Below are 144,179 nucleotides of genomic sequence, written 5' to 3'. Positions count from 1 at the left end.
TTCGAGCTGCTCTCAATTCACTGAAGTAAGATTTTCTTTTCTTCAACTCTATACACACATTTTTATTCTAACTAATTACCCTAATTCAGTAGTTACCATGTTATGGTCTTGACTACTAACAGTGACAATAATGTAGAATGATAAATAATATTAATATATCTTATGCTCTGCAGTGGCAGCCTGACTCTGGCTCTCTCTGGTCTCTTCTACCGCACATTGACGTTACTGGAACATGATATAAAGCCTGTGTTTGTGTTTGATGGGAAGCCTCCAGTTGAAAAATTATCCACTGTGAGTAACTGTTTACAGCACTATTTAATATAAAGTTTGACTCTATATTCATCAGACACAACAGGGCCAAGTCTTCATGTCTTTCCTGTTAGCAACTTTTAAAACATTTAATCTTAACCCTTTATATACTTTCTTGTAGAGGGTTTCTGTTGACCCATGAGTCATGACTATTATGAAAACCCATCCAAGGACTGTGCGGAATGTCAAAAAAAGTTTTTCACAGTTCAGCAATGTTTTCATATTGAATTTGCCTCCCCAATGACGACAAGCTACTTGCTCATCAAATCTACAGTCCTTTTGAGTACTGCATTCTGTACAATTCAAAATATACACTGTTTTTCATAAGAACTATCTGAAGGACAAATTCACAGATGTTGAACCTGGTTGTGTATATTGATGACTAGACGCTAGAGTTCACAATATTACAATAAAAATCTGGATTTAACAATATTTATTTTAGCTGCCCCTATCTGAAATCATTGTGATTGAATTACGTAAATGTTTTCTCACTGCAGCTTGAGAAAAGAGCAGAGGCAGATGGAAGGAAGTTCACCAACTACTTAGGCTTTGGTATGATGCACAGAAGAAACACATCAATAAAACATGATCTAATATCTACATTGGTTAATAATGTCATCTTTTTCACAGCATCAACCCAAACCAAAAATTGCATCCAACTGCTGGAGCTGTTGGGAGTTCCGGTTGTTCAGGTACAAACCCGGGTTCCTCTCATACTTTACAATAATGTATATTAGTGGCTCACACCAAGTACCACCAAAGGAAAGATTTGGCTTTTTGAATATCTCATGTCTTACTCAAGTAAGAGCAATGTTACTTCAAATAATATTACTTAAGTAGAAGTACAAAGGAGTGTTTCATGAAATTACTCAAGTAAGAGTAGAAAAATATTTGGGAAAAATACTACTCAAGTTAGACCAACCTAAAGAGTACCTGTCGGAGACTTAATATCTAATTTATAATTTGAAGTGAAAAATAATCACCATAACCACAAAATCTGGTACAACCCCAATTCCAATGAAGTTGGGATGCTCTGTAAAACTTGAAAAAAATACAGAGTACAATGATTTGCAAATCCTTTTCAACCTATATTCAACTGAATAAACTACAAATACATGATATTTAATGTTCAAACTGATTAACTTTATTGTTTTTATGCAAATATTCACTCATTTTCAATTTGATGCCTGCAACAAGTTTCAATAAAGCTGGGACAGGGGCAACAAAAGAATGGGAAAGTTGAGGAATGCTTAAAATCAACCTGTTTGGAACATTCCACAGGTGAACAGGTTAACTGGAAACAGATGAGTGTCATGATTGGGTAAAAAAGGAGCATTCCCGAACGGCTCAGTCATTCACAAGCAAGGATGGGGTGAGGTTCACCACTTTGTGAACAACTGCGTGAGTAAATAATCCAACAGTCTAAGAACAACATTTCTCAACGTACAATAGCAATCATCTACGGTCCATAATATCATCAAAAGAGAAGAGAGAATCTGGAGAAATCTGCACGTAAGCGGTAATTCGGAAAACCAACATTGAATACCCGTGACCTTCGATCCCTCAGGCAGTACTGTATTAAAAACAGACATGAATGTGTAAAGGATATTACCACGTGGGCTCAGGAACACTTCGGGAAACCATTGTCAGTTAACACTGTTCGTCACTACATCTCCAAGTGCAAGTTAAAACTGTGCCATGGAAAGCGAAAACTTTATATCAACAACATCCAGAAACTGGGGCAAAGTAGAAAAGTGTGAAAAGGACCGTCCGAATTGTTATCAGCGCAAAGTTCGAAAGCCAGCCTCTGTGATGGTCTGGGGGTGTGTTAGTACCCATGGGTAACCTGCACATCTGTGAAGGCTCCATTTATGCTGAAAGGTACAGGTTTTCGAGCAACATATGCTGCCGTCCAAGCAGCATCTTTTTCATGGACGTCCCTGCTTATTTCAGCAAGACAATGCCAAGCCACATTCTGCATGTGTTACAGCAGCGTGGCTTCGTAGTAAAAGAGTGTAAAATATGACAGCGGAGACCTCGGACTGCTGAGCAACTGAAGTTGTACATTTAGCAGGAATGGGAAAGGATTCCTCCTGCAAAGCTTCAACAATTTGTGTCCTCTGTTCCCAAACGCTTATTGATTGTTGTTAAAAGGAAAGGTGATGTAACACAGTGGTAAACATGCCCCTGTCCCAGCTTTATTGCAAAATGTTGCAGACATCAAATTGAAAATGAGTGAATATTTGCTTAAAAACAATAAAGTTTATTAGTTTGCAAATCATTGTATTCTGTATTTTTTTTTTACAGTTTTACAGTGTCCCAACTTAATTGGAATTGGGGTTGTATTTTCAAAAAGAATAGGCACAAACATGAGACAAACTAAATCATATCTGAAGGAGTGGTGTAAGAAACGCAAATGTTCAAGTCATTTCACATTGTCAACATAAAGCTTTTGTCATTTGTAGACTTACTCACAGTGGGGAGAGGAACCAAAATTAAAAACCTGCTGCTTCAATCTATATTATTATTCAAGTAGGAGTAAAAGTATGAGGATAGAACAATTTCTTTACTGTCCAAGTAGCACCTAAAGGAGTTTGCATACCATTGTACCACAGTTTGAGAAACACTGCTTTATATTATAAAAGTGTGATGTTGTTTTCTGCCCAGGCCAATGGCGACGCAGAGGCCCTCTGTGCACAGCTGGTGAAGGCAGGGGCCGTGGATGCTGTGGCCTCTGAAGACATGGACACACTGCCATTCGGGGCCACCATTTTGATACGACAACTCAACGCCAGCAAGGACAGGTACAAGATACACATGCTAAAAATCAATACAGAAAAAGTGATTGATGGCTTCTGGCATAATTTTAGTTGTTGCAATATATAACACACTATTAGAATTTTTGTGTTTCAGATGACATTATGACATTATTCTATTGGCATAATATTGCCTAATTATATTTAAAGAAGGGGTTTTATAGGGTATATTAGCTTTCTACCATGTTATAACATTGTTCCCTCATCAAAAATATGCCCTATCTAAACCCTCCTTATGGTTAGCTGTGCGATTCTACCCAAGACTCAGCCCATAAGCTTACGTCACCCATGCACCCACGCGGCAATTTTCCATAAATATACAAGAATGTGATACAAAACTCTACACTACAACTTCACAAACCTGATGAGATGTACAGTAATTTCATCAACAGAATGCACAATGATTGTTCGTGATAGTGCTTTGAAGGGGAAATGACTTAAAACCACAGAGAACAACAGGAGGGAGGACACATTAAACATGATAATACATTATTTTTGGCAAATATAGCATTTTCAAAATAATAACAAGTAACATGGTGATCTAAATATGTTATGTGTTAACGATAACATCATTGTGAAACCAGTATACTAAATGGTAGGCTTCTTATAATGCATGTTTTTTTGTGGCATCTTGGGGACAAAGACCCTATTGAACCCAATATCAGACCTGATACAGATATTGTTATTACTCACTGACTTTATGTTCACAGTGAAGTCATAGAGTACTCCCTCGAGAAACTACTGCAAAAACTTGAACTCACTCAAAAGGAGGTAAGGGAGATGCACATTTTACGTTATCTCAGTCATTATGAAAAGTATTTATTTGATTATGTTATGTAGTTTGTAGATCTTTGTATTCTACTGGGCTGTGACTACTGTGACAAGATTGCTGGACTGGGCCCCAAAAGAGCCCTAGATTTAATAAGGAAGCATCGGACAATTGAAGAAGTGGTTTTGCATGTCAAGAAAAAGGTAAATATTAAACTAACAATATATGGTTATGATTCAATTCACTGATTCAATTTCAACTTTCTTCTACTTCAGACACATCCAATTCCACATTTTTGGAAATATAAAGCAGCAAGAAAATTATTTCTAGACCAACCAAATACAGACATCCCCACGTTTTTTTGGTCAGAGCCTGATGAAGAAGCCCTGGTTAGGTTTTTGAGCCATGAAAAACATATCAAGTGAGTACTTAGGTCCTGTCTTACACAAAATGGATTCTTGTGAGCTTTAAGTCATGTAACAATGGTGTTGCCTCCTCAAAAACATACCTGGAGTTGTGTTTTGTCAAAATGCTTCCACCCTGTGGAACAAAGCACTGTCATGTGGTGGTACGTTTCAATAACATCTAATTTTTACCTTTAGTTCAGTTGAGATTGGAAATTCAAGTGTTGAAATCATCCAAATGATTCTAGTGAAGGTGTCCAAACTTGTTGGAGCACTTCCTGAATTATCAGATGACATCATGGTTCCATTTGAGAGAACTCAGACTAAATATGCAGGGTTTGTTAAACGTGTGATCGAAACAAAACACAACTCTTGGTATGCTTTTGATGAGGAAACAACATTATAAGATAGATCAGAAAATAGGGTAATATAGACCCTTTAAAGCATAACATATATTTTCCTTTTTGTATTACTGATACATTCTGATAAAATTTTGATTCACCTTTTGAAGGGAGGAGAAGGTACGAAATCGACTGACAACATTTCATCAAAAGCGCAAAAAGCTCAGAGAAGAAAGAGAGACAAGTAAAGGATTTAAGCAGACACGGATGGACGACTTCTTCAAAAAGACCAGGAAAAGAGGAGCAGTAAGTAAAAGAAGGAATTAGATGTCTAGTTGTGATGCATTAAAAACTGTGAAAACTTAGCGACATCTGCTGGTTATTTAAGGTTACAACAGTTAATTTACTTAACACTGTCATCCTGCCATTGCACATTCCTGTACATGTAATATACACAGAACTGGAGGGACAGCACTGCCAGGCAAGCAGTCAATAACACAACGCTGTTGTTTGTTTGTTTTAATATAGATTTTACATTTCTTTACATTTCATGTATCAAAACTCTAAATTACTTTGTAAACCAGAACCAAATGTTAATAATACAGAAATAATAACAATACATTCCCACTACAGCACAAATGTGTTCCAAATACATAATGATTTGAATGGACTACCAAAAAATGAATAGGTGGAATCACCTACCCATTATTATGATTATTTATTATAATAATTAATAATAATTATAATTATTTATTTATATATATATATATATATATATATATATATAGTGTGTGTGTAATTTTATTTTTTACAATACATACTAAAAATGTCATAACATAAAATGAAATATAAACAAATGTGAGGAGTTTTAAAGTAGAAACGTAAATGCAAAACCTTGAACAGCTGTAGACATAATGATGTCATCAACATTCTCTAGAGATGTGATGCTAACTGTAGGCACTGCTCTGACTGAAGCTCGGTTACTCAAGTTAGACTTTCATCTGATCTGTTTTGACACAATATGATTAATAAAGAACTAAACTACAACAGGTGAGCTGATTTGTGCTGTTGAACAAGACCCTTTAAGATAATATTAGTTACAAGCTTGCAACAGTTTTCAGTTAGGCATTCATTCAGCTTTTTGTTGAAAATCAACCTCCTAAACTGGACCATGAAGACTCTTATTGATCACAGGCTCCTGAAAATGTGCTGTTTAAATCCATTTTGTGTTATTTATTCAAATTTGAGACAATCTTAAAACTTTTTATCAGTGTTTGCTAATGTGTGCGTTATGTCACCATGGTAACTACTGAACATTCCGCCATAGACATACATGTAGAACACTCCAGTGTGATATGACTGCAGAGAAATTGCCGCACTGTCTAGACACAGCCCCTCCTCCACTATATACCGTGCCTAACATCTTTTCTCATGCTGCATTTTTACATCCCTGTTATGTAATTCAGATTTACACAAAAAACTTACAATGTTAATTCTGTGTAGATTTTAAATTGTGCATCTGTGTGTTTTTTTCAGACTGTGGATGCTGCAGAGTCCTCAAGCGGAAAAGGAAAAAGACCGAAGACTAAATAAGGATGGATCTGTCTGTGTGCTCGCAAATTTCTGAGGAGAAGAGGGCCCTTGTCCTGCTCAGCGTCCCGTCTGTAAATGATCATCCCGACCGAATGCCTTTGAAACGTAACAGAATCCTCATCTAATCAAGACATGGACATTTTAAACATAAACATCACTCCTGGTAATTATGATATTAGGTTATGTTCATTATTTGAGCATCTTGTGACAGAGTGCGTAGCTGAAGCACTATGAAAGCCCCCAGTGTAGTGCTGGAGAAAGGAAGTCTTCTTATCACAGATTCAACAAGCACCTGTTGTGTGGCGGTGCCAAACTCGAGGCCAGAAAGCTGAATGTATAAAAAAGAAGATGATGAGATGTTGAAATCCACAATTATGTTACTTTTATACATTTTATAATAACGTTTTAATTGTTTTAGTCTGACTTTTTAATGTATAAAAATAATGTTATGTTTTGTTATGTTTGAATAAATCATGGAGCAAAAAGGGAGCACTGTCTTGATATTTTTAAATGTTGAAGAACTGCATACTAATTAACTTATAAATAACTGGACTGTTATGAAGTTAGATGTTTTGAATAATTTCCTTTTTAAAAACAACAACAAAAGTGACATTTATTTATGCCAGCCTGAATTCTGCTCTATGCCCATGTTTTAAGGATAGGTCTGTCTGTGGAAAAAATAACTTCAGTAACTATAACATTATTATTAAATTTGAAAATACTTTAATATTGGATTTGAAATGAATGACAGCAAAGACAAATTATATTTTTTTACATTTAAATCCTCAAAGTAGCCACAATTTTCTTTGTCGAAAAATATTTAGTTATTTAACTTATTTTCGAGTTATTTAAATTCTTTTGCTACATATTTCCATATATCTTACTTCATATATTTGAGGTCTTCCATATGTATGTAAGTTGTAAAAAAAACAAACAAAAAAAACATTATGTAGCAAAGAAAAAAAGATTATAATTCAACTAGATATTTTTAATTTATATGTTATAGTCATATCCTCGAAGTATCCACCTTTTGCTTTGTTAACAGCATTGCAAACTTTTGACCTTCTCTCAATGATCTTCTTGATGAAGTCTCCTGAAATAGTTTTCTCTTCACAACTATGCTATGTCAGGGTCAAGAAATGCCAGAAGTGCAAACCAGGGTCCAAAGCCAAGGGTGCCTATTCAAATCTAAAACAAGTTGAGAATCTACAATGTGAATAACCATCGAAATAAAGAAGAAACGTAGAAAAACTGTGTCTGGGCTTTTGTCTGGTAGGGTAAATTATTATTCACTTGTGTTTACACTGTGTTGTCATCCTAAATGTAATTCCATTCCAATCCCTCAGGGGGCGCTTCTCTCTCCGCTCCACTCTCCCTCACCACACTTCCCCCTCCGTCGAAGCGCAGCGGTCCGCCGCTCCGCCCGTCTCCAGTCTCCCCGGCTCACAGAGCTCATCCGCGGCGCGTCTGTCTGCCTCCGCCCGTGGCCACCTCCGACGTCCTCCGCGGGGAGCCCCACCTCACCTCAGCCTGCCTACCGCCCTCCCCGCGCCCCGGGTCCGTGTGCCGCCGCCTGTCCCCCCTCCTCGGGCGCACATCACCGCTCCGCAGCGCCGCTCCGGAGCTGACCACCATGGCGACCAGCGCGAAGCGAAAGCAGGAGGAGACACATTTGAAGATGCTGCGGGAGATGACTAGCCTCCCAGCGAATCGGAAATGCTTCGACTGCGACCAGCGCGGCCCGACCTATGTCAACATGACAGTGGGCTCATTCGTCTGCACCACCTGCTCCGGCATTTTGTAAGTTTGTGCGGTGTTTATCGATTTTTTGGATGCTTTTGTAGGGCGAACCGCGGCTCGACAAGGCTCCGCGGTGGGTCATTTGAGGCAGGACTGAAGGAGGTAAGGCTACAGCTGACCGGGTTAGCCCTGGTTAGCCGGCGGGACAGAGCAGCCAGCTTTCAGGTAGATAAGACACAGACAAGCCCGGGGAGACTGGGCTTGGTCGGGTCGATGTTTAGTTTTGTAATAGGTTATAACACATTGTCAAGCAGCAGCACGCCCTTAGCGCTCCTGGAGGTGGGATGAGGGCAGATGATGCATGGGACATATCTAGTTTTACGCAGTTATATTGTTGATAAAAGTTATGAATAGCTCAGGCTATTCATAACTTTTAGTCTACGTCTTGGGAGACTGATCTAATGCATTTGAATTGTATTGTGCGCTAGATATTTGTTCTGGTACAGGATATAAAAAGTAAATCCAAGTATAAAGTCGCTATTACTTTGACAAATGTGCTAGAGTAGTTGTAATTGGCCATATATAGACTAAACACTGAACAATTAAGTGGTTAGGCTAATGGTCAATAGAAGGATATGTTTCCCAAAGTAAATGTGCTATTTCAGTTTGTAGCCAAGTCATAGTGGCTCCAAATTGTCCATTCATTCATGTTTCGTTCAAACATCTCATTTGCAAATATGGCAGCTGTTTAAAAAGTAGAATTATGTTCAGAGTGCACTTAGTAAACAACTCCAGGAAACTGCTAATAGTTCCATGCAGTTCAGAGCATATTTGTAGAATCCTAACACTACAGGCACAGCAAAAAAGTAAGCATGGTCCTTTTCAGTCTATACTAATTTGGTTAAATTCAGATCTGCTCATATTGCTGTATTTTCTTTCGGTTCCTATACAACACTGGTATTTCTAGCACAAATGAGCTACACTGGAGTCTCTCATAGACTTGCTCTACTAATTCATAATAAAAGTAGTATTGAAGGTAGATACTCATTTGAACAGGTATTCATACTAAAAAAAGTTACATTCACGGCACAGAAACGAACCTTTCCTGAACAGCTTTAGAATGATCTTGAGCTGTATAAGAACGAGTATAAGACACATAGACTAGTGTACACCCACAAACCACTATGGAACCTACTGGACGACTGAGGGATTACACAGATATAAGGCCACATGGGAATATAAAAGAAAGTATGAGTATGAGTATTATGATTTAATGTGGCAAATTATATTCTATTGTTTAAAGAAAGAGCATTTTTTTTATTATCATTGTGGTATTGGAATTGGTATTAAGTATCAAGTCTAATCCTTCGTACAGAAATCGAGTTTGACATTTTTGTATCGTAACAATGCTACTAGAATCTCTCATAGATTTGCTCTAAGGGGATCCATATATTCCTTATTCACAGTCAAAACAGAAACAATCTGCCGACCCATCCAGATAAATATTTGAGGTGCCATTTTGAAAAGTGCACGTCATCCTCCATTAGTTAAACCTTTGGCATGACAGGCTACTGCGCACACACCTCCTCAGATAAGAGCGGGCGCGCCTCTGCACCCATGGGAGACATGTGCAGGCTGTTTAAAGTGGGCCAGTGGGTCACCTTTCCTTCATATGACCAAAGCACCTCTGCCCCACAGTACCTTGGACTTCATGTAACGGATTGTGCTAGCTTAACTTTGAGGAATTAGCTGATTTATGTAACTTCCCCCATGACTTTGGTGAGATACAGTTGTAATATATTAGTGTCAGCATACGTCTTATAAGGGCAGTTTTATAGAGGCTTAGTCATGAAATTATCAAGAACTGCAAGGAAATTTCTCAATACAGCTGCGATTGCGTCAGTAAGAGTCTAATATTTGGAATGTATGAGAAGTATTTATAGTATGGGTCAACTCGGGTCATATACGCAACAAGTGAGTGAATAGAGTTGTATGTAGCAGTGTTGTGACGCTACTAAACTCTCAAACACGATTTCGATACTTAAGAATTGGCTCGATACTCAACACCTCAATGATAATAAAATGGCTTGTTTTTAGACAATAAAATATAGTTTTCAACACAAAATAATAATTATCATGTGGTCTTATACATGGTCGTGTGGTCTTGTTTTGATAAAGCTAGTATAAAACTGGTTGTCCTGTTTGAGTAATATTTTTAGTCAATCAATACTTCTAACTACTATCTAATTCCGATACTAGTTTTGGTATCGATTAGTATCTGATTTTCGATACCTTTGACAGTCCTAGTGTGTAACAAGATACAGTAACAATCCATTTATTTCCTCATGTGAAATTAAGCACGAGATGTGGCTCCCCTCCTACAGAGCCCCTGCACCATGTGACTAAATATGATCGAGACGCCATATTGATGAGGGAGAATTAGTGGCAATGAATGGCACCAAGTTTGTGTTTGGAGGGTTTTTTTTCTTTAAATGAAATCGTAGACATGATTTATCTTAAAACTAATCAGATTAAACATGAGTGATCCTTTCCTGACATGGCTGTTACTTTAAAGAGTATAAATTGTGTAGATTTTGCCTTAACTCTGTAATATCTGGACATCTGGTTTACTTTTCCCCTTTTTAAAAAGTGTCCCTTGAGATGTTCATTATAAAGCCCTGTACATACATAAAACTTGTACTGATATTGACAGTTTAAATGATGTGAAATTGTTTAAAAAGTGAAAACATGACATGCTCTCACCAAATGAATTAATGCTAATCGGCAATACACACGCATACAGTTTATAAATACACAACGGTTAAATAATTCAAATAAAACCAAATAAACCCGCACAATATCGATGTAAAATTACATTTGTAACTTAATTAATGTACAGCTTAATTAGCTGCTAGCCCATGTAACTGCAGAAATCCGTCAATCTGGAGCTTTGTAAATCCAGTAAAAGGCTCATACTTTCTTCTACCTTTGATAATGTGTTCATCTCTGTGCGCAACAATAATCCACAATCTCTGAAACTCTGATAAAGTGTGCTCATTACGGCTGATGCGGTTAGTTTTTATGGGAATTCTGCGTCACTGTCCCTGCCAGTATGGAGTTTGGAGGTGCATGCCGGAGTTGCGTAATGACAAATGTAAGAGCTCGTGTCACCTTCAGCTGAAAATACTTATATTAACCAGTCATTATTATATCTTTTAACCATTTTAAATTAATGAGCATTCAAACATGATTCTGCCCAGTTACAAAATTATCACTGCTCTGACAATTTCACTAAAATTGTAAAAATGGGGGTTACTGCCAGGCCAGACTAAATCAATATAAAACCCGACACTGGCTCCTCCATAGAGCCAATATATCTGTTATTGTGGATGTATTAATGCTTGTTGCTGATCTAAATCATTATAAGTGTGCGATCATGAGTCAGACACATGGAAGTCAGGACGTAGAACATGGCACAATACTTCACTGCATTTCTGGGAAGTGAACAAATGTTACATTGTTGGATGTGTCATCAACTCAAAACATGCATTTGTCCTAAATAGATTTGAATGGTCTCGGTCTATGTCAGAACTACTACTACCAGCTAAGACCATATGATTGGGTTGAAAATTTAGGGTAAAAGAAAAGTTGTGACTTGAGTTTCATATAGAAAAGAAAAGTCAGTATCACTTTTGATCAATTATGTACGAGGGGGTAAGCTTTTATAAGTTTTGTCTTCTGCCTGGTCCTTTTGAGTATCATCTCTGTTTATATGAAAAAAAACATTTCATCCCAAAAATAAAGTTTTTATTATAATTTCAAAATTATAATTTCAAATCAAAATTGCTGTTCAGTATCAAACCTTTTCCTTAGTATCAAAATTAAATCTTAAATGTTCCGGTTAGTTTTAGGGTCATTCCAGTCAGGTGAGCTTCCTCCTTGTTATCCTTTTCTGGAAAGTCCAAAATCAGTAAAGCCAGGAATCCCAAAGGAAATGGATCAAATGTTTGAGCTCTTTTGAAGTCCACTTTGGGTCATCTGTTAGTGACCTGTGTCTGTTTTACGTAAAACCGCAGACATGGTGTTGTAAATCAGTTTAGCATTAGCATTAGCATGTCCCACTCTTCATTTGTAGTTCACCTTTTAGTACTCCTCCACAGAGACCTCAAACACCAGAGCACTGTGTAATCTGTGGTGAGCCAAAGTCAGCCCTGGCGTCCAATTTGTTATTAGCATCAACATCATCTTTTTTTTTTAAGGGTGTATTATTTCCTTTAAAGCCACAGTATGTAACTTTTTAGCCAAAAATCTAAAATAAAAGCATGTTTTTAAAGTTTCTTTTTTTACTTACATACTGCGAAGGGACTTGCATCTCCACAAACCTGACATTTACTTGGCCTGGAAGAGGGCCTCCCTGTGTTTGTTTCTATGGAAATGTTGTTCCTTTGGCAATATTTCCTTGGAATTATGCAGATGACTTTCCAGGTTGACTAAGTTTAGTCAAAGTTCTACATCTTTGCTTTAAAACATTGTAATATGAACCTTTTTGGCAGGTGATTATCACACTAAGGGAAAGGCTTGATATTCATTTCAGTCTTTTTTCTTCAATACTTGTTTTTCAGACAGTTCAAGGCAATTTTCAACAAAACTTTAGTTCAAGTAGAGATCAGACCCTACTAAAACTATTCAATAAAGGTCCAAATCTGTTCTAATCGTGTTTTATTAATGCTTAAATTGGCATCTACTTTCGATAGTGGTTTCAGTGTTGATTAGCATCTGGGTATCAGTTTTTCTTAATACAATCGCACTATTTAGTTCATGTTGCTGTTTTGAACTTGCTCTTTGCTGTTTGTCCAGGCGAGGTCTGAACCCCCCTCACAGAGTAAAGTCTATCTCGATGACCACCTTCACACAACAGGAAATCGAGTTTCTACAGAAGCACAGCAATGAGGTACGCACTCATAATTTCTCTCTATTAGCCTGATAAACATGTTTTGGGTTATATCAGACAGATTTGTTTATCCAGCCCAACCAAGATACTATTTTAAATGGTCAGAATGTCCTAAAAACATTTCAAAATGTCAGTTTCAACAGCTGTTCAATCAAGTTCAAAACTGTGTTATAATAAAATGGGAAATGTACAACACATTATCCAGAGGTGGGTTGTTACATTTGCTCAACTTTTAGAAGAAATTACACTTTTAAGAGTAATTTTCAGACACTTTTTACTCCTGCTTAAGTACTGTTTAGTTTGAAGTAACAGCACTCTTACTTGACTAAAAGTTTTGGTTACTTCCCACTGTCTGTAGTGACTTACTCCATACCTTCAGATATGATTAGATTTTGTGTCTGTTCTTTTAAATATTAAGAATCTGTATTATGTAATGTTTTGTCGTCTGATTACGTTAACTCATAAAACATAAATCAGATTAAATATATTTTACGTCCAAACTGTTACTTAGTGCTCAAGTAGTAGTGTCTACAAGGGTTATCAAAAGTATCAGTACTAATGCAGATACTAGATATTAGTACAAATACTCATCGATTTTCAAACTAGTATTGAAACTAAATTTGAGCAAGTATTGATACTAATAAAAGTCACATTCACAGGACAGAAACAAACCTTTCCTGAACAGCTTTAGACTGATCTTGAGCTATGGAACTTACCTGGACCACTGAGGGATTACACAAATATAAGGCCACATAGTACTGTAAACGAAAGTACTACGATTTAATGAAAATAACTTGCTATTGTCTAAATAAAGAGTGTTTTTTTAATTTTCAAGTCTACAGAGTATCAAGTATATTAGTTAATTTCAGTATTGTGACAACACGAGCTTCTCCAGATATATATTTTTTTACTTGCACTTGACTAATTATTTGGGTCAATACTATGTACTTCTACTTGAATAATATTATTATAAAGTAACATTAACTTACTACAGTACAAATCTTGGCTCATCTACCCACCTCTGACAAGAACAAATTAACATAGTACTTAATAATACTACTACATTTGCTTTCCCTCCAGTCAAAAATTCCAGTACTTCAGTGACACATGTTGTCAGCTTTCTCACTTGTGGAGGGTCTGTCTTTCATTCAGAAGGTATGCTCCGGCCACTGCTTACTCAGCTTTATTGGCATTCCTCTTTTTTTCCCCTGCTCTTCCCTTCCCCCCTTTTTTTCCTCCTACCACTTTCTCTCACCCCTCCCACCCCCCTCCCCCCCGTCTCGTAGGTCTGTAAACACATCTGGTTGGGCCTTTACGACGACCGGACATCGGTGGTGCCAGATTTCCGAGAACCTCAGAAAGTCAAAGAGTTCCTACAGGAAAAATATGAGAAGAAGCGGTGGTACGTGGACTAGTTTTTTCGCCGCCGCCTATGTTTCATTTCCTAAGGCCCCGAGGTGCACTGCATTCATATAAAACACAAAGAGGCTTCAGTTACTGCTATTTAAGGAGACCTATAGTAGAGAAAGTTGACAATCTGGCTCTACCACCAACTCTCATTTTTCACTTATGCTTAATATTAGTTTAAGGTGTTGTACCTGATTTTTACCGTCTTAAAAACGTGAAAAACAGAACTAGCTCATTTTAAACAGTTTGCAGTGGTCCAATGTTATTCCTCACTTATCTTATACATCCTGAGCATTCGAATTATTCACCTCGATTACACTGGGTTACAAAAAAAAACATTTTTGAATGTTGTCTGTGTTTTTTCAACTGAATTAGGACCATTTAGCACCGCTGAATCCAAAAATGATATCCATTTTTCTCAGTCAGGTCAGGTTTTGATGCTAATTTGATTTAGAAAAATCCGATCTTCTGACTAAATTGATTACAATTTTGTGACATTATCAGTTGATTTTCTTTAATATTTCTCATCCAAAAAATGTTTTAGGAGAAAAAAAAAAAGTTTTCTAACAGAATGTATTAATTAAATGTTACGTTATGTTAATTGATAAAGGTAAGTACATGTAAATTGGAACGTTACGTTATCATTGTGCAAAATTCAGGACATGAACTTCTGTTTTTATGAACCCTTGAATGCTCAGCAGCAGGGATGTCTCTCTTCAGAGTCCAACAGTAATCAGCCATCATGACTGCATCCCAGCGTCCCTGATACCTGGTCTCCATCTCTTTTATGTCCTGATGGAATATCTCCACCTGCTCATCACTCAGTGATCCCAGATTCTCAGGAAACCTGAACATTTAGCTCGTTTTGGGAAAAAGGATCATCATTAAAACCACACTGGAGGAATCTTTGTCACTGATGTCAGGAACTTCTCCAAAGACTGGAATTTCATCACAGTGAGCTACAGGACGACGTGCTGATTCACGGTCAGGATACTTGAGGCTGCTTCGGTTCTTTCTGTTGATCCCAGTCACATCAATAGCCCAGAAGTAGCTATTGATGTCGGCTCCCTCCAAACCATGGGAATTCCAAACTTCAGACAACTCTTCTTGCCTTTAGTCCACTGACGCAGATACTTGGTGCATGACTTGCATACCATGTGTGGCGCCCAAGCTTCATCTTGGTCACCAAGTTTAATACCAAAATAAGCATGGTAAGCACGCTTTATGAAACTTGTGACTTGATCCCTGTTAGGAACATTGGTGTATTCACCGCAGATGTAGCAGAATATGTCAGGCTTATTTTTGCAAGATCTTCTAGTCGAAGCCATTTCATTCACTTGTAATATAAAAAAAAACAATTAGTCATAAGTTGGCACATGCAAAATCTTCAGAATTTGTTTATAGCGAGAAATTTTGCATCATATGACGTGAAAATACTCATACATGTAAACAAAATCGTCCAAAAACAAATATGTAGCTTAGTTCAGAACGTTGACCTGATTGAGAAAAAACAATGTAATTTTTGGATTCAGCACATCAAAATGATCCTAAATCAGCTAAAAAATCTTAGACAATAAATTTAGTGTTGACCAGTGTTATCAGAGCGGAGTTTTTGCCGTCACAGTAAAGCTAACAACAACTAGCATGCTAACGAGCATTTCTTCATTATCGAGCAATAAAATGCGTTTTAAGTAGATGCGAACAGCACACAGCAGACTTATATTTTATACGCAGTTCTTCAGGTCAACATATCTGTACTGGGGCAAGGCACATTTTTCAAATACATGGAAAAAATCGGGTACAGGGCCTTTAACCAGTACTCTATGTAATTATCTGTGGTAGACCTCCTACTCTTTGTAATTAATCTTATTTAAGAAGTGCTGAGGGCTAAACATGATTTGTCCAACATGATTCTAAAACCGTTCTTCAATACTTCATAAACGGACGCTTACACATGTTGTGAATGAGTGTCACCCACATCTGTTTTGAAAAATAAAATGACCGTAAACAAGCTTAGTGGAAGATTTACTAAAGCCTTTGAAAAATCTCTGATATGTATTTATACATAACTAGAAGACATAAATAGTTTGAGTGAGAACAATTTGGGAAAAATAACCTTTGACTCAGCTAATTTATTACAGCTGCGCAAACAGCCTGGTACTGATATAAACATGATATCCCGCACATTTTATCTGGAGAGCAAAATAAGAACAGGGATTTTGACATGTGTAGACAGTGCAGAAAAATGTTTGTTATATTTACCATCAAGTAATAAGAGTCATTGTCAGACCCCCATCTTAGCTCAGTGGCTCAGTTGGTAGAGTGTTTGTCCACTGATCTGAAGGTTGGCGTTTCGAATCCTGTTATCGACATAAACATCATTGGTTGAGCGTTCACATCCACTGACCCACAGGTTGGCGGTGCGATTCCAGCTTCCACAGATGAATGCTGCATGGTGTCCTTGGGCAAGACACTTAACCCACCTCTCCCCCAGTGTCTGTGTACACTGGTCTGGTGCATGAATGTGTGTGTGAATGTGTGAGTGGTTCCTTAATGTAAAGCCCTTTGAGTGACTTGAAGGGAGAAAAGCACCATACAAAATTGTGACCATTTACCATCTTCATTTTCTGAAGTTCACAGATTTAAATAAGATCTGTGGCGTTTTTATGAAATGGAACGAAAACCAAATTGTCAAACTGTTGTGGCCCGCTATATTTTTTGAGCAATTTGTCCAGAATTTAAGCAATGTTAGTGACATGGTATTTATGCTAATTTTGGTTGGTAATTGCTACGCCAATAAAGTAAGCTAACCGCTGCTACACCTGATAGTGTTTTCTAACGAGGCCTTGGTGTTACTCACATGTGGTTGCGTGGTTGTTAATCACCAAAAGAGCCCTGTGTTTTTTATAGTTTGTGATGTATGGCGGCTAATGCTAACTCCCCTATTTGAAAATGCATTAGAGCTAAAGTATGGGACGGTACCAGCTTTCTGACAAAACTTTGCGATTAGATTTACAGTTTGTTTTAATGATAAGATCAGAGTCAGCGTTCACATTTTAAACACATCCAGAAGAATTAAAACTACCAAAATCACATTTCAGAACTTGACAGGATATTTTGGTGTTTGTGAAGGAAATTATGGTACTTAAAAATTGCAGCCTTTGTGGTTTGCTAAATGCTTCCATTCAAATTGCCTTTTCGATTGTGTTTAATCTTTTTGCCCTGTCATGGTGCTACAATTCAAATGAGATGTAGAGAAATTCACAGAGTATTCAGGAGAATATAAAAGCTGATTTCACTTTTATAACTTATTTTCAATGCTTGTTCAGTCTCTTTTCTGTTTAAGTAGCATATATTAAAAAATGTTTGGTATTTTCTGGACTGCTCAGGTACGTCCCCCCGGAGCAGGCGCGGGCTGTAGCCACGGTCCAGGCCTCTGTGTCGGGCTCTTCGGCCAGCAGCACCGGGAGCACACCTGAGGTTCAACCGCTCAAGTCCCTGCAGCTCAACAAGACCCCCCTCCGCCAGGTAAGACCCCCTAAGACTGCTACACATGTCAGGTAATGCCATCCGACGCCACATAAGAGAACCTTATTTATGGGGGAATTCCAGTGTTGCAATTCAAAAACAGCAAGATAATAGAAATATTCGATTGAAAATAAAGATGAAGTAAATGTAAGACACTGTGCAAGTAGAACAAAAATACAAGGCCACATATTTTATTTAATTGTGATAATGCAATTCTGTAATATTCTGTAATAGTTGTTTAAACATGGAACTTATTCTTCTTTATTAAAGGTGCTGTCCCTGAAAACAGAACTAGTTCCGACCATCCTAGTTATTCACTTAATTTATAAGCGCTTTTCATAATGGTAAAAATAACAACATCTAGCAACAAAACACTTAGATTTAGACAGAGCTGACTTATTTTGACCTCAAGAGCTGCTTATACAAGACAAACTTTGCTCAAATACATGGGAAAAAACAGGTGCATGGCCTTTAATATCTGTAACATTTTTTAACTGTTTATAATTATTGTGCTTTTATAAGTGTAATTATTTTGGCCGTGCTAATCATGACACAAAATAACCCAGACCCTCCCTTACCCCAAGTAAAGTTCTAGACCTCTGTGGTGTCTGTTCAGCGTCTGCACAAGTAGGTCCTGTGTGGTTTGTTTACATGACGGTGACTGTACCGGGAGAGGCAGCTATGTAAACGATGACATCACTCAGGGCCCACATAAAGACTGCTATGTAGTGCAGTCATTTTTTAGGCCTGTAACAAGTAATTGGATTATTCATGACTAATGGATTATTGGAACAAATTCAATAAGCACTAATTGTTTTGTGGAGTACACAGCTTCTAACGTATGCCATATGGTGAGAATGTTTTATCACAAAGACAGCACTGGAATTGAATAAAAATAGCACAAGAACATTTAAAAAACAAACAGATGTTTATATTATATGTATTTGTTTTCAATTAGATTATTTTAAAGCCACAGTATGTAACTTTTTAGCCAAAAAATAAGACAAAACAAAAGCATGTTTTTTATCGTTTGTTGCATTGGCTAAGAAAAACCTGCATCCTTACCATGAGTGGGCTTGCATCTCCACAAACCTGACTGTTATTTGAGATGGTGAAGGGCCTCCTCCTGCTTCTTTCCTTGGAAATTTAGTTTCTTTGGCTATAATCTTCCACACTATGGAATATAACTTGTAGCTCCAAAGTCTGGCTTTAACTGTATATTTCCATGGAATCTCGCAGGTGATGTGGCACCTCTAGAAAGTTACATACTGTTCCTTTAACTTAATCTGATAAAAACAAATCTTGAAAGCACAATAGAAATAGTGGTTTGAGTCAAATAATCAAAATTCAGTTTCTTCTTCTAATTTTACTGCCTCTTCTCATCCTTAAATGGTGGCTTTTAAAGTCATTGAGCACATTTTATGTTTTGAAGTAGTTTTTTCAAGTGAATACTAAGAACCAGGCAGAAAGCTCAAGCCTGATAAAAACACTGCGTGTTTCTGGAGTGTGATTAGAAGATTGCTCTGAATCATTCATTTATTTCACACGAATACATGATACATACTAATCAAATTCAGATGCCTTTTGATAAGTGATCTACTGACATTTTATTACAGAATGGTAAAATGGTAAATGGTCACATTTTTCTATAGCGCTTTTCTACTTTCAAGGCACTCAAAGCAGAAGAACAACTGCTCTTTACACAGGTTGTGGTAGTGACTCTCGTATCTCCAATAATTATGTGCTGCTTCTGCCTTTTAAAAGTAAAAATAGTGACTCTTACAATAAAAATATGACGAGCAGAAGGATGAATAAACACTAAAGAACTGTCTAAGAACTGAATATTTTACTTTATATACTTTAATGCTGTGTACATTGCATTTCTGTGTTTTTTTCTTTATTTCTTTATATATTTTGTGTCTTTTATCCCACCAGTCTCCTGGCCTGAGTCGCTCGCAGGCCTACAGCTCGTCTCAGGAGAAGAAGTTCGACCTTCTCTCAGACCTGGGAGGAGATATCTTCGCTGCTCCGCCCGCTCAGACTGCCACCTCCAACTTTGCCAACTTTGCACATTTCCCAAGCCAATCGGGTAAGTTATTTTCAGCCCAGAACAAGTCCCTGATGAACCACTACTTAACTGAAGCCAATGCAGGATTCCCACGCCTCCCGGAAAAGGATATACCAGACATGGGGAATATGATCATGACCTGGAATTTTTATTTTACAAAACAAAAGGTGTAATGTTGTAATATGTTTGACCAGTAAATTTGTGAAACGACCAACTATGTGTAAAATTAGGATTTGTTTGTACACTTTTACACGCAACCCAACATTTTACACCTCAGATTACATAATATTTAAAATATAATTGATATAAAACTGGAAGATATTGTGATTATTGACATCAATTATAGTGTTTTTACAGGTTTAACAATTATGAAACTCACAAAAATTATTCAGTTCAATTCAAAACAAAATATCAACTCTGTGGAATTGTGACGTCCTCAAAATGGTGCCTATATTACAGTTCCACAAGCAAAGTTCCTTCAACTGACAACAATGTCTCAGGTGTTGAATAATGGCACCACCTTCTGAATTGTGAAAAAGATGCTGGACCTTGTGCCAATTTTTGTTCCATGTGGATAGGCCCAGAATTTAGAGATAATAACTATTAACCAGGTCAAAAGATCTTCAATCTGACCGTTAAATAGGTCAGAATTCTACGGCAGAATTCCCTATCTCCAGCTCAGTTTTAAACTTTAAGCAATTTTATGTTTTATTTCATTACAGTGTCAGTATCAACATGGCCTTATAAAGAGACAAAAACTATGGTATATTCTTCTTCTTAGCTTCTTATCAATCTATATTAAGTATTTCACTTCTTGAACAACCCATGAGTAAAACAGTATTCAGTCATAGAGGCAGGTAGTAACGTTTTAAAGAAATTGTACTTTTCAGAGTACTTTTCTTGCAGCATAATTTGACTTTTACTTGGGGAATATATTTTTATTCAAGTAACAGTACTCTTACTTGAGTAAAAGTTGTGGTTCCTCTTCCCGCCGTGAGTAAGAATACATGCAACAAAAGCTTGATGTTGATGCTATGAAATGACTTGAACATTGTTTCTTGCAGAGCTCCTTCAGATGTTTTGTACTTCCAATCAAATTAGCATCAAATTATAAATCAGATATTATGTCCACATTGTTCCTCTTTAAGTTACTCTTACTTGAGTAGTAGTTTCCTCAAATACTTTTTCACTCTTAGTTGAGTAATTTCTTGCATCATAACTTTGTACTTGAGTAATATTATTTTGAAGTAACGCTACTCTCACTTGAGTACAATGTTTGTCTACTCTCCCACCTCAGCTCAGTCCCAGAGGAGCGTGAGAACCCTGTATAACAATATGTTCTGCTATTGTTTGTGCACGTCTTCATCCCATTCTATCATTCTCCTGTTCTCATTTCATCATCCATCATTTCATTCTCCGCAGCGCCTCAGAGTCAGTCCAATAGCAACTTTGCCAACTTTGAGGCCTTTGGAAACACTACCATCCCATCTCACCTGAGCACCTCACCCCCCTCAAAGTCATCAGGTACCCCTCATCTCCCCTCTCCTCTCATTTTCATTAGGCTCAAATACTGTTTATGTATTTGTGGGGCTGAAGGCTTTTGTTGCAGGGATGTATATGACACCTTGACAGGAGGGAATATATTGGTGAAATTATGACTGTGATTCAACTTTACCATTTTAGATACAAGAAACAGAGGTAGAAGTTGTATTAAATAATAGATAATTGTTGTTTTGGAGATGCACATAGTTATAATAATAAGACTGGACCTTATTCTGGAAGTTGCTGTGGATGCCGCCATTGTCTTTGGGTTATATTATTTTGCATGGAGCTGCCGATCTTGACACTGGATAAGTTATATATTAAGTCAGTCTGTAAGAAGTCAAGAGAAGAAGTGATTAATTAATAAAAAGAAAGAAAAACAAACTTTCAGTGTAATATGTCTACACTATCATGGTAACTTTTATTATCCATTCACTTTTTGAGGGATACTTGAACCTCTTAATAGTACTCCATAATATCATCATTGGGATAATCATCATTACCCCCTTTTAATTAAACGTTTTTTGAAAGCTCATTTTCCTAGATAAATAAAACAATGTACCGGTCCTGATTATATAACACTTATACTAGTATGCTTATTAAACCATTTATATGAAGGATGGAGAAAAATATTTATATATTTTTATTTATTAGTTTATTTGACAGGGACTATGTGCAAAAACATTAAAGATGCTTTACACCAGATTATAGCTGAAGATAGTTTCCATCTGTAGTCCCTGTTGTTTAACAACAAAAAGTCTGTGTCAGCTTTTCCATTTCTACGGAAGGGCCAAAGCTGCATGTATTGTAAATGCTAATTTAAACTTTGAAACTAAAACTAAAAATATGTGGACAAGGTCAGGTCTGTAAGAAGGTGTACTGTTGGTAGAATCTGAATAAATTTTGAATAGCGGTAACACAAAGAGGCTTTACAGTAAAGCCTATGAGGAAAAGGTGAGTTCTGAGCTGTTTTCTGAAGGTGTTTAGTGAGTCAAGCTTTATGATGTGGAGAGGGAGGGAATAAATATGTTCTCTTTTCTGTTCTACATAGCAGAGGCTGCACTGGTATATTTGGAAAGCTAAACCATCCCTCCCTTTTGAATGAATTGCAGGAGGCGTGCCAATTCCTTCCATGTCCAGCGCAGTGCCAGCCCAGTCACAGGCGGGCAGCTGCTCTGAGGACCGCTACGCTGCTTTGGCAGAGCTGGACAATGAACTCAGCTCCTCGGCTTCTTCCACCAGCAACGTGCCCGCGTGAGAGTCTAACCTTTACAATTTTACTCGAGAGCTAAAGTTGTCACAATGCTAAAATCTTAAACTAATTGACTCCGATACCATGATGACAGCAAAAAACTCTCTTACGTTAGACAATAGAATGTGATTTTCAACATTAAATCATCATTTACATTACCATGTGGCTTTAATCTTTCAGTCATGCAGGTAGGTTTCCACCGTGGTCCGTGGGCATATATTTGTTCTGATACAGCAAGATCCATCTAAAGTTACTGAGGAAAGGTTCATTTCTGTCCTGTGAATGTGACTTTTTATTATCGATACTTGCTCAAATGAGTATCTAGTTTCAATGCTAGTTTAGTATTGATTATTATCAGATTTTCAATACTACTGACAACCATTAGGAGCCAACTACGGCATCATGGATCAAATATTTACATGTTAAGATTGTGTCGACCTCGTGTGGCCATAATGGGGATTGCAGACTCCTGAAATAGTAGAGTCAAACTACTCACAATAGGATTACAAATGTGTTGAAGTAAATGCATTGCTTTTTATGTGTTTGTTTTGGGCAATGTAAGCTGAAATAACCAGTGGAATTGAAGCTTTTTCTGCTATTTAGTTCACATTTTGAACATTGAGAATAGCCTTTTCAGTTGAAAATACTTTTGCTTTTTACATTTGATCATCACCAGTAATATTTGAATATTTTCACAATTATATATTTGTTTACAATGCTTTTTAGATTTATTGTTATACTATTAATAATATTTTTACAGAAACATATTTGGGCCAGTGCTGGGTTCTTCTCCTGCTCAGAATGCTCCAGTCTTACCCACAATGCAGCCTGGATTTGGAGGTAAGCTGCTGTCATACACACTGAATGTGCATTTGCTATTCTTATTTTCTCATAAATAATTGTTGTACAAATGTTTCATTGAATAGTTGTAATGACTGTTATATTCTTCAGATAAAAATCCTACATATTTTTGTTGACCTCAAATATGTCTCCTGCAGCGGTCCCGTCCACAAACCCGTTTGTTGCTGCTGCTGTGGCTCCAGAAATGGCCACCAACCCTTTCCAGACCAACGGGCGCGCTCCTGTGGCAGGTCTGATCCTTTGGCCCTTGGCTCAGTCAGACAGTCTCCTGTAGATGTACTTTAATTAGGGGTGTAACATCACAAATCATTTGCTGACGTGGCTGTCACTTCAATTTGAATTTAACTGTAAGATTCATTGGGCCTGTACACGTCATAAATTGCATTTTTAAGTACACAACACAGTCCAAAGCTGATACACACACTTTGTATGCACCATGTTCTTTACCAAGCAAGAGACTCCACTCTCTGTTACTCCCCTAAGTTAAATGTAGCTTCTCTGTGATGCCTGTGTCTCTAGCGCCCCCTGTGTTGACTGTACACTGTTGTCTTGTAGCCTCCTTTGGTACTGGCTCTATGAGCATGCCCGCCGGCTTCGGGAATGCCTCGTCCTACTGCCTCCCGACAAGTTTCAGCGGAAACTTCCAGCAACAGTTTCCTGGCCAGGCCCCCATCCCTTACTCTCAGCCTGCGGGGTACCACCCCCAGTCCAATGGTTAGTGCCCTGCCCTGTAGACACTAGGGCCTGTGCAGGACCCTGCAAGGGCTTTTTTGTACATGTTTTTAGGAGGTTTGAAAAGTCCTTGCAGCTCTTGCACAGTGGTTTCTAATTGCATCTAGGTCAGCCACTTTTAGACAACTCTTGCATGAATGTGACTGTGGTCAGACCTAAATGCAATGTCTAAAAGTGACAGTTCATTTGTACTATCTATCAGAACTGCTCCAGTAAAACATGTTCGTACCATTGTCTCTTTATTGCCTGTTTATGTTAATGTATGTGCCTCTGGAGACTTGACTCACCCTGTGTAACCCCTATGTGCTCCTCAGGCCCTGCATTCCCTGTCTACGGTCAGAACAAGCCCTCCATGACGCCCTTTGGGCAGCCTATGGCTGGTCCCGGCATGACCAATAACCCCTTTATGGTGAGCATGCGTGTGGGCACCAGAATACTGACTGTTCTAATACTGTTCTTTAATCATATATGCTCTGGATATGAATGCTGTTTGACGTCTCTGCTGTCCCTGTGTTACAGGCAGGGGCCCCAGCCGGACCTTTCCCTTCAGGAGGCTCTTCCACAAACCCTTTTCTGTAGCACAGTTCCTAACCCCAGCCACCAGAGGGCAGCATGCAGCACATATTCTCCGCACTTGTTCCGTCACACTGCTAGTGGCAGTACATTTCTAAGACTTCTTGTTCTGCAAAGAAGTTTATGACACTATGAAGGAGTTCAAGGGACTTTAAAGACTGGGACTGTTATGAGGCGTTTGGAATATTATATACAATATACAATATATGCTTTTTTATTTCTTGTTTATTACTGTAAGCTCTGTGCATATCATCATTTGTAATCACTATTATGTGTTATGTATAACAAGGACTGAGTTAACAATGGTGAGTATACAAACACCTTGTGGACAAAAACCACTACTACGTACGTAAGATACAAGGGTAAACCTTTTAGAAACTTTTAACAGGGTTCATTCAGATCATTGAATGTGGTTTGGAGTAACCATGGCGCAGCAGGTATTTTATTCAAAGGGACTTTTCTTTTAGTGTTTTAGATGAGAGCTACCTGAGGGGCTTATAGGTGACAAAGCTTTGGAGGACCAGGACTGATTTTTAAAAGTATAATCCAATCTTTTGCTCAAAGCAACTTAAGTGGAGTTCTTTTATATGAATCATGTTGAATTGAACCAGAGGTTGAGCCTTAGCCAAACAGCTGTAGTGACTATCACAACATTGCCAATATGTGCAGAAGGTGTTTAAAGAATACTTAATGTGATCTTGTTTTATGAACAGCTGGTGCCTGTCCGAGCACAAACCAGATGAGCAGATGTGTCCTATCATCTTTCACAGTGTGTCCAGGAGAAGCCTGAGGTACAGGAGCAGACTCCTGCAAAGACTGTTTACTGAAATACGGCATTGCTTTATGGAGTAGGACTTACTCCACTGGTTTGCTTCAAGGCATTTGGCTAAACATGAACTGAACAACTGCCCAAAAAAAATGGGAGAAAGCCAGGGTCTCATGTGTGCCACCACTGACTAACAATGAATTTGTTTCTTGTCTTTGCAAGAATAGAGTAGTAAATGTGTACATATATAAATATATGTATAAATAAATTAAAGATTTTTAACTACCGTCATGTTAATGTCCTTTGCTTGCAGTGAATTATGTTTTGTTATCTTTTACATTGTTGCTAGATTCGTTTGTAAAGTCATGTCAGGATTGATATGAGGGTCATGTGTTGTCTTTTATTTGGGCCTATTCCTCTCTGAAAGATAATGTGCTAAAAACTAATATTTTTTATAGAATTTGATGATGCCATACTCCCAGATTCCCTATTGGTAACATTGTATTTTCATCAGAAATATTCAAAATATACATTCACAAATACTGAACAAAGTGATTATTTATAGTACAACATAAGGCAACGTGCTACATTGGGCAAAAACGAGAAGAAAAAAGACTTCTGATACTAAAATTATACTCTTTAGTTTACTCCACATGGTTGAATAACTTCTGACCCAAACTCAAAGCTGTAAATCTTAGTAGTTTCGTGTTAAATCCGCCCTGTTGCCATGGTAACGACTAAACTTCAACATGGCGTCGCTCCTGAAAGACCCACTGTTTGAAACATCCGGGATGGCTCCGGCGCCAAATAGGACTTATTGTTACTTAACCATAACTAAATCTGAGGTAAGTGCGGTAATCACTGAACCTACTTTACATCCACGTACGTTATATTCAATTATTAGAGCTAATGTATATATACTTTTTAATTAGTTCGTTGGCGCATTAGTTAGCCGTTACTGACGTCACACATTAACGATAGCTTTGGATTAATAGCATTTTTCTACTTAATTTAGTCAACACTGCAAATAAAATTATACAGCTTATAAAATGTTTGCACGAGTTAAGTTTGTTCCTGTGCAATAATAAATACCAAAGCAGAATACTTTTATTAAAATATAAATTGCAAACGTAATCACAATGCTTGTCAGAAAAAAAACAATTAGATTTTTTTTTTCTCCAAATGAAGACCACTTGTTGCTGGACACTTGCAGGTAATCTGGAGATGGTGGAAGATCTCTCTCAGAGCTGTGGACCGGCTCGCGGGGCCTGGAGAAGTTAAGCTGTCCCACCAGGAGATGTTAGAAGACAAACAGTTACAGGGTAAGAGACACGAGCCATTTGAGCTTTTACTAGTAATGTCAATACATTTTATTAGTTATTACAGTATATACCTTCATACTTTAAAGGTGCACTATGCTTTTGTTCTGGTGGTGGGTTTACATGCCTCCAGTGTTGGGAAGTAACTGAGTACATGTACAGAGAATATGTGTTCTGAATACAAATTTAGAGTACCTGTATTCCAGTACAGCTACTATTTCATTTCATTTGGTGGTATTCAGAATACAGTTACTTTTCTAAAATCAAAGGAATATTTGGCAGTACGTGATCACACAATTTAGGCTTCAAACCGCAAGATATTAGAGAGAAAAAAAACAAAAACAAAACACTACTCTTGTGGTGAGTGTATGTGTGATGTTTCCTTCTCTAATTTGTGAAAAGAAAATGCAAACACTGAAACAAATATAAAGCTGTTTTTAATCCTACGTTGCATTTTTACTCTATAATTTAAATGTAACTCAGTGTAAAAGCATTCAAAGTATTCAGAATACAGTACTGTGAGTGGACCATGTATCAGAATTTGTTACAAAATACATTTTAATGTATTTTTACAGTATTGTACAGTACAGTATTTCTGTAACTAAATACATTTTCAAGTATTCCCATCACTGCATGCGTCTATAACAATGTCTTTTTTGCCTGGAATGTTCCACAATATATATTTGAAAAGTGGTGCAAGAAACACAAATGTTCACAAATATACTACTCAAGTAGGGGTAAACGTATAGTGTAAGAAGACTACTCAGAGAAGTACTATTTTATTCATAACTTACTCAAGTTTATGTACTTGAGTAAATGTAAATGAGTCAAAGCCAAATTGTTCTCTTCTCCAGGGGAAATCACTACAGTGTTTGGACAGGATGTGTTGGACCACGCCAAGACTCTGTGCCAAGGTCATTTTAACTACCTGGAGCATCTGTCCGATGCTCTGCTCCTCCACATCCTGGGCTTTCTGGAGCTGGAGGATGTGGGACAGCTCCTACGCACTTCACGACAATTCTGGAAGGTGAGTTCTAACCATGAATGTGAAAAAACTGTCTAAGAAGTCTCGCCCATGTACTAGGAAAACCTCAAAGGCAGGTTTATGCACTGGCAACCCAGGTTCACTTGTGATTAAATAAAGCAGGCTACATACAGTTCATTTAATCATTGAATTTAATTAATCCAGCTTTACATAGTTTAACCCCAATGTATGCTTGATTTAGTGGGAGTTTATATCTAATACTCGGAAAGCCAAATATGGTCTTATGTTGGCACATGTCATTTCTTTGTGCTGCTTTTGTGCTGCCGCTTGTGCATGTCTGTGCTTATCCTGTGTATGCTGTTATATGTTTCACCTTGCTTTTATGTGGCTTCTTAACTTTTATAACTTTTTTTTTTATCCTTTTACACCTTGCCTGGGGACTACTGTTAGAATTTAGCTGGTGTATTTACAGAAATGTGTATTAATGTGTATGGCCACTGTCCCTGTTCAATCAATTACTCAATCAAATAAATAAATAAATGGTGTAAAAAGTTTGAGAACCAATTGAAGTAACGGGTTTCCATGGGCGTAAATGAACAGCCATATTTTAAAATGTTTTTCCTTTTTGAACCAATTCCACCAGTACAATATTGAATATCTGGCTCCAATTTACGCAACCTGAGGGGATTATATTGTCTGGAATATAATTTGAGATTTAGCTATATCAATAGGTCACAATAACACATTTTGAAGTTTGATATATTGCTGAAGAAAATATAGATGATAAACAATAATACTGAAACTAATGTATGCTTCTGTCTAACACAATAACCCTAAAGTAGAATTATCCCCCCAAAAAATCTAACTATGTATATTATTTTAAAAAAAAAGGTTATTTATTCAACCCTCATTGTAGAAAAGAAAAAAAAACAAAAGTTCCCCACTATTACAAAGAAAAAGTACCCATGATAAATACTGACCCCCCAAATTACTGTTACATCTATCATGTGTGTTGAGTATTGTTCATAAAAGCAGCGCTCTTACTCTCTGTGTAAAAAGAATTGTTTTATTTTGTAGACAGGATGTGATTTCTGTTACGCACGCTTTTCTCTCCCTGTGGTACTCACACTGTATGGCCGCTGTTGCACCGTAAAGAAGTTGTATTAAATAAATATGTCGAGCAGAGGCTAAATACTTGATTTGATTAAGGATAATTTTTTTCCCAATTATGAAGAAATACTTCTATACAAAACACCTTAACAATGCGGTGAACGATAACACGATATAGTGATTTTTATGACAGGCCTATGTATCAAACTACTATATTTTTTCCAGCTGTGCCAATCAGAGGAGTATTGGGAGAACGCAGTGCAGCAGCGGTGTAGCACTCTGCCGGACGAGGTGGTGGCTCTGGCCAGAGACATCGGCTGGAGGCGCATTTTCTTCACCAACAAAATCCAACTGCAACTGCTCATCCACCGCCACCGGGTGAAACTCCAAGAAGCACTGGAAGAGGAGGAACGGGAACTCCAAACTGCAACATCTGAGACGTCCCCTGAAGACAAGAGCTCTAGCCCCAAACCTGAGAAGTCCAGCATCAGTCCTTCTGAGCAGAGGTCCAGCAATACTCTCAGCTTGGACTCTGATAATAGCTTCTCCGGTTCCTACACTGACCTTTCCCTCAGCTCAGATGACGGGCCCAAAGGTTCACTGGAGAACTTCTTCAAGGATCTGGAAGAGGTCCAACTGGCTCAAAGCAACAAAGCAGAAATAAAGAGTGAAGATGGCGACTTCCAGGTTATGGAGCGAGAGTAGTAGACACACGCTCGCATGCTGCCGCATTAGTTTAATTATTTGCATCTTTTGAACCTTGCAATTCCCTCTTATCTCTGGGCCTGTTGATTCCTAACTTTTTTCTGTTGCCACTCTGACTCTCCTTGCGCAGTCAAAATCCAAGGGTAAACAAAATCCAATGGTAAACAAGCTGAAAAAGACAGGGTTGGCGCGGCTAGCTCAGCTAGCGCTAGCTTAACTCTACAGGACATTACAACGCTCTTGGAAGGACACAGAGAGACTCTCTCTTTGGAGTTCAAGGCCTCGTTCCAATCTCTCGACTCGAAACTGGACGGTGTTGAAGCTTCTATTAAGGAGCATGGGGTCCGTGTCAGATCACTGGAGGAGAATGCAGATTCGTTTGAACAATGCCTAACTTATGTGGAGGATAAGTGTCGTACTTTGCAACAAGACAACCACTCGCTTAGGGAGAAAGTGGCGGATCTGGAGGGACGCAGTAGGCGCCAAAACATTCGCATTGTTGGCTTACCAGAGAACATAGAGGGTCCTCGCCCAACCGCTTTCTTCTCTCAACGTCTGGCAGAGGTTTTTGATGAAAACGTGCTCCCTACTCCACCGGAGATTGACCGTGCTCATCGGACCGCTGGCGCTAAACCTGCACTGGGAGCCAAACTGCGTCCTGTGATCCTCCGTCTCCACCGATTCCAGGTGAAAGACCTGATCATCTGTGAGGCCCGCGGGAGAAGAACTATCTCATTGTTATGTGCGGATGTTAAAGTTCTAGCGAAAATGTTGGCGAAACGCATGGAGTCAATAATGCCTACAGTAATTAGTCCTGAACCAGACAGGGTTCATTAAGACCAGACATTCATATCACAATGTCAGGCGCTTAATGGACATTTTATACTCCCTATCGACATGTGACACCCCTGAAATAGTTATCTCCATGGACGCCGAAAAGGCTTTCGACCGGGTAGAATGGCTTTATTTATTCTACACCTTGAAACGCTTTGGTTTTGGCAACAAGTTCGTATCTTGGATCAAATTATTGTATGCCTCTCCCATGGCTCGTGTTCGCACTAACAATAATTTTTCTGAATATTTCACTTTAGGCCACGGAACCCGTCAGGGCTGCCCCCTGTCTCCTCTCTTGTTCGCAATAGCTATAGAGCCGCTTGCAGCTGCCATCAGATCCAGTTCTGTGCATGGCATCATGAGGGGTGGTTTGGTTCACAAAGTAGCTTTATATGCTGATGACCTGTTGCTTTTTGTCTCAAACACAGATATCTCTATGCCCCCAGTTCTGACTTTGCTTAAGGAATTTGGGGAGATTTCAAGTTATAAATTAAACTTGAATAAAAGCGAACTTCTCCCAGTCAATCCAGCTGACACTACATACCCTCTTGGGGTTTGGCCTCTTTTGCCCAACTATCCTCAAACTTTAATCTGCCCAATACCCATTTCTTTAGGTTTCTACAGGCCCGAAACTTTATTGGCAGACACTTTCCTTGCTCTCCTAGTATTCCTGATGCTACTGTCCTCGATACTGTTATGGAAATCAAGCCGTCTCTGAAAGGTGCAGTTGCCAAAATATATAGCTTGTTATTTTCCTCTCTTGATGTCACATCTGATCATCTCCGTGTGGCTTGGTCTGAGGAGCTCGAGGTGGAGATCGATGATGAACAGTGGAGGTCCGTTCTCAAACGTATTCATTCCTCTTCAATTTGTACTTGGCATTGTATCATTCAGTGTAAAGTGGTCCATAGAGTGCACTGGTCTAAGAGTAGGCTTGCCCGAATCTTCCCTGGCACCAACCCCAACTGTGTAAAATGCAATCTAGGACCAGCCAATCTCACTCACATGTTTCTGATCTGCCCTGCCTTATCCACATATTGGGACACTATTTTTGACTCTCTTTCTATTATTTGCAATGCTGGAGTTTGGCGGTCCCCATTGACTGCTCTTTTTGGGATTCTTCCAGCCAATCACTCCCTGTCACCCTGTTTTGTTAATCTTGTTCTCTTTCTTACATTGTTGGCTAGGCGGTCCATCCTGATGCGCTGGAAAGACCCTCACCCACCCACCCACTCTCAATGGATAAAAGATGCACTTTCTTTTATGAAACTGGAGAAAATAAGGCACTCTCTCAAAGGCTCTGACTCTAAATTTACTGAAGTCTGGTTACCTTTTCTGGATTATGTCATTTCTTTGACACTGGAGATAACCCCATGAACTGCCTTTTATTTGAATATATGGATATATGGATATATATATATGGATATCAAATGGTTGATCTAACTGCTAAGTGTTTTAGTAGCACATATTCTGTCTGTTTTTTTAAGGGGTTTGTTTTGAGGGGGGAGGGGATAGGCACTTTTCTGTGTTAACCATTTGTTGGCTGGGTGTATATATGTTTAAGGTGTGTACATTGAAAACTGTTCTTTTCTCTGATATTAGCCTTGGATACTGCACCTTTCTTTGTAATCTGTTCTGTTTTGTATATATTCTGGAAAATCTTTAAATAAATCATACATAAAAAAGAGTGAAGATGGCCCCGCAGAGTCTACAGACCTAGAGGCCATTTAGTTTGCTACTTTTTGCCTATGACGTAACAGTGCTAAAAACTAAAATCTACTAATGATCAACAGAATGTTTGCTGCCTAATGTGAAATTTTGTGATTTTTATGTCTTGAGTTTTCTTAAAAAGTTGTTGCACTAATCCTCATGGTGCCATTTACTGATATTTAATGATGTTACTAATAAAGATGTTCTATGTTTATATCAGGTGTGGTTTCATTTAAAAAAATACTCTAACTGACTCAAAGCAGATAAAGAAAATGAAATTAAAATAAATGAAATTCAAACATCTTGAACCTTGCACTTTCAATATCAGGGGTGTCCAAACTGTCCACTGCTCCTGTCCTCTGCTCCTGTCCACTGCTCCTGTCCCCTGCTCCTGTCCACAACTACTGTCCTCTGCTCCTGTCCTCTGCTCCTGTCCACTGCTCCTGTCCTCTGCTCCTGTCCACAACTACTGTCCTCTGCTCCTGTCCTCTGCTCCTGTCCACTGCTCCTGTCCTCTGCTCCTGTCCACAACTACTGTCCTCTGCTCCTGTCCACTGCTCCTGTCCACAACTACTGTCCTCTGCTCCTGTCCACTGCTCCTGTCCTCTGCTCCTGTCCACTGCTCCTGTCCTCTGCTGCCTGATCTGGAGACAGGTGGAGCGGAGGATTTGGAACAGATACCTGTGCCACTGTCACCTCACAGTCACAGAAGAGAGAGGGAGAGAGAGTGAATGAGAAAAAGGGAGGGAAAGTGAATGAAGACAGAGAGATAGATGTATAGAGAGTAAGAGAGAGAGCGAGCACTTATGAGATTAAAGGTTGTAAATGCCACTGTGGTGCTCACCCCATCTCAGACTTGTGTAAGAGACAATGTATAAATACTCCTCTTATATGCACTCCTGGCTATTTTAAACTGTCTGTTTAGAGTCCAGAGCTATAGTCGGACATGTAAACTACACGGTTAGCAGGTTAGGCTTCGTACATTAGGTAATACATTAAAGAAATGCAGTGTTAGCGATGTGCTAATTGACATGGTTGAAATTGCGATTTAGTTATTTGAAGCCTCTGGCTTCAATGATGTTTGATACTCAAAATAATAGTTACAGTTAGGTTTGTCAAAATCTCATACTAAGACTAGTATCGAAATTAGATACTCATTTGAGCAAGTACCAATACTAGAAAAGTCACATCCACAGGACAAAAATGAACCTTTCTTGAAAAGCTTTAGAATGATCTTGAGCTGTATCAGAACAAGTATAAGACTAGTATATGACCATGGATTACTATGGAACCTATCTGGACTAAATAAAATCATTTTTTTTATTATCATCGGGGTATTGGTATTGAGTATCGAGTCTGGAACTATTTTTTATTCTTAAACTGTATGTATCAACTGAATAATGCAAATAATTAATAGTCTTTTACAGTTATGTGTATGATACGATTTTTTGTCACAAACAATGAGGAAGCAGCATCATTATTTATTTAAAATGTTGCATAAAAGTATAAATACATTTTCTATAGTAAAATGAAAATTTTCTTTAGTAAAATGATGATAAAGTTGCGTGTAATGTTGTCTCAATACTAAAATTTCAAACTCAGTTTCGATAATAAGAAATAGACTCAATACTCAATATCGATTCCGATACCACAATGATAACAAAACAAAACAAAAAAAACACTTTTTATTTAGACAACAGACTGTGATTTTCAAGCTTAAATAGCAGTAACTTCTTTTATATTCTCATGTGGCTTTGTGGTCCAGTAGGTTCCATAGTGGTCCATGGGTGTTATACTAGTCTGTGTGTCTTATACCTGTTCTGATGCAGCTAAAGATCATTCTAAAGATATTCAGGAAAGGTTAATTTCTGTGTTGTGAATGTGGCTTGTTTGCATTGATACCTGCTCAAATGAGTATCTAGTTTGGATTCTGAAACTAAATTACATATTCACTTAAGTAGGTGTCCTATTTCTGATACTTTTGACAACTCTAGGTACATGGTATTGACTGTAGGACAGAACCACTGGGGCCCTAGTGACTGGACTAACCTGAACGCCATCTTGGCTCCTGAAGAAGACACCAACAACATCCTTTGATCCCCTCAGCAGCTTAAGTGCTTTACTGACACTGTGATCCATTTACATGATTGACATTTGACATATTTGATATTTATAGAATGGCACAACACTGAACTCAGCACTCAAGTGTGTACGCTACGGCGCTTGGCGGTGACCTCCCATTTTGAGATTCCATGAGAATTTCACATTCATTTTTCCCATAAATAATAAAATAATGAAAAATACAATAAAATAAAATTACTGTGAGCTAATCAGCTATGTGGTAACAAATAACCACAAGACTTTTGAAATTTTATAAACCATTAAGTTATTCAAATATCGCCATAGTTTTCTTTCTTGATTTATTTTATTTTATATTTTTTGCTGAAAACATCTGCGATAAAAGACACTAGTTACTTGCATAGGGGGTTAGCCTCCATTCAACTCTTAATTTGTGACTTTTTTTTTAAAGTTATTTTTTTATATACATGTAAATAATGCATAAGGAATGATCATTTGTTTTTAGTGACAAATACCAGTTCCATATTATTTTGAGTAAAGAGCTATATCAACATAAAAAAATCTAATAAAATGATAATAAAATAGAATGAGGGTGATATAATCTGAAGTGTTGCTGGTTGATCTTTGAGCGTTCAGTCTGTAGTAAGTCACAGGGCCACTGTCACAGAGCCTTTGTGCCTTTGAGGATTAGGTCATAGCATCAACAGTTTGAGGAATTAGCACTGATGCTGTACAAATTTGTTTGTTTCAGAATTCCTCATTTTTAACTCTGTGTGATCTTTTTGGTCGGGAGTTCGTCACCTGCATGTCACCATGGTGTATGTTGTGTTCCACTGAAATGAAAATTAAAAGCTTTGCAATAGTTTAAACTTTCGTAAATTCCTATAGGAAACTCGGCACGTGAAATGTTTTTCTCCTAAGGCTCTGTGAAGGAAGAGCAAAGATTGATTACTGGCAAACGAACAATGTAAATACTCACTTCAAACACAAAATGTCTGTTCTTCTTTTGTACAGTATGTAGGGCAATGAAACAAGGAGATGAGATACTTAAAGTATTTGGATGAATTATATTTTCAGAGTAAGTACTTCTGGGAATTACTGTGCTACATGACCAATAAAATGTTTAGGTTATAAGTAGCTCAAAAGGTCTTTCAACTTTGAACACATTTCTCAGACTGGGTCTGGTACATGTCCTCAGCAGGGTTCACTTTAAATCTCAGAAACATGAGTGCAGCCCTGTGGCTCTCATTCTCCTACTGTCTGCATCAACAGGGCCCGGCCTGAGAGTGATTGCAGTGCACTGTGCATAAATATAGCAAGCTAGAAAGCCTCTTAGGAGAGAGCCGTTTACGATTCCCTTTCTGTGCACTGCATCCTTGAATAGCCTACACAAAGATGTTAAGCCTAAATCCCTCCCTGGTATTTAATTCTAAATGAGTAATTACAGGGTGTGTCAATGTCTTAGGTTTGCAGGTAGCCTGGTGAAGTCCCTGAGCCTCCTGCACTCTCACCAGCGCTGGGGCAGGGGCAACCGTCCGTGGGACAACCACTGAACATTCCAGTTTCTTAGGGGAGAGAGACCAACCAAAAAGCCGCCAAGATGTGTGACATGGCGGGACTCGATAACCTGGTGGCCAACACGGCCTACCTAAAGGCCCAGGGTGGAGATGACAAAGAAATGAAAAGACGCCGCCGAAGTTTGTCTCTGCCAAAATCTGACCAATGTACGGCACTGCGGACCAGCATCGACAAGGACTTTGTCATGATTTGTGAAAGACAACCAATCGGCAAGAAATTCTTCCGTGATTTCCTAGCCAGTAAACCCGAGTTCAAGACCGCTGCTGATTTCTTAGACGAGCTTTACGACTGGGATCTGGCTGAAGGGGCTGCAAAAACCAAAGCATGCCAAGATATTATGAAGAAGTACACCAAAGCCGACTCCAAGACCTTCTTGTCCTTTTTGACCGGTGATGCATTGGAGAAGTGTAAGGGTGTGACAGATTCCAACTTCGAAGAGGTGATGAAGGGGCCAGTCCAGGAAGGCACAAGAGCGTTTTTAAAAGAGAAGCCATTCACAGAGTATCAGGCCAGTCCGTTTTTTGACAAGTTCCTCCAGTGGAAAGAATATGAGAAGCAGCCAATCAGCGACAAATACTTCTACGAATTCAGGACTCTGGGAAAAGGTGGATTTGGAGAGGTAAGACTGAACATAATATTACAGGCCTCATCACACCTAGGGTAGTGACGTGATAGTAACAGTGACATGATAGTATAACAGAATAGAAGGACTATTGGTAGATTTCAAAATACAAGCTGGGTGCCTAAAGAAAGTCTATCTCGTTTGAGTGAGAGGGGGCCCAGGTATGTTCCATAGTGGTCCATGGGTGTATACTAGTCTATGTGTCTTATACTTGTTCTGATACAGCTCAAGATCATTCTAAAGCCGCTCAGGAAAGGTTCATTTCTGTCCTGTGAATGTGACTTTTATAGTAACACTTGTTCAAATTAATATCTAGCTTTGGTACTAGTTTTAGCATCAATTAATGTCTTATTATTGGGACTGAATGGACAAGTTACACTACCTGAAAAAAACTGCAGTCTGTATTTTTGTGAGGACACAACTGCTATAAAAATGTACAGTTAAATATTATTCAGTGGTGTCAGACAGCAGCAAAGTAGCAGTATTGAAGTCAGACTTAAAGAAGAGACAGAAGTCAAAGGTCAACTGGGGCTGCCTTTGTAAAGCTACTTTGTCAAATTGGTCCACTGGGTCTATATCAGTGTCAAGCTTAAGGTAATATTTAGGGCTTTTCAAATGTGAGAGGGCAAACATACTCTGGGCTAAGAGGGATAAGTGTCATTACTTATAGAGAACAAGTTACTGATTATATTCAATATATATTGTGTATATTGTATTTAAACAATATATACTTTAACCTAACCCAAGTTCTCATGAACTATGTTAACTATGAGTGGGTGGGCATTACACCAAAAAGCTGTTTGCTGCTTCTGAAAGTTCACACTTCCTTGTGATTGGTTAAAGTGTATTTGAGCTGTATTAAACAGAGAAGACTACATGACGATATCATCAAAATAACACTTCATCACAGGATCAGATCACAATTTGACTTTGGCACAGCTCTATGGGAGACTTTGCAGAAATGGCACACATGAAATAAAATGGCACACATGGTGCTCACCGGTGGTGTAGTAGTCAAGACGCTGCACATATGTGGTTGATGTCCCCTTAGTGGGTTGTGGGTTCCCCTCCTGGGCCCCAGTTGTTTATACATGCACTTAATTTAAAAAAATTTTTGACAGCAGACACTGTTACTCTCATTTATAAAACTTTTTACTAAAATGTAAATGGAAACAGCTCAAAACTTCATCAAACTCACTTAGTCTCATTGGGAGCAAACAGCATTCTGTAAGATTCTGAAAGCTCCCAAAGGTAAGAGGAAAAGGAGATTAAATTAATAAAATGATTAATTGAAAAAAAATAAAAATAGCTGCTAGATTAATCAATTAGCAAAATAATCATGAATTGCAGCCCTACTTTATAGATGAGATTCTTTTTCTGCACAAGCACCTGAGCCAGACAAAGAAACTGTTAAGTGTTATGGCATTTTTGATTTCATAGTTATGATATATACGTACATAAGTATATACAATCTATGACAAATTCATGTTCACTGGTGACCCAAAGCAAGCCCCCTTGTGCCGAAAGTTTTCTAAACATTCAAGTTGCTCCATAAAAAAAAAGAAGATACATTTGTATATCACAGATACCAAGATAGTACTAAAAGTAAAAGTGCACTGACACTATTACTGTTAAATAAACACTGTGTTTGCCTTTAGGTATGTGCTGTCCAGGTGAAAAACACAGGCCAGATGTATGCCTGCAAGAAGCTGGAGAAAAAGCGTCTGAAGAAGAAAGGTGGTGAGAAGATGGCTCTGCTTGAGAAGAAGATCTTGGAGAAGGTCAACAGTCTGTTTCTGGTGAATCTGGCCTATGCTTACGACAGCAAGACCCACTTGTGCCTAGTCATGACGCTGATGAATGGAGGAGACCTCAGATACCACATTTACAACTTGGGCTACGATGGCAAAGGCGTGGATAAGGGCATTGAGATGAAGCGTGTGGTCTACTACACAGCACAGATCACCTGTGGAATCCTGCATCTGCATGAAATGGATATCATTTACCGAGACATGAAGCCCGAAAATGTCCTCCTCGACAGCCAAGGCCAGTGTCGACTCTCTGATCTGGGACTGGCCATTGAAGTCAGTCCTACAAAGACCGTCAGTCAGATGGTGAGTTTACCAAAGTCTAATGTAAGTTTTGGTTCCTGCTTCCTACAGAAGATTTGGTGCTTTTGCTTGTCTGTTATGAGTTGAAATTTCTTCACAATGGTTGGATCAGGACAGGCCTGTGATAAGTTATGGGATATTACTAAGGCATATGAAGTATTTGAACTAAGGTGGTTATTGGTTACCTAAGCTTTTGCCTGATACGACTGCAGTTTAATTGTTTATCTTGGCTGATTGTGATATTTATAATATATTTCTGTCCTAATGAAACTGATGGAGTTATGGCAGAAGATGGTAAACACTGAGTGCTTGACTTGCCCAGTAGTTGGTGCCATTTCTGTCTCTGCCACAGTAGTGTAAATCTGAATATTGCTCTAAAAACATTTCAGTGGGGTTAAATTAGAAGAGGGATCAGGGGGTAGCCTGAAGACTGTTGCATTTCTATGTACATTACATAGTGCTAAGTGTGTTTTAGGACCAATAGATTATAGATATTCATTCAGTTAGGGGTCTTTCTAAATACAGTAGCAACCCAGGGTTCTGAATGAGTGTATGGAGCATTAGTTAGCCCCCAGAGACACTTCAGAATATAAAATAGATAGGGACAATAGGAACAATTAGTGTTAACTTGACCTACGATAAAGATTTAAGCCTTTAGATATGTAGACTATTCCTTAGAAATAATTACAAAATAAAAGCGACACAAGCTACAAAAGGTACACCAAATTGTCACAGTTGGTAATAGTTGGAGCTCGGGTCTATCTGTAGTAACAAAGCTGTGGCTCTACGAAAGTCTGCTAAGCTCATTAACGTACGCCGATGCTCCTACGGCAGCCAAAGTGACTGGAACCGAGCTGGCTTTGCTTTTAATCCTCTTAGTGGGCATTACACAAGTCTGTCTCTGATTAGATTGGCACAACCAAGTAAAATTTACAATGAATATTTTAGGTTTGCTTTTGTACCCAAAACTTCAGACACAAGTATGAAAAAACAAATCTGAATGTTCAATTATATACACAATTATGTAATTAAACCAAGACTTAATGCCAGTTGCAAGATTAAAACAGTTGTTTTGAGTGAAAAAAACATAGATAAATTATAACTGTCAAGTAGATCACCTGCGATGTGCCCATCTTAAGGAGTCAGGGAGACACCCTTTACACAAATCTTGGTACAACTCTGAGTGTACGCACATGACTCCTGACAGGTAGTAGGCTTTAGCAGCATTAGGCTTAGAGCCAAGTCCTCTGAGACAGATGAGGTCACACATTTATGGACAGGGGACAGGGAAGGTGACTGGGCAAAGAACACTCTAGGGAATGTTGGAAGAGTTTCTGAAGAGGGGTTCCACAGACATCTAGAGATGCCTTTACCACACACACTGGTTTAAACTCCAATGCTTATTATAGGGTTTCTGTACATTTATTTTGCATTTGGCACATAATACATAATCAAAAACACAATTTGCTGAGGCTTCTTATAAAATAATCAGTTTTCCTAGACTTATATTTTTTCACTGCATTCTATGATTACTTCTGTAGTAGGGACTAAGTACAGAGGTCACTAAAGTTTCCACTGATGCCTTTTGGCAAACACAATATGACTGAATCCTCCATGTAATGCCATTTTAATTGATTTTTGGTTCTCTCTATAGGCTGGTACTGGAGCCTACATGGCCCCTGAGCTGCTAAATAAGACCCCATACCGGACCTCGGTGGACTGGTGGGCCCTGGGCTGCAGTATCTATGAGATGGTGGCTGGTTACACTCCATTCAAAGGCCCTGAAAGCCTGAAGCAGAAAGTGGAGAAGGAGGAAGTGCAGCGCCGAATCCTGAATGAGGAGCCAAAGTGGGAGCACCGCTGCTTTGATGCTGTGACCAAAGACATCATTCAGCAATTCCTCAAGAAGAAAATGGAAGAACGATTGGGCATTAAGTAAGGCACTCAAAAAACGTCATAATATAGTGGAAGCATACATAAGCAATACATTTAAAGTGCCCGTGACAGGGTGAACTACTCATTTTACGAAAACACAGTTAAGATCATTATATTTACTATTTTACTAAATAAAAAAATCTTTCTACTTTGGCAATTTTTTAGGTTTATAATTGTACTTCCTGGTTGCAAATCATGACATCACACTAGGGAATTCCAGAACTGTTACCTAGCAACCATCTTATACACTGGGCAAAAAATCGTCTAATGTCACAGAAATTATTATTTGACAAATAAAATGATAAGAAACAGCTTTATTTAAATGAAATAATGCTTAAAGTATCAGGGGGAAAAAATGTTTCTTGTGCGCAAATTGTGTCTAACTTTTGGATACAGTTTTCCATAATGTGATCAATATGGAATATCTCTAAAATAGAACAGTCTACTTCCTGTAATTTTCAAGAAATTTGTCAACTTTGTTTTTTTCTTAAATTGCTTCTTGATTGGCGTAAAACTATAGTTTATGTTTACAACAGGTATTATCCCACAATTTTCTGTCATTTCTACCAAAGTATAAATTAGAACAGTCAAACAGACTTTAAGATATACACGAATACTCATAAACAGTTTTTACATTTACAATCTTTACTAACGCATATTATTCTGTTTGACTTTAGGAACAATATGGAGGACCCTCGGAAGCACGAATGGTTCAAGAGCATCAACTTCCCTCGCCTGGAAGCCGGCCTCATCACTCCACCCTGGGTTCCCAAACCCAATGTTGTGTACGCCAAAGACACAGGAGACATTGCTGAGTTCTCAGACGTCAAGGGAGTGACCTTTGACAACAATGATGAGAAGTTCTTCAAAGAGTTTGGCACTGGTGCTGTGGCCATCCAGTGGCAGAAGGAGATGATTGATAGTGGACTGTTTGACGAGCTCAACGACCCCAACAGGAAAGAGGCGCCTGCAGGAGGAGACCCCGATGGGCAGAAGTCTGGCACCTGTGTAATGCTGTGAGCAGCCACAGCTTTGAGCGCACTTTCAACTCCCCATGTTCTCAGCAGACACATGGACACAAATAACATTGATGGAAAGCAAAGTTGAGAAGAATATCATCGGTGAAGGTACTTCCGTTTACAGTTAGTTCCGGTGCATTTACTACCTGAAAAGAGCTATTAGAGAGCCAGAGTACAAACCTCCCAGAGCAACACAAGAGTGTCTTCTTGAGTTATCTGGAGAAGACCCCTCAGTCCTTCACTGAAAGTGCTTTAAATGAGCCGGTGTTTGCTCTCAAATTCAAATTCCAATTAGTTTTGTAAATTTACAGTGAACATGTTGTATGTACTGTATATAAGACTTTAATTTGATCTATCTATGCACAGATTGTTGAGGAGTATACAAGCTAGATTATACAAAGCACATTATCCCCCTGTTGTTGGTGCTAAGAGTGTAGAGGAGGCAGGCCCTGGGATGAGGACAGAGACCAGAGAACGGGACAGTAACTCCAGGCTGTTCATGGACGAGAACCATCCAGAAGAACTGTAAGGTCACCTTGAATCTTTTTTATCTCTGCCCTTTAGTTTACTGAAGTTCTTTGAATGTAAAATTAAGCCAAGATAGGTTTTCTTATTAAATAAACTGAAAAACATTGTTGACAATGATTTTGAATGTAAAGTTTGATCATTTGTCATTCATTTTCACATCTGCCTCTACAGAGAACTGAGATGTGATTGTAGTATAACAAAAGTGTAAAATAACTTGGTGGAGTTAGACCCACAGACAGCAGGGACTCCTCACAGTAATGAAACTGTATAAATATAAAATAAATACATTTGTAAATATAAGAGGATATGTGGCATGGTGATATAGGAATGTTGCAGATGTAAAGCTGAAGTTATGTGAATAAAACAAAATTATTTCTTTAAAAGTCAGAGTCTTGTTTTTTGTACCATTGCAGCATTGAAAGGTGAATTAATATTGCACAGTCACATTGAGTTTCCCATTGTGAACCTACAGTGATATTAGAGTAAAATGTCCTTAGACATAACTGCATGTAGCCACTAAGAAGGTACACAGAGTAAAAGCTAAAAATACCTGCTGAATTAGCCGTGCATTGGTGGGGTTGGGTAAAGGCTATGTTCCCTGGCAAGTCTTAGCTGATAAGGCGATAACCAGTTTATCCCTCTCTCTCTTACTAAATCAGTTTCAAATCCCTGTCACTGAACCACCTCAACCAAACGATGAGCAAGAAATGTGTACAGGTATGTTTTATCTTAAAAGTAGCACTCATTCAGACTACTCCTTCATAGTCTATGCCACATACAACTCTCCATCATCTCCTCAGAAATATCTCACTCTCCTCAGGACCTCATCACTCTCCTCCATTATCTCTTCAAAACATTTCACTTTCCTCCAATGGCTCCTCAGAACATCTCACTCTCCTCCATCACCTCTCCTCACCTTCCTTCATTAACTTTTGTGGACATCTCAAACATCTCACTCTCCTGCCATCACTTCTTCAGAACATCTCAGTCTCCTCCATCACCTTCTCAAAACATCTCACTCTCCTCCAACACCTCCCCTCACCTTCCTTCATTAACTTTTCTGGACAGCTCACTCTCCTTCATCATGTCCTCAAAAACATTTCACTCTCCTCCATCACCTCTTCAAAACATGTCACTCTCCTCCATCACCTTCTCAAAACATCTCACTCTCCTCCAACACCTCTCCTCACCTTCCTTCATTAACTTTTCTGGACATCTCACTCTTCTCCATCACGTCCCAAAAAACATTTCACTCTCCCCATCACTTCTTCAGAACATCTCAGTCTCCTCCATCACTTCTTCAGAACATCTCACTCTCCCCCATCACCTCCTCAGAACATCTCAAACTCTTCCATCACCTCCTCAGAACATCTCACTCTCCTCCAACACCTCTCCTCACCTTCCTTCATTGACTTTTCTGGACATCTCACTCCCCTCCGTCACTTCTTCAGAACATCTCAATTCTCCTTCATCACTTCTTCAGAACATCTCACTCTCCTCCATTACCTCCTCACTCTCTTCCATCACCTCTTCAAAGCATCCCACTCTCCTCCATCACCTCCTAAAAACATTTCAGTCTCCTCCATCACCTTCTCAAAACATCTCACTCTCCTCCATCAGCTCCTCAAAATATCTCACTCTCCTCCATCACCTTCTCAAAACATCTCAGTCTCTTCCATCAGCGCCTCAAAACATCTCAGTCTCCTCCATCAGCTTCTCAAAACATCTCAGTCTCCTCCATCAGCTCCTCAAAACATCTCACTCTCCTCCATCACCTCCTAAAAACATCTCAGTCTCCTCCATCACCTCCTAAAAACATCTCAGTCTCCTCCATCACTTCCTAAAAACATCTCAGTCTCCTCCATCAGCTCCTCAAAATTGACCTGCTAAACTGGGCAGTATCTGGAGTATTAAAGGGGAGTGTGGGGGGAGTGTGTGTAACTATAATTAGGTCAGTACAGTGTGATGTCACAGAGTATTCAAAATTTCTGTGGCCAGCGCACACATACCTACTTTACAGTACAAATTTTTAGTTACACTTTAATAAAAAAGAGGGTCACCTTGTTTTTACTGTGACTGTGACTTGAAGGACATCTGGGCATCCAAATCACCAATCACCAACTCCTTCACTTGTTTCTCTGACAAAAATCAAGCAATTCAAAAGACAATTAATCACAACGGAATCAGAGTTCCTAAAATAATTGCATTCTTCACTTCCAGTGTGTTTGCCTGTTCTGAAGTACACCCAGGAGATAAGCAGTGTCTGACAGATGTGGGATGAGGCCTGTCAGTGCACAAGGTCACTTATGTCAAGGCAAAGCTGTATTATTTCAACAAACTAACATTATTTTATAGATATTTAATAGACCTACTATACCTGTATTATTTGGAATATCTACGTTTTATGCTGACAATAACTTATGCTATCTAAGATTTTCTTCTTTCCTACTTTAAACCTGCCTATTTTCCTCTTTGATTCCAGTGAAAACATAAATTCCCTTCGCTTTTTTCCAACTAAAATGCTTCTCCAAATGAGCGCCAGTCACCTTAATTGTATACAGTTTCTTATTTGACAGAAATGACTCGCACCTTTACCTTTTGTCCTTTACAACGCCATATTTGACCCTCGGCAGGTCACGTGTGGGACCGGCCCGGAGCAGGTTGGTCCCTCAAGTTCTGTCGTCCTGTTGTGGCTAAAAGAGTTGAAAAATGTTGCAGTGCACACGATGAAAATGGCATCAAATCATGCAGATAAATTACGTAATAGACTACTTCAGAGGCCTCTACAAAGGATTATATTAACGCATAGTAGATCTGTGATGGAAATGTAAGTCAAACTCAGACTAGACGTTAACCAAAGACCAAAGATGCTAATGTCTAATATTTTTATTATAATATATGCTATAAGTAAGTATAATTTAAGCTAAAAGTTCTTTCACTCTATTGTCATTCGTTACTACCAAATGTAAGCCTAAATAAACTGGAAAAAAGCTTTGAGGTTGAGCAAATCTTCACCAGCTGTCATATTGGCATAGACTGTATATATATAATCTTTACACAGTCTATGGTTATAAGCTATATACAAGCTACAGGAGATTTACAAACTATAATCATAATGAGTGTTCTGCTCGTATCTACTAGACTTTTTCATTGGGCTAAAAGTTATAACTATAGTTTTCTGCGTACTAAAGCTATTGTTAAAGACAGCTGTTCATAATTTATCCAGTCATTTTCCGTGAAATCCAATGATCGAGAAGGTGGCCATTTTTTCTTCAAAATCACTTTTATTCCACAATTTATTTCATCAGGTCTTAAGGCACCCTGAAGAGATGTTACAAGTTGTTTTTTCAAATGTGGGTTCCTTTTTAAGACTGTGTAAACATAGCTTTGAATAAGATCATTTCCTGTAAATCTTTCCTTAAATTATTTCTTTACAGTGCACAGACATTGTGTGTTGTGACAAAAATACAGTGTGAATTCAGTAAATATGGTAGATAGTGTTTATATATATATACATCGAGTAGAGTAGATAGAGCTCGGCAGACAATCAGATCAACAGGCTGAAGAAGAGAAACTAACAAACAATCTTTGAGACCGAGATAGATACAGAACACATAGATATACAGTACATAGTTACATTGGGTTTTCTTTTGCCTTTTTGCAACGCCTCTACGCCTCAAAGCCAGTTTTTGTGTAGCCTCCTGAGCCTACGCTTCCACAGTCCACAAGCACCACCGAGCCACAGCAGCAGCAGGTGGAGGTCAGGGCTCCCGCGCCTTCTCGCACCGGGACGTCCCAGTACAAGACTTTAATGGTAAAAGAGTACGTCACTTCTTCAATCGCACTGAAATGAACTCTGCATGAACTGAGTGTGATAGAAAATGGAAAAAAGGTGGTGTCGATCTACAGCAGTCATTCTCAACTGGTCTCACCTCAGGGTCCAGTGTCTTCAGTTTGATAGCACACTCAGAAAACTAAACAAAGTCTCTCACACGATATAGAAATATAATATCTAAACTATATTTCACAATTGTCTATTACAAGCTAATAATCAGTATTCACATCCATTTTGAGGTCCCAACAAGCGGCTGAGAACTCCAAATCTACATAATATATACTGTATATATTAAACATTTTAAAATATGTAGTAAAAGTATGGAAAGCAAGTATTTAAGATGATCATTGTCAAGTGGCACTGTTTTGCTTTAAAGATGTAATATGCACGATTGCTTCACTAATGCTTAAACTCCCCTCTCAAAGTTAGTACCCGGCTTTCTACTGTTTCTGTGTGAGTCCTGGGACTAGTGTTGTCACGATACTAAAATTTTAAACGTTTTAGACACTAAGGATTAGACTCAATACTGATTCCGATACCACGATGATAATAAAATCACTCTTTCATTAGACAATCAAATGTGATTTTCAGCACTGAATTGCAGTACTATCTTTTCTATTCCCATGTGGCCTTATACCTGTGTAATCCCTCAGTCGTCCAGCAGGTTCCATAGTGGTCCATGGTGTATACTAGTCTATGTGTCTTATACTTGTTCTGATACAGCTCAAAATCATTCTAAAGATATTCAGGAAAGTTTAATTTCTGTCTTGTGAATGTGACTTTTTTAGTATCAATACCTGCTCAGATTAGTACCTAGTTTCAATTCTAGTTTTAGCATCGATTAGTATCTGATTTTCGATACTTTTGACAACCCTACCTATGACAGTCTTTTCATATCCGCCATCTACTGATAAAAACAACACGGCAGCTTTAACAGTGCGCAGATACTTTAAAATGACTGAGATGATATTGCCAAAACAAGCTTCCAAATGAAAATGTGATCCATTCAATGAAGTATTTGCACACAAAACTGTACATATTTTGTCATGTCTTGGTTCCAGCAGGGTGAGATTGTGCCGAGCCTGCGTGGGAGCCCTGACAGAGTCCTTTGCACTCGACTATTGCAGTGGAGAGGTGTGTAGACGGGAAGACAGCCGACAGACGGACAACATGCAAACGACAGACAGACAGACAGACAGCACAAGACTGGGCCATGGCCGCACCACAGCACGTAGATCTATCTAGAGTTCCCTAAATATGTAAGTTTCACAATGTATTTATTTATTTATACGTAGAAAGGGACTTTGTAATTGGCATTTCATATACAAGGATACAGTGGCTATACTTGATTATCAACATATGTTTTCAATGAAGTCTCTGAAGTGAGAATGATACATGGAAAGCTATTCTTTCTCAAATACTATACAGCAAGATAAAAATTCTCTCTGCACCCGCCATAATTCAGATCAGCATTCACACTTGTAATGGGATGGCGACAACACTTCGGAAATACGTCGAGTGTTTCCATAAAGGGATTTACGATCATTTTGGAATATCGCAAGGAAAATTTGTGACTGGTTCCATAAAGGTCGGACTTTTTTTTTTTCTTTTTTTTTTAACAACAGTTTTACTTCCAACCAATAGCAAGACATCACACACGAAGCTAACAGACACATTGAGATACATCGCTATTTAACTGTTAGCCAAAAATACTCACACAGCCCCGCATAGGAATCTACCTTTTCCACCTCGACATGATTCACACCTTCCATTTGCGTATTGGCAGTTAAGCAAGAAGTTATTATTGGAATGATAACAGTGTGCATTCAAAACCATGACGGAGCAAACTCCGATCTCGCACCATAAGCAGTTTCTATCATCTGTCAAAACACACATGTGGAATCACTCAGAAGTAGAGTAACATCTCATTCAAAATAATGTAAGCTATTCCTCAAACTACTGCAAAATCCACCTCAGCCTTCCAACACCAATCAGAAACTTGTCACAAATTTGTCTTTTTACAATATTTCAAAAATTGAAATGGTATTTTATGGAAACACAACCATAACAAATGAGCTAAGTAAGCTAGAAGTATGATGGCTTGTTCATAATGGCTATCAAATGAGGCTAAATGATAAGATTGGGCAGTGCAACACGTGGATTTGCTATGAGGGATGGAGCGGTGGATGGTAAGATGACTGATCAGGTGCAAAGCCTGTAACTTGTTCGTTGGGATCTTGAAGGAGGTCAGCTGAAGGAAAGAAAGGTCATAAAAGTCATCAAAGCAACATTCGAAGAGCTTTCCAAATGGCGGTGAAGCCCATTGAACGCATCCTTTGGCAGAATGCTGCCTCGCTGACGTGATGTGACTCTCCCTTTCAGATTTCTTAGCTTTAGAGCAACATTGGCAGCCTCTGCTTTGCATCCCCGCGGCCGAGCGGCGATTTACTCCATCACCTTCACTTTGAAGCTGACGCGGCCCAGCCACTTGTCTCGCTCATCGTTGTTGCGCAGGTTGGTGCCGTCTACCCGGCACTCCACCGAGTGCTCCTTATTCATGTGGTCCTTCTCCAGCAGCAGCTTCACTGCCACCAGGGGCTGCACGTAGTTCTCCTGGAAACACAGGTAGGACAGTCAGGCTCAGGCTGTTTACAGCCAATGGGAATCACTCCACTCACTGTCATGTTCTTTAGATAAATAGGAAATGAATACTGCTATCTTAAGTATTCTTTGTATGTACTTAAAGGCCCTATACCAGAGTTTTTCCCATGTATCTGAGCAAAATTTGTCCTGCTGCAGTACAGATGTTGAATAAGCCATTCTTGAGGTCAAAAGCTGCTTGTAGTCTGCATCTAATTATGGAACGTTTTATCGCCCGATAATCAGGAAGTGCACATTAACTGTTGTTACTTTTACTGTCATGATAAAACTCACTGGCCTCTAAGAGATGTAAAAAGCAATGATAAACTTGTGAATAATTAGTTTGAAACGCAAAGGTAAGTGAGGAATATCTCTGAACTATTTAAAATGAACTAGTTCTGTTTGTCAAGACAGTAAAAACCAGTTACAGCGCCTTTAATAACAACGAACAACCTCTCTGAAGGTCTCACTTTAGGAAACACAGTTAAAGGTCAGTGTGGTCAGTGTGTAAAACAGATGGGAAATGGAATGATTCACTAATATTCACATTGTCATATTGCCCAATATGTTGTTTTTAAAGAAAACAACACTTAGCCCTGGTCCTCAAAGTCCTCAAACTTTTACTGATAATAATAATGTTTAATTACATAATTTAACTTACATGGGCCTTCTTGCCGTAGTAGGGGAAATACTTCTTATCGATGCGGCCCTCATCGGGGTAATACGCCATCTGCATAGAGACTTTCTGCGGAGGACAAGGAAGTACAAGTGTGTTCAAGAGCCAGCGTCCCCCGTACTGTTGTCTGTTCACATTTAGCAGCATTAAATGTTATCAGAATCTAGAGAGAGAGGACTGACACACGGGAGGAGAAAGCATCAGGAGCGTCCAAAGAGCCGCCTGTAAATGTCACACAGAATAGAGGTGACTGTACTCAAAAGAATGGCAGCTCAAAGCACCTATTCAAATACTTTTAAATGTCAACTCTCTCCACAAACCAGCACAGCCACGCAAACAACATTGTCAAATGTGTTCAAACTAGAGACAGTGCAGAGCTAATATAGGACAAATCAGATGACTTATGATGATTGTAAGATTATGAAATATTACACCTTTGATCAGAGTGTTATTGTGAAAAATGTGCAGAGCCTTTTGTAGGAAATTGTTTAGGTGCCCAGAGGTTTGCCAAATTATCAAAACAGATGAAAAAAAAAATGGAAAGAGAATTAGTATCTGTTTTTTTTATCTGTTTTTCAAGTTTTTTTTGCATAATACTACATCATCATCTAATCAAGATTTGAACTAATAATGGAGCTCAACAATCCTGTCCACTTTGAAGTCTGTCCTGGTTGTGGAAGTAAATTTTCCGTTCATTTTTCCCAAGGACTTTTCAAAAAAAATTCTAATATTACAAGTTTAAAGGCATGAAGGAGGCTGACCAGCTCGATGGTCCATAAATGCTGTCATTTTAAATCCAAAAGCACATTTAAAACTTAAAGTTGAGCTAAATGTTTTAATAACTTAATGATTTTTAAAGTTACAGAAACAGATTTTAAATTAATGTGTAGGTCTTGTCATCATTAGTTGCTGTAGCTGATTCGCCCTGAGTAAGCTTTCAAACTTTTAATATGATTTATTTATTTATTTTTTATATCTATGGGGAAAAATGAATGGGAAATTTACTTCCAGAACTAATCAATGACTACTGAGCTCCAATCTTCAGCTCCTTTTCTCAGATGAATCTATATGTTCATCTTTGGGGCCCCCTAGTGTCCACTGGGGTTATATACAGAGGTGGGTAGAGAAGCCAAAAAAATGGACGCCAGTAAGAATATGGTTACTTCAAAACACTATTACTCAAGTAGAAGTACAAAGTAGTGGTCCAAGAGATTACTCAAGTGAGAGTAAAGAAGTATCTGGAAAAACTACTACTCAAGTAAGAGTAACTTAAAGAGTAACTGTTGGGATGTAATATCTGATTGTCTGAAGAGGACAAAACATTAAATAATGTACAAAACCTGGCATTTTCAAAGGATAGACACAAAAATTATCTCTGAATCAGCGTTGCAAGAAGTGCAAATGTTCAAATCATTTCATATTGTCAACATAAAGCTTTTCTCACTTGTGTACTCACAGTTGGAACAGTAACCAAAAGCTTTACTCGAGTTCAATAAAAATATTACTCAAGCATGATCCAAGAATCTCCAAGAAGTACAATTTCTTTAAAATGTACTACCCACCTCTGGATAATACATGAAATGATGAACTAGCCGAGGCTAATAACCAAAAACAAATGTTGCTAAAAACTACTAGATTGATAATGATAATCCTTCTTTTAAATATTATGCACTTACTCTACTGTCTGTGGTTTTACATTTTACCAAATAAAACTAATACTTTTTTTTTTACTATTATTACTTTTTTCACTTCACACTCTTACCCTAAAACCATCGGTGACGGCATGCAGGAAGAAAACCAAAAGAAAAATGTGACTGGGACTGACAAGTAAAAACATGAGACAATGTCAAAACTTAAAGGGCCCATGTTACACTATTTCTGATCTCTGTTCTAATGTGTTTTCCTCATCACAAACAGACCTGGAGTTGGGTTTTGTTTCATTCATACATGTTTAACACAAACCCTACACATTTAGGCAAAGTTCTTCTCTCAAACAGAAAACACTCTGTTCTACTTCTGTGATGTCATGTTGTAGTGCTCCACTGTGTTTTTAAACTCCATACAACTTCACTAGAACCATTTGAATTATTTTAACTCTGAAACTGCCAATCTGTACTGATTTAAAGGTAAAAGGAGCTGTTAACTACCATTACATGACACCACACGGTGGAACGGGGCATTTTGACATTTTGACAGACTAATAATAAAGTGTTACTCAAACATGTGTGAATGAAACAGAACACACACCTCCAGGTCTGTAGGTAACAGCATTATAACATGGCTTTAAACTCACAAGAGTCAGTTTTGTGTAATATAGGACCTTTAACAAAAATCATAAATTGAAATGTTTGCAGAGATAAAGAGACAGACATCTGGACAGGACGGACAGGGACAGTTCACCTTCACTGTGCAGTTGATGTAGGGCTCCCCGCGAGGCATCAGGCCAATGATCTGTGAACACACACATTAGGAAAGACATTAGATGAGAGATATATAATATATTAATCCCAAAGGAAATTCAGATTGTAAGAATGGAAGGGCAGTCTGGTCTGGTTTTAGTTGAAACAGGAATACGGCTGATACAGTTTTTCATTTTTTGGATTTAGATTAGCGTAGGTTTGCGATGTATGATTTAATAGTAGGATTCACTTTTAAAAACACGTCCAGTGGCATATTTGAGAGAAAGCTGAAATATGAACTACAAAACTAATATATGAATGAATACCACACATGTTAGAACAGGTCTAACTGATCTTGCCCTAAACAGTATTTCCTGTGCTTTCTCAGTTAAAGTTAATCAAAGTCTACTACATACTAAACTTTCAAGCTCGATTTTGATACTATGGCCATACTCACTTTTCAAAGTCTGCTCTCTTCAGATCTCAAAAGTTCAGCAAGGCCAGGCCTGATTAATACTTGGATGGGAGACCACTGGGAGCAGGTGCCACAGGGGGACGCCAGTGGCAAAACTGCCATTGTATCTTTAGGCAGGACACTTCACTCATGTTGCCTAGTACTGAATGTGGGGTGTGCGTTGCTGTTGATTGAAGGGGCTGTCAGTCTGCCCCAGGGCAGCTGTGACTATAACAGTAGTTTACCACCACTGAGTGTGGAGTGAAGGATTAATGCGGAGTAAAGCACTTTGGGCGTCATGAAAGGCTCTGTTTAAATCAAATTATTAATAATTAATAAAAAAAAAAAAAAAAAAAAAAAAAAAAAAAAAAAAATTAATTAAGGAATTTACTAAACACCACAAGGAAAATCAGTTGCACAAAATAATAGTACTTTCTTTGCGTTACCATGATGTTTGTTTTGATAAAGCTCAAAATGACACTACAACCACAGATATTTGCTCAAATGAGTGTTTAGTTTCAATATTAGATTTAATATGATTAGTATCTGATTTTAAGACTTTTGATAACCCTAAAGTCTACTGTCTTTCAAATTAATGCAATTTGTCTCCCCTCCGTTTTCCTACTGTTTCAGCCTCCCTCTGTCCAATGTCTCCAGTAGCAGCAGAACCACCAACCTCCTCAGCCTAGTCTAGGTCCTGGAGGCAAAGGGTCAAGCACCAAAAAAGCACCATTCATTGCACCTTCTTTGTTTATCCTTTTCTAAAATTTGAACAACTGATAACCAATTTTCTATTCAACTACAACAGCCTGACACAGTCTGACACCGTCCTGAGGCCTGGGACAGGTGCAGTGAGATTCAAAGAAGATTTAAGGACTTATTACAGCTCATGTTTGTTTAGAAAATAGTTAACTGGGATTATCCTGCACATAAAATGGTCTTCAATACTGTTTACAGCAATATTTCCTGTGGCAGTATATAACACTTAAAGCCACAGTATGTAACTTTTTAGCTAAAATTTACTAAAATAATTTCTTTTTTTTTTTTTTTTTTTTTCAACTGGGATGCTTTTAATACATTGAAAAACATAGAAAAATATATGTGCTTACTATGAGCGGGCGTGCATCTCCACAAACAAAACTCTTATTTGACCTGGACAGGGCTCTTCCTGCTTGTTTCCATAGAAATGTTGTTCCTTTTCGCTATAATCAGTGTGGCATTAAATTCTGTGTATATGGTGTTTTAATAGCATTATCTTTTCTTCATGGTCATTTTTTGGCAACTTTAGTGCAGACTAGGTACATCTGCATCTTTCTGGTTAAAAAGTCTGTGCTGCCTTCAGTGTCCACTGCAACTTCAAGTAGTTGGTGATATCACACAACACTGCTGTGATTATAGAGAGTTGTTTCTGAGTACATACAGAGAGTTGTTTCTGGCTGCTGAGGCAGAGTTTATATGTTAGGCCAATCACACTGTTCCGTATACCTCTCGACCCTGCCCCTCTTCTTCTCTCACTCTTTTCTTTAGTCCTCCAGGCACTGCCCAGTTTAGCAGCTCTATTTGAATGTGGTTGTGGGCAGAGTTTAGGTGTTTAATCACACTTTGGTATGTGGATTTGAACATTTCCTGTGTTTACCCTGTTGAGTTTGAGCAGGATGCAGGGCTGGCCATCGGCGTAGCCGAAGCTGCTGTCGGAGTATCCGGAGCAGGCCTTCAGTAAGCCCCTCTTGAAGCTGCAGACCTTCTTCTCCTCCACGTCGTCCTGGAGGAAGTACTGCCCTTTGACACAGTCCTGCACGTTCTGCTCCTGAAGAGTGTCGTTGTATCCTGAGAAAGATGAGACATGTTTTATGGACAAAACAACAATAATTATAGGAAAGGCCCACATATAAACACTACCAGTCAAAAGTTTTCTTTATTTTTCCTACTTTCTAGATACATACAGAAGACATAAATATATGAAGCAAGATACATGGAATTATACAATAAAGAAAAAAGTAACACATGTTTTTACAAAGCAAATGGTATCTACTTTGATGATTTAAATATAAAATATTAAAAAAGTAGTTTTTTACCCTTTTTTCATTGCTACATCATTCCATATTTCTTATTTCATATATCTGAAGTCTTCTGTTTGTATATAAAATGTAGAAAGTAGTAAACATAAAGAAAAGAAAAAACATTGAATGAGATGATGTATCCAACCTTTTGATTGGCAGTGTCAATTGACAGATAAAAACAAATTTCAGTGTAGAGAGAAACTATTATGGAAAAAATAATAATCTAATAGGTGATACATACATCCCTGTGTGGGATACAAGGTCATTTTAAGTGGGTGCAAGTGTGAAGCCAGCCTTATAGTTGGATCTGTACTTTGAAAATAGCAGCGATTGTTTTTAGCCTCGTTAGAGCTGCTTCACTTCCATAGACTAATATATATATATATATATATATATATATATATATACACCTTCTTTCCCTGAGGTCACTCCCCAAGCATTAGCAGCAGGTTTGATTGACAGTGTTGCCCACTGCCTACTAAACCAGCGGTGTGGGCGGGAAGGCGTTACATTCAACAGCCTCGCTCCGGATTGGCTCTTTGGTTGCTATGATACTTTTTGGTTGCTATGATACAAATATGGAACTCGGCTCCTCGATGAGCTTCATTTAACTGGAGTGAACGCTGTGGGTGACGTCACACTCATTTTGTCCACTTCTTTTCAGTATGTTCTATGTTCGCTCCTCCTGTGACTGCAATACTTGTGCCCTCTGCTTATACAATTATTTAAGCTGTAAAATGCTGAATACCAAGGTTTAGGTGTCAGTGAATAGTGCCAAACAGCTGTAAAATGCATTGTATTTCCCTGTATTAAATGCCAGTACTGTTTTATGTTAAGGGAGCAGTGTGCATATATTTGATAAATGAGGCTATTGTGAACAGGCACTTTCACACAAGAGTGCATTGCAGATTTTTTTCATGCGAACACTCTCTGCTCAGTAAGGGCTATTTTTGTGGGTTTTTCCACTAAGCAGAATCATTTCTAAGTCCTCTTTTCAAAACTAGCCTGCTAACCTCGTGTCGCTATCCACTTAACTACTTTTTGGTAAATATTGTAGTAAATTTGTATCTGCATTTATGGTCCATTGCTTGGCATAATCTCTTATATCTTTTGTATTTTTATACAGAGAGACATGAGTCTGGTCCTCATGCCCTACTTCATGTCTCAAGTTCAACCAAATATTGGACCAAATATCGAAGAGCTCATTGGTCACCCATCATTAACAAACAAAATCACCTTTCTCTCACCCCACATACACCTCACACATTAAATTAGCAGAGTTTAGTGCTTCACTCATTGATTCTGCAGAAATCCATCATGTTTTTCAGTCAACTGTGATATTGTTTCTCATCTTTTTTCCAGCCATATTTGATTTGATATGGATGAACCACGCCTGTCCCTGATTGGCTAATCCACCTGTCAATCAGCCATCTGGGAGATTCATTGGTGACCAGTCTCACAACTTCATAAAGTACTAAAGAAGTGTATAATCTGGATCTCAGGCAATGTTGTCCATATACTATACACACATTGTTCTATTTAATATGACACTTCATGCATTTTGAGTAGGGCTGAGCGAAGAATATTTAACTGCAATTTTTCTGATAAGCGTTGAGATTAGATTTGTAATTTATGTCTTAATATAGGATTCTGTTCAAAGTTCACATTTTAAACATGTCCAAGTGAATTGACGAATGTGAACTGACAATTTAATACAAGAATCACATGTTTGTGATTCACACCTAATGCTAAACTCTAGAGTTAGATGTTCTGATGTAAAATAGACACAGGAATAACACAAGATATTTTGCTGTTTATGGAGGAAATAATGTTACTTCAACTTCTACTTTTATCTTATTGAATTTAAATGAGGGACTTTTTCATTGGGCCTGTTTTCAAACCTTATTTCAGTTTTTTTTTCCAGTACTTTTTTTCCATTCTTATTGTATTGAAGCTGTTTCCTGTTTCAACACTGCAATTTCCCCATTAAGAAATCACCAAGAAGAACTAATTAACTATTCTACATGAATGAACCCTTTTTTTTTTTTTTTGCATTATCTGGTACATTAGCCCGCTGCATCTGTCCGCTATCAATTATCTATTTAAAAATGTAAAATTGCATTGGCACAAATCCACTCCATGAAGGTATTACGTTGGATTTGGTGCACGGCCAGCTGCAAAATTTTGCGTTAATTGTCCTAAAACGCTTAAATCTCACATACATTCAGGCAATGCAATTACAAACGTGGCAAATTCATTGTCACGCCGAGATTTTAACAGTTTCAAAAAATATATAATTGTACGATTCAGTTCACAGTGCATATTTTAAACACATCCTGGAACATTAATATTTGAGAATTCGCTGAAACATGAACTGCTAAACTAATGCAAGAGTCACAAGCATTTCTGAGCATTGAACTCCAAAAATGTAATGTTTGTAGGAAAAAATCTACCGTGTTACTTCTCCGGCAAAAGGCAAAAACTATTTCAAAAGAGACGTGGAACAACCCAGAAAGCTGCTGGTTACTTATGCCTAAATACTGTAGTTAAAGAAGACATATTGGGCACTTTTTATAGCTTTAAACCACTGTATAGTTGTTTTGACTTCTCAGTTCCCCTCTAGAACACGTGTCAAACTCAAGGCCCGCGGGCCAAATGTGGCCCTCCACATCATTTTATGTGGCCCTTGACAGGGTAAATTAAAAGGTATGATGGTCTTAAATGTCTTACATCTAGGCAAATGCATATACAATATTTGTAAATTGAATACGTAATAAATATAGAAACAGTTAATAAACAGGTTAAAAAAGTAGTTTGATTTATTTTACATCTGGCCTTTTGAGGACAGCCATTTTGCTGACGTGGCCCTCGGTGAAAATGTGTTTGACACCTCTACTCTAGAAGTTGTATTTAGAGTGATTCATACATATTTGAGTAATCTTTATCCTCCTGTATTCAAAATGGGATTGCTCCTCCTTCTTAACCCCGTTTAAACTGCCACCGGTACACGTGCCCCGCGCTCCACTTACTTTGTTCTCCAGTTTTATTTTCGTAATCGGTGATACACGTAGGATTCAGTAACATTGCCTAGCCAGTTTTGCATTTTTTCTTGTTTTTTTTCATCTGCTGCTCGCTAACGTGATCTGCAGCTATCCACGTGAGGGGCTGACAGCTGTGTGGGTCTTTGTTGTAACGACGGCAACGTTTACGGCGACAAGAGGGAATCGGCTCCCATTGGGCTCTGCAATTTTCCAACCAGGATGTCAGTGGGCTTGTTTCTTTTGTTAAATCGTTTTTGATCAATATTTAAAAGTATGAAGTATGATCCACGGGTGTCATAAGATTATGACGATATGAGCACAATATGTCTTCTTTAAATCATTAATATAAACTCTCCATTGATTTAAAGATGCAGTTTGTAACTTTTCCGATGGAGGATCTGCAACCTGGCTTGTTTCCATGGAGTTGTTATTGTTTCACAGTGGGACTTTAACTTTCTCTATCATGCATTTATTCATACAAAACAGTTACCTAGTTCAGCTTTAACATACTTTATACATTCTCACTTCCTGTACCTGATTTTTACCGTCTTAAAAACGTAAAAAAAAACAGAACTAGTTCATTTTAAACGGTTTGCAGTGGTCCAAACTTATTCCTCACTTACCTTTATACATTCTGAGTATCCTAATTATTCACCGAAATGTGTATATAAGCGCTTTGCACAACTTTCAGAGGCCAGAGCGTAGTCTTGCCGCCAAAGTACAGCTAACAACAACTAGTATGCCAACACGCACTACCTCATTATCGTCAAAAAAAAAAACACTTCACATCATGCAGTGGACATATTTTCACCTCAAGATCTGCTTATACTCTACATCTGTGCTAGGGCAAGACATATTTTGCTCAAATACATGGGTACAGAGGCTTTATTAAGATCTCTGGATATTATATTACGTAAATAATAACATTACCCCTCATTTCAAACAGTAAACATAGCATTTTCCATTATCCAGTCACACCCCACTAGAGTGAAGTAGCTAAGTGCACTTACGCTGCAGAAAAGACTCCAGTTGTGAGACGTAGCCATTGTACTTGGTGTCCGACTTGCTGAATGTGATCTCCATAGTGTTAGGACGGATCACCAAGCCTGGAAATAAAAGAGGAGGTGAGAAACAGTCCAGGGATGTAGGCCTTTAGTCGATTAATCAGTTGATGGCGTCTTAGTCGACCAAATTTTGTATTATTTGACCAATTACGTTATTAGAGTTTAAGGATTTACATGGGATAACACCAGATAGGAGAATGTATGGTGTGTGTCAGCTGATGACTGGTGAGGTAATATATCTGTTTATATATAAATACACCGTTTCCTGCTTTTTGTTTGAATAGCTGATTTTGCATGAACTCCCATAGGTTGTAGAATCATTATAGTTTTGATAGTTTAGTGGACTAATGGGTCGACAGGGCATCTCTTTAGTCGACCAAACAAATTCCAGTGCAGTCAACAAAACAGTGTACAACTTTGAAACACAGTTATTGAACTCGTAATAGATCGGGATGGAAACGGGTCGATACAAACAGCACAACATCATTGTAAATAAATAATGCGTGCTTAAGAGGAAACTTGATTCGAAAGTACGCTATGAGTTGTGCAGAATGATACATTCCAATAATACAATTTATTTTACTACTGGTACTTTGCAGCTGATGTCATCATTCTAACTGGAGGCACTGCTGTCTGAAGCTCACAGCTCAAGTTAGACTTTCATCTGAGCTTTATTTTACCACAGTCTGAGGTGAAACTACAAAGGTGAACTGAACTGATTTGTGCTGTTCAACAAGTCCCTCTCAAATCAGCTTTAGCCAACAGTTTTTCACTTAGTCCCCTCACCATTTTTATTGAAACTGCAACACCTAAACAGGACCATGAATGCTCGTATTGATCACAGGCTCATGAAAAATGTGTTCTTTAAATCCATTTTGTATTTTTTCTTGAGTTTGCAGACATCTTATCGGGTTGTGTCACCGTGGTAACTGCTTAATATTCCGCCATAAACATACATGCAGAACACCCCCAGTATGATGTCAATGCAAAGTACCAATATTACTTCCAGCTCTGATAGTTGTTTGGCCATATGCTTTGATTTGGTCCAATGTATTTCTAAGATAATTGCATTTCAAATGTATTAACATTCCATTATTTGATTATTTAACAATATTTACACAAAAAACTACATAATTTCATTCATAACTTCTTCCATATGTGTTTAGCTGCACAATATTGGAACAGAATTAAGCTCTTCTTTCATTGCTGTTGAGTAGGGCTATGGTAAAAAGATGATATTAACTAGAATGCAATAAACTTATAAAAATATAAAATCTGACATTACCATAAACTAATAAGCTAAACTCTGGGATTAAACACCTACAATCACATAAAATAACACATAAAGCTGGTAAACTGGACAGCAACTGGAGGACTAAAGAAAAGAATGAGATAAGAGGAGGGGCGGGGTCTTGAAGGAACAGTGTGATTGGTCTAACAGTTATCCGCACTTCAAACTCCGCCCCTGCAGCCAGGTGTTTATAATCAGAAATACCGGGTTGTAATCAGGGCAGTCTTTTGTGATGTCACCAACTACTGGAAATTGTGTTTAATGTAGGTTAACCAGCATTATAGTAGAACATTTTGGATTCAACCATTTCACTCTGTGTTGTGCTTGTTGGTGAAGGTTAGATTTACTTTACTAATTATAGTCATCACTAGTTTTGTAGTTTTGCATAGGTGGTTTTCACATTCTTGAATATGATTATGAATGTCATACTTTCGTGAGGAGGTAAGAGACATTTATTTTAATTCTTTTAAATTTCAATAGATCTTTTTTTTCAGATCAAGGTTTGATTTTTCATACCTGACAGTTTCGACTGCTCACTAGCGCTTGTGTCTGGTCAGCTGATTTAAAAGGGTTTTGGCGCTGTCCTCCTACTATTGAGGCAGGACGACAGCGCCATCTGCAGTTCGCCTTCTTCAGGACAGTATCCATGGCTCGGTATTTATCGTGTGCACAATTTCTTGGTAAAAGTGTGGAGATTTTTGGCATTTTTATGTAAGAAAGTCAGATTTGAGCTGTAGAGTTAGAATAAATAACTTCCATGGCTGATTATTAGTTCACTTTTTCGCTTTCTAATAGGCCTGTTACGATAATCAATATATCCACTTATCGTTTAACATATGAAGCTGGAAGATTAGTATTTATCAGTTGGTTATTTGGTTATTTTTTGGCTGACAAGATTTAAGCCGTAAAAAGTTGAATTAGTAACTTCTACGACTCATTACAGATGCAAACCAAGTCAGTTGCATAAATGAGTTTCAATATTGTCGTTTATCGTCTATATCTACTTAATGATGCAGTATATTTAAAACCTGCTTTATTGGGACGATCCTGCTTTGTGTCAGTGTCATAATAACACATAATTTCTCATCTGTCTCACCTGGGGAGGGCACACGGTCCCTGTATCTGGGCACGTAGTCGTCCAGGGTCAGCAGCATCACCCACATGGTCAGAGCGAACATCCCGGCCAGGAAGCAGTAGAAGACCAGGTAAAAGAGGAGGATGAGGGCTGCGGAGGGAGAGGAAGAGGTCAGTGAGGCTTCATCTATAATTAACACAAGACCAGTGCTTTCAATACACCTCCCCAGAGAACGCCAATGTCACCGGGCTGCCATTCTGGATCAAAGTGCGGCTCCCAAAGCTGAGTAAGCCCTGACAAAGGTTATGTTCTGACAGTGTAGGGGGATTCTGTGTGATTGACAGTTCTGTTTTGGCTGTAGACTCAATACTTCTTGGAGCTGAATATAAAGTAGAGCTTATACATCTCAAATTATGGTAAGGGTGGTAATAGTTCAAGTACATTTGGTGGTATGCAGTACTTTTGGGTTTCACTTGGTTTGGTCTTGGTTTGGATTTGATTTACTGTTGTTTTAGTCTTTATTTGGTCTGGTTTAGTATGAGATTGATCCTGGTTTAGTTCTGATATAGTCCTTGTTTAATCTTGGTTTGATCATTAATTAGTCCTAGTTTTGTCTTGGTTTAGTCCTGGTGTAGTCCAGGTTGGGTCTGGGTTTGGTCTTGGTTTAGCCTTAATTTGGTTCAGATTTAGTCCTGATTTAGTCCTGGTTTGATCTTGGTTTGGTCCCTGTTTGGTTCAGGTTTATTCCGGGCCTAGTCCTGGTTTAGTCCAGGTTTACTTCTGGTTTGGTTTTGATTGGGCCCCGATTTGATCTGGCTTTAGACTTGGATTTACCTAGTTTAGTTCAAGTTGGGTCGGGGTTTGTTCTTGGTTTAGTCTTTATTTGGTTCAGATTTAGTCCTGCTTTAGTCCTGATTTGATTTTGGTTTGCTCCCTGTTTGGTTCAGGTTTTGTCCTGGCTTAGTCCTGGTTTGGTCTAGGTTTACTTCTGGTTTAGTTTTGGTTGATCCTGGTTTAGCTTTGGTTTGGTCCTGGTTTAGTCTGGATGTGATTCAGGTTTAGTGCAGGGTTAGTCTTGGTTGGGTCTTGATTTGGTTCTAACTCCTGGTTTGGACTTGGTTTGGACTTGGTCTTGATTTAATCCTCATTTAGTCTTACTCAATTCTATTATTTTATATTTTACAGACACACTTTTTTGGTTTATTTTTGCAATTTGCAACACCAGCTGTTGCCAAAATAGGCGTCACCTTGACATTTAAAAAAAAAATCTAAACAGTTTCTCTTGATGCATTTTCGAAGATATGCTCCTATTTCTCTATCATTCTCCAAACTGGTATGATGGAAGTATTTTGTCCAGATAACTAACTCTCCCTCAGCCTCATATTGACCATGGGGCAGGAGACTGGAGCTGTGGTGAAGTGTCCAGGGCTCTACTCAGCCTAAGTGGTCTCAGTGTTTTTACAGTAACACGCCACATAAACATTTACAGACAGTGTACTGCATGCACCCGCTCACAGCCTACATCGCCCCATTAAATATGGATGATTTAAAGCTCAGAGTTCAAAACTAGGATGTGCAGTGATTCACCTGCCAAATTATCCTGGCTGGGGATTGGCACAAACTGTAAGCTGTACTGTGATTGGAGTTCCCATTAAACTGGACATAGAATGTAAAGTGGACTTTTATGAGCTTTTAACCATGTTGTAATGGCTGTATAGTGTTCTCTTGTCATTAGCCGACTCAAAGTTGAATTTCAGTTGATTCATGCATGTTTGAGTAATACTGTATTTTGAGACTTGAGTGCTCAGAAAGTGGTTTCACCTACCCCCTATCCCCGCCCAAAGCCTACATTTCATCATTAAAAATGTTTGATTTAAAGCTGGCCAGACTTCAAAACAGGGATTGTACTCGCCTTTTAGTGTGCTGTGAATCCTGGCAGGGGATTGGCACAAACTACATGCTGTATTGTGATTGGATAACTCATTTAATTTTTAAGGGGACATGGTATGTAAAATGGACTTTTATGAGTTTTTAACCATGTTGTAATGGTTTAATGTCATTTGTTTGCTCTAAGTTGTATTTTGATTGATTCCCGTATGTCTGAGTAATCCTGTATTTGTGTCCTGCATTTGAGACTTGAGTGCTCAGAGAATGTCTGCTTTCACCTACCCCCTATCCCCACCCACAGCTCTACAAAACTCAGACTCCAGGTCATATATGTAGGATTAAAAATGTAGTGTAACCATTTGTCAAGTATTAAAACAAGTAAATGAAAATGCTAGAGTGGAATTTGATTATGAAGGGGTGGGGCATGCAGTTTTTAACAGGAAGTTCTAGGTTGTTGGTTTTGTTTCTATTATTAAGTAATTTCACATCAATATTGCAATTCTCAGTGAACAGATATAAGCTGATGATCCACATGTATTATAATTTAATATCAAGTACCCCTTGTTAGAGCTTGTCATGTCCACACTAGAATGTTGAGGAATTAGCATTTTTTGTCGCAGTTTCTCATTGAGTTCTTCTGTCAGTAAGCTCTGGCCAGAGTCACAGAGGGTAAAGGGAGGTCTAAGCTCTGTCATTGATATATGACTAAGGGTATATTCTGCACTATTACTGCTTGTCATTGACATAGGTCCATATCAATGCAAACTATCAGATGTAGTGCTTATTAAGGCTCTCGTTGTACTGCACTACATACTGCATATACAGTGGGAATATATATATGGTGTGTAATGTATGTATATGACTGTGACTGTTTAATGGATTGCATTAGTATAAATGTGTTCACCTTTACCACTGCAGTATGATGAGGCTCTCCTCTGATTGCAGATACTGTTCTAGCACAGAGCACCTTTACAGGCAGAGTGTATTGATGCTGCAGTGACAGCTGATGTGCCATGTCTCATCTGTACCACAAAGACATGCACAGACAAAGACACAGTGCTTTTTTCCTATCTAATCCCGTCCTTAGAGACAGGCCTCCCTGCACATGCCTGGATCCTGGAGTGCCACTGCAGAGCTGAGAGCATCTGCTGCCTCATGCCTCCAACACATCTGATTCAAAATGGTTCTGCCCTCTAAAAACCATGGACCCCTGCTCCTCGCGCCGCACACCCCCCACTCTGCCGCCGCTGCCTCACGCTCTCCAGCCGTATCCCACAATGCACCTGCCCGGCTTGCGTGCACAGAAAGACGGGGAGAAAGAGGAGAGAGGGAATCCCATTTGACCTTGACAGGCATGCTAATGTGGGCGGCCATGCAACTGCAATGGAGCATCCCACTCCACAGCAGCACAGGGGCCCAGCGCAGCCCGCAGTCACCGCCACGGCTGTGAGGAGTGGGCTCTGTGAGGGGAGGCTCTGCTCACGTCCCCCCTGTGCAAATGACTGGCGCATCATTAGCACTGATCAGGTAGAAGACTGACACTTTGTCTTTGGAAATATTCTGTGTCCAAAGCCCCAAGCTGCACAGAAATGTCCTGTATAAATCACTCCACAGCCACATTAGGGAGAGCCAATAGCTGGTGCTGTTACAATGGCTTACTCATGTCATAGACTACACATAATGGCTCATCTTTCTCATGAAATTCCCCCATCCTCACATGTCAGAAGACCAGCGAAAAGTCATTGCGTTTTTCCTCTCCCATCCTGTCTGAAAAGGTGATCACACCTTTAAAAATGGCAGAAAATGACCTTTTGTCCCCTCAGTGCTGAGCCAATGACTAGGGCCTGTATTACATAAATGTATGGGCATTGCTAAGAGGTGGTTAGGTAATAGCTGCACATATCTTTCTGTCATAACGAGACTATAGATGTGTGATTGGTTATGACTCATTTGAATGGGAAATGCGAGCAATGCGGCAAAACGCTGAGGGTGTCTTTAGAAAAAGGACAGATTCACCAGCGCAGGCTTTGCCACCTTGGTGTAGGCCACCGGTTCTGCGCTATTCTGAGAAAATTGTAGCTTGAGGTGAAAACATGTAGCGCTAATTGGGGGCAATGAATGAACGGGAGAGGCTTACCCCAGCTGCTGGCCGTGCGACCCAAAAGCTCTCCAGTTCTGGGGTTATAGATGGAGTCCTTCCAACTAGACGCGTTCTCCTTGTTGGCGGGTTTGTCCTCGGTGCTCGCCATGGTGATTCTCCTCTGATTTTGGTCCTAAATCCTGGCGTGGCTTGGTGTTTTTTTTTCCTTGGTGCGCCTTTCTGTATCCCGTTGGACTAGAATGGTGAAAAGCGCGCAGCGGGGGGATGCGATGGAGGCGAAGGAGAAGCCGGCGAGTGGTCGGATCAATGGTGGGGAATAAGTGGGCGGCGTAGAGCGAGGCAGCGAGCAAAAGGAGATACGCTCTCGGTTGGAACAAAAAAGGAAAAAAAAAAGTAGCGAGGGAAGGAGAGGAAGTGGAGAGAGTCAGTGACGTCCTTACACGAGAAGCGCCGTGGCAGCTGATGCAGTGCGAGAGGATGGATGTGCATTGGCTAATGATCTGGAGACGCGCGCAGACGCAACGTTACGCGCAGAAATTATAAATAGAGCGCACGTTCTGGTACTGCCCGTCAGTTTTTATATCGTGACAGAGCTGAGGTTTGAGGAGAAGAGAGGGGATAGGATTTAGGAAGAAGGAGGAGGAAGAGGAGGAGGAGGAGGGGAGAGGGGTGTCTGTGGGAATTTGTGGAGCAGGTTCATTAAGGCGAAGATGGATCAAAAGATGCGAGGAAAACGAAGAGAGGAGAGATGAATGAAGCAGGGAGGAAGGGAAGGACTAGGCCTAGAAAACAAGACAGATGGAAGCAATGCAGGAAGGATGAAGAAGGACGAGAAGAAAGGATGTAGTAGCGTGAAAGACTAATCCAAAAAGGATGGATGGATCAATACTATATACTTCTGAGGTTTACCTTAATTGGATCAACATAGGTCTCAACTCAGATGGAATTAAGCCCAAATCTGAGTAGGTTTGGATTAGTAAGGCTAAGGTTAACAAACTCAACTTTAAATAAAAGCTTGAGTGAAATATAGCAGGTATAAGTTGGGTGTTTAAGTGTATTTTGCCAATGTTTCTGGGCTACTATTATCCTTTACCAAATTGACGTTTTTCTGCTGCAAACTCAAATTAAATCAATATGTAAATCACTTAAACAAGGAAAGACAGATGGCACATTATTAGAAAAAAAACCCACTAGGTTTATGGTAATGTGCTGTAATAAAGTAGCCTAATTATTATTGTTATTGACTAAAACACTATATGAAATGCTAAGGTGTATTTTTATCACTCTGACCACTTCGTTACCCCATTTCAAAGCAGCCAACATAAAAGAAATACCATGACAATCATCCACAAATTATTTTAAAGGCAAAGTAGCACCAATTACCGCAGTGTTACAAGAAACGTTTTACTATAAAATGTAAAAATGTGATTAATAATTTGAGGATAAGACTGGCACAGTGAACGCTTCAGCCTGCATTCTGCTCTGCTGTTAGGTAGGTCCGACATTGTGGCCCTAAATTCAAACTGACAGCAGGAATTGGGCGCACCACCCTAGCCCCCTCCTCCTCCTCCTCCTCCTCCTCTTCCTCTTCCATGGCCCCCTCCTCATCCCCATCCCATCCCCCGCCAGACCCACTGTTCATTATATAACTCCCAGTGTGCATTGTCCCGCTCTGAGGCCTTTGTCACGACTCCACTGTCCTGTAATGGGATGATTATGAAAATGCACCCCAGGACACAAGGTACGCCAGAGGGCAAGGTTCACATTGTTTGGTTGTTGATATGACCACATTGGACCATTTTGTGCCCAGGTTATGTGGCAGTGTTTTGTTTCGCCTCGGTGAGCTGTGATTGGCTGGGAGCTACAGAAGCCAACATTTAGAGTTGTCCCATGTACACTATGAAAATATAAAAATGAGGGACACAAGAATGTAATCTTCATAACATAATTTGGTGTAGATTAGCACACAAATCTCCATCTCAGCTCAACAAAAATGACCTGCCTTTCTGGATGGATATGCTATTGCTTTGCCTGAAATGCTCCACAGTGCGGCGTTAAACTGTTCTTTCTTTAGTCTCTATCTTTATTCACTAACAATGATTTTTCACTGACTTAGTGCAAACATGGGAAAATATTCATTATTACTGTGTAGGGGTCATATCTCTAGATCTGTCCTGTAACCTGCTTGTTTCCATGGAGATAGACACATTTAATGCCATATTGTGGAACAGCAACCACGAACAGAAACAACATTTATGAATTATCTTAACTTACTGCAATTTCCCAACACTCTCTTATCTTATTCCTCCCATTTCCCATTGGCTGTTGGTCAATAATAAATGAATTATAACATCCCAGTATCAAAATGTACAGTACTTATGTCTACAGACGCACAAATATTGGCAGTACTTGATTGCTGGGTTTCAGATGACATCACAATATTCTACCCATGGGTTTCAGAACGATGAAAAACGAGGATCATTGCCATGGTATTTAATCATTTAAGACTAAATGTTCTATAATTTGAATCGTGGAAGTCCTCAAAATGGCACTTATAACAGGAAGCTGATACCCATGAATAGACTGATAATATTTACAGATAGGCATCTAAAATTAAGTGAGTTTTTAAGTCTAGACAATAATAGAATTGATTAAGTTCAACATCATCACTCTAGAATCTGAAAACCAGCAGTACGTCAGGAACATGACGAGCTCTGAAGTCACATTTGATGCATTGTTATTGAGAAGTGGAGCATTGATTAAGACGAGCCTGTGATTCCCTGTAAACCTGAGCTGCTGTCACTGAGCAGGAAGAGGGATTCCAGACCCCGCCCCGTGCATGGACCTGCTCCAGTCACTCCTCCTCCTCCTCCTCAGTCTGGAGCTTCCACTCACTGTGATGGTGATGCAATCAGGGCCCTGGCTTTTCTTCACACTCTTGGTCTTAAATGAAAAATGAAATTGTTGTGACAGATTAGACTTCTCATTCCACTAAAACATAGTTAACATCATTAGATTGATGTGTTTACTAAAAAATCTTACCTGTTTTTCTGTAGTTTTATAACTTGGGTGAAGTTTAGAGTTTCACTTCCTGGTTGGACACGGGCCGTAGATATGGCACATGTAGAGGTAATCCCATAAGGGTTACCTAGCAACCATAATGATAGAAAGGGTCTAATTACACAGTAGTTAAGATTAGACTTATACAAATGACAACAACTTTACTTTGTTAAGTGAAAGTTTAAACGGTCAGAAACATGCCGTCCTTCTGCATGATCTGTATCTGCATTTTGTATGGATTTGTCAGTGTAGATGACATGAACAAAGCTATTCTTTGTCAGAACTGAGAGCTACTTCCTGTATTTTGTACTTTTCTTCTCAACTTTTTTCCACAGTAACAGATCAATATTAACCACATGTACTGTCCCACCAAACCAAGTGATAAATAGAAAAACATGAAAACCTGTCATATGCATTTTAACATAGAATATAATCACGTGATCAAAATGAAACACTTTGCATTGCTTTCATTGTACAAATACTCTATAGAAAGAGGACACAGTCTCTACACAACAGCGTTACCATAGTTACAAAGCATGAGATGGCAATAAAGACCACCTAAAAGGGTTCATTAGCATTCTTAAGGTCAGAATAACATAGAGTAGGCTAACTTATGCTAACATTGCAAGTGTGTTTCCAACCTACTCACTGACAGCTTAAAGGGCCTATAATGTACTTTTTTCTGATCTATATTATAGTGTTGTTTCCCCGTCACATAATGGGAGTTGTGTTTTGTTTCATTCACGCATGTTTAAAACACAAAACCTGCATATTTAAGCTGAGTTCTTCTCTCAAACAGAAAACACTCTGTTGCACCTAGTGATGTCATGTGGTAAAACAGGAAGTGCTCCACACATCTTCACTAGAATCATTTGGATATTTTCATCCTTGGACTTGTCAATTGCAATTGAACTTAAGGTAAAAGGTAGCTGTTAACTTAAACACTATATTGAAAACTGTAACAGAGCATTTTGAGCATTGGAGATGTAGACAGACTAATAATAAAGGTTTACTCAATTGTGTGAAAGAAACAAAAAAAAAACAACAACAAAAACAACAACAACAAAAAACTCCAGGTATGTTTTTGATGAAGTAACAGCATTATAACATGGCTTAGGCAAGACAACAAGTTTATTTGTATAGTACAATTCGTACACAGAGTAATTCAGTGTGCTTTACAGAATAAGAAAGACATTAAATAAATACTTACAAATGATCATAATAAGATTAACATTAAAAGAGAAGACTGCAGAATAATAAACCTTTCAGTCATACGCACAGCAAAACAGAACAGTTTTGAGCCTGGATTTAAACATTGTCAAAGTAGAGGTCTGTCTCACACCTTCAGGAAGACTGTTCCAGGTTTTAGTTGCACAAAACGGAAACTGATTTAGTCCTGACTCTGGGCACCAGCAGGAGGCCGGTCCCTGCAGTCCTCAGAGTGTGAGATGTTTCATATGGCACTAACATGTCGGTGCTAGGCCATGGAGACGCTAAAGCTCACAAGAATCAATTTTGTGTAAAAAATGGACCTTTAAAGACCCTGTGCCAATTTTTTTCCCCATGTATTTGAGCTGAATTTGTCTTGCCTCAGAACAGATCTTGTAGAGGTCAAAATAAGTCAGCTGTGTACTATCTGCATCGAATTATATATTATAGAGTTTATTGTCAGATAATCAGGAACTGCACTGCTAGCATGTAAGGAATAACTTTTGGACCACTGCAAACTGAAACAAACCAATTCTGTTGTTTTTTTAAGATGGTAAAAATCAGGTACAAAGTTGATATAAAAGATTATGGTCTAATTACGGATCACACTAAAACTGTACCAATAGCCTGTGTTTTTAATAAATGTATGCAATGTTCACATATGGGATATATGACACATTATGTAATACTGTAAGATTTTTTTTCCCTAACACATCTGTTTACAGTCTCCATCTTCTCCCTCTCTCACAACCTTCCTCTTTCAGTGGTGCTCCATCGCCATAGCAACAAGGCTTGGAAAATGCCCCAAATATCCAAGCTCAAACAGCCGGTCACAAATAGCATCCTTATCAGCGGGCGACGATTGGCACTTCTAATGCAGAGGAATATTAAATTATCTATAGCCTCGTTAATTAAAAAAACATGTATCTGAGTTTAGTTTGTTATATTTTGATACATTTTTTATTTACCAAGTGATTTTTTTCATTAAAAGGAAACGCAGTCATGATGAACAATTTTTTCATCCTGCATTCTTGGTCTATTTAGTAAATTATTTATTATGGGCTTAGCCATCTCTAATGACGCCCACGCATCCCACTTCAAAATTTGGACTAAACTGGAACTGAAACCCAGAAATAAACCAGGACGAGAACATGGACCAAACCAAGTCTATATCAGGACCAAATGTGGACGAACCCTTAATTTAGATGTTGTTTATTTCAGGCTTCGTGTTGACTCATTATAGGTTAACGCGAGTGTTATATTAGACTACTACTACCTCATAGTGTGAAAGAGCTAGAAATGAATATGATGTAGCCTCTTTTCTCACTGAATGCTGCTGTAGCTTGTAGTCATACTTTAAAGGTTACTTGGCCAGCCACAACACACTCTCTGTCAAAACCTTACAAAGACGAATGGGTCTGGAACCATTTCCTGTTTTCCCCAATTTCAACGGATGTGACTGACAGGAGCATTAACCAATCAGAGAGACACACTGTCCTACAATAAAATGAAACTATTTCTTTGTGTGTTGGGGTCATGAATGCTGACAGTTACAATTTGGATCACAACTTAAAAAAAAAGTTAAAAATACAATCCATAGCTGTACATTTGCTCTGAGTTTGCACTGGACTTGAAGATCTGTTTCAGTCCTTTGATATTCCTCATTTACTCATGGTTTAATCCTGGTTTGGTTGCTTACATTCATTATTCCGCATACACAATTGAACTACATTAAAATGAACCATTCCATATTCAAGGAGGTGGAGTTTGAGCTGAGCATTTGAGCTGAATTCACAGCTGGTAATAATGGATCACAGTGTGGAGCTGAATAATGTGATGTATGTTTAAGTGCAGGTATGGCACACCAAGAAAACTGCCTGCTGTTTTACACTGGGCTAACCCTGATTGTGTCATGTTCTTAGTAATTAAACATCGAGTCGCATATGGAAACAAGCTAGCTAAGGTAAGGTATACACCACCGCTCAAATGTTGTTGTTTTTTTTTTTTTTTTACTACTTTCTACATGTAGTTCTTGTTACACAGACGTACTTTCTACATGTTTATATGCATACAGACATCAAATATATGAAGCAAGATGTATGGAATTACTGTATGTAGCTTTGTCGACAGAGGTGCAAACCCTTCGCCTTCTCGCTATGAGGTTCTTGATGAAGTCTCCTCAAATGGCTTTCACTCCAGTGCCAAGAGTGTAAAGTGATGATCAAAGCACAGGGTTGATTTAGGGTTTGTTGCATTTTAAGTTTCTAACCTCTGATTTGTTAGCCTTGATGAAATTAGCTGGTTAAATCAGTTAAGCCTTTGTAAACTTATATCCAACATCTTACATTGTATAAGATTTCCATCAGCTCATTTGCACTTTCTCCGAGCAGACAAGATTTCAGCAGCGGTGGTGACTATTCTTGAAGTACTTGTACTCTACTGCATACCCATTTGCCTGATTACCGTGGAAGGCTGCCTCCCTGATTCATGGGCTACCGCGGGCTGCCTGTCTCACTCCACTTCAGTGCACTTCTCCTGACGAAGAAATAAATAAAGTGATATTTTAATATGCTTTTTGGCGCAATAAGTTCAGTTAATTTAAAACAAAAACATTTACTAATCAAACTGGATCAAAATGTAAAAAAATGGTATATTCACCAAAAACAATATTTTGACATGTTTAATAAGTTTCACTTTTGCTTTTGATGCTCCAAACTCCCCTTCCTTTTGCTCCGCATGCTAAGTCACTCCACCTTCAAAGCACTTCACAGCACAATCAGCTGCATCCCATTGAAACTCCTGCACATCCCATCAGGTTTGTGAAGTTATAGTGTATTGTTTTGTACCATACTTTTGTACATATATGGAAAATTGTCGTGTGGGATAGGATTGTATTGCTAACCATAAGGAGGGTTGAAACAGGGCCCAGGTAAGATCGTTAGATTACTCAACCATGCATGGATGACATATAAAACAAACTTCACACATGTTTTTTGATGAGGGAACAACATTTATATTCTCCAAAAAGTCAATTTTAAGTCTTTAACAAAAACTAAACCAAGACCAACTCAAGTCTAATATAGGATTTGTGAATAAAATCGTTTTTTTTTAATCCATTTTACTTTCCAAAAACGCAACGCTTCTGTAAAATGGAGAACTTTGTAATGTTGTGATCTATTCATTTTCTTGCGATATCGATTATATCAAATATTACAATAGTGATAGTTTGGCAATATATTGTGCAGCCCTTAGTTACACACATTATCTGACAACCCTTATCCCATTTGATGCTCCCTCGCGACAACACAATCCCATCATTGTTTAGGAATTCCCACAATCCCCCCCTCCAATTAGCACCGCCCCTCGCATATGTACCCGCAGTGAACAGGGAGAAGAGAGGGAATACACGCTGGCTATTTGTTCTCCATCCACCGAGCTGCCATAGCAACCTTCTCTGTCGAGGTTATTGGCCGCTAACGGATGCTAACGATAGAGAGAGGGAGAGAGGAGGGATGATGAGAGAGGAAGGGAGAGAAGTGAGGGATGAACAGAGAGGGAATGAGAGAGTGAGAGGAGGAAGACAGTGGGAGGGAGAAGGGGGTGGGGTAGGGGGGAGAGAGGAGAGAGAAAAAGGGGTAGAGATGGAGAGAAGAGGGAGGATGGAAGGTGAGAGAGAAGGGAGAGGAGTGAGGGATGAAGAGAGTTAGTGAAAAAGAAAAGAAAGAGGGGTGGTGAGGGAGTGAGAGAAGGTAGAGAGACAGGGAGAAGATGTGGGAATGGAAAGAGGTGAAAAGAGAAGAAGGTGGAGAGAAAAAGGAGTGAGAGAAGGCACAGGGAGAAAGGGAGCGGGAAGAAGGATGGATAAAAAGAGGGGGAAGAAGTGAGGGATAGAGAGGGAGTCAGTGAGAGAAGGTAGAGAGAAAGGGGGGAGAGAAGGAGGAAGAGAGGGAGAAAGAAGAGCGGGATGGAGGGAGATAGAGAAGGGAGGGAGAGTGATGGGTAGAGAAAGAGATGTGAAGGGAAGAGAAAAGAGAGAGAATGGAGAAAGAGAGAAGAGATGATGGGAGAAGGGGGAGGGTGAGAGATAAGGTGGAGAGAAGGCATAAGTGGAAGTGAAAACAGAGAGGAATGGAGAAAGGGGAAAGAGAGGGAGATAGAGGAGGAGTAGTGAGGGAGAAAGATGGAGAGAGATGAAAAGAGAAGAGGAAAGAGAAAGAAATAAGTGGGATGAGGAGTAAGGAGGGATGGACAGAGGGTGGGAGAGGACAGCGAGAGAAGGAGGGAGAGAAGGCAGATGAGAGTGGAAGGGGAGTGAGAAGGGAGAGAGAGAGAAAGAATTAGAAGAGAAGAAGAAAAATTGAGAGATGTAGAAAAAGGAGAGAGAGAGGAGAGAGTAGGGATGATAAGAGAGGGAGGATGGGAGGAGGGAAAGAGACATAGCGGGACAGTGAGAGAAAGAGAAGGAGGGAGAAATGGCGCGAGAGAGGAGTTCCCAAGGTGCTTTCAGATTTGACGCTGCAGATGTTCGGTCAATATGTCATCAGCTCATAGAGAAGTTTGTGAGCGGGTCGTAAAAGGGCAAATGTGGACAAATAGTGTCATCATTTTTTGGATTGGTCTAAAATAGTTAATCAAATCTGTTTTTTTTTTGTTTTTTTTTTTGTAACACTGCAAAGTAAGGTTGTCAAAAATCAGATATTAAAAGTAGTTTTGAAACTAGATACTCATTTAAGCAAGTATCAATACTGAAAAAAATGTCCATGGAGATGTTCCTGCTTTGTCTGGAATGCCTCACTGTCCTCTTCAAGTCCTGTCTAGAAAACAGAAAGTACTCTGTTGAATTGTGTCTCAGATTACATGGCTCTGACCTGTGGGGTGCCCCAGGGGTCAATCCTGGGACTTCTTTTGTTTAATCTCTACATGCTGCCGTTAGGCCACTTAATACGCAGCAATATAATGTGTCTTACCACAACTCTGCAGATGACCACTCAGATCTATGTCCTCACTGCAGCAGGTGACTATGGACCAGTGGATTCACTCTGTCACTGCATCCAACAGATCAGTGTGTGGAGGCAAAACAACTTTCTCCAGCTAAACTCAGTCAAGACTCAAGTCATCATCTTTGGCCCACAGAAACACAGAGAAAGTGTCAGCTCTAGTCGCTCTAAAACCTTCAAATCAGGATAAAAATATACAGGTAAGTACTTGTACACAGCCTATGGAATAACAGCACATGCTAACTTTTACATTTTAAACGTCTGCGCCCTTGTAAATAAAATAAGGACTGTGCAAATTTTAATGAAATCAAGACCCAATTGTTTCAAAATCCGAGGTTCAGGAGGAAATTTTAATATTTTTTGGGATTAAATGGCACTGATTAAAAGTCTGGTCTATGTTCATTAAATTAAGAATAAAAGCAATTTTCATTTTAATAAAAAAAATTCTAATTTGTCAATACAAGGAAAAAGGTCTTGATTTTTTTTATGCCATATCCAGCGGTGGTAGTGTAGTCAAAAATTGTACCCAAGTAAGAGTAACAATGCTTCAGAGTAACATTACTCAAGTTGAAGTACAAAAAAGTGGTCCAAGAAATTACTAAATTATTTCAAACGTCTCATCTCATTCAGACACATATGAGCGGAAGTGTGTGTGGTGATCTCTCTGTGACCGAGTACCTTGACTCTTCTTGGGCTGTGTTTTTCCGCTCTGCTGCTCTTCGCTTCCACCATCCCGGAGCTCACATCATCTGGGCCAGTCGTGTCGCAGCCAATCTCCCTCAAGGCTGTCCGACCACGATATGTGAACCTTATAAAAATGTGCAATAAATGTTCTTAATAATGGACAAAAATATGTGAATGAATCTAAAACGTGGTTAAAATTAAACACTGACAAATGCAATGATAATCTCCAAATAATGCCACAAGCTATGATGTACTCAGTGAAGTATAAAGTATAGGAAGAGGTCAAGCGAGTACAAGCTGTTCTGATGCTATATGGAGCAAAATATGTATAAATAGTCCACATTTAAATAAAAAAGTACTGGTTAGAAAGGAAATCTGTTAACATATTTTACTGTAAGTTCCCAAAAACCATGTAATCAAATGTTGTATAAGAAAATAAAAAACTTACAGTAATTATTTTACTAGGGATATATAAATATATATATGCAATTTTGGCACATACTGTGTTTTACTAGTCAAAATGTGGACAAAACAGGAAAAGCAGGGCTGTTCTAGCACTAAATTAAGATGCATTCCATGAAATACAAATAGTTAGAAGGATTATGTTTATCTAAATATATACACACGTGGACAAAATTGTTGGTCACAGAAATAACTTGAATCTGACAAAATTAATAAATCAAAATTCTACGAAATTTAACCAATGAAAGTCAGACATTGCTTTTCAACCAGGATTAAACAGAATTACTTAAAAAAATAAACTCATGAAACAGACCTGCACAAAAATTATGACACATGTTGCACATTAGCCACAGTCAAATATCTTTGTTTAGTTTTTTTTTATTACATACAATTATTCTTACTTTCCAGTCTTGTTAGGAAACACTGTCATTTTACATTTGAAAGTCCACAAATAGTAAAACTGTAACATTCCATTCCATTTTTATTGTATTTGACATTAAACAGAGACATAGGATAAACCGTGCTCATCATTTATCAGTATGAGTGGAGTGTTTGGTGCCTTCAGACTGACAGTGGTGTTATTTCTCATCTACAGAACAAGTGTGAATCAATTATGGCTCCTTATTAGCATGCGCCATGTGGTTGCTATGGTAAATTCATCAGTTTTACAAAGCTGCAAAGCCAGACGACAGCGCCCCTGTGAGGAAGCTAAGACAGTGGTATAAAATGCTGTTAAAGTGGGACTAAACACGTAAACTCCGCCCACAACCACATGGCAAATAGAGGTGCTGATCATGGGCAGTAAACGGAGGATGAGAGAGGAGAGAGAGGGGGAGGAGAGGCGGGGTTTAGAGGTATAAAGAACAGAGTAATTGGTCTAACGGGTATCCCCACTTCAAACTCTGCCAGGTGTTTGTAATCAGAAACACCTGGCTTTAATCAGAGCAGTCCTGTGTGATATCACCAACTACTTGCCACTGAAGGCAGCACACACATTTTTTAAAATTGTTTTTGACCAGAAGGCTGCAAATTTACCTAGTTTGCCCTAAAATGACTAGGAAAAGGTAGCCATTAAGATGCAATTAACCACCATATACACAGTTAATTAGCCAAAAAAGTGGATTCAGTGTTTAGTTCCACTTTACTGTAAAAAGGCACCTGAGAGTTGTCATGTATTAAGATATAGGTAGTACCTGCATAAAGTGCCATTCTCGGCTTGGTCTTGTAATATTATTGGTCTTTTTTGTACAAAAACTCTATTCAAAGACATCAATGCAAATTTAAGTGTATTGCACCAATAGACGACATATATAATACAACTACAAATACTTTACTAGTAATTTGTGGAAAAGACATGACAAGCAGCATGGCATCAGGTCCAAGTAGAGGGATTTTACAAAATACTCCCATAAATGTTGTTTTTTTGTTCTTGCGTACGATATATATAAAATGCCCTTCAATGAAAAACATCTGACATAATGCACTTTCAATGGCTTTGGTCAGTGTAATGGTGCGAACCACTGCTGCAGTGCTTGCTCTGAAAAGTTTTCAAGTTCATTGTTCCTATTTGACTATGAAACATTAAAAGCACAAGCAGGCTTAAGATGCATGGATCGAACTGCAATAGATAATATAAAAACCGTATAAGCCTAAGTATTTTTTTGTCTATAGTTTTCCTTCAGACACATGAATCATAATGACAAACCATTATGATGCATGTGCCATTTTTATTAATAATAAATTATAAGGATAAATTGTATATATTAAGTGCCTTTTTGACACTCAAGGTCACCTCGTCACTATTATTAATATCAAAGTTTAAAATAAAACTATTATGTTCTAGTTTTTAGAGGTTTTAGTAAAAGTGCTACATTAGATTACATTGGTGTTAGCTCTGCACACATTTAGAATATTACAAGGCATGAGACTTGAATGTTAGTGACTTTGTGTCATAGAAAGTGTAAAACCATTGGTGGTTTTCAGATTGACGATGACGATGCTCTGGACGATGTCATACTCCAGAGCAGGTGATGACATTGTATTTTAATATTAAATATCCCCAAAAAAGTTTCACAAATGTTGAACCTGATCATTCCTACAGAGATTATGCAGTGACATAATTTTATCTGAAAAATGCTCCTCAACATTCTGACTGAGTGGCTCTGAGGCAGAACTATGGGCAGCACAACAGACAACACATGTTTCTTAGCTTTTTTGTCCTAATTTTTGTCCTAATTTTTTAGCTCAAATTAGATTTATATGGCAAAATGGAAACTGAAAAGTAGTTTTCTTTGCTGTTGTGACTGTGCAGAGCTTAGCCATCTTGTTAGCTAATCATAGGAGGAGATAAAAGACACTTCAACTCGTCCCACAATATCCTGAACATATGGACAGTTCAGCTGTGTCTGATTTTAAGCCTGTGTCAGTGATAAATGTGAGTGTGTTTGCAGTCTCCCTGTTGTTGTGCTTTAACTGCAGCAGCTCTTTCACATTTTAGATTTAGTGGTTTGAGCTTTTACAGAAGAAAACATAATTCCTGACCATTGACACTCATGTAATGTTGCTCAGTGTTGTGATGTCATCTGTATAACCTCTATTGGTGACTAAACCAATGTTACAAGTTTATTAGTTGTATTATTAAGGTTAAGGTACACTTTATTGTCCCTAGAGGGAAATTTGTCCTCTGCATTTGGCCCATCCTTCAATGCCGCTGGGGGCACTTCATCAGGAGAAGTGGGGCGATGCAGTGCTGTGCCTATGGTGCAAATTTTTGTGTTTATGGTGGAAACTGGAGTGTTTCCCCCTAAGAAGAACATGCAAACTCAGTATAGAAGATGACCTAGATGACCTGGAAATCAAACCCAGAACCTTCTTACTCTGTGAGTGCTAGCCACTCAGCCACAGTGCGGCCTTTTACATATAATTATGTCACCTGAAATCCAACAGTAGAGTCCCCACATGCCAGTATTTGAAAACAATATATAAAATGTATTATTATAAAATACTTCATCTACTCTCAAGCATATGTTCTTTTCGGTCATTTTTAACAATAATAATAATACCATTTCCTTTCCAACCTTCTATTTACTAAAATGCCTATACCTTTATATATTTCTCTATAATTTCATCACAAGCTCATTGTATCATATAGATCTGAATTATTTCTGAATTGTAGCCATGCTGAGTCCCATCAAAAAGTCACCATGAATACATACCCATATTCAAATATACAAAACCTTTATCCCTGTATCCCAAAAAACTGCTATGTTTTCAGTGATCAGTCGATTACAAGTGCATCTTGTTTCACATTACTGGTTTGGATTGGTCCTATGTGGTCCTTTGCCTTGGTCAGGTCTTGTACCAGTCCATGGATCTCCGCAGTGCTCTCTCCCAGCTGTGGAGCAGGCTGCAGTATTCCTGGTCTTTAGAAGTTCCACGGGGCAAAAACACCTTATCTGTGGTCTGTAACTTCTTCAGCTCCTCCTTACTTTTCCAAAAACCTGCAAAAGATAGAGTAGTACTTAAAGGCCCTGAAGTTGATAGTGCTGTCACGATAAAATTTCAAACTCAATACCAGTACTACAGAATACACTTGATACTCAATACTCATTCCAATTCCACGCAAATGATACAATGATAAAAAATCTCTTTATTTAGAAAGTAGAATCTAGTTTCAACATTAATTCATAGAAATTTCTTTTATATTCCCAAGTGTTACTTATATTTGTGTAATCTCTCAGGTACATACTGTGACTTTAAGTACGTCACAGCTCACTCTTGGCAGAATATTGCTAACTTTAGGAAACACCAACCTTTAGGCAAAAATTACGCAATAAAATAATTCATAACAAGAGACCGGGAAATTAGCAATGTATTTTTAGAAGATATTTTTGGCACCAGGAAGACAATCAAGACTATTCAAGGTGGTCCTCTTTTGACTGGGGAGATCACATGCGATGATTATTAAAGCTAAGACCTGTAACATGCGCTCCTACTGCTTTAAAAACACAGTATCTCAACAGAGTCTGGGCACGCACTGAGGACATATATCACAGAGAGCTCTTTTGGGTTTGTGGCAAAAGACAAAACCTAAAAAGTACAACTTGTAGAACAGTTGAAATAAATACGAAAAAGTACAACTTGTACATCAAATACAGTAAATACTGCAAAAGTAATACCAAGAATCAGAACAATGTAGAAAAACTGGAAAAAGATAATAATAAATAACTAAATGAAATCGCTAAAGACTTCAGTAGGGCTGCAGCTGTTTAGTCCAGTGTTTCTCAAACTGTGTTACATGTACAAGTGGTGTCACACGAGCTCCTTCAGGTGGGACTTGGATGGCTCTCCAGTTTGTGGGTTTGCCTTATTTAGAGGTCATTTATCCACTTTTTTGTCCTATTTTGTATAATTTCTTGTTTAGAACTACAGTGGAAATGACATAGTCTACTTTTAGGACGATTCTAGACCTAGTCAGTCTAAGGTCTGTGATGGACCTGGTTTAGATCTGGTGGTACTTGGAAAGCCACATCTTTTCTTGGTGGCATTTGGAGTCTTCGTTGACCAAAACTTGTATTAGTTGACTAATTATTTAGAGTTTAAGGATTTCTTTGCTGATAGGAGAATGTATGCTGTGAGTTAACTGATGATTTGGTTAATCTACCTTTTTACATATAAAAACACAGTGGTGGAAGGTAACAAAGTAGTAAAGTACTGTACTTAAGTAGAATTTTTAGGTATTTGTACTTTACTTGAGTGGATTTTACAGTGGATATTTTTTACTTTTACTTCACTACATTTGAAAGCAGTATCTGTACTTTTGCTCCACTACATTTTTGAACTGGACTGAAAAGTAAAAAGCACTTTTCATATAATTTGAGGGGTTATTTTTACCATGTTCATGGTAATGTCCTGACAAAAAAATAAATCCTATCCTTTTACTTTTTAAGTATTTAAATACTTTTACTTGAGTTTAGTCGATGTTTTCATGTGATACTTACTCACTTTTACTTACTAACTTTTTACCTCTGTATCTGTACTTTTACTTGAGTACTTCATAAATACTCAGTTTAGATACACAATTTCCCAGTACATTTCTACATTTAGTCCATTCCTTAAAATGATTGATTTTGCATGAACTCCCGTGCAGTGTGAGTGCAGTTTGGGTCAGATACATGGTCAGATCATAATAGTTTTTCCACGCCCTCTTTTAGTCAACCAAGAATTTCATAAATTGACCGCAGCCCTGGACTTGAGAAATACCAATAGCATCTCTCTTATGGGGCTAAACAAGGGACCAAGTGTCAGACAATCACATGTATTGTATTGATGTCAAATGCAGGGACAGTGTTGAACATTTTATTCTCTAAATAAAGAGAGCTTTTATCATCATCGTGGTATCGGAATCGGTATTGAGTATTAAGTCTATTCCTTAATACAGATATTGATAATCATATGTACTAAAGGAAATTGAACAATCCCATGCACTGTATTGATGTCAAATGCATGGACAGTGTTATAGATCCTTCCCAGCTGTGAGGACATGACACATTATTCAGTCAATAGCCACCTGTGTTATGTTTAAAATGACAAGAGTCGGTCCACAGTGTGCTCCTGGGGTGATTGAGTGCTGCATAATGAATACCATCAACACTATTATATAATTAAACATTAGCATGAAAAGAACTGGTTACATAAGAGGCATTAAGTTCTGTGTGAGAGGCGGTGGGAGTAAAAAATAGAGCATTTGATGAGCATTTCAGATGCACAAATGTCAAAGTCTAGATGAAGCTATATTTGTAAACAAAAACAAAATGTGCTGAGGAGATGGACAGAATGGTTTTCACTTCAAAAGGGCTGTGCAAGTGTTTTTATAGTGTTTACTGTGTGCTTGTGAGGTGATGCCCAACATACTGTAATTTGACCTACATGAATCAATGCTAAAGTTGTACCTAAGTAGATGCATGTAATATTTATACAGAAGGTTACTATCAGAATTAGGATCAAAATACAAAATTTGTAAGGAATAGACTATGCTCAATACCCATTCTGATACCTCGATAAATTAAAACAAGAGGCAATAGAATGTGATTTTCAACATTAAATGGTAGTAATTTATTTTATATTCCCATGTGGCCTTCTATCTGTCATAACACCCAGAGTGGTGAACGTGTTTGCTAGCTCTCGAACAGTCAAACCCTGTTACCAGACAGGTTCAGCTTTGGACACCAGAGGCTGAGAGAGACTGAAGGACTGTTTTGCCACTGCAGACTGAGGTGGCAAGCCCTGAGGAGGATCAACCCCCACAAAGCTCCAGGTCCAGACAGTATTCCTGGGAGGGCCCTCAGAACGTGTGTGAACGAGCTGGTTGATGTCCTCACCTCCATTTTCGAACCTCTCCCTCAGCCAATGCATTGTCCCCACCTGCTACAAAACCACCCCCAAGAAGAACCCTCCATCTTGCCTGAATGAATACAGGCCAGTAGCACTCACTTCAATAATTATGAAGTGCTTTGAGAGAGTGGTACTGCCCCACATTCAGAGCAGCATATGGGACACTACAGACCCCCTGCAGTATGCCTACAGGTCCACTTTTGACGCCAATGCCGTCGCCCTTCATGTCTCCCACCTTGAAAATAAAGACTCCTATGTCAGGATGCTCTTTATTGACTACAGCCCCCCTTTCAACAGTTATCCCCCACAAACTCACCCACAAACTGTCATCACTCAGACTACACCCCGCCTTCAATAGCTCTTGGACTTCTTGACTGGGAGGCCCCAGTCTGTCAGGAATAGAACTTCAGCCAGCATCACCACAAACATTGAACCCCGCAGGGCTGTGTCCTCAGCCTCATCCTCTACACCCACAACTGCATCACATCCCACCTCGAGAACATAATTCTGAAGTTTGCTGACGACACTGCTGTGATAGGTCGTATCACAGGTGGAGACGAGGCGGTCTACAGGAGGGAGGTGGACAGTCTGGTGACATGGTGCAGAGTCAACAACCTCACTCTCAACACAGACAAAACTAAGGAGATGATAGTAGACATGAGGAAGAAGAGGAGACCTCATCAGCTACTATTTATCCGGGACCTAGAGGTGGAGAGAGTGAGCAGCTTTAAATTCCTGGGGGTCCACATCTCCGTAGAGACAAGATGGTGGTGGAGCCTCCATCAGAAAAGTTAAATAGCACACCTTTAACATGAAGCTGTCATTAGCTTTGTCAAAAGTATTGAAAATCAGATACTAATCAATCCTAAAAGCTAGCATCGAAAACATTCAAAGGACCTAACCTTAACCTTTCCTGAATAGCTTTAGAATTATTGAGTTGTATCAGAACCACATAGACTAGTATGACTGAGGGATGACACATATATAAGATCAAATTGTAATATAAAAGAAAATACTATAATTTAATGTTGAAAAAAAAATTATAATACAAATAAAATAATACAATAATAATAATAATTATTATTATTATCATTATCTAAATAAATATTATATATTTTTAATCATCATCGTAGTGTAGGACTCTGTAGTATCGAAATCAAGCTTGAAATTTCAGTATCGTGGCACACTAGCTGTCACACAGACTAAAGGAATTCAAAACATGAGGACCCAGCCACATGCACTCTATTGACTGACTCAATCTACCTCTCATTTACCAGTACCAATTAATTAGAACCTACGTTCCTCATGTAATCTCCACCATTAAGTCTCCTGCTACCCTTTGAGTGAACATACCAACTGCGAGCCCGGCCACGTACGCCGCCCGAGACACGACATCTCACAGTGCTGTGGACGGGCCACTTTATGTCCAAACAGGTCCGCTGTCAGCTGCATCACGAAGTCGTTTGAGGAAACTCCACCGTCCATTCTGTATACACACAGACCCAAACACACATGCACACATACACACACATATGCATACACATATACACGCATACACACATATCCCATTAGATTAGAGAGTGTGGGGTAGTGTTACACGTGAATGAAAAAGTCCAGCGTGTTACAGAGCAGTCAGGACAGATTCTCTTACAGCTGCTCCTCTGGCAAAAGACCAAGATGTATTCAGCAGGAGTAACGGCTCCACAGGGATGTGAGGATAAGACTCACTCAATATGTATTAGATAAGGCCAGTCAGCGCGGACATCATTAAGACTGAATGCAGGGAGACCCACAACACCTTTTACAGTATTTGGATTGCCAGTTTCAATGCTGAAATCCAGTTGGTTTAAACCTAAAAAAAGCTATTTCTCTGATCTGAATCCTCACTACCTAAAGCCCAGCACCTGCAGCCAATCATGAATCAGTGCTGGTGCAGCCTCTGCAGCTCAATGAGTGAATTCTGGGGGTTCTGATCTTTCACATGAGGCATGGCCTGTTGTTGTAATTGTGATTTATTTTTAAACCAGTAAAAGTGCAGACTACATACCCTACCTTTAAACTGCCACTCAGTAAAAGACATCCAGGGGAAATAGTTGTTAACAAAAAAGTCTACGATTTTACAAACAAAAAAACATTCACCTGATTTTTGTGACGGGAATCCGTGTTTCTCTCAGCATCGTCTCATACAACTGTTTGTTTCTATAAAGTAAAGAAAAAAGTGAATTTTAAAATTACGTTAGTGGTACAAAGCAGAGTCATTTCTAGTTTTGTAGGAACCCAATGCAAACTGTGAGGGCCTCATTTGCTTAACTTAAAAAGGTAGTACCCCTCCCCGACCCACCACCTTAATGTGGTGGAGGGGTTTGAGCACCCAAATTATCCTGGGAGCTATGCTGTTGGGGGCTTCATGCCCCTGGTAGGATCACCCATGGCAAACAGGTCCTGGGAGACGGGTCTGACTAAGCGCGGTTCAGAAGCCTCCATGAAGAGAGAAACAACAAGGCCAGTTACGTCGCCCAGACTGGCGTTACCGGGGCCCCACCCTGGAGCCAGGCCTGGGGTGGGTGCTCAGCAGCGAGAGCCTGGTGGCCGGGCTTGCTCATTGCCCCACAGCTCAGCCGCCACGTGTTGGAGTTCACCCGGTGAACGAGAGGGTCGCATCCCTACGCCTTCGGGACGGGGACAGGTTTCTCACTGTTGTGTCGGCCTATGGGCCAAACAGCAGTGCAGAGTACCCGGCCTTCTTGGAGTCCCTGGGAGGGGTACTAGACAGTGTACCAACCGGGGACTCCGTTGTTCTCCTGGGGGACTTCAATGCCCATGTGGGTAATGACAGTGACACTTGGAGGGGCGTGATGGGATTACAGGGGAATCACACTCCTCAGCCTTCCCGGTAAGGTCTGTTCCAGAGTACTGGAGAGGACAATCCGACCGATAGTCAAACCTTGGTTTCAGGAGGAGCAGTGTGGCTTTCATCCTGGTCACGGAACACTGGACCAGCTCTATACTCTCCATCGGGTCCTTGAGGGTTCATGGGAGTTTGCCCAACCAGTCCACATGTGTTTTGTGGATCTGGAGAAGGCATTCGACCGTGTCCCTCGTGGTGTCCTTTGGGGGGTGCTCTGGGAGTATGAGGTCTGGGGCTCTTTGCTAAGGGCTGTCCGGTCCCTGTATGACCGGAGCAGGAGCTGTGTTCGCATTGCCGGCAGTAAGTCAGACTTGTTCCCAGTGCATGTTGGACTCCGCCAGGGCTGCCCTTTGTCACCGGTTCTGTTCATTATATTTATGGACAGAATTTCTAGGCGCAGCCAGGGGCCGGAGGGGGCCTGGTTTGGGAGCCACAGGATTTCATCTCTGCTGTTTGCAGATGATGTTGTCCTGATGGCTTCTTTGAGCCAGGACCTGCAGCAGGCACTGGGGCGGTTTGCAGCCGAGTGTGAAGCGGCCGGGATGAGAATCAGCTCCTCCAAATCCGAGGCCATGGTTCTCGACCGGAAAAAGGTGGTTTGCTCTCTCCGGGTGGGATGTGAGTCTCTGCCTCAAGTGGAGGAGTTCAAATATCTCGGGGTCTTATTCACGAGTGAGGGACAGATGGAGTGTGAGATTGACAGGTGGATCGGTGCAACGTCTGCAGCGATGCGGTCGCTGTATCGGTCCGTTGTGGTAAAGAAGGAGCTGAGTCTAAAGGCAAAGCTCTCGATTTACCGGTCAATCTACGTTCCTACCCTCACCTATGGTCATGAGCTCTGGGTAATGACCGAAAGGACAAGATTGCGGATACAAGCGGCCGAAATGGGTTTCCTCCGTAGGGTGGCTGGGCACACCCTTAGGGATAGGGTGAGGAGCTCGGTCACACTGGAGGAGCTCGGAGTAGAGCTGCTGCTCCTACACATCGAGAGGAGCCAGCTGAGGTGGCTTGGGGATCTGCTCAGGATGCCTCCTGGACGCCTCCCTAGGGAGGTGTTTTGGGCATGTCCCAGTGGGAGGAGGCCCCGGGGAAGACCCAGGACACGCTGGAGGGATTATGTCTCTCGGCTGGCCTGGGAACGCCTTGGAGTCCCACCAGACGAGCAGTAGGACGTGTCTGGGGTGAGGGAAGTCTGGGAGTCCCTGCTTAGACTGCTGCCCCCGCGACCCGGCCCCGGATAAGCGGAAGAAAATGGATGGATGGATGGATGGATAAAAAGGTAGTAGGTATTTAAGACTTTTATATAATAATTCATAACTTTCCTTTTGTAACACAATACAATTTGAGCAGTACAGTGAAACAAGACAGCTCTATGACTCGCTATCAACACAAACCACATAAGTGTTTCACTCTGCTATTTACTTATTGCAACTCATGTTTTTATAGTGGAAAAGATTCAACACTCAATATCGATTCTGATACCACAAGAAAATAAAGAACACTATTAATATTTACCATTAAATAATAGTACTTTCTTTTATATTCCCATGTGGCCTTATATCTGTGTAATCCCTCAGGTAGGTTCCACAGTCGTCCATGGTGTGTACTAGTCTACGTGTCTTATGCTTGTTCTGATACAGCTCAAAATCATTCTAAAGCTATTTAGAAAAGATTCATTCATTTCTGTCCTGTGAATGTGGCATTTTCAGTATCAATACCTGCTCAAATGAGTATCTAGTTACAATACTAGTTTTAGTATCGATTAGTATCTGAATTTTGATACTTTTGACAACCCTGGTTTTTGCACTGTACATTTTTTGTTTGGATTATCCCGTTTCAAAGCTCTTGTTTTCTGAATAATTTATATCACACTTCAAATCTGTTATTACGACATGCCTAAGGAGCTAGTAAATACACATTCGTAAGTTCAATTTCAACTATCTTGCACACCTACAATATGCCTCAACCGCTTAAACGTTCAACTTTGGGGCCCTCTTGTGGATGTGGAAGCCTCTGCATGTGCATCGTCAGCCTATAGCTAGAAATAATCAAAACATATTATCATTTAAATACAATTACGTTTCACCTGAAAACGATGGACTCTAAAATGGCGCGGACCAGATGGCATTTGGTGGTGGAGGGTTTGAGTCCCATGAAGGAGGCGCAGGCTTTGGGGTCATTCAGGGGAGCCTTCAGATGTACAAAATACACAACATATTAGTAAGTATTCAGTTAATAAAAGCAAATATATAATGATCCTGTAATACAAAATTTGCCCTAAACAGTGTACCCAGATCATGAACTTACACAGGCCACTGGTCACATTCGAAAGCAGAGAAAAGACACAAATCACATATCAAATCACATGTTGTAGAAAAATATGGTCAAGTCCTAAGGCTGTAATCTGACTTCAATACATTATTTATGTCCTTGGGTGGAAGGATTACAAATGAGTACATCAGAGCAGATAAAACACTAACAGACACATTGCAATGGCTTGGAAATGTGCAAAAGAGGCTTGGTTGTAAGTGCTAATCTGAATGGTCAGTATCTAAACCACAGCCACCTGCAGCTAATCATTAAATCGGTGCTAGTGTAGCCTCTTCAGCTCAGTGAGTGAATTCTGGAGGTTCTGAGCTTTCACATGAGGCATGGCTTGTCCATATACTGAGAAAAAAGTGTATGTGTCCTCTGTCTGCAGGTCAGGTTAAGGCTCTGGCAACTCAGGTTCTGGGATTGTAATACCTTTTTAATACAGTACAAGCACAGGCTACATATAGTGTCTTTAAATATTCATTTTCATGTGAGTGGAGAGAACACAGAGGAGTGGGGAGGCAGACACAGTATCGTGACAGTAAGGTAGTGTTCAATTGTTACAGGGAAAGTGGTAAAATGATTCAGTATTGGATATGTCAGTGTTTTCGTCACATTTTGAGCCAACAAAGACACTAATGAGGTCCAATGAGGTTCATCTGGTCTTCCGTTATTTAATAGATTCTTTTTCCAGACCAAAGTTTAGTTTGTTTTCATACCTGACCGTATTGACTGCTCACTAGCAGTGGAGGCCTGCAGGTGGCGCAGTCATCAAGCCGTCACTAAGAAGCCAAAACCTGTTTAAATCAGCTGACTGGGCACCAGGTGACCAGTCTGAGGAAGTAGTGAGCAGTCCATACTGTCAGGTATGGAAAAAAAAAATAAACCTTAGTCTGGAAAAAGAATCCCTTAAAATAAAGACACTGCTGTATAATGTATTGTAAAGTAACATATGAAACCCTGTGAACATGAAATACCTGCAGTCCACTGAACGAAGGCACAAAGCACACTCCACCTGAACCGGACACACTGTACGCCAAAGCACTGGTCTCCTTCACATTCTCGAACAAGTCTGAAATGAGAAGCAAGAATCTAGAAACTAATAGATTTCAATTATACACATATATATTAGGGCTGCTCTATTTTGGAAACAAGCATTGTGATTGGATTTGTGGTGTTTTAATAATATGATTCTGTATAAAGTTCTCCTTTAAACTCTTCTAGAAGAATTGACAAAAATAATGAAATATTAACTGAGATTTAACATTTCAGAATAAGTTTGTACAGATTAAAATACAGGGTTAGCAGTTTTTATGCATAATAAGACAGGACATTTTGAGGAAATTACGATACTTCAAGAATTACAGCCTTTGCGATTTCACTTTGATTGCGATTAATCGTGAAGCTTTATGACATATACTTTTACACCAAATTATAAACTTGAATCAATACAAAGAAAGCATTTGTTAGGAGTTATCTTTCATTAATATCTAGCACACGTGTGTCAATAGGAACAGGAAACACTGGTTTACATAATTAACATGCACCAAAAATCTGATCATTCTCTGATTTCTGGAGTTAGCCAGGATCATGTGAGGTGAGTAAAGATAAACATAAAAGAGAAAATGTTAAAGTCCCGTATTACACAAGATTGATTCATGTGAGCTTTTAGTCATTTTATAATGCTGTTAACTCATCAAAAACAATCCTAGAGTTGTGTTTTGTTTCATTCACACGTGTCTGATTAAGTGGTCATTTTAAAAGTTTTAAAACAGCAATTTTATTTATTTATTTTAAATTATTCAGATGTTTCTAGTGAAGGTGTATGGACTTTAAAAAAACTTCCTCTTTCACCACTCAATGACATCAACAAGGTGGACCAGAGTGTTTTCAGTTTGAGAGAATAACACAGCCTAAATACGCAGGATTTGTGTGTTAAACAAGTGTGAAACAAAATAAAACACCAGGCATGTTTGTGATGAGGAAACAACATTAAAACATAGATCAGAAATGTACGTAATATAGGCCCATTAATCTTCATTAACCAGGTGTTATTGTTGATCAGTGTGTAACTTTCTGGAGATTGAAAGTCACCTGCATGATTCCATAGAAATAGAAAGTTAAAACCATACTTTGGAACATGTCTACTATTATTCAACACAGCAAAAATTAACAAACTTGGTTGTTCTATTTTGTCCTTGTTTTGGCTCAAACGTTACAAACTGTGGCTTTAAATGAATGCAAATATTTGATTAGAAATTACTACTGATTTGTTTAGACTCTCCACACTGCACAGTTCAGTAAAAATGTCTCTGAATACATTGTTCACTCACCCAGCTCTTGGGCCCATTTGATGGCAGTGCCTGTGTCTGCTGCGTTTCCTTCAGCGAGATACACCACCTCAGCTCCGATCTTCCACCCCACCAGAGGGTACAGGCCTTCAGAGGAAACAGAACAAGTGTAAGACACATAGACTCGTATACGCTCATGGACCACTATGGAACATGGATGACTGAGGGATTACGTAGATACAAGACCACTATGACTTCTATTTTATCATGACAAAACTAACCTGAACCAAAACATGTTGAAACCCCATTTAGCTCTTTGTTTTTACCTGCGACAGAAGTGTGTGGTTTACAGCCTGTGTTTATGTCCATAAAGGTCCCCGTTCCCACTAGTGATTTCACGTCCCCCACGTTGAAACAGCACTCTCCAAACATGGCCGCCTGACTGGTCCGCCACCTACAGTGAGGACAATCGCATGGCTTAGACCAGGGGTTAGCAAATGTGTGAGGCCTGGAACCTGTAAAATAAACTATACAAACTGAGAAAACATTTACAATCAGGTTAAAAATGTTTGTTTGAATAGACCCAATTATACTTTTAAAAACAGATACAATTAGGGCTGCAGGCCGTTAGTCATTTAGTCGATTAATCAGTCGACGGAGTCTTAGTCGACTTACTACTGTATTATCGACAACTGTTTTATTGAAATTATGAGGATTTATATGGGCAGAAGTGACTTTTTGGTGTTTACAGTTGAAACCATATGTTTACATACACTATAGAGAGGTGAATTAGGATTACCAAAATTATTTCTATTTACTAAATTCCAGAATAATGAAAAGAAGGATTTTTTATACAATTTTTCATTACTTTTTTCCATAGTCAGAACTTTACATAAATTTCATTAGTATTTGGTACCATTGCCTTAAACTGTATGACTTGGGTCAAACATTTTGGATATCCATCCACAAGCTTGTCACAATAGTGGCAGGAATTTTGTTGCATTCCTCTTGACAGGAACTGGTGTAACTCAACAAAGTTTGTAGACCATCATGCTCGCACATGCATTTTCAGGTCTGCACATACATTTCAATAGGATTAAAATCAGGGTTTTGTGATGGCCTCTCCAAAGCACTGACTTTATTATCTTTTAAGCCACTTTGTAACCAGTTTGGCAGCATGCTTCAGGTCATTGGTCCATTTGACTTCCTGGCTGATGTCCTAAGATGTTGCTTCTGTATTTCCAGACCACAGGACAAAGTCTCCAAAAATGAAGGTCTTTGGTCCTTGTGGTGCTTTTGCAAACTGTAATCTAGGTTTTTAATGTTTCTTTTGGAGTACAGTAATGGCTTCTTCCTGGCAGAGTGGCCTTTCAGCCCATGCCGGTACAGTACTCGTTTCACTCGTTTCACCAGCTTCAGCCAGCATCTTCACAAGGTCTTTTACTTTTGTTCTTTTGTTCAGCCACCATACCTGAGCAGTATGGTGGCTGGACATTCCCATTGTGTTTATATGTGTATAATTGTTTGACCAGATGAACGTGGCACCTTCAGGCATCTGGAAATTGCACTAAGGATGAACCAGACTTGTGCAAGTCCAAAATTATTTTCCTGATATCATGGCTGATTGGCAAAGTAATGAAAAATTAATCTGACTTTATGTCAGACAGTGAGAAAAAAGTGTATGGATCTTTTTAGATAGTGTATGTAAACTGGTTTTGACTGTATATGTAAAGGGCATCTTAAACTCATGATTCACAAGTGTAGTCTGTCTTGTTTCCTGGCATGTTTTTGCATGAACTCTTGTGTAGGTGTTGTCTTTTGAGTGCAGTTTGGGTCTGACACACAGAGATTTATAATAGTTTTCAGAGCTTTTGCCAGGCCCCCGTTTTAGTCGACTTATCCATCGGCAGGACAAATATTTTGGCAGGTCTTTAGCCGACTACAGGCCAAGATACAATTCAGTGTCTTCATTTCAGAGCTGGTGTGGGACTGGTATGACTATATGTGAAAAGGACTGATATGCCTTGGTGTTATGATACATATTTCAGTAATTTTGGTTCTTTTGTTCTAATAATTTGATTTGAATTTGATTAATAAGGTCAAATAAAATGCTTTGTTAAGGCTTTTCATTATAAGTGGAAAAAGTGTCCCTGGTTTTCAGTTTTACAAAGAATGCTTGGCTTTTGTGTCTGATGCCATCTGCAAATGAACCTTGAATATGGACTTCAACAAACAGCAGTGCTACCCAGGTTACAAAAGCTAAAAAACAGAGTTGACATCATGCATTTTTGCTTGATGTCAAACCTCATTTACGATACATCGCCTGATACGTCTCCCCTTTAAATGTTGGAATAATGAACTCAATTACACAATGATTTACAACCTAATGGCAGTGACACGCTGGCATAACTGGATTTACAGGGCTGTTGTAATAATAACAAGATAACAGCGACCTCACCAATGATCTGATGGGGATGGACTCTCCGAAGATGGACATATCGGTGCCACCAAAGTCATGGCTGAAGCAAACAAAGTGAAATATTAACTAAAATAATTACAAAGAAATGCACTAAAGTCTCAGAGATCACACTTATTAGGTAGTAATATAAAATGTGTGTTTTGCTGTATCATTATATTTACATAGCCAAATATTTTAAAGGTGCACTGTGTAGCTTTTCCTGTGGCCTTAAATCTCCAGCACAGGCTGATATTTAGTTTTGGCCAACCTGCAGCCAAAAAGTACACATAAAGCTATACTTGAACACTAGTGGTATGAGGTAACTGCACAAAGTGTGACTACACAGCTCTCAAAGATTTGTGATTTAAAAAAAAGGCTGTGGGTGAGTTTGTAGTAAATCAAAATCGACCATATATCAGCCTAAAAATATAAACACTGCTCACAATAAGAATGCATGTTTTTCCAGTTTCCACATATGAAAACAAGCAGATACCAGACCCCACCAGAAAAGTTGCATAGTGCAGTTTTAAAACATTACAACTCCAAAAACATCACAGGTTAAATCCACTCATCGACTGCATATGATTGTGCTTCAGTATAATTTTGGTTTAAACAATAGAAAAGCTTCACTCACTTTGTGTTTCAACAGTGGGTAAAATGGACAAAGGGATTGACATCAGCGAGCACAGAAACTCACTCCAGCACATCTGTCAGAAAGGAGACATAAAAAAATATAAATAAATAACTTGAATAAAACGGGGGGGAAAAGATCATAAGAGCAGCCAGACCTGATAGGAATCAAAGATCCCCGTGGAGCTGGCGTTGGAGTAGTCTGTGGCATGAACACGGCCTGAAATCAATCCATACAAAAAGTATTAAATAGTACACTTTTTTTTTTTTTTAAGAAGAACCACATTTTTTTTTACATAATGTTTTTGCACTATGGACCACTATGGAACCTACATGGACGACTGAGGGATTACACACATAAGACCACATGGTAATATAAAAGAAAGTACTACCATTTAATGTTGAAAACCACTTTCTTTGGCATTGTCTAAGAAAATAATGTTTTTTTATTATCATTGTCGTATCAGTATTGAGTTTCTTTCTTAGTAATGAAATACAGTCTGACATTTTAGTATCGTGACAACACTAGTCTGTTTCACCAAGAGGCTTATTTGTTAGATCAAAAGCCGATACTTATGCAGCATTCTGGTAGTTCCACTTTATAAATGAAACCCTGATTTACCTGAGTGACCTGAAAAAACAGAGGTCATTGTCGTTGGTCCCAAAGGTCAAAGAGATTCTCAGTCAGACCAGATAATCTCACTCGACAATGTGAGTATAGCTTCTAGCCCTACTGTAAAAAATCTTGGAGTCCTATTTGATCAAAATCTCTCATTCACAGCCCATATAAAGCTAGCTTGTAAAACCGCATACTTTCACCTGTGAAATATAACTAAAATTAGAAATATTTTACCTAAAAACGATGCTGAAAAACTCATCCATGCATTTGTTACTTCCAGACTTGATTACTGTAATTCTCTGCTTGCCGCCTGCCCCAAAAGTACTATAAAGTACTATAAAGTACTATAAGGAGCCTCCAGTTGGTCCAAAATGCAGCGGCCAGAGTCCTAACAGGAACTAAAAGAAGAGACCACATCAGTCCTGTACTAAAATATCTGCACTGGCTTCCTGTTGAGCTTTCTCCTGACATACAAAACCCTAAACGGTATGGCCCCATCCTATCTGCAAGATGCTATTGTCCCATACCAGCCAAACAGAGCACTCCGCTCTCAGAATGCAGGACTATTAGTGGTTCCTAGAGTGTCCAAAAGTACAGTGGGAGGGAGAGCGTTCAGTTACCAAGCTCCTGTGCTATGGAACCAACTCCCTGCTGATGTTAAACAGGCCCCCCACAGTCTCTGTATTTAAGACCAGGCTTAAAACCTTCCTCTTCGGTATAGCTTATGACCAGGTTACATAGTGAGGGAGTTAGGGAGTGACATTAAATCCCGGGATATGATAGGCTGCAGTTGGAGATAACTAGCTGGGGGAAGTATGGCAACCTGAGCACTATCCTCTGCTTTGTCCTATTTTCTCATCAGCAATGCTATTCACATGTTGTCCCCTGTCCCACTCCCCCTGTGGAGTGTAACTCTTTCAGATGCCCCGATGACAGCTGGACCCTCTCCTACTCCCCGCCTGGCCCTCCCTCCTCCTCGCCTGGCTGATTTTTCTTGTTTTGTCTGATTTCCTGTTGTTTGATTTTTCCTGTTTGTGTTTGATTTTTTCCTGTTGTTTTTGTGTGTAGGCAGCACGGTGGCTGAGTGGCAACACTCATGCCTCAACAGCAAGAAGGTTTGGTTCGATCCCTGGGTCGCCCAGGTCTTTCTGTGTGGAGTTTTTTCATGTTTTCTCCCCGTGTCTGGATGGGTTTCCTCCGGGTTACTCCGGTTTCCCCCATCAACCAAAACATGAACGCCCTTCGAGACAACTGTTGTTGTGATTTTGGGCGTTACAAAAATAAAATGAATTGAATTGAATTGAATTGAACCAGAATGAGAATAAAACCAAAACACTAAGGACTCACCTTTGGTGAGTTTGAACAGCAGCCAGGTGTCTATTGTCCCAAAGCAACAAATCCCTTCAGAGGCGGCCTGTCGGATCTGAAAAGAGGAAATTTAAGATGAACAATCCCAAAATGAGTCTTACAGATGGAATGGGTCAAACGTTAGAACATCAATGATGATTGAACAACAGAGAAAGTTTATTATTAAAGATGCACTGTGGAACTTTTCTGGCTCTATGCTTTTTCTCCATGGATATGTTATTGCTTGGCCCGTAATGTTCCAAGCTTTGGCATTAAACTTATGAGTCTCTATGGAGACCAACAACTGACATCACTAGGCCAAGTTACAGGTTAGATCTGTGGAGAGGTGCATGTTTTTGAAGGAGTTTCTGAGCATTAAAAACATCAGTCACTGATGAAATGCTTAATGCCATACAGTATAACATTTCATGCAACATTTTCATCTATAACATTTGTGGCTGGCAAGGTGGTGACCTCCCCAACCACAAAGTTACATGATGCAGCTTTAAATATTTATAGTAAATGAGCAACATTAAAAGAAAAACAACCTCATTGCCATATTATTTTAGTTTTTTTTTTGCTTATTTGACTAAAGTCGTGATGTGGGAAAAACAAAAATAAGATCATGCAGAGCAGAGCAGGAGTTTTCCTCATGTGACCAGCATGTGGTGCTTCAAATCAACAGCAGACCTTTTGCTTTTCACTTTAATCACTTATAACGAACACTATGCTATTTTTATGCATTCCTGCCTGTTTTACATACATATTCAAACCTGAAAACTAATCAAGCGCCAAGATCAGGGCTGGGAAATGTCCCAACAAACTCATCACAGTTTTTGATTCTGTTTTATTTTGTTTTCTTCAAAACAAATAAAAAAATATTTCAATATTAATTCCTGAACTTAAACACTTTAACTTAAAACCAATTTATTCCTCTACAGTATCTGCTCCAAATCACATGTTTTACTGAGGACTGGCTGTAGACCTGTCCAATAAAAATCCAGGCTGATCACTGCTGATTACAAATGATGAAATACCTATCTCAATTAAAGTCATAGTATGCAACTTTTATGAGGTGGCATGTCAAAAAATTGCAGTTGGCTTTAAATATGATTCATCGCACAGCCCTAGCTAAGCCATATTGTTAATCAGTGCCTTAACTGAAACAAGGTTTATATGCATGGTGAAAACGCACAGTCTACCCTATAGTACCTGCTTGTAATGTTGGAGGACCCAGAGGAGCCTCATAGTTACTTGCTGAGTGGAGAAGACTATCAGACTGGCAGCCAGGCACCTCTTCTGTCGGGTCAGGAAGTACAGGGCCTTCATCACGCCATGGATGGCCTATAGAGGGCAACAAAAACATGAACCAAAACTATTAAACATGTTACTGCTTTAATGACCTTTTATGCAGGGTAGGTGTGTGATCACATGATTTGCAATAAGAGGATTCATGGAGAAAAATAGACATTATAAAAAGATGATTTGATTGAAATTGACAGAGATATGTGCAACTCTTCTCAATGCAACTATTTTTGAAATGCTAAAATATATTTCGTGCATTATTGGTATAATAACACTTTTATATAGTTTATATGTAGCGCTTTGAGAGGCTTTGACAAGCCTGTAAAGCGCATTACAAGTGTAAGACATTATTATTATTATTATTATTATTATTATTATTATTATTATTATTATTATTATTATTATTATTATTATTATATAGGCAAATGAAGTCAATGAAGTGTCTTGTAGCAAACAGTGCCAGAAGTGAAAATCAATCTGTCAATTTGTGGGACTCTATCAAGTCTAAGAATAACCTCCAAAACTTATCACTTCTGTTTTTATTTATCAATGAATCATCAGTGAATATAGATATTTATTGTGTATTTCTTATGTGTGAATGAAACAAACACAACACTATGTATGTTTCTAAAATAGCTTAAAGAAAAAAAAAAGTCAATCTTGCGTAATCTAGATCCTTTAAGAGAAGTGCGAATGTGCTTATGAACACATATCATTCCTTAGTCAAATTAAAGTCAAAGTTCAACACTCACTTTCATGGTGCAGGACCTGTTCCAGGACTTGACCAGCTCTGCAGCTCTGCGGTCCTGCCACGTGATGAAATTATGGAAGGGAACTCCAGTCCTCCTGTAGACCCAGTGAATGCAATTTACCAATAAACGCAAGCAAACTCACTTAGTGTAAGCCAGGTGCCCTGTCAGCAGCAGCAGACCTGTGGCGTGTGATCAGTCTCTTACCTGTCCCATGTGGTAAACGTGGCCCTTTGAGTGGAGATGCCAAGGGCTTCGATCTGTCGCATTTGAATTCCTGCATCTGTTTAGAGACTGATGTTACATGTCAACATTTCACATATGCAGAATGTGTTGTTAAAGGAGATGGGACAAGATCTTGTGAGACAAAACTGCTACAAGACTGTGCACAAATGAGAAAAACTACTTCACTACTTTAGTTTTGAATTGGACAAAAAAGGGTTATGTGCTGGTGAGTTACATCTCTTATAGTTCCAAAAAACTGTACTAGAATGGCAGCAAAAATATTAAATCAAATAAATACAAATTTATAGTATATCATATTATATTATATTATAATTATATGATAAATTATGTCAATATCTTGTTTCTTGTCCCGTTCTTGTCGACCCAATCTCGTGTCTCGTCTTGTGGAAACTGTTTCTGGTTCCATCCCTAGTTGTTAATTTAATACTATTTTACATAATCAGCTTTACGAAAGTGTTAAAATGTTAGAGGGTCACTGTATAAATTACCAGCACACTGTACTACCTAGGAAAATGAGTCATATTTGGTCTGTGCAATATATCTGTTGTGTAACATCCTTTTCAAAAAAGTAGATACATAATAATGGGTCAAAACTGGGCCTAAAGTCAGAACTAAACCTGGACAAGACTGGGATAAAACAGGACTAAATAAAATCTAGATCAGAATTAAACTGGGCTCAAGCTGGAGTCAAACCAGGACAGGTGAACACACCTTGTGGTGTAAAAATGTTGCAAAACAAACAAAAAAATAATTCTACACCTACAATCTAGCAATAGATTAGGGTTATCAAAAGTATTAAAAATCAGATACTAATCGATACTACAATTAGTACTGAAACTAGATACTCATTTAAGCAAGAATCGGTACTGAAAAAACAAACAAACAAAAAACACATAACTGGATAAAATTCAACCCTTCCTGAAAAGTTTAAACTTGAAAAAAGCCCTGTCTAAAAAAAGAGCTTTTAAAATGATCATTTGGATCAAAATCGGTATCAAGTATCAAGTCTGTCCTTTAGTATCAAATCACCCAAATCATTTTTTTTATGGCATGTACCTCAAATATGAACAGAAGTTAAAGTGGATGACAGCTGTCAAAATGGTCATCTACAGATGATTTGTGAGATCAAAGGGACATGTCCATAAACCACAGATTACAGCCTGATGACAGCATGGGTTGAGACAGTTTTAGGGAATGAGTCATTTTCATTAAGAAACTGTACTGTTTAGAAATTTGGACTGAAATGTCCATTACTGAGGTGTATGTCCAAATTTGTACTATATCCTCTTCATACTTAAAGGTGAACTACGGAACTTTTCTGTTGGAGGGTATGCTACCTGCCTGTCTCCATAGAGATGTTATTGCTTTGCCTGGAATGTTTCATAGTATGGCATTAAACTCACCCATCTTGCATTTATTCGATAACTGGTGTTTTTACCTTTTATTGCTGAAAATACCTTGACTTGTAAAATGTCTCCATGGAGATAGATAAGTTTAATACCATACTGTGGATTATTTGAGGCAAAACAATAACAAGTGGTGGACCCTGCACCAGAAAGGTTACATAGTGTATCTTTAAACAAGCACTGAGAGGTTAAATGAGGGTGTACCTTGAACAGCTCCTGTTACAACAGTGATAAATCCTTTCCACAGTGCTTCAGGCTCTATCTCCACGTGCCCGTCCTCTGGATACAGGAGAACCACCTGCCAAAACAGCAACACAACACCATACTGAATAAAACACACTTTAAATGCTTAATATGATGATAAAATTAATAATTATATATTTTTGTATCTATCCAAAACCAGATTTTGCACAATGTATTTAATGGTTTGTCATTCAAATTAAATTAACTTTAAATTATAAATCAGATTTTACGTCCCAACAGTAGCTCTTTAAGTTACTCTTACTTGAGTAGTACTTTTCCCAAATACAAATATTTTTTCTCATACTTGAGTAATTTCTTGGACCACTACTTTGTACTTCAACTTTTGTAAGACACGAGTAATGTTCCTTCAGTATAATAACATTACTCAAGGACAATTTTTGGCTACTCTACCCACCTCTGGTAACTAAATAGAGATTCTTCAAGTCATCCAATTCTTGACAATTAAAAGGTACAGTGTGTAACTTTCCGGAGGTGGCTGCTGGCATGTCACCTGCATGATTCTATACAAATAGAAAATTAAAACCAGACACCTATAGAACATTCTCCATGGAGATAAATGCATTTTATGCCACACTGTGGAATATTAGCCAAAGGAATGAAAAGTTACATACTATGTCTTTAAAGAAAAAGCTAATTGATGGTTTTGGTCTTGCACTGACTCCTGTTGCTATATCTAAATATTCATCACAGTCAGCTACTATCTCATCAAAAAGAAAACCATGCACTTATGTAGGTTCTGAATGAACAGTTCTGAGAATCTAGGTGAGTTGTGAAATGAGCCGTTTGACCAGATCAAAATAGACCATGTGGAACTTGAAGAATGTTTAAGTGGTGGACAAGTTACAAGGACATAGCCAACATATAGTGAGCAAGTTACCAATCCCAGAAAACAAATAAATACATTTGATTTTGCAATATTAACAAATCAATGTGAGTAGAGATTATAATTTCCATTTGTGGCTTATCAGATCTGAGCTTAAAGGAATGCTGTGGGACATCTGAATAATAGAGACGGATGAACAACAATATTGTCCGCCTAAGAAAAACAAATGAATCACATTTTTTGTTTCCTGTAACTGATGAATCATAATTTTTGGTTTTATTTTATTTAATTATTTTATTTTGTATATTAATTTCGTGAACATAAACAATAGCACTTTTAATAATTGCAATTTTAAGGTCCTATAATATGTAAAATTTACTGCTGTGAGCTTAAAGCCATGTTATAATGTTGTAACCTCCTCAAAAACATACCTGGAGTTGTGTTTTGTTTCATTCACACATGAAGTCACCCTTTTTTATTCTGTCTACATCTCCAAATCTCAAAATGCTCTGTTCCACCTTGTGATGTCAATACTTTTCAAGCTAACAGCTACCTTTTACCTTTTGTTCTGTAGAGATGGGAAATTCCAGGGCTTAAATTATCCAAATAATTCTAGTGAAGGTGAATGGAGTTTAACACAGTGGAGTACTTCCTGTATTACCACATGACATCACAAGGTGGAACAGAGTGTTTTCTGTTTGAGAGAAGAAATTAGCCTAAATATGCAGTGTTGCGTGTAAATAAAACAAAACACAACTCCAGGTATGGTTTTGATAGATCAGAAAATAAAGTAATATGTACCCTTTAACATAAAAAGTCAGAATTGTTCAACTATGCTCCAAACCACATGATTCTACTGACAGGGGATTGGCTGTAGAACTCTGTATTTATTGGCTGTATTTATTAAGAAGACTCAAGCTGATTAAACACGACTCAATCTCGATTAAAATCCAATTCATTGCTGTTTATATGTACCTTAGTGGAGCAGGAGCCTCTGATTTTCGCCTCCTTGTCGTAAACATGACATCGGATGGAAGTTGTCCCCACGTCCACAGACAAAATAAAACTTTCCCTTTTAAATCCGTTCCTTTGGGTCCCCATAGCAGAAATCCTGGTCCTCCACTGTCTCTTTCAAGCTGTCCAAGCCTCCATAATAATATATAGCCTACAATCAATGCTCTGTACTCACCTCATAGCGCATCTGTTTACTATGTGACCCGATAATACTATAATACTGCTGCTACCTCAACTGCCCCCGGGTTCCACTGCGAGTATTTAAGGCTTCGAGTCGACCTTCGTACCGTGCTGAAGTTGATCCATACACAGAATCAGGGCTTTAAAAAGGTATCAACATGTTATTAACTAAGACAACTGATCCGGTTACTCACTTTCTCTTCTCACAAGTTTAACACAAGATCGTACGACCGTAGGCGTGCCCCGCGTAAACCCGAAAGCAAGCGCTGATTGGTTAAAACTGAACGTCAACGCCTGCTAAACATACCGACATTTGAATGAAGTATAAGCAATGTTCCGTATGTACTAAGCATTACGTTTGCATATGAATTAGTTTTATGATTTTTTTTAAGCGCACAGAGGCAAAACAAATTATGAAGTCCATCACAAACGCAAAACATGAAAAGCGTCCTCCTCGGTACCCGTAGTGTAGTTGACGCATGCGCAGTGGGATCCATGTGATTTGAGTGGAATGTATACTTACATGGGGTTAACACGTGTGGATTTCTGCACTAAATTTTTAAAAAATGGCAAAAACTAACGTAAGAAGTGTATCCGATTCAGTTTACTTTTATATTTGATGTATTACATGTAACGGTTATGTGTAAATTTACAAATATGCTATATATTTAAATGAATTACCGGTTTTCTGCATTTGAAATACAGTTGTACTAAGTATTTGATTAGATTTCATTTCAAGATATTATTTATACACTACTTGAGTCATACTTGTGTTATTAATTTTAAACTAAAACGCAAGTAAAATGAGCATTCTTTATCAGTTCTTTGGAGCTTTAAAGATTAATAATGTACCGTGCTCATTCTAACTAGTACATAATGTCTGTCCTGTCTTACTTTAGGTTCCCAAAGGCAGAACACGACAAAGTAGACGTCTTAATCCTGATGTTGTGGAAGAGGAGGAAAATACCTCTCCTGGTAATATTGAATTTTTATTTTAGACATGATTTAACCTTATATAAATTAGTTATAATGCAGTTGCATCTGCTGTTCAGTAGATCAAGCTAAAGATGAGCCAGAAGATGCCAAAACAGAGGTGGAAGACAAACCACAGAGTGAAGGTAAGTAAAATTATGTGATTAAGAAGAAACATTTGTGATAATTACTGCTAAAAAATATACCTTGTTCGTTTCTCAGATTAGAAGTAAAAAAATTTAAGTGACCCTTCAAACCAGAGAGATGGTGCTATTTCACTTTTTATGGTGGAGAAAAACTCAAAATGTAACAATATGTCCAAGAGGAATAACTTGATTTATTAGTCATAGCATTAATATTGAAGTAGCACCACAATTCATAATACTGACCAAAGGTAAAAGGAAGGAAATGGACAAAATCATATGTATCTGTGGAGATCTGTAATGTAGTTACACAGTAACCAAACCTCAACCCATGATTCATTTCAGACAAACAAACTAAAAGTGCCTCTCCAGGTGTAAAAAATAAAGAGGATGACAAACCAAAGACACAAGGTACTGTAACCCATCTCACTGTTTTTATGATTTACAGTTTAGTTTAAACATTCAATTTCACGCTATCAACAGACGTTGATTTGACTTAGCTAGTTATTATTAGTATTTTTAAGTATCATGGGACGTTTCAGATTTAGATAGTATCCCATAAATCTAGTTAACAAATCAACTTTTATTGCTTGACATCCAAAATTACTTCAGTCCTTTAATTTCAGGTAAAAATGACTCTATAGATGACAAACCTAAGGAGGACAAACCCGAGCACGACAAACCCGAGGAGCACGACAAGCTGGAGCAGGACAAACCCGAGGAGGACAAACCCGAGGAGGACAAACCTGAGGAGGACAAACCCGAGGAGGATAAACCCGAGGAGGACAAAGCCGTGGAGGACAAACCCGTGGAGGACAAACCCATGCCTGCAAACGTAGAAGGTAATACTTTCTTTAGATTTGAACTTTTATGGGGCACACTACTTGTCCAGAGATAATTGAATTGAAGTATGTTGGTAACTTTTAATGTTGGGATGTTTTCTGTTTCAGAGGCCCAAGCTCAAGTGACCCCTTCAAACGTCCAAGCAGACACAGAGGAGCCTTTAAAAGAAGAAGAACTTAAAGATGAAGAGGGTAACTTACATTAATACATTATTGTTGATGGGTGTTGAGCTGAGATTTCCCTGTAAATAAAAATGAGCCCATATTAAAACTTATTAATATAATATTAATACAGTTAGTAATGTACCTTTGTGTTCAGATGATGAGGTGGATGCTGTCATTGAGGTGAAAGGCAGTGCACCAAGAGTGAGTGTGTCATGGGAAAAGAGTGAGCAACGAGACCAAGAAATGACAGAAGAAATGACAGAAGATCTGACCAAGAACGACAACACAGAGATCAGTGATGGTAAGTGTGTAGTGAAGGGAGACACTGGCTCCGGTTATAAGCACCTTCTAAGTTATAAGACTATTTAAAGGAAATGGAAAAAGCACAATCATGTAATTTCTCTCTGATCATGGTCTTTCTGATTTCACATCAGATTTTGCAGTTTATTCTTAATGTTCCAGAAATCAGATTACAATCAGATTTAGGTGTGCACGTGAACAAAGCCATTCTTCCAAATTCTCTTTTATTAGATTTTAGCTGTTTTTCACTGGTGTTTTTGTTATAATTGTAATATAGGTTTCCACAATTGAAGTTGTTTGTTGTAATTGCTACGTAGAGAAGGTTTCAAAGGTGATCATCTGCACACAGTCTTTTAAACTGAGACTGTTTGATCCGTATATTTTTAATTAATCTAAGATTTAATCTTTTAATCTTAGAAAAAGAAAAGGCCTCAACACCTGTGGTTTTGGGTGAAGAATCTGAGGAGACTTCTACAGAGGAGAAAGAGGACAACGATGAAGAGGGGGAGAACAAAGACAAAAACACAGAAGAGACTGAAGACATACAAGGTAATCGACGTAGAAACTATATGAAGTAATGTTGTCACGATGCTGAAAGATGAAACACTATTTCAGTACTTAGGTCTAAATACTCAATACTGATTACATTATCACAATGAAGATAAAACATGCATATTTTTTACTAATTAAATATAATTTTCATACATAAAATAATAATAATGTCTTTATGTTAAGATCATATGCTAGGTCCGATTTTGTGCCGTGAATGTGATTTTTTTGCAGTAGCGATACTTGCTCACATGAGTACATCTAGTTTCAATATTAATTTTGGTATTGATTAGTATCTGATTTTTGATACTTTTGTAGACTCTGAAATGGAAACTGCCACCAGTGAGAACAATGAATGTGTGTCCCCAAAAGCTGAAAAGGAACGAGTGAGCAGTGAAGGAGAGAGTGAGAAAGGCAAAAAAAGAACAGGTAGGAGTACAGAAAAAAATTACAAGGATTGTTATTTGAAAATTAAACCAGTTTGTCTCTATGGAAATGTTATTGCTTTCTTCCAGAGTATGGTATTACACTTATTCTAGCTGTAACATATTCTTGGAGACAACTAAACAGACAACTGTTGGTTTTTTTTGGCATTTTAAATCTCTGATTCTCTGATTGAAGTGAAAGCTGGCACTTCAGCTATATATATATATATATATATATATATATATATATATATATAGATATATAGATATAGATAGAGATATATATAGATGGATAGATATTAATATTGATATTGATATATATAATATATATTACATTTTACTTTTATTTTAGTAAAAGCAAAACGGAAAACCCAGCCCTCAGTTGACTCATCCCCGTCGAAGAAACCTAAACTCATAAATGATGGTATGGTGCCGGAGTAAAATTACAATATGGTTTTATATACACTACCAGTCAAAAGTTTCAACACACTTTTTCATTTTTGTTTTTACTGTATTTCCCTGATTAAAAATAACATCAAAATAACTCAATACATGTTTTATATTTTTTAAATACCCCCCCCCCCCCCCCTTTGGTTTGATCACTGCTTTGCACTCTTGAGCACAGTGGTGAAGTGAAAACCATTTCAATAGACATCATGAAGCTCATTGAGACGAGGCCAAGGGTTTGCATCTGTGGACAAAGCAAAGGGTGGATACATTGAGCATTTGAATACATACATAATTCCATACATCATATACTTGATGTCCTCTGTTTGTAAAAATGGTAAAATGGTTTAAAATGGTAAACTTAAAGAAAAACTTTGAATGGGAAGGTGTGTTCAAACGTTTGACTGGTGGTAGTGTACATTGCTATGTACATATTACTATGGTTGATGATATCTCTTTGTAGGTTATTGTGTTTATATTGGAAACCTGAACAAATCAAAATTCTATGAAGATATCAAAAATACACTGGCCAACTGCTTAATGAAGCACAGTCTCCTGGTTCAAGACATTCGACTGGACAAAGCCAAGTGAGTGAGACTTTTCACTGTGAACTGTCAAAAATGCACAGCCTGTAGTGAAGTTCATTTATTATGTTTTATGACATTATTTACTTTATTTTAATAACTTATAAATACTTTTATTTCATTTGGGCACTGAATAATTTTATCATATCTTACTTCTACTTGAGTTTAGATATACATTATAATTTTAATTTGACAAAGATTGTTGTGTGCTAGCATTGTATTAATCGCAAGGACAAGGTTTTAATAACTTTTTACTGCCTCAGTATTGTTTTAAATGTTTTCCTTTTCATAAATAGTAGCCCTTTAATTTTTACCAGATAAATATAGTTTTAGCACTTTTTAAATAAATGAGAAATCTTTTTTACTTTTTACTACATCAGTAAATTTTTTTGTAGTTTTATTCATAAGATTATTTTGATCACATATTTGCAAGCAGGGGAAAGGGGAGGTATCAGGGAAAATCAATTTTATGGAGCATTTTACCATGTTATAACTTTGTTCCTTCCTCAAAAAGATGATTTATATGTCACCCATGCATGTTTGATTCATTTAGCAATCTCTACTGGGCACTATTCAAATGCTACTTACTGTTAGCAACCCAATCCTATCCAAAACTCAGCCCAGAAGTCACTCATGCTCCCACACAACAATTTTCCATAGAAATACAAAAGCATGATGCAAAACTGTATATAGCAACTTCATAAACTTGATATGGTGTGCAGTAGTTTCAGTAGCAAAATGTGCTCTGAAGGGGAAGTGACTTAGCATGAGGAGCAAAGGGAGGGGAGACTCCTTCTTTTCGGCAAATATAGCATTTTCAAAACAATAAATGGAAACAAGGTGATAATACCCCATAGAAGAAAAATACCCCCTCTTTAAAAACAGCATCATACCAAATAACAAAATGATGAATGTTAGCACATTAAAATACTGTTCTGTAGTTCATGTTCATTTTCCATTCAAGTTTTTAAAAAGACCTAACACGCATACATTGCTGTCTTATAGAAAACATGCATTTGTGGACCTGGCCTCAGAGATGGACCTGAATAAAGCGCTCACGTTAAATGGAGAGAAATTACTGGACCAACCCATGAAAGTCGCCAAAGCTAAAGTCAAAGAGGCCAAGGTCAAAGTGAAGAATCGACAGCAAAGCAAACAGAGTACAAAATCATCTGCCACATGTTTTTTTTTTTTTTTGTAAATATCTGGGAAACATATTGATTAATTCTATTTCTTCGTTTCTGTCGACAGCCAAAAACGAGCGTACCATATTTGTAGAAAACATCCCATTTTGTGCTACAAAAGAAGACGTGCTGAAGGTGTTTCCAAAGGCTACTGCTCTGAGGTTTCTTGGAGGAACGGATGATCCAAGCAAAGGGTAAGATTATGGTTTCAGTTGTTTAAATGCGCTGTCTCTGATTTTAACTTCTGAAAATCACGAAAAACAGAGCTAGTTTATTTTAAAACCTTTGTTGTTATATATTAAGTTATTCCTCAATTACCAAGAGCTTTTTAGTAGTGTAGTAACAATAATCAAATTTGAAAGTAATTAGGAATAGATACCACGATGATGGTAAAAAAAAAAAAAACAAAACACTCTTTATTTAGACAATAGAATGTAATTTTCAACATTAAATAAGTACTTTCTTTTATATTAACATGCGGCCTTATATCTGTGTAATCCCTTGGTCATCCAGGGAGATTCCATAGTGGTCCATGGGAGTATACTACGCGATTAGTGCCAGATTTTCGATTTTTTTTGACCACCCTACTGCTTAGACAATCCATCTATTCTAGGGGAAGACAAATTTTGCTCATATGCATAGAAAAAAAACAGGCTTTTAATGTTAAATTTCATGTAGAAGTAACATCATTGAGAGTTTAAGGTTCATAAGGTTCTTTGTCTATATTTTACAGTATTGCTTTTGTGGAGTTTCAAAATAAAGAGAAGGCTAAAGCAGCACTGAAGCTGAACGGAAAAGCCAAGATCCAGAAGCGTGTCCTGAGAGTGAGTGCGGTCAAAGTTGAGCCTGGAGCCAAAAAAGCCAAAGCCAAAAGTGACTCCTCTAAAAACGCAAAGAGTAAGTACTGCACTTTATAATAGGGCTGCATAATATATTGCAAATGTATCGAATTCATAATATTGGCTGATGCAATCGTTAACGCATAAATACATAGCAACAACACAAAGTTCTCAGTTTTTCAGAAGATTTTATTCATTTTTTTTGTATTCAGACTGTGGTGTTAAAATCACCTCTAGATGGACACCTTAGCTTTTGAGGGCAGACACTTGAAACACGTTGACGAGTGGTGAATTTTGGTGAAAGTTCAGAAACACGCTGCGTAAATGTTGGACCACCCTAGACGCACATCCCCCATAGAGATTTCATGTAAACACAACGCCGTGACGCCACGAAATTTCACGTTGACAATAGCTAAACTGCTAATCTCATTTCATAATTTTTCACTGCCTGCAGTTGCCAGCAAAGTTTGGCGGACAGACAAATGTGGACAAATTAAGCATAAAGACCCCCTATATTTTACATATTTTTTTCCTCCCACAGCTGCAGCTCCTCCTAGTGATATTTTGTATGTGAGAAACCTGCCAGAAAACGTTCAGGAAAATCATCTGAAAAAGGTCTTCAAGAACGCTGTACACATCAACATTCCTCAGAGCGATGGCAAACCCAAAGGGTAAATCACTTCACTAATATAATAATATCAAGTATGTCTTGTAGTGATGACGATATTTATATGTAATGATGTGGAAGGATGATGAAAGATGTATAAATAATAATCACATTGCTCTTTTAATATTTATATATTATAATTTATATAAATTATATTTATATAATTTTTTTATATTATATATATATATATGATTTGTTTTATATCTGCAGCAACCATCTTTTCTTACAGTTATGCGTTTGTGGAGTTTAAATCGGTGGCACAGGCAGAGACGGCTTTAAAGTCGGCAGCAAAACGTAAACTCATGAAACAACCGCTCAAAGTCACATTTGGTCTTAAATCAAGGAAGGACCTTTACTTAGGACCTAAGGAAAGAACAGGTTGGTCACACATTTGACAGTAATCCCTCTAATTATTATTCTATTAATTAGTCTATATTTTTCTTGCAAAAAATACCACATAAAGAGGGGGCGATATTGACAGAAATTAAGGTCTGGATATTTTTTGGAGTGTCTGTCAGTCAGTCCAACAGAAATGTGCTAAAACATGTCTTTAAATGTACGAGTTGAGGTTTAACACATACCTGAAATATGACTTTATATACCCTTAGCAATGAGTGTTTAAATATTTTTATTTTTTATTCACTCTTATTGTAGCATTTCTTATTATAAACAATATACTCAATTAGGGCTGTGCAATTAATTAATACGTAACATTTTAATCAAGCTTCTTTGGAGGTCCACAGCCAGCCCTTTGTCAGTAAAAGTATGTGGTTTGGAGCTCAGACTTTGGAGGAAGAAATATAACTTATGTTTTGTGATAAATGGCAATGATTTAAAGTTTGTATTGTTCATATTCAGGAAATGTATATCTAATCAGCTTTTTTAATTCTTAAAAAAACAAATCAAATTGAATCAAAAATCATGATTGATCATTAGGAGGGAAAAAAAAAACAACATGATTAATTTTTTTTGCTATATGTCCCAGCCCAGTTCTTGATATTCAGATTTTGCATATCTTCAAAACAACATTCACAATCTTATTAATATTTTGATCCTTTATTACATACAGTTGTATTTTTATGTGTTTCGACAAGACAAGAAAATGTATTCGCTATAACTTTCAAATTGATGTGCAGCTTGCCGTATGTATGAGCAGTAATATAGATATTTTCTGTTTCAGTCCCATCTAAAACGCTGATAGTTCTGGGTTTGAGTGAAAGAACCAGCCATAACACTCTGATGGAGGCTTTTGAAGGGGCTCTGAGTTCTAAGATCTTAAAGGACAAAGGCACAGGACGCACGAGGAGGTAAGTAGTACAGACACCGCCCGTCATCGCTTTAAACAGGCAAATGAACTGCCATGCCCTCATCTGATTGTGATTATTATGGTATGTATGAACTCTGCCAATTGTTGGGTGGAGCTTCAGAAAACGGTGGTGCAAGAGAATTGTAACCCTTAGCAACTCTATGAACAAAATATCCTGCATATATTCTCCAGAAAATATTATATTATAAGTACAAGCTACATGTTAGATTTGGGAATCACAGGCTCCCTCCCATTTCGATACATACACGATGCATGGCTCACGATACAATAAGATCTCCATTTTTACATGTGATAACTGATGTACTGCACATGCTATTCTGCTATCACTATACCGTGCTATTTTATAAGAGCCAAATTCATTTCAACAACATTATTTCTTTGTTAAACCACTTTCTGTGCAACCTTTATTTGAAATACCCTCATTTTAATAGTCAAAAAGTGTGCAAAAACATTAATATAGAAACATTATGATAGAAAGTGTAGAAAAAGTATTCGTAGTTGTTTGATAGAAGTAGTTGAAATAGTAGTAGTCATGATAATTGTAGTAGTCTGTAAGTAGTTTCAAGTTTCAACCCATATGAGAAGTATTAGTAGCAGCAGTAGTAACAGAACTATAGAGTTACACTTATTATTTATATATATATTTTTGTATTTATCATGAACATTAGTACAATTCTTCTTCTGTGTTGTGTGTCTTAAGGTTTGGCTTTGTGGACTTTGAGAGCGTGGAGTCCTGCACAGTGGCCAAAGAGGCAGCGGACGACATAGAGATCGACGGCTGTAAAGTGACTGTGGCATTCGCTCGCCCCAAATCCTCAGAGTTGGAGAATAGTGGTGAGAAAGGACATAAAGGAGGGAAGGCGTCCACAAGAGTTAACAGACAAGCAAGTCAATAAACGATGTGTACATGTATCAAGATGTATATATTTAACCATCAGAGGTGTGTAGAGTTACCAACAATAGTAAACAAATAAGAATAACGTTACTTCAAAATAATATTACTCAAGTGGAAGTACAAATAGTGGTCCAAGGAATTACTCACCTCAGACTGAAAAAGTATTTGGGGAAACTACTACTCAAGTAAGAATAACTTAAAGACTAACTGTCGGAATGTAACATCTGATTTATAATTTAAAATTTAATTAATTGATAAGTAATTTGAAGGACAAAACATAAAATAAATAAAATGATGCACCAAATCTAATGTTTTGAAATGATAGACACAAAGAGAAACTAAATCATATCTGAAGGAGCGGTGCAAGAAACACAAACGTTCAAAACATTGATATTGTCGACATAAAGTTTTTGTTACTTGTAGACTTACACACAGTGGGAAGAGGAAGCTTTACTGAAGTACTGTTGCTTCATTAAAATATTACTCTAGTAGGCAGATTTTTTTTTAAACCACAATCAGCATATTCTCTGAGCTCTGACCAATCAGAGCAGACGATACTGTTATGTGAGTGCAGAGAGGAGCAGAGAAAGCAGTGAGACTTTCATGCTTTGGGTGCTGAAAGATGCTGAAAGATATTTGATAGCTATGTTTTGTATTGCGATAATGATATTATTTTAATATACTTTTTGACAAAATATGTTCAGTTAATTTAAAACAGAAAATGCACATCGTTAGTCAAACTGAGTCAAAATAAACTTAAGAAAGACTAAACCAAGACTAACCCAAGTCTAATGTAGAACTTGATAAGGAAAATCATAAATACAATCTCCAAATTGCAGCACATTTCTATAGAATCAAGAACTTTGCGTTGTTGCATCAGCCAATATCACTATATTGATATTTTCAGCCCTGCTCAGTAACTAGTATGATCTTAAATGTATTTACAATTACATGGCTAGAATTTTACTCAATTACATGTACAGGTTTAAAAATCTACTCAAAAAAGTACAATTACCCAAAACATCTTCTCAGTTATATTAATATGAGTATTTGTAATGAGTTCCTTTCCATCCCTGGATTTACTTAGTTTTTTGTTTGTCAGGGAAATGATGTGGAGCTGGTCAATCATTCCCGAAGAAAAAAAAACAGACTGCTAATCTGAAATGAGATGAGACTAAACGTATTTTTATTGTGAATGATGTGAATATGTGTAAAGACAATTAATTGTTTTTGTTTGTTGTTGTTAATTTGATATAAATAAAAGTGACTTCATTCATTTATGGAATCAGACATGACTGTTTATACACAACACAATATTCATTATCCAAATATGAAATTGCCACAAATAGTTCTTTGAATTATAGGAGATATTTCATCACCAGTATCCTTTTCAAATCTATGTTTAGTTTTTAATGTTAGATACATGTTCATTCATTACCTTGTTGTTCCACTCATGTGTGGATTTACTGTTGTAGTTTAACACACACATGAGCATGAATAGAGCTGCAGGTTTGATTCCCAGACCAGCTCTCCTCCTGATGAGAAGCAGAGAGCAGGGCAGCACTCTGGCCTTTCTCATCATTACTGTCAGCACTGACGCCCCTCACATCTCACGTTTTCCACTCGTTGCTCAGTGACTGCAGTGTGGTATTTGGTCCTGTCTCTGTCCGTGCGTCCAGATGGTTTCACCTGTTTTACGCACGTCTCCAGAGTTTGTCCGAACTCGCACGAACTAAGCCCAAAGTGTCCTGTAATGACCTCACATCCTGTTTTGCACTTCCTTCAGAGTGGGCCGGTTTGGGACGGTCCCATACTCCGCGGTGCAGCGTGGATCCGTGTTTTGTCTTTTCCCTCCACGCACACGCGCCTTGCTCACGTACATGGACTGAGAGCGTCGTCTCCAAACATCCACGTCTCAGGCAGCATGCGGCCGATTGATCACTGATCGGTGAGTTATTGACGGACAAACTTTGGTTATTTATTGCACTTTAGGACGTAGTTTTCTGGCTGTATCGACTTCTTTAACGCGTATTTCTACGTAGAGGAAGGAAACAACGTTATAATCTGGCTCAAACACCACTTATTGCGCCTTTGTACTGTGACTAGTGCCTTCAGTGCAAAAAGTTTTTCTTGCTTACTGCATGGTGAGTGTACAAGTGCGTTATTACGTAATTTACAAAGGAATAATATTATTTTTTTACGCTAAACATATGGGACAGTGGCAAATAATGATTTCATCCAAATACAAATTCCACACAACTGGAGATGACCTGTAGTGTGGAGCCAGGGCGCATTGCACGTGTATTACTGAATCTGCAGAACTGAGATATCCCAATTATGGTTTAGTATTGTGGTCCATGGATCATTTTTTTGGCTTTTAATTCACATAATGTTGCAAAAACTAAACCTGTCACTCTGGACACATGTATATTAACTTTCATTTTATGTTTTATTTGTTCTCAATGATTCTTGTAGCAGGGTTATAGAATTAAAGTACAATTGATTTCAGCTTAAAACTGTCTAAAGACTGATAAGAAAAACCAGAGGGGGAACACTAACTTGTCTTCACTTGTTTACATCCAGTCACTGTCTGACTGGGAGGTCAAATGTACATAGTCTTTAATGTGTGTAGAGAGTTGTAGTTTTATATTGTATGAAAAGATATCATTGACTTTATACAGAGTTTATTGGAGAAATGTGACTCATTTTTATGTAACAATGTTTTAATGTCGATGTAAGTAAAAGGAGATGAGAAAAATAAGTACTACATCTTCTCACTCATTTTTTAATTTTTATTTGGGTATTTTGCGTTGGTGTTATGTTCAAACTTTATTTCGATACAAAGGAAGAGACTTGATACTCAATACCAATACTAATACCTATACCACAATGATTATTCTATTGTCTTTTTATTTAGATAGTAGAATGTGATTTTCAAACAGAGTACTTTCTTTTATATTCCCATGTGTCCTTATATCTGTGTAATCCCTTAGTCGTCCAGTAGGTTCCATAGTGGTCCATACTAGTCTATGTGTCTTATACTTGTTCTGATACAGCTCAAGATCATTCTAAAACTATTCAAGAAAGGTTCACTTCTGCCCTATATCGATACTCACTCAAATGAGTAGCTAGTTTCAGTACTAGTTTTAGTATTGATCAGTATCTGGTTTTCGATACTTTTGAAAACCGTATTTGGAATATTCAAAATAAAAATGACTCCTACTATTATCTTTGTTTCTGTGGGTCAAACACTATGGCTTGAGTCTTGTCTGTGTTTATCTGGAGAAAGTTGTTTTGCCTCCACACACTGATCTGTTGGATGCAGTGGCAGAGTGAATCCACTGGTCCATATTCACCTGCTGCCAGTGAGATATAGATCTGAGTGTCATCTGCAGAGTTGTGGTAGGACACATTATTGCTGAGTATTAACTGACCTAATGGCAGAATGTAGAGATTGAACAACAGGGGTCCCAGGATTGACCCCTGGGGCACCCCACAGATCAGGGACATTTTATCTGAGACACATTTTCCAATTTCAGCAAAGTTTAGTGCAGTACCAGAGATGCCCACCCAGTCCTCCAGTTTCTGTAAGAGGATCCCATGATCCACAGTGTCAAAAGCAGCACTCAGATATAACAGGATCAAGACTGAGACTTTGTCTTCATCAGTGTTCAGGCATATGTCATTTGTCACCTTGATAAGATCAGTCTCAGTGCTGTGGTGGGTCTAAAACCTGACTGGAAAACATCAAAGGAGTTGTTCATTTGGAGAAAGTTAATAAGCTGTTGGTAAACAACTTTTTTGAGGACTGCCTAAAAACAGCAGATTTGAGATGGGTAATTGTTCAATATCATGGCATTAAGACTGTTCTTCTTTAGGAGAGGCTTGATAACTGCAGTTTTCAAAGCTCTTGGGAATGTTCCAGATTTAAATGACATGTTAACTATGCAAACGAGTGGTGACAGCAAACTGTTGAGCACAGACTTTAGTGTGTCAGCTCTAAGTGTCTAGGTGGCTGCTGGGTTATTTGTGTTGTGGAATTGATGGCATTTTTGATGCCCTGAACCTTGTCATTCAAGAATGCTGCAAACTCATTGCACTTAGATGTGGAAATTAGTTCAAATGGCAGCAGAGCTGGAGGGTTTGTTAATCTGTTTACTGTTGCAAACAGGACACGAGAGTTGTTACTGCAACTTCCAATAATGTCAGAAAAATAAAGTCACAGAGTTCAACAAATCATCACCATTAGAACATGAGACATTTTCAAAGTGTATCGTTTCCTGAACAGTGCACCTGTTTTATCATTTGTGTGTCTCCTTCGAACAACTGCAGGACCAGCCACTGGTTTGGGAATAACAGACAGGTCAAAAAAGACAAAGAAATGATCAGACAGAGCAACATTCACCACATTGACATTTGAAATATTTACTCCTTTTGTAATGAGCAGGTCCAGAGTGTGTCCTCTGTTGTGGGTGGGCTCGCTGACATGCTGAGCCAGACCAAATCTTTCAAGGACAGAACTGAGCTTTTTAGTGTCTCTGTTAAACACATTATCCACATGTACATTAAAATCACCTGTAATGACTAAACCATCAAAGTCTGTGCACACGACTGAAAGCATCTCAGTAAAATCAATAAATCAATAAAACTCAGACAGTGCTGAGGAGGTTTTGTATATGACTAAGTAGAGTATGGGGGGGATTGTTTTAGTTCAATTTTAAAGGAAAAGTACCCCAAAACACCCCAAATGACAACTTGTGAGCAACTAAATTATGATATCATCTTTATCATGACAGTACATCCTAAAACAGCAGAGGTCCTGTGTGTCATAGCTCTTGGTGATAACAGCTCTCGAGGAAGGCAGAGAAAGATGAGCAGGGGGCAGTGTGGGTGAAAGACCAGGTGAGGGCCGAGGAGCTGGACCAGGGGGGAGTTTTGGGGAACGACGAGGGGGGATAGGTGGGAGGGCCTTTGGTGGCATCATTTTGTAAGAGGAAGAGTTCAGCCAGAACTCTTGACCATGCTTTATTGGGTGTGAGGGGATCCATCTTAATTCCTGATCTGATGAAGCTTTCTAGATGGTTGGGAAGGGCCATGGGTGAAGGTGGGGAGGAAAAGGAGAGTGAGGAGTTCCTAGAATGAGTAGATCTAGCAAAAGGGACCCAGAGCTCGTCTGTGGGAGGGGGAGGTGATGGGGGTGCTGCTGGGACTGTCACAGACAGGTTCAAGGCCTGTGACGTGGGCTTGGAGGGAAGTGACGGAGGTGAGGAATCCTTTACTTGGGAAGTTGGTGGTGCTGCTGACTTGTTCTCTGGGGGAAGTGGTGGTACTACTAAATCCGTCTTCTGCTGGTTATGACTCCTTCGCTGGGGGAGGTGGTGGTTGTAGTTGTGGTGCTGCTGGTGGTGCTGACACATTGGCTTGGTCTCTGGCTGGCACAGCAGGGATGCTTCTCTCGTTCCTCTTTTCTCTCACTGGCCCAGGACGCTGTCCAGGCCGGTGCCTCAGATCGTGGAGGAGGTTATCTGTCAACACTCTCACTCCACCTCTGCTCAAGTGCGGGCCATTTCCCTTGAACAGGTCCTCTCGTTTTCCAGAATAGATCAAAGTAGTAGTGCAATCCCAATTCCTTCTGTCTATGCTAGGAAGAGGTCCACTGATGAATGTCTTAACCTCCACTTTATCAAGCTCCTCGAATAATTTAATGAAATGCCTTTTCAAGATTTTAGTTTGTTCTATTCCGGTGTCAACTGCACCCACGTGCACAATCAGCTGTTTAACTCCTCGGTGTGTTGACACAGGAGTTTTGTAATCTCAGAAACAGTGTAAATGGGATAAGATTCCTCTGTGGCTCACATCTCTGATAGCACCGTCTCCTAACAGCAGCGTATCTCTGACCTTGACACTTGCTTAGCACAGATCGCCTTTCTGCTTGTGCTCTTTTGCCAACGTCATTGCTCTTGTTTTGTGACAAAAATCAATTTTCTGTATGTTAACATCAACATCAGTCTGTGGCAGTGATAAAATCTGTTTGTAAACTGTTAGCATTGTCTTTTGTCACTTGTCGCGTTGGCTTGGCGCTCTTGTCTTTTCAAAGTTTTGGAAAAGACACCGTATCGCTCAGGTTTAAGTTGAATGTAGCACTTTTTTTCACCCTCTTCTCTGAAAGTAACTGTGGGCTGCTTACCACTGGAAGTCAAAGGCAGCGTTCGGTGAAGCCCTTTTTCAGATTCTAAAACAAATATCCATGCTTGTAGTTCATTAATATTTGTTGATAGTTCCAACGTTCACAGAAAGAATTCCTTTGGCTTCTTCCTCCAGACATGTCGCTGGCTCATCAGAAATTTTGTTTAAAAATGTAAAAATAGTTTAAAAGTTTTGGTTTACTCAAAAGAAAACTAAACACATTTTCCAGCACTGGAAGAGGTAAGATTATTAAAAAGCAAAGTAACGAAGGAAGCAGCAGGAGCAAGCAAGTTGCATAATGGGACTTTAACTGAATATTCTTAAATATTTGTTTTTTAAAACTACTGATATTGATGAGGTAAGTCCAGTCAACTTTTTGAAATTGTCTTTAACCATTCAACAATTTTAATTTTAATTTCATTTTGCTGATTTATTCCACCTTTATCATAACATCACATATCCAAACCAGAATTAATCAGGGGTAGATATTTAAACCCATAGCATCCTGAGAACTGCACATATACTATATGAAGAATATTTACATACACAGTCTATGTTCCTGCACCAGAGGAACCCAGTGTACCACCACTGTCCCCCACTCCAGTCTTAAAGAACCACCTCATATATGACTGTGTTACCCACCTGAAGGTGCTGTCAGTCAACTAGACTGAACTCGGTGGGTGTTTTCTCGTATATAGACGGTTCACTGATAATGGAGCAGAGGTCGCTGTGTTGTGATTGGACAGAAATGGGAAGAGACCAAAGGTTTCTGGGAGTTTCAGCTCAAAGGCCTTAACAAGACTATAATCTGCCTATAATTACTCTTACTGTCACTAACTACTGTACAGTTGGCCCAAATAGATAATCTTTATGATAATTGGCCATCAACATGTTGTTACAGTTACCATGATGGGAATTAAATCTCAAAATAGGGCTGAGTATCTTGGGATGAAGATCTAATTGACAAAAATATGAACTGGCAAACTTAATACAAGAATCACATTTCAGAACATGTCTGTACAGATCTAAACTATAGGGTTAGTCATTTTTATGCAGAATAAGACAGGAGATGTAGTTGCTTGTTGAGAAAAATTGGTGTCTTTGTGATTTGATGTTTGCTGTGATTGTGTCCATTGAAATTGTGATTTTATATCAAAACAAAGAATGTGGTAATCAAACAGTATTATTCATTTTATATGTTTTTGTTATTCATTTGGAGTTAATTATCCTATATTACCGGAATGTTGTGCCATTTTGGTTTATTTCGATGCATGTAACAGTTATAGTAGTACGTATAGGCTACTGTTTAGCTTAGTTTAGTTTAGCGTAGCTTAGCTTAACTTATCTTAGTTTAGCTTACCTTATTTTAATTTAGCTTTAGCTTAGGTTAGTTTAGTTTAGTTTAGTTTAGCTTAGTTTAGCTTTGCTTAGTAAAAGAAAAACTCAAGTCTGTCAGCTGGACAAAAAGTTGTAGGAGTGAAGAGGTTTGGCTGTTCTCACCCATGAGGGGCCTGAATGACTCTGCTGAGTCTGACTCAGGCACAATTCACATTTAGTATAGCTCATTAGACCTGGCCAACAAACAGAAACTGTAAACAATAGGTGTGTTAGTTTCAGTGTAGTTAGCTCCTCCCTTCAGACAGATAGAAAGCAGTGTCCAGCAGTAATCTGACCAGACCTGAAGAAGCCGCATGGATCAGGAGCCAAACGTCTTCACTCCAGATTTGAATTTTTCTTTTACTCTGGATCATACCTGGAAGACTGAGGGATTACACATAGTTTATCTTAGATTAGTGTAGTGTAATTTAGTTAAGTTTAGGCTTTTTTCTCTATTTTTAGCATTTTGTTTACATTACATACATACATTATTAGATAGAAGCATACATAGCCCAAAAGGAGTAGACAGAAGCAACTGGTTATGAGCATCTATCCCTACTGTATGTTACAAGGCAGGGTTCAGCATGGAAAGGACTGAGATAGAGAACAGAGAGACGATATAAAATGTCATTGAAAAAAACAACAACAACACAAAATACATAAAAGAAATTTAAACTGATAATAAATTAAAAAATCGGAAATGTAAAAAAAAAATCACAATAAATGAAGTAAACTAAACGAATAATCAATAACTGGTTAATCTTTGCAACCCCAGTAACAACAGATGTTAAAGGGCCCATATTATGCTATTTTCTTATCTGTTATAATATTGCTTCCATGAAAAATATCCGCAGAGTTGTGTTTTGCTTCATCTTCTCTCAAACAGAAAACACTCTCAGAAAGTGCTCCAATGTGTTTTTAAACTTCACACACCTTCACTAGAATCATTTGGATGATTTCTGCTCTAGAATTGCCAATCTCTACTGAACAGAAGGTAAAAGGTAGCTGTTGACTTGAAAACTACCACTTTCTGACATCACAAGGTGGTACAGATCATTTTGAGCTTTGGAGACTAATAATAAAGGATTAAAATGTGTGAATGAAAGAAAATAAAACTCCAGGTATGTTTATGCGGTGGTAATAATATTTGTGTAATATAGGACCTTAAATATTTTCTCAGATTTTCCCATATATCTGTTGATATTACACTGTTACATTATAAGAATTTCAGCCCAGTATTGCCTGCAACCACTGTCAGTATTTTCTAGGTAAATGTGTGATTAATGCAGTTCCCAGAGAGGCTGTTCTGTGAAGGTTTCGAGTCATGACATGCAGTGCAGTTTAGGTATAGGCAGCTCTATTATGTTTAATGTCAGATTGCAGAATACATGGTTTTATTGCACTACTGATACCTGAGCTGTAACACTGCTGAACAAGAGGATTTCAGCTTAGAAAACCTTTGTGCTGGTGTACATACTGTGACATTATATTCTACCCAGGGGCAAAAGTAAAGCACATCCCATTCAACATATTACGCTTGTGTTTGACTGAGAGAAGCTCATAAAGTTACAAGGCTAAGAGTTTAAAGGGGACATACTATCTAAAGTTAACCTTTTGTGCTTTTAACCATGTTCTGACGGCATTTCCTCATCTTTAGTTTACTCAGTTGTATTTTGAGGGGTTGATTCCTGCATGGTTGAGTAATCTTGTATTGTCTAACATTTGAGGCTTGTGAGCTTTTTTCACCTACCCCCTATTTCTGCCCACTAGTGTTGGGGAAGTTACTTTGAAAATGTAATTAATACCCATATGTGTTAAAAATGTAATATTTCACACTACCTGCCTCAAGAAAGTAACTTAGTTACTTTTTTGTAATTTTGAAGTATGACTGAACCAAATATGTGATTTTATGTTTTCTTAAAGGCACTTAAATATAGGTAAACAATAACTGAGTTGTTTAAACTGTCTGGGGCGACAGTGGCTCAGTGGTTAGAGTGTTGGTCCCCCAACCGGCGGATCAAGTCCCGCTCAGACCAAGTTCTGTCGTTGTGTCCTTAGGCAAGACACTTCACCCACATTGCCTAGTATGAAAGTGGTGTGTGCGAATGATAGGTGGTGGTCGGAGGGGCCGATGGCGGAGATTGGCAGCCTCGCTTCCATCAGTCTGCCCCAGGGCAGCTGTGGCTACAATAGTAGCTTACCATCACCAAGTGTGGAAATGAATGAATAATGACTATAGTGTAGAGCTTTGAGAGGCTTTGACAAGCCTGTAAAGCGCATTACAAATGTAAGCCATTATTATTATTATTATAAAATTGCAAAACGGCAACAATAATAAATAACACCCTGCTACAAGCTGCTTCTCTCAGAAGTCAAGTCATGTGCAATGTTTCAGGTTTAGCAGATCCAGGGCTCTCCCTGTTTAAGCTGTAGAGGAAGGTTACGCTCTTTTCCCAGGCACTGATGCACTGTTTTCACAGACTGTATTACACTACTAGTATTACTCAAAATGTAATTTAATTATAGCAATTAAATAATTATAAGTACCATATTTTCCAGACTAGAAGTCACACTTTTTGTCATAGTTTGGTCGGGGGTGTGGCTTATATTCAGATGCGACTTATATGTGAAATTATTCAAGTATAGAATGTCACATCTTCGTTATTGTCACACTGACAACTGCACAAGGGCACTCTAGGCTTGTGTAACAGTATGACAGCCCCGCGGACTTCTGGAGCAGGCAGAGTTGTTCAAAAGTGACAACGAGGATGAAGAATTCAATGGATTTAGTAATTTTGAGTGAGATTGAGAGTAAACTTGTTAGCTTGTTTTTTATGCTTTAGTTATCTGATTAACTGTTAATATCTTACATTAACAAACCAGACACATATTCAGTTTGTTGCCTATGCTTCATGTCGCTGAATAAATATAAATGTGTTATGTTATCAGCCTGTTCTCTATTTTATTGTTATTATAATAACTTGCCTTTAAAGATAAAATGTCTGTACTTGGTCTTGGATTTTGTAAAATATATTTGTGCCACTTATATGTTTTTTTCTTCATTATTACACATTTTTTCGCTGGAATGACTTATACTCTGGAGCGACATATAGTCTGGAAATTACAGTAGCTAAGTTGCAGCCAACATTGGTGCCCAATTTTTCAAAAAGTTCAGACTCAGATGTGGAGTTCAAAAATGTCATTTTCAACAATAAAAACATGTAAATGAAAATCTGCTGCTTCTTACTGTGAAATGCCCCTATGAAGAGTCTCTCAGTTCTGCACGTTCGAACATGAAGCCAATGAATATTGCTGTTTAAAATGAACAAAAACTAAAATATAGTTAGTACTAATACCCATTAATGCATAATATAAAGTCTTACAAGACTATATAAAGAGTATTTGCCTTGGAGCAGAACAAATCAAACCAGTAAGTCCACATGAGCTGTTACTGATATAATGACGTCTGTCTGTCTTCTGACTCATCTCCATCAGGAGGCACAGGGGAAATCAAATATTCAACCAAATGAGATGCATGTTCTTCATAGTGTTTTTGATTTATTTGTAGGAGACCTTCTTCTGCAGGATGAAGACAGGAGACCTGAAGATCATCAACCAGGGCCAGGATGATGAGCTGGTGCGTACAAAATAAGCCAGTGTTTTCAGATGACAAACTCTCTTTATGTAACATGGGGGAGATACGATAAGTTGAAAGTATTGAAATTAAGAAACTATTCATTATATTAGTCTTCACTGTCTTCACTTTTTTAGATTTGACAGGACACATCACACAGGAACATTTATGGTTAAATGTTTAAAGGGAGTATATAACCAGCAGTCTTACGGTTTTAAAAAGAGCATTACAATCACAACTGAACTTGTGTTGCCAGTGCCTTAACCTGCAGATAGAGACGCATACAAGTGTTTCTCATCCTCAGTATATGGACAGAACATGCTTCATGTGAAAGCTCAGAACCTCCAGAATTCACTCTGGAGGTTCTGGAGTGCAGCCTCTGCAGCTGCACTGCACTGATACATGATTGGCTGCAGGTGCTGGTGAGTTCTTTTAGGATTCTTTCCAAGGGAATTTAATCATAGGAAATAGCTGGCAAGTGAGGAGCTCATATTGCTTTGTGATTGGCTAATCGTCTTGAGACCTAAAAAACAGCTACTTGACCGTCATGTCCAATGTTGTTTTAATTAAAGATAAACCAGCATTACATTCATTGTCAGTAACACAAATACTTCTTTTAATATGTTTGTTGCCCAATAATACCTGCCCCTGCTAACCCTTGTCTCTCCCATGCTGTGCCTCAGGAGGTGTGGGGGTACCGGCCCTGTGCCTGGAGGCTGGTGCTGGTCTCCGTGGGGGTGGTCTGCTCCGGTGGTCTGCTCCTGCTGCTGCTGTACTGGTTGCCTCAGTGGAGTGTGAGGAGCACCAGCTCCATCTGCAGTCTGAGGGAGGCCCACACTGTGCTGCTACGGTCCAGGGTACTGCTACACTCTCAAACAGGAAGTCTGTGTAATCCTTCAGTCGTCCAGGTCTTATCCGCAGCAAAAGATTACATTTAAATCTGTCAACTGGACAAATCATTGTAGGAGTGAAGATGTTTCGCTGCTCATCCTGCTCGACCCAGGGCCGTTAAGGCTGAAACTGGAGACAATAGCTGTTTATAGTTTCAGTGTAGTTAGCCCCTCCCTTCAGATAAATATAAGGCAGTGTCCACCAGCAACTTGACCAGAACTGAAGAAGCGGCTTGGATGAACAGCGAAACATCTTCACTCCTACAATGATTTGTCTAGTTGACAAATTAAAAATTCGTCTTTTGCTATGTCCAACAGGAAATTCTTGTTTGACCAAAGACGTGCGGCTCTATTAGTTGACTATCTGGCCAAAACTGCCCTAAAAAAATTTCAACTGCACAGGACAATCATTTAAACCTATACTTTCTACTTTTGTGCATTTAAATCCTTATAATCAAAATAAAAGACCTATTTGACTAATACAAATTTTGGTTGATTACAGCTCGTCACACACTACAGGATTATTTGTCCGATTTCCTTCTCCCCGACTATGGGTCCTTGTATGTGATTTTGTAAGCCGCAGTGCTCTGCGCGTGTGGTGTCCGAGCGACTCTGAACTGTTCTCTCATATTGCAATGTGTAACCACAAAATATTACCACGGCAAAAGTCAATAAAATAGAGCATCAGATGCAGATGCAGTGACAGACACAGAAGCGCAAGGTACAAACTCAGGAAATAATTTAAAGATGACTTTATACTTATACTGGGTTGAAAAAAGTTCATAACTGTTTTGTTTCTAAATATTTTTAGAAACACCATCAGAGATGCCCAAAGTGTAAATGCCATTAAAGGAATAATAAGTCGTTTTCAAAGACAGGGGGCAGTCCCGATTTCTTCCTGTGAGGCGATCTTAAAGAAAAGATGTTTGTGAATAAACCTCAGACAGTAAACGACTTAAAACGTAATATTGAGGATCAAATAAGAGCCATAAGCCTGGAAATACTTTCAAATGTTATGTAAAGTGTGTTGGATCAGGCTATTCAGTGCCAAACCCAAAATGGTGGACACTTAAAAAACTTTTCTTTTTTTTAAAAAATTAGGTTATTTTTATTTCTCCTAGTTTAAGTAGTGATACGTTAAAGTGTAAGTGAACAATTATAACCATATATATTGCCAAAAATCTTCAGGTTCAATTTACATACTGTTAAAAAAATATGGTGAGTATAACTTAAGACTTATAGGCACTATTGAAGACTTTAATGTACTACCTCTGGTAAAGTTGTAAAATTAAACTGCAGCATTCTCATCGATATTATCCAAAAGAATGTGATTTTTGCAAATAATGACCTCCAGTCCACAAAACAGCACTGTTATCCAGTTTGAAGTGTTCTTTAAAAGTAAAAAGGCGAGAGCAGATGTGTCTGTTTACATCCAGACAGCGTCAGTCAGGCTGAAGCTGCTGCAGATTACTGATAGTCACTCTTATTTCTTGTGTAGTTTATCTCCAGCTTTCTGTGAATTAAAACCATTTATCTAAACTCCTGCACTACATGTCACAAATAATAATAACACAGTTTTGACTTGTAAACTAGAAGTGCAATGCTCTGATCTTTGGAACACTTCAGATTCTCAGAGTGAGTTGTTTTACTGTACACTGGAAACAGCTTCAGAATCAGAATCAGAATCAGAATCACTTTTATTGATCCCCGAAGGGAAATTCTCTTAGTTACAAGATGCCACAACCACGGGATAGAATTTAAGAATAAGAATAAAAAGTCATTTAAATAAGAATAAAATTTGTGCAATAAGAATAAAGTGTCAAGAATAAAATTTGTGCAATAAGAATAAAGTGTAAAGAATAAAATTTGTGCAATAAGCTTACATGAGGTGTGCTCACAACTTTTAGCTTGTGGTGTGCGACCTCTTCTCTGCAGTCTGTGTGCTCGGAGATTTTAAACCTCATCCAGTTCTCTTTGTGTCTGTGGTCTGTGCTTTTCGTTGCACATTTAAAACTTCTTGAAGACTGTAGTGTGTTTCAGGCTTAAGACTCCATTGACTGAACTGACTACAGCGCTCCTACACTGAACTTTACATACTGAGCATTGTGCTGTTATTGGCCCCTCTGCACAGTATACAGTTATTGCCTTGCCTTGCCCAAGATGCAAATGAAGTTGTGGTTCATGGAAACATTTTGTCCTATCTGTTCAGACTTTATTAGGGGTGGGCAGGATGGGAAAAAAATAAATATCGTAATTTTCTAGGGAGCCAGATCACGATTACATTTTTATCACGATTCATGTACACGTCATATTTTTCTATTGCATTTAAGAGGTAAATAAAGTAATCTGCTTCATACGTAGTCTTTCTCCTGTGTGATGTCTATATTTGTCCCCACAGGATGAGTTCAGGCAGTGGTTCCGGGCCAGAGTCCACACTTTATCTGCTCCCGGTTACAGGCCTTTCGAAAACCTGGAGCTGCAGACGGCAACCAGGAAGTGCAGCCTCTCCAACAAGGAGCATGATGGGAAATGTCATCAACAACAAACTGCACAGGTCAGATCTGGTTCAGTTTAAAACCCTGTTTCTGTTGAATTAGATGAAATCTTGCTAATAAATATTAGTAGCCGAGACCATGTAGTTAGTGTGTTATTATCTTCTATTAAGTAAGTGAAGGCATCTGCTGCTTCATATTTCACTGCGATTGGTTAAATCCACCTGTCACTCATTTAGAGCCTGAAAGAGGCTGACCAATAGGAGGTGAGGGTGGAGAAAAATGTCGAAAAAGCTGCATTTAACATGATTATATTCAAATAGATTTTTGTAATGCCATTTTATACAGTCCTATTGGATGTTATATTTGATAAATGCATTTTTCAGTATTTTTGCTGTTTCCAATTTTGCTTTAGCTTGTATGTTTCCCTCCTTTTCTCCGCTGCAGATTCATTACTTCACTCACCACAGCACAAAATATTATTGGAACGAAGGGCTGCAGAATTTTGAGTTGTACAAGTAAGAGTCATATGAAACACGTTTTGCTCATATACACGACCAGTCTGTTTGGACACACTTTTCATGTATGCTTCTTTATTTACATGATTATTTACATTGTAGATTTTCACTGAAGTCATCAAAACTCTGAATGGACCCATGTGGAATATAGCAAACAAAAATATATTGAAAATTAGCCGCCCTTTGCTTTGATCACTGGTTTACCCTCTTGGCATTTCTTGACCCTGACAGGCACGGTCAACAGAGCAATTGGTCACTACTTTGGATTTGAATATAAACTATAAAAACAATATTTAGTTGACTCACTTAACTTATTTTTCTTTGCTACATAATCCCATGTATTTTCATCATATATTTGATGTATTCTGTATGTATTTAAAATGTAGACAGTAGTAAACAAAGAAAAAAAAAAAGAATGAGATGGTGTGCCCAAAACATATAGTGTTTTAGTGTGTATTTACTTATGTATGTAGCCCTTTTAATTGACGTGTGTGTCTTCTCTTAGAGGCCTAGAGGATGTGGAGGTGAGCTGTGCAGAGATGCACTCAGAGCATGGCTCTGGGCTCTCCAAACAAGTGCAGGAGTACAGGTATTTACACTACAAAACAGAACACATAACACACTCTGAGCATGCAAGTTATTATAGATGTTTGTGCCATTTTAGTGTCTTTTAAAATAGGAAAGAAATAGTATAACAATTAGCTAAAGTACAATGAAAAAGTGCAATCAATAAGAAAAGGGTCTATAAAAAAACTAAATATATATTTTTCTAGTTCAGAAAAACAGCATTTCTTCTATACAGAAATTAAACTGAAGGACATTTCAGATGCATTTTAAAAGGCATTCCGTTAGATTAGAACCATAAGGATTTCATACTTTAAAGCTGATTGTAATATATTTGCTGCAATAGTTGATGTGTGTGTAATGACCTTTATAAAAGAGCTGTGGACTGACTTCACTGTGTGTTCTCTGCAGGAGGCTGTTCTTCGGGGAGAATGAGATCGCTGTGAGAGTGCCTTCTCTTTTCAAGCTGCTCATAAAAGAAGTGAGCAAATATTTTAACTATATATCACAAACTACTTCACATTCCCCTGATTAGCAGTAAAACGAAAGTTACATATGTAACTGGGGTTCTATGAAACCCGGATGACTGCACATCACAGGGAACAATCACTTCAGCGATGCCCTCTGGCGGTCTTCTGGGATGTCAAATAAACCAAGTAATCTGGAAATTCAGCAGTGCCAGTTCATGAAGATTGAAGAGCTTCTGTTTAGATTTATTTATTTTGTAAATATTGCATGTGACTTATTCAAAACAAAAATGATCTGTTTACGTTCTTCCACAGGTGCTGAACCCTTTCTACATCTTCCAGCTCTTCTCTGTGATTCTGTGGAGTGCAGAGGACTACTACTACTACGCCACTGCCATTGTTTTTATGTCTGTCATCTCCATCGCCACCTCCCTTTACACCATCAAAAGAGTGAGTGCCCCAGGTGACCTCTGAACAGGAAATCCCCACATTCATCTGAGCCTGGCTGCAGGCAGGTCAAAGTCTAAACAGAAATGTAAACATAAGTGCAGTTGTTTAACACTTTGAGGTTAGAACCTATTGTGAGTTTTTTTTCCTGTTTGACTAACCCTGTGTTTGAAAGGGAGGCTATGGATTCCATCAATAGTACAAACATCTGGCTGCAAGTTGTACTATTGATACCTGTTAGACCAATTACACTGTTCTTATAGCTCCGGACCCCACCCCTCTTCCCCCCTCACTCTCCTCTTTAGTCCTCCAGGTGCTGCCCAGTTTAGCAGCTCTGTTTGAAATCCGGTTGTGGGCGGTTTAGGGATTTAGTAACACTTTAGCAATGCAACTACAAGCGTCTTTTGTCTGAATCTTGGCTTATATTGCTCCTCTCTTTAATGCTCCAGCAGCTCCATACCTACAGTTTTATACAGTTTTATACATTATTGAGAAGACATTAATGTACCCACTGTACCAAACATCCCAGACCGTTTAAACATGTTGTATGAAGCATAACATATCCACCTTTATGCATTTACAGGACATATGTTCTCTCATTGCAGCAATATGTGATGTTACATGACATGGTGGCAGCTCACAGTGTGGTGCGGGTCTCAGTCTGCAGAGGAGATAAAGGTAACAAGATGAAGTCTGTATTATTTTTATTGTAAAGCAACAAAAGCAAATAAGACAGAACACATGGACACAGGGCTAATATTGAGATGTTGAATTACTGCAAATGTTGTATAGTTGGTTTTGTGGTAATTAATTTAAGGCAGTTAATTCCCTCCAAAGTAGTAAAGTTTCGCTGTCTGCAAAAACATATTCTTGCATTATAGAGCAGGTTTCAACAGTGGTCATCTGGACACTGTTTTTTTCTATCAAAACAGTTCCCAGCTCCCATTCAGAAGCCATATTCACTTTGATGGTACTGGCTTGAAACACTAGGATTTATACTATTCTGAGTTAAGGTGAGACACTTCAAACTCAAATTGATATCTCTAAATTTAAGATTTTTTTATATTTACCTGCAGTGTCTCGCTTTAACTCTGGGTATTAGAAATACTAGTAGGACTGGGTGATTTTGCCTGAAAATACAATTGTTGATTTATTTTATTTTTTTTAAATTTAATTTAATTTCCGTTTGATTTTCGTTTTTTTTCCGCCTCTCCACTAAAAATGTTCTGCAAGCTATACAAACAATTGTATTGGGCTGTTGCGGAAACCTTTGAGGAATGAGATTAAACAAACTATTGCATTAAACCTGCAGCCCCAATGTTGACATCACTGATTTCAAAGCATCAGCATGGCCCTGTGCTAAACTCTGCTCCCTGTGACTGCAGTGAGAGGCCTTTCGTGTGTTTTCTATGTAATTTCCAATGCAAAAAAGTTGGAAAAATAAACATTGATTTTCTTATAAACAAATTGTTTTGAACTTCAGATTTATTTAATGGATTTAATTGATTTTTTTGCCTAGCCCTAAATCCTAGTGTCTCATGCAAGTTTCATCAAATGCAAAATGGTTTCTGGATGGGAGCCGAAGCATCTTGACCACTGCTGAAACCTTCTCAACACTGAATCACTCCTAGACGAATGAGGGACTAAACACTCTCGTTATACGCACATAGTATTAAAATAAGGAAATGCCTGTGTTCTCTTAAGACTAATTATATATACTATAATCACTATATTTTAACATTTTTGATTGATATTTTGTTGTGGACAGAGGTGGAGCAGGCCATGTCCACAGAGCTGGTTCCTGGTGATGTCATCGCGATCCCAGCCAACGGGATGATTATGCCATGTGACGCAGCTCTCATCCAGGGCACCTGCATCGTCAATGAGAGCATGCTCACTGGTAAACATGAATATTCTGTAATTAAAGTACATAAACAATAGCATGCTAGCATTTTGTGGCTTTAAGATGGAGCTCAAAGACTAAAAAGACTTTTGGTCATTTAACAGTTAGCTCTGCATTGTTCTAAACTGGACTTAAAGCTGCACAGTCTTTTCTGGTAGAGGGTCTCCCACTTGTTGTGGTTGCTTTTTCTTGTGTGCACAATCTTGTGTCAATTTTGTCTCGTTTCTCCCATCCCTTTTAATTAGTATAAATACACAGGGCTTTGATCCTTATGATCCTTTCTTCTAAACCTTATGTCCCTAGGGGAGAGTGTCCCGGTGACGAAGACCAGCATTCCCGGGTCAGGAGAGGAGGGGGCACAGAGCTACAGCCTGGACCAGCACAAGCGCCACACTCTGTTCTGTGGGACGCAGGTCATACAGACGCGCTTCTACAGCGGCCAGATGGTCAAAGCTGTGGTGGTCCGCACAGGTCAGGACATGAGCTATTTGTCATAATTAAAGATGGGGTATTACACTTTTTTAAATTGCTGCCACATATTTAGATTTATTTATTAGATTTATTTATTTATGTTGCCTTTTAATGTTTTGAAAATGCTATATTCACCAAAAGCAACATATTACAGCACAATCATTATCACAATACAGTCAGCATGCATTTCACTAATGAAACTACTGCACATCGCATCAGGTTTGTCAAGTTGTAGTGTATTGTTTGGTATGGTGCGTTTGTATGTTTTTGGAAAATTGACTTGTGGGAGATGAGCATTGGACAGAATCTTACAGCTAACCATAAGGAGGATTCAAATAGTGCGCTGGAGAGATCGCTATATTACTCAAACATGCATGGATGTAATCTAAAACCTCTGCAGGCATGTTTTTGATGAGAGAACAACAAATATAATATAGATATATAGAAGGCTTCAAAGAAGTTGCATAATACAGTTACATAAGTTACATAATATCCCCGTTTAAACATACAGTAGATGTTACTTTTGACTTGGTATTTTGAGTGCAGTATAGTGCAGTATATTTTGATACAATAAATAAATAAATAATGCTGATATTAACTTCCTGTCCCTGTGTCTGTCAGGCTTCAGTACAGAGAAGGGTCAGCTGGTGCGCTCCATCCTGTACCCCAAACCCACAGACTTCAAACTGTACAGAGACGCCTACCTGTTCCTGCTGTGCCTGGTGGGAGTGGCTGCCATTGGCTTCATCTACACTGTGACCCTCAGCGTCATGAACAATGTATGCAGGGAATCCTCTGCTCACATGTTTGTTTATTATTAGTCATTATTTATTTATCTCTATCTTTATGGAGATAAGCAGCTCAGCACAAGAGCTAACCCCCACTCACAGTAAAAACTATATGCTGCCTCATATCTGGAGACATAGTCAGTCCATGTTTATGAAATCATAAATGAAAATCTCACATACAGTTATTTTAAATGTGTAACCTGATTGAGCTCTTCTTCCACATCTCGCTGCAGGTTCCAGCTAAACTCATTGTGATAAAGTCTCTGGACATCATCACCATCACTGTGCCGCCCGCACTGCCCGCCGCCATGACAGCGGGCATCGTGTACGCCCAGCGCCGCCTTAAGAAGGTGGGCATCTTTTGCATCAGCCCCCAGAGGATCAACATGTGTGGACAGCTCAACCTGGTCTGTTTTGACAAGGTCAGCTCTACTAATATATTTGATATTCAGTCTACAATAGTGAACATAAATTCATAAAGTAATTATAATGACTAAAACTATGAGTAAAAGTATTGATATTTTTGTTGAGTAAAAAACTAAGCATGTACAAAAAGTGGAGACCAGATCCAAGCTCCGCTTTTCATTTCCACAGCTCCAAACCAGGTTTAAAACAGATTATATATAATTTATATTAAAAATTATATTCTTGGGTTGACTATAACGTTTATGGATGGATTATGGACATTTTGTTGAGAAAATTTTGTAATGTTCATCTTGTCTTCAAGTCATGGTAGTTACCCTCTCATTTTATTTTAATCAGATCATTTCAGTGAGAAAGAATAAAATACAATGATGAACACTGATTAAATATATGTATGTGTGTATGTTTCAGACTGGGACTCTGACTGAAGATGGACTGGACCTGTGGGGAGTGCAGCGAGTGGAGGACAGAAGGTAATCCTCAAGTTTTTTCTCAGATTAGAAGATGAAAAACTTTGTCACAGTGTCACTTTATCAAAAGTATCGAAAATCAGATCATAATTGATAGTAAAATTGATATCGAAACTGATATGAATTTGACTAATTATCAATAATGCAAAGAAAATCATATTAACAGGACAAAATAGGAGCTTTCTTAAACAGTTTTATTGTCATTTTGGGCTTTATCAGGACTAGTATAAGATCCCATGAAAACATAAAGAAAGTACTAGTATTTTGTGTTGAAAATTACATTTTGTTACTAAAAAAGTAGCATTTTTTATCTTCATTGTGGTATTGTAAAACATTTCTTTTCTTCTGTTCTAGATTTCTTGCTCCTGAGTCGTCGGTGAACACTGAGGCCCTGCGCCCCTCAGCGTTCGTGGCCTGCATGGCGTCGTGTCACTCCCTGACCACCATTGAGGGGCAGCTCTCTGGAGACCCTCTGGACCTCAAGATGTTCAATGCCACAGGCTGGGTGAGACCCTGCTGCTCACATACTAGTGTTGTCACAAGACTAAAATTTCAAACTCAATTTCGATATTAAGGAATAGACTTGATACTCAATACCGATTCCGATACTACAATAATAGACTCTTTAGACAATAGAAAGTGATTTTCTGCATTAAATAGTATTACTTTTTTTATATATATTTATATTGTTATCAGAATCAAGTCTATTCCATAGTATTGACTTTGAAATGTTCATATTGTGACAACACTAGTACACACACACTTATCCTGCTGTGTCTATTAGAATCATTGTCTCTGTCCTTTTTTGTAACAGTCTAGTGGATTTAACAGTGTTTCCCTTTTGCAAGTTTCAAGGTGGAACAGAGTGTTTTCCGTTTGAGAGAAGAATTCAACCTAAATATGCAGGGTTTGTTTTTTAAACATGTGTGAATGAAACAAAACACAACTCCAGGTCTGTTTGTGATGAGGAAACAACATTATGACATGGATCAGAAAATAGTTCAATATGGGCCCTTTAAGAACATTTTCCATGCAATAAAGTAATCAGTTTTGCCCCAGTATAGATACATTATAAAAGCTTGGGGTAAAAAATGTACCAACTGTGTGCTGTCTGCATCCAAGGTACGCCATTAGCATGCTAGTTGTTGTTAGCAATGGTAAATGTTATGCTAAGAAAGTGAGGAATAACCTGGACCGCTGCAAACAGTTTAAAATCAGGTTTAGTGCCTGACATAACACACACATAATATTCTGTCCTTTGTCATTTTTATCTACAACTTCTTTTTAGATCTTGGAAGAACCCACCCAAGAAGAGACTGCCCTGCACAATCCCATAATGCCCACAGTGGTGCGAATGCCCAACCACGTCGTCATGGAGACAGACCTGAGCGACCTCACAGAGACAGCAGTAGGTTTAATGTTAGAATATCGGGTCTGGAGGGACGGTCTGCTGTGTTTGGTTATTCAGAAGTGATGAAGTTGAGGAACAGGGTTATGTTAAGATGAGGAAAATGGTTAAGGGTTGGGATAATGTTTTGGGTTGTTAACATATTAGAAGTAACTTTAAAGATCTGATTTGCCACCTTCTAGCCTTTTCTCAACTTAAAATAAAAAAAAACATAAAATAAAGCATAAAACCATATAATATAACATTCTAGGCCTGTTTATAGCTACAGACGCTAACACATTACCATAGCAACCAGAGCTACACGATCACTTCTGTCCCTCTGAACCCGATTATTTCCTAAACTACTAGGATTTCAGTAGGTTTTATCTTCGCTAACATTGTGTCATTGCATCTTCACTTGTGACGTCTTTTGTTTTGGCCAGTCTTGTGAGATCGGTATAGTGCGTCAGTTCCCGTTCTCCTCAGCGCTGCAGAGGATGAGCGTGGTGGTACGGAAGCTCGGGGAGAAGCACATGAACGCTTTCCTCAAGGGGGCGCCAGAGGTCGTGGCCAGTCTGTGCAAACCTCACACAGGTCTGACTTTAACACAGATGCTAAAACGACTGAAATTAAATAGGGATGATGCAAATACTGTCGTACGATTGAGAAACATCAAGGTTTTACAATTCGATCTACAGTATAAATATCCAGTTAAAAAGACCCTTTACATCCACATCAAGGTTTACAGTGTTGGAGCATACATTATTTAGAAATAGCTACATTTTTGCTTCTAAAATGTATTTATTTATTACAATTACATTTTGACCTGAATAATCATGATTAACCTTATTATTCTATATGGGGAGAGATAGTTTGTATTTGATTAATTATTGACCTAATACATTCAGTATATTTTTACCTTTCATTGCATATTGATACTTTGCAGTGACATCACAATGGGGGTGTTCTGCCTCTATGTTTATGACAAAATGTTCTGAAGTTACCATGGTGATATAATGCGTACATTTGCAAAAACTGTCAAAAAAAAACAGCACAAATCATCTCACCTGTTGTAGTTCCAGCTAAGTCAGCTCTTTATGGTCAGATTGTGTTAAAACAAAGCTCAGATTAAGTATAATTTGAGTAAGAGAGCTTCAGACAGAGCAGAGCCTCTAGTTAGCATCACACCTCCAGGGAATGTTAATAACACCAGCTACAAAGATTTAAAAAAATATTACAGATTTAAAAAAAATATTCTTGTGTAAATTAGTAAATTACATGTTTATCCACATCCTAATTATTTTGAATAATTGTACAATTATTTTAAAAAAATACCGTATATATATCTCACTAATACCACTTTTTTGTTATTTTTAGCGCTTGTTCCCTGTTGTTTTTGTATTTTTTCACCATTTGTATTAGAGATCTCCACATACTCACCCGCTTGACATGTGTTTTGTGTGTTTTGCGCTGCAGTCCCAGAGAGTTTTGCTGAGACTCTGGAGGCCTACACCTGTCAGGGCTTCAGGGTGATCGCCCTGGCCCACAGGCAGCTGGAGACCAAACTGTCCTGGCACAAGGTCCAGGCTCTGAGCAGGTCTCGTCTCACTCTTTACTCTATACTACATCTTAAAGTGAAAATGACAGATGAGACTACCCATTTCAATAAAACCTAGTTAAAATCATTATATTTAAGATTAGATTCCAATTAAAATAAACCTGTAATCCCTCAGTTGTACAGTCAACTGGACAAAACGTTTAGAGTGAAGATGTTTCTCTGAACAGAAATGGGAGGCTTAGACATAATTTCTCACCCATAGTATACACCCGTGGACACAACTCCACCCTCGACCCTGACTCAAAACAGAGAAAACTAGCCAGTATACTAATGGGTGTGAGATTATCCATTAGGGGCCTGAACGATTACGCAAAATATGACTCAGGGACAGTTCACACAGTGTATTTCAATAGACCTAGCTAATTATTTTTAGCCACAAACTGCAATATAACTGTTGTAAAACTATGATAACTATTTACCACAGGTCAAACCAAGTCATAAAAAGAAAAACATGAAAACCTGTCATATGCACTTGAACTGTTTCTCACTGAAAAGCTAGTCCCAACATGTCCTCCACTATCTACAAGTATAGCCATCATAAAGTGTGACAGTAGTTTGGCTCCAATGACAGAAGAGATATTTCATTTAAGTGCAAGTTGAAAAAGAGTTCACTGTGAAAAGGAGGCTATATGGCTTTAGTGATAATGTATTCTTGATATCAATACTAAAAATGTCAGGGCAGAAAGGAACCTTTCCTGAATATCTTTAGAATGATCTTGAGTTGTATCAGAACAAGTATAAGACACATAGACTAATATACACACATGGACCACTATGGGCCTACCTCGACTAATTTTAGTATCAATACTTGCTCAAATGAGTATCTAGTTTTGATACAAGTTTTAGTATCAAGTTAGTTATTATGTGTTTTTCGAAACTTTTGTCAACCCTAGCTCAAACAAATGTGATCTCAAATGTTGCCGTGTGCTGTGCCTCTCGCAGAGACGTGATAGAACAGAACATGGAGTTCCTGGGTCTGATCATAATGCAGAACAAGATCAAAGAGGAGACATCAGGAGTGCTGACAGACCTGCACGAAGCCCACATCCGCATGCTCATGGTTACAGGTAATACAATATAACACAATACAACACAACACAACACCACACAACACAATAGACAAGTCAAGTACAGGGACTCTCCGCTATTAGGCTTTCTTTAACATGTCCTGCTTATTTTTTTTTCAACTGTAGACAGATATGTATATTGTTCAAGTTCTTCATATGAAATACCACAGAACTCCACATTTGGCACACGTTTGTTAGTTTTTATTTTAAACCCCACCTTGTAACTTTTCAACTCCAAAAAAATGTACAACTTTTTTTCATTTTGGATGTTTTTATTGTACTACAAAAATGTAGTAAAAAATCATGCATCCTTACTCTGTGTGGGCTTGCATCTCCACAAACCTGACACTTATTTGACCTGGAGAAGGGCCTCCTCCTGCTTGTCTCCATGGAAATGTTGTTTATTCCTTTGGCTATAATATTCCACAGTATGGCGTAAATCTTATCTTTCTCCATGGGGAATCTTCCAAAGTCTGGTTTTAACTATTTCTTTCTATGGAATTGTGCAGGTGATATGCCGCTTCCAGAAAGTTACACAATGTTAGGGTTAGACTTTAATTGTAAAATCCTTATCTATATTTTAAATAGACATTTGTCATTATTTTATGTTAACTGCATGTTTTAGTATTTGTAATATATACTTCCAAAATGTTTTTTTTACATGATGATTTTGGGTTTGATGTGGTTGCCAGGAGACAACATGCTGACCGCCATCTCTGTGGCGCGGGACTGTGGGATGATCCGAGCTCATGAGACTGTGATCATCGCAAACGCTGTTCCTCCAAAAGACTTTCACCCAGCGAGTATCAGCTGGCACTACAGCCACAGCCCTGCACCCAGCAAGGACACTCAGGTACTAGTCTGAAAGAGTGAAACCAAAACTACTGCTGCCATTCTCTTTCTCTTTGTGTGTCAGAATCAGTTTGTCATTCACATTATCAAGACAAGAACAATGTATTCATAAGTTGTAAATCATGGCCGTACTGCCTTGTCAAAGCCTCATCTCGTCGGCTCTCTGAAGCTAAGCAGTTGTTATGACTGATTTTCAGTCAGTAGAGATCCAGATGGAGTCCCTCTGTGACAAAGTGCAGACTGATGACAGATTCCACTTTGCTCTGAGTGGACCGGCCTTCACTGTGGTCATGGAGCACTTCCCACACCTGGTCCCAAAGGTGAGCCCAAACCTCCATTATTTTTGAAGTACAGATTGAATTTATATTAGGTATTTATGATAATAAAATACAACGACCATACAGAGGCTGAACCAACTTTACGAGAGAATGAGAAGATAAAATCAGATATTTGACACACAGTTTCTATGGGGTTTGCTGTGTGTTTTTATGTTGTCCAAATCGCCCAAGTCAAGATGATGACTTAGGCAGAAAGTGTTTTTTGGCTATAAAAGTTTTTCTGAATGGCTGAGGGTGGAGCTAATGACACCTACAGATACAGCAGGGTCTGAATAGGATAATTATACAAATAACTCAATTTGGCCAAAAATGATTTAAGGCAATAATCCTGATGCAGTTGATGTGTCTGCTCTGTCCACATGGGGGCGCTGCAGCTTGCAGTAGGGGCCACAGTGTTTGCACGGATGTCTCCTGACCAGAAGACTCAGATGGTGGAGGTCCTGCAGAGCCTCAAGTGAGTTCAGCTGGATTCTGTTAGTCTGTTATAGTGAAAGTGCATATGGCAGGTTTTTGTGTTTTTCTAATTATGACTTTGTTTGTTGGGATAGTGTCTGTGTTTTACATCAGTTAAGTTTCAGTTTGTTGGGAAAAAAACTGGAAAAGAAAAATACAGGAAGTAGCACTCAGTTCTAAAATGAAATACCTCAATATGTCACTGAAAACTCCATACAAAATACATCGATAATTTACAAGAGAAGGAAGGCATTTTTCTGAGTTTAAACCTGTTTAACAAAGTAAAGGTGTTCTCATGTATTTTTATTGGTCAAACCATAACTATTGTGTGATTAGATGAGCTTTGGCCCTTGTTTACAGTGTGGTTGCTAGGTAACAGAACTGGAATGACCTCTACGTATCTGCAGCCCATGTCCAATCAGGAAGTAAAAATATAAACTTACCCAAAATAGACGAAACAAAGAAAACTAGGCGTGATTATTAGTCAAATCTTTAATATAACGATGTTTTTTAATGAAAAGTGTAGTGTAACCTGTCATATGCACTTTAAACCTGTGTGTAGTTGTGTCACTAAACAGCTTTTGTGTCGTCTGTTTTCTTTTAGTTACATTGTGGGAATGTGTGGAGACGGAGCCAATGACTGTGGAGTAAGACCTATATTTTTTTGTATCAATGAATAAATGATAGAGATGAAGCAGTGTTGGCACTAAACTTATAAAACCAGGTTAAAAGTCTCACAATATAAACGGCTATGGCTGAAATGGGTTGCTGTTCATTGGCAGACAAAAAATTTATTCTAGTTTATGTCATAAAATACACCACAAATTAGGCAAAAATAAATTAACTAATAAATAACACTATGAAATACATTTTTGCAACACTTTTCACACAATATTACAAACCCTTAAAATACTGGAATAAAAAACGTTTTAGTTTGAAAGTAGGAATTTCACTACTATGATTCCCGAGTGACCTGTGCAGTAGGGTTGAAACAAAACTCCATAGACCACAATCCTTTGCTTCATGTTAGTGCAGCCAAAATGAAGAAGAAATTTCAGGCGTTTTCACAGAATTAGTTGCATACCTTTTGCTGGCTCACATTAATATAATAAAAAAAAAATTTATAATAACTAAAACAAATACTGGGAGTGCGTATGCAGGGATTTTCCACTTTGAAGAAAATAAGATGCTACAAACTAGAACATATCTCTTCATACTTGTAAAATATTTTTGTGTATTATTTTGCTCAAGATAAAAAGTATGAGCTTTTCTTACTCGTTTGCAGGCTCTGAAGAGGGCTCACAGTGGGATTTCTCTATCTGAGTTGGAGGCGTCTGTGGCGTCTCCATTCACCTCCTCCACCTCCAACATCTCCTGTGTCCCCAGCCTCATCAGGTACTCACCCTCTGCCCTGTGTCAGCACCGAATTTACCATTGAAGATGCGCTATGTACATTTTCTGTCTGGTTTCAGTTATTATTGATTATACTGGTTTGCCTTCCACAGTACAGCATCAAACTAATCTCACTGTTTATTTTATTAAAAATCCTGGAAGAACATGCATTTTACTGTGAGCGGAGTCACCTCTCCACAGATCTGACTTAGCCGAGTGACAGCACATGTTTGTCTTCACAGAGATAGATATGTTTATTATTATAACAGACAGACAGACAGATTGATAGATTTCTTTATTGATCAGCAAAATGGTAAATTCAAGTGTCCATGTAGCTCATTCATACATTTCATCATACAATAAAGCAAGTAGGTGGCTGACCTTTAACCTGATAAGTTACATAGTGCACCTTTAAAGTACGGTTTAGCAAAAGTGAATGTGGACAGTAATGTTTTTGTGTTTGCTCCACAGAGAAGGCAGAGCGGCTCTCATTACTTCCTTCTGTGTGTTCAAGTTCATGGCTCTGTACAGTATCATCCAGTACCTCAGTGTCACCCTGCTTTACTCGGTAACTACCACTTCTTTTAATAGGCAGGGTTATATATTTGTCAAATTACATCACCTGGTATCAGTGTAGTCCAGAATCTCTTAATATGTTGAATATTATGTCATTCATTACTAGTGTTAAGTACAATCAAATAAAATCTATAATGTCGATGTAACAGCATTTTCAAACTTAAGCTGGAATTGACATAATGACATAATAACTAAAGGTGGCAATACCAATTTATGTAGAATTTAGAGTGTACTTCAATCAAACTTTGTTAATAAATACTCTTCTCTCTGTTGCAGATTCCTAGTAACTTGGGAGACTTCCAGTTTCTTTTCATTGACATTGCCATCATTCTCATCATAGCCTTTACAAGTGAGTAGCAAATACAGAAGCATCACCACGATACACAAAATACAACATTATCATTGAAATCCCACATGTCAAAGGTCAAGTATTTTTTATTATGTGCATAGAACAATCATGGATACTGATGAAATTATGCCAAATATTGCTCTTATTTGATTGGAAGGGACAATAGTGGAAACAGCTTAACATCACTTACTGTTTGGAACTGGGAAAAGTGCCACATATAAGACAAATACACTATTTACCTTGATGAAAAATTTGAATTCATTTCCCTAATAGCGTATGCTCATATTTCTACGAGATAGCCACTCTGTATTACATTTGTCCAAATTTTAGGAGTCCGGTGATATTGACAAATAATTAATATCTCAATATCTTTGAAGTATCCCAGTAACAATATTCAGATGATATTAAGCAACTGAAGTGTGTCAAAACATGTCTTTAATTGTAATAGTTGAGGCTTAATCAGACAAATATGAAATAACTGTAATACAAAAGCATAGAAATATCACTGTGCCTCCTTGATATGCACTTTTTTCATTTTCATGTTCTTTTTTTTTTATTACAACATTTTACCTATTTACTCTTCACATGTTGCATATCTTCTTAACAGTGAGTCTGAACCCGGCCTGGGGGCAGTTGGTACCCCGTCGGCCCCCCTCCAGCCTGATCTCGGGGCCCCTGCTGTTCTCCGTGCTCACACAGATCCTCACCTGTCTGCTCTTTCAGCTGCTCGCTTTCCTGCTGGTGCGGGAGCAGAGCTGGTATGAGAAGTGGACGCCCCAATCCAAGTCAGTATTTACCCAACTCCAGGAAAGAAAACTGTTACAGTTCAGGATGTAACATGTTCAAATGTCTGTATTAATATGTGTAACTATTAATACCCTACTCCCTCTGTGCCCTACTCCCTTTGTGCTGTTAACCAGATATAATTTAGTTGTTTTTCCTACATTTGTTGGCACTTCTTTGTTGTTAAAAAATATGTTCTTAGTTCCGCCCTAAGCTTTGCATAACTTTAAATGTGTTGGTTGTTTCTTCCATTCTGTTCTTGTTTTAAAAGAGAATGCTGATTGGCCTAGATCTGTTTTTCTTTTAGGTGCTGCACTGGCCATTACATTGTTACCTTGTTGTTCTGGTCATCTGTTCAGATGTGGCAAACCTTTTGAAATTGTGTGTCTTTTTTGCAAATCTGATATCTAAATGAGAGTTTAAATTACATGCACAAGGGGCATTTAAAAAATTCCAAAACTACAGTTTATCCTCCACAAAAAGTTGAATGTAGTCTTGTAGTTATGAACTTGTGGTCAGTCAGACAGTATCCAGTAACCAACTAACAACAACTATAAACAAAAACAAATTCTGTCTAAATAATCCAGTTTACAAACATCTAATGTGTCCATGTCTTATATTACTCAGCACATAGGCTTAATAAAGACACATGGTGTTAAATAGACGATTCACCAAACATGCATATATCAGCTAAAGCTAATGTTTTACGTGGACTTCAGCTATTTCCAAGTTTCAGAATAAGTAGATATATTCATTAACATGATTTCAATCATATTTGCTGTACAAAACATCATGGTCTGTGTCATTCCCTCATGTTTTTATATTCCTTCTATTGTCACGTCTCTATTTAAAATGCTTGTGTGGTTAAATGTACCTGTTGCTCTGTGTTCAGTGCGTGTAACGTGAGCCGCTCCTCTCAGCCCCTCAATCTGAACAGCTCCTACATCGACATCAAGAACATCCGCAACTACGAGAACACCACTCTCTTCTACGTCTCCTCCTTCCAGTATCTGGCTGTGGCCATTGTCTTCTCCAAGGGGAAACCCTTTAGGCAGCCCAGCTATAAAAACTGTAAGGAACTATCTCTGATATACACTACAAGTACTGTTTAAGTACTAAATAATGTTTCGCTTGTCCCTAGGGCCATTTATGTTGTCCTGCATTGGTCTGTACACCTTCCTCTTCCTCATCATGCTGTTTCCTTTACCAGCTATTGATAAATTCCTTGAAGTAAGCCAAAAATTATGTTTTGATCATACATATTTTTTGTGGTTAATTTATAAATGTATCCGGTATATGTCGAATGCAATCCTGTATGCCATCTTATATCATCCATATCATAAGCTTGAGGATTTAAACAACTTTGTTTTGGTTCCCCAAACCTCATCTGATCGTCTGATAACTTAAACGCACAAACAATTATCACAATTATATGTTTATGTCATTCAGAGTAAATCAGCATTACTTCTTATATGGGGCAATAGAGAGACTTATAAAAAGTACTGTATATATCATTCATACAGATACTACTCATATAGGGCCATATTATTGGCCCTGTTATGTTACTTATTCACACAGTGGACGCAAACACAATGTTTATCTAAAAGTTAGATGTGGTCACTATTTACAGTTCTCTTTGACCAAACCAAACGACATTAAGAGCCACTGATTTCATTCTTGATCTCTTATACGTACACATAACCTGACAGTATTTGAAATAAAGTTGTCAAAAGTATGAGTATCAGATACTCCGATAGAAAATATATACTCATTTGAGTATCGATACTAAAGCTGGTATCGAAACTAGAGAAAGTATCAATACTAAAAAAGTCACAGAAAGGAACATAGATTTACACACACAACTGAATAGCTTTAGAATGATCATGAGCTACATGGGAACAAGTATAATTTGATTAGATTTATTTCATTCTTGTATAAACTGAATTTCAGCAGAATTCACATCATTCAAATCTACAAAAGACAGGCAATAAATACATACAGTACATTTAGCCACATAGACTAGTATACACCGATGGACCACCATGGAACATACCTGGACGACTGAGGGATTACACAGATATAAGGCCACATAGGAATAGAAAAGAAAGATTTAATGCATTCTGTTGTCTAAATAAAGAGTGTTTTTTAATTATCATTGTGGTATCAGAATCAGTATTGAGTGTTGAGTCTATTCTTGATAAAACTGAGTTTGAAAGTATTATATTAAATTCTTATTTGTTGTGGTCCCAGATCGTGTGTGTGCCTCATGAGTGGAGAATCACTGTGGTGGCCATCATCATTTCAAACACTGTTGTCTCCTTTATCCTCGAGGTAGGTGCCACTGTCCCTTTTCTGTTGGCTTTTCAAAAATCAAGTGAAATCCGCACGCAGTTATATTCTCATACTTTTGCACCACTGCTTCTTCTTTCCCTGTTTCCCTGTTTCCTGCTCTCTATTTGTCTGTCAATAAATGTATTTTAAATGCTTCAAACCTAATCTATGATGTATTATCTGCTGATTCTGAAGTTGAATGAAATCTCCCGCAGACGTTGATCCTAGACGTGATCTTGCGGAGGCTCATTTTCAGAGACAATCGCAGTGATAATCCAGTGTCTCCATCGCCCTCTGCTGGCTTGCCTCAGGTTGGGACTCTTGCTCATGTTCTTTGCTTCTGTGCAAATAAACATATTCTCATAGGTGTGTAGAGTAGCTAATTGTACTCAAGTAAGTGTAATGTTACTTCAAAATAATATTACTCAAGTAGAAGTACAAAATAGTGGTCTATTACTCAAGAGTAAAAAAGTATTTGGGAAAACAACTACTCAAGTAAGAGTAACTTAAAGAGTAACTATTGGGACATCACATCTGATTTATAATTTGAAGTTATGTTACTTTGAAGAACAAAACATGTAATTAAATCGCAAATAAAATCTGGTATTTTCAAAGGACAGACAGAAAAACATTTATGAAGGAGCGGTACAAGAAACACAAATGTGCAAATTATTTCATATTGTCAACATAAAGCTTTTGTCACTGTCACAACCAAAACTTTGACCCAGTTACTGTTCAGACTCCGAGTACTGTTACTTAATAAAAATATTACTGAAGTAGGAGTAAAAGTACTCTGAAAGTATAATTTCTTTAAAAATTTATTCAAATAAATGTAACTGAGTAAATGTAAGTGAGTACTACCCACCTCTGCATATTCTGTACATTGTTGTCACCAAACATCTTGATCTGTTTGTTCTTTGTCTTGTTTAGTACAGGGGTCTCAAACTGTAACTCACCCAGGGGCCACATCAATTGACTGATAAAAAAACAATAACATAATAACAGTGATTCAAATTTGGAAATGATTTTATGAAACAATTAAATATTACACAAGCTGTTAATTCTCTCATAGATAATACCACTACTTGCTTTTGATTTTTTAACAAAATAAATTAGAAAAACTGGAGATCCTATTTTTGAGCATAATGATTCTGTATAATTTGGGAAGCAGGATTATGTCTTTTGCATGTGCCATTATATGCCGCTGGGATGTAAGCATGGGACCTCTGATAGTACCTAGCCTCTGACAAATCACTACTAGATCATACTAACTTTAAACTTGATATCTGTTTGCAGACGTTCCCTTTTACTCTGACTGTTGTGTCATTAGTGTGTTACTATTTGAGCTATCAATATTTAGTGTTTCAGTCCCTTTTTTGAGCTAAAAATCCACTTGGCTAGAGTTTTGTTGTTTTATTGTACTTAGATTTTAAGGATTTGTATGCACAGAAATTATGTAACAGCAGAAAGGAGATGTTAGGGAGTGCATTAACTGAAGATGGAGTGAATCCTGTTTTTTATCCACCTTTTCCCAAATAAATACATTGTTTTCTTGCACTTTTTTCTGCATGAAATATTGTGCAGGTGTAGTAGTTTGGTCAGGTCATTGAGATAGTTAATTGTTTAAGGGGGGGCTTTGGCCATGCCCTCTTTTTAGTCAACTAATTGATCAACAGGACATGTCTTTAATCTAATTTTTGAATTCGATGCCAGCCCAAAAGAACACTGTAGCTGTAGATTTGGGACTGGGTAGTGTGTGTTAGAGTTTCATCCTTATCATTTTCCAGGAGGCTAATGACCGCTGGGGCCGGCTCTTCCTGTCGTGGCTGTTCTGTCGAGAGCGTCGCCCCCCCAGGCTCAGGTACAGGCAGCTGGCCCTGGAGCTGCAGGATGACCCCGACTGGCCCCCTCGCCCCGGGACAGTCATGTACGCCAACGCACAGACACACAGCTCTGCCTCACTATGAACAGCAACTATGCAAATATGTCAATAAAGCCAGAGACCAAGCACACTGTGGAAACCATTTCATCTGTGGTATTAAAGAGGGGGTGTCAATCAAACGCATCTCCTTGGAACTTTCTACCATGTTATAATGTTATTCTCTCATCAAAAACATTATCCATTAATCTATGCATGTATGAGCAATCTAGTGATCTCTCCTTACCACCTTTCTTATGGTTAGCAGCACAAAACTGTACAACACTCAGCCCACAAGCCTACATAACTACATAAATATACAAAAGCATGATGCAAAACAATACACTACAACTTCACAAACCTGATGCGATGTGCAGTAGTTTCAATAGCGGGATGCACACTGATTGATGTGATAGCACTCTAACGGGGGAGTGCAAAGGGGGGGTGCCTCAGAGCGTCAAAAACAAACCTGAAACTTATTAAACATGTTAATATGTTTTTGTTTAATATAAAATTTTCAAAATGATAAAAGGTAACATGGTGATCTAAATGTATTAGCACTTGTATACCCCATAGAAGTGTAATAGCCCCTCTTTAATACCTCATAGACGTGTAATAGCCCCTCTTTAAGCTCTATGTTTTTACTAAGTCTCATAACACTAATCATTTCAGGTGAATTAAACAGTGTTGGTACAATATTCAGTATTAGCTGCTATTATTTAAAATGAGGAATGCACTGGAGTCTCTTGTACTGTGAACACACTGACAGTTTTAACCACAAGCTGCTAAAACATGAAGATGTCAGAAATAAGAATACCACTGCTCACTGTAAGGCTCAGAACGGGACTGCCCACAGCAAAAGGCTCCTGTCTGTAGCCTGTGTATTTAAACTAGTTGTTTTCCCTATGTCTGGGTACTCTGGGTGTTAGAATGTCAGGTCTGGAGGGACGGTCTGCTGTGATTGGTCGTTCTAAATCAGGGGTGCCCAGACTTTTTTCACAGAGGGCCATATCTTGAAAAATATTTGAGACAGAGGGCCATAGTGGTCAATAGAGTGGATAATTCAGATGGGTGCATT

The 144,179-nt window shown here is 38.4% G+C and overlaps 8 protein-coding genes across 9 annotated transcripts in view; 6 read left to right on the top strand and 2 right to left on the bottom strand.

The window, feature by feature from the left end:
- zgc:110269 (probable flap endonuclease 1 homolog) overlaps window positions 1-6,720 on the top strand; it is a 7,608-nt gene extending 888 nt beyond the window's left edge. The window contains exons 2-11 of the mRNA XM_033982515.2: window positions 1-25; window positions 174-291; window positions 807-861; window positions 940-1,001; window positions 2,977-3,113; window positions 3,836-3,896; window positions 3,966-4,097; window positions 4,170-4,315; window positions 4,810-4,945; window positions 6,176-6,720. The exon at window positions 1-25 is cut by the window's left edge and continues 42 nt beyond it. Of these exons, the coding sequence (XP_033838406.2) occupies window positions 1-25; window positions 174-291; window positions 807-861; window positions 940-1,001; window positions 2,977-3,113; window positions 3,836-3,896; window positions 3,966-4,097; window positions 4,170-4,315; window positions 4,810-4,945; window positions 6,176-6,232 (929 nt within the window). The 3' untranslated portion in view covers window positions 6,233-6,720. The remainder of the gene's footprint in view (window positions 26-173; window positions 292-806; window positions 862-939; window positions 1,002-2,976; window positions 3,114-3,835; window positions 3,897-3,965; window positions 4,098-4,169; window positions 4,316-4,809; window positions 4,946-6,175) is intronic.
- A 915-nt stretch (window positions 6,721-7,635) lies between these two features.
- Window positions 7,636-25,949, top strand: agfg1b (ArfGAP with FG repeats 1b). The gene is made up of 12 exons (XM_033982733.2): window positions 7,636-8,032; window positions 12,830-12,923; window positions 14,210-14,325; window positions 17,720-17,858; window positions 19,794-19,947; window positions 21,349-21,450; window positions 22,581-22,722; window positions 23,481-23,560; window positions 23,719-23,811; window positions 24,137-24,295; window positions 24,628-24,722; window positions 24,833-25,949. The coding sequence occupies exons 1-12, from the start codon at window positions 7,866-7,868 to the stop codon at window positions 24,890-24,892; spliced, it is 1,401 nt and encodes a 466-aa protein (XP_033838624.1). The 5' UTR covers window positions 7,636-7,865; the 3' UTR covers window positions 24,893-25,949.
- Window positions 25,950-26,401: 452 nt separating this feature from the next.
- fbxo36b (F-box protein 36b) lies at window positions 26,402-35,947 on the top strand. Its single transcript, XM_055228619.1, has 7 exons — window positions 26,402-26,497; window positions 26,866-26,974; window positions 27,826-27,998; window positions 29,292-29,753; window positions 29,902-29,914; window positions 30,019-30,477; window positions 35,868-35,947. The coding sequence occupies exons 1-7, from the start codon at window positions 26,402-26,404 to the stop codon at window positions 35,945-35,947; spliced, it is 1,392 nt and encodes a 463-aa protein (XP_055084594.1).
- grk7a (G protein-coupled receptor kinase 7a) lies at window positions 35,912-41,810 on the top strand. The gene is made up of 4 exons (XM_033983104.2): window positions 35,912-36,591; window positions 38,253-38,708; window positions 40,360-40,640; window positions 41,318-41,810. Exons 1-4 carry the CDS (start codon window positions 35,995-35,997, stop codon window positions 41,658-41,660), a joined length of 1,677 nt encoding a protein of 558 aa, XP_033838995.1. The 5' UTR covers window positions 35,912-35,994; the 3' UTR covers window positions 41,661-41,810.
- Window positions 41,811-45,449: 3,639 nt separating this feature from the next.
- Window positions 45,450-65,194, bottom strand: atp1b3a (ATPase Na+/K+ transporting subunit beta 3a). Its single transcript, XM_033982783.2, has 7 exons — window positions 64,747-65,194; window positions 60,744-60,872; window positions 58,303-58,398; window positions 53,828-54,018; window positions 51,739-51,789; window positions 49,324-49,407; window positions 45,450-48,635 (listed from the first exon to the last, which is right to left on the bottom strand). The coding sequence occupies exons 1-7, from the start codon at window positions 64,856-64,858 to the stop codon at window positions 48,468-48,470; spliced, it is 831 nt and encodes a 276-aa protein (XP_033838674.1). The 5' UTR covers window positions 64,859-65,194; the 3' UTR covers window positions 45,450-48,467.
- A 13,200-nt stretch (window positions 65,195-78,394) lies between these two features.
- Window positions 78,395-100,284, bottom strand: gk5 (glycerol kinase 5). The gene is given in 17 exon segments (XM_055228310.1): window positions 78,395-78,622; window positions 82,869-82,895; window positions 82,898-83,001; window positions 83,655-83,714; window positions 86,510-86,613; window positions 87,714-87,808; window positions 89,070-89,174; window positions 89,354-89,469; window positions 91,475-91,546; window positions 92,116-92,192; window positions 92,274-92,335; window positions 94,082-94,157; window positions 95,294-95,425; window positions 96,139-96,232; window positions 96,343-96,418; window positions 97,992-98,085; window positions 99,850-100,284. Coding segments are annotated over 17 exon segments (1,572 nt in total). The 5' UTR covers window positions 99,976-100,284; the 3' UTR covers window positions 78,395-78,470.
- A 261-nt stretch (window positions 100,285-100,545) lies between these two features.
- LOC117385582 (nucleolin-like) lies at window positions 100,546-110,684 on the top strand. 2 transcript variants are annotated; one of them, XM_055228307.1, is made up of 18 exons: window positions 100,546-100,649; window positions 100,968-101,043; window positions 101,121-101,186; window positions 101,529-101,594; window positions 101,810-102,025; window positions 102,134-102,217; window positions 102,345-102,491; window positions 102,908-103,039; window positions 103,358-103,468; window positions 103,817-103,888; window positions 104,375-104,498; window positions 105,501-105,655; window positions 105,747-105,873; window positions 106,413-106,576; window positions 107,060-107,189; window positions 107,415-107,563; window positions 108,366-108,492; window positions 109,213-110,684. In XM_055228307.1, exons 1-18 carry the CDS (start codon window positions 100,635-100,637, stop codon window positions 109,406-109,408), a joined length of 2,157 nt encoding a protein of 718 aa, XP_055084282.1. In that variant the 5' UTR covers window positions 100,546-100,634; the 3' UTR covers window positions 109,409-110,684. The 2 variants fall into 2 exon arrangements, with proteins under 2 accessions (XP_055084282.1, XP_055084283.1); XM_055228308.1 differs by having other exon boundaries at window positions 100,567-100,649; window positions 101,124-101,186.
- Window positions 110,685-120,541: 9,857 nt separating this feature from the next.
- LOC117385433 (polyamine-transporting ATPase 13A3-like) lies at window positions 120,542-143,186 on the top strand. Its single transcript, XM_033982729.2, has 31 exons — window positions 120,542-120,607; window positions 121,288-121,461; window positions 123,893-124,048; window positions 124,434-124,504; window positions 125,010-125,093; window positions 125,480-125,549; window positions 125,851-125,985; window positions 126,588-126,660; window positions 127,751-127,882; window positions 128,189-128,356; window positions 128,978-129,135; window positions 129,378-129,566; window positions 129,979-130,040; window positions 130,392-130,542; window positions 131,326-131,445; window positions 131,868-132,018; window positions 132,901-133,021; window positions 133,985-134,109; window positions 134,802-134,962; window positions 135,159-135,281; window positions 135,674-135,753; window positions 136,357-136,399; window positions 137,038-137,147; window positions 137,616-137,712; window positions 137,997-138,069; window positions 138,677-138,854; window positions 139,745-139,923; window positions 139,994-140,082; window positions 141,103-141,183; window positions 141,399-141,494; window positions 142,971-143,186. The coding sequence occupies exons 1-31, from the start codon at window positions 120,557-120,559 to the stop codon at window positions 143,148-143,150; spliced, it is 3,681 nt and encodes a 1,226-aa protein (XP_033838620.1). The 5' UTR covers window positions 120,542-120,556; the 3' UTR covers window positions 143,151-143,186.
- The last annotated feature ends 993 nt before the right edge of the window (window positions 143,187-144,179 follow it).

Source organism: Periophthalmus magnuspinnatus, chromosome 17 (assembly GCF_009829125.3).
Source record: "Periophthalmus magnuspinnatus isolate fPerMag1 chromosome 17, fPerMag1.2.pri, whole genome shotgun sequence".
Lineage (NCBI taxonomy): Eukaryota > Metazoa > Chordata > Actinopteri > Gobiiformes > Gobiidae > Periophthalmus > Periophthalmus magnuspinnatus.
This window is presented reverse-complemented; position numbering and strand designations above follow the sequence as displayed.

Excerpts from the sequence above, each read along its gene's own strand:
- LOC117385433 (XM_033982729.2), top strand. The coding sequence starts at position 120,557 with ATGAAGACAGGAGACCTGAAGATCATCAACCAGGGCCAGGATGATGAG. Across the intron at positions 125,094-125,479 it reads AAACAAGTGCAGGAGTACAG|GAGGCTGTTCTTCGGGGAGA; the intron begins GTATTTACACTA and ends TGTTCTCTGCAG. Across the intron at positions 132,019-132,900 it reads TCTGTGCAAACCTCACACAG|TCCCAGAGAGTTTTGCTGAG; the intron begins GTCTGACTTTAA and ends TTTGCGCTGCAG.
- atp1b3a (XM_033982783.2), bottom strand. The coding sequence starts at position 64,858 with ATGGCGAGCACCGAGGACAAACCCGCCAACAAGGAGAACGCGTCTAGT. Across the intron at positions 60,873-64,746 it reads TCGCACGGCCAGCAGCTGGG|CCCTCATCCTCCTCTTTTAC; the intron begins GTAAGCCTCTCC and ends CTCCCTCCGCAG. Across the intron at positions 54,019-58,302 it reads ACTGGAGTCTTTTCTGCAGC|GATACAACGACACTCTTCAG; the intron begins GTAAGTGCACTT and ends CATCTTTCTCAG.
- LOC117385582 (XM_055228307.1), top strand. Across the intron at positions 103,040-103,357 it reads AGAGACTGAAGACATACAAG|ACTCTGAAATGGAAACTGCC; the intron begins GTAATCGACGTA and ends ATACTTTTGTAG. Across the intron at positions 106,577-107,059 it reads CTCCTCTAAAAACGCAAAGA|CTGCAGCTCCTCCTAGTGAT; the intron begins GTAAGTACTGCA and ends TTCCTCCCACAG.
- grk7a (XM_033983104.2), top strand. The coding sequence starts at position 35,995 with ATGTGTGACATGGCGGGACTCGATAACCTGGTGGCCAACACGGCCTAC. Across the intron at positions 36,592-38,252 it reads GAAAAGGTGGATTTGGAGAG|GTATGTGCTGTCCAGGTGAA; the intron begins GTAAGACTGAAC and ends GTTTGCCTTTAG. Across the intron at positions 40,641-41,317 it reads GAAGAACGATTGGGCATTAA|GAACAATATGGAGGACCCTC; the intron begins GTAAGGCACTCA and ends GTTTGACTTTAG.
- fbxo36b (XM_055228619.1), top strand. The coding sequence starts at position 26,402 with ATGGCGTCGCTCCTGAAAGACCCACTGTTTGAAACATCCGGGATGGCT. Across the intron at positions 26,975-27,825 it reads AGAAGACAAACAGTTACAGG|GGGAAATCACTACAGTGTTT; the intron begins GTAAGAGACACG and ends TCTCTTCTCCAG. Across the intron at positions 27,999-29,291 it reads CTTCACGACAATTCTGGAAG|CTGTGCCAATCAGAGGAGTA; the intron begins GTGAGTTCTAAC and ends TATTTTTTCCAG.
- agfg1b (XM_033982733.2), top strand. The coding sequence starts at position 7,866 with ATGGCGACCAGCGCGAAGCGAAAGCAGGAGGAGACACATTTGAAGATG. Across the intron at positions 22,723-23,480 it reads TCCACCAGCAACGTGCCCGC|AAACATATTTGGGCCAGTGC; the intron begins GTGAGAGTCTAA and ends ATATTTTTACAG. Across the intron at positions 23,812-24,136 it reads CGGGCGCGCTCCTGTGGCAG|CCTCCTTTGGTACTGGCTCT; the intron begins GTCTGATCCTTT and ends GTTGTCTTGTAG.